The sequence below is a fragment of the Ictidomys tridecemlineatus genome, chromosome 8 (genome assembly GCF_052094955.1).
Source record: "Ictidomys tridecemlineatus isolate mIctTri1 chromosome 8, mIctTri1.hap1, whole genome shotgun sequence".
Classification (NCBI taxonomy): domain Eukaryota; kingdom Metazoa; phylum Chordata; class Mammalia; order Rodentia; family Sciuridae; genus Ictidomys; species Ictidomys tridecemlineatus.
The window spans coordinates 61,933,637-62,077,815 of NC_135484.1; the positions used below are offsets into that span (position 1 = coordinate 61,933,637).

General features: G+C 36.2%; 1 non-coding gene and 2 pseudogenes across 1 annotated transcript; 1 reads left to right on the forward strand and 2 right to left on the reverse strand.

Annotated features, from left to right (window-relative positions):
- Positions 1–1,581: 1,581 nt before the first annotated feature.
- LOC120889431 (U6 spliceosomal RNA) lies at positions 1,582–1,676 on the reverse strand (annotated as a pseudogene).
- A 9,917-nt stretch (positions 1,677–11,593) lies between these two features.
- Positions 11,594–86,752, forward strand: LOC101963749 (histone deacetylase 1 pseudogene; annotated as a pseudogene).
- On the reverse strand, positions 70,789–70,895 carry LOC120889421 (U6 spliceosomal RNA). Its single transcript, XR_005733314.1, has one exon. It is a non-coding gene; the product is annotated as a U6 spliceosomal RNA (small nuclear RNA).
- Positions 86,753–144,179: the final 57,427 nt, after the last annotated feature.

Consider the following 144,179-nt stretch of genomic DNA (forward strand, 5'->3'; position numbering starts at 1 on the left):
TATGTAAATAAACCCTTCCTTGTAAGAAATGTGCTCAAAAATTATCTGAAATTTTATGTATTTCTTCTCTTGAACTGTATAGTAATTAAGCAATTCTCAGTCTCCTTCCCCTAAAAGATATTAGGGCAAATTTTTAAGGCTGTCTAGTCTCAATGAAAAGTGACTTTAATTTTTCTATAAGGAACAGTTAAATGCTTGATTTTTTTTTCCTGTCTTCTTTTAGGTAATAAGAAAAGATACAAATCATATTGCCTAATGCTAGTAAAACTTGGACTAAGATGAAATGAAATCATTCTGTCCATACACTGGTGACAGTCTGCCATTTCATATCTGCAAAATTATGACAAACATGCATTCCATCAGAAATCTGCCCCTGTGTATATCTAGCACAGTCTCGTGAAATTAATGATTTAGTTTTCAGAAATGGATTTAAGCTATACTAGATATTAAACCAACTTGAAAGCATGCCTTTGTTATTTATCTGGGGATTGATTAATATGGGCTGGACATGGCCAATATAGTCTGGTCGAAACAATGTAGGATAGTAAATATTTAAGCGTGTCAGAATAAAAAGAGGTAACATACTTAAGCTTAATCCTGAGTAATAACCATCCAGGCCACTGGCCTGCTTTTGAACTGAGAACACACCTGCTTCCCTTTGCGCCCTTTGCCAGAATGTGTGTAACACTTCGAGCTGAGATTTCAAGGACAGTCAATACAGATTACTGCAGAATCTCATTTATATGACACCCTGGGTGTTCTGAGAAGAACCTGGGAAACCTATACTCTACTTTATAGACCAATAGCACTTCCATATTAGGCTTTGCCTTGGCTCTGGGCATGATATGGGCCCCTATTGCATAATCCCTCTTGATGGAGAGGTACCTCTTGCAACGAAAGCCAAATGCATTATTTTGACTACTCAGTCTTCCCAGCTGCCACATGTCTTATTTTATGTCGAGTGTGCAGCTGGTTACAGCTGCCTAGAGATGGTTTTATTCATTAGAGTCTTTTGGTGAAGGCTGATGCTTCTCCAAACTCAGATCTTGGGTGGTAGGTGTTGCCACAGTGATGCTGATGAGAGAGTCCTAGCAGCTTTGGGGCTTTGAGAGGATTCCCCTGACTACAGAGGGATTCTGAGTCTCAGGTTCCAACCCTGACCCAAAACACTGTTTCATGGACTAATCGTTCATCCTCTTTTGAAATTGATTTTTTCCTTTTCAGGATGATTTTAGTCATCCTGCTTCTACCTCTGAATCCTCAAAAACAGAAAGGACACAGTATGATGGCCTTTTAAGATCCTGTATCTGAAGAATCACTAACATTTTGACATTATTAATAGAACTTGCACTCTTTTTTTAATTCACTTATAAAAATTGTGTATATGTGGGGTCCAACACAATGTTTTACACATGTGTATGTTGTATACTGTTCCATCAGGCTATGCATATGTATCTCCTTAGGCATTTATCATTTCTTTGTGGGAAAAAAACATTAAAAGACTTTCTTTCAGCTTTTTGAAATATATAGTATATTATTATCTACAGTCATTTTCTATGCTACAGAACACCAGAATTTATTAAAAATATGAAATACTTCATGAGTTTGTAAGTCATCCTTGCTCAGGGGCCATGATAATCTGTATCATTCCAATTTTAATATATCTTCTTCTGAAGTGAGCACAAGAGCTTGAACTCTTGAAACTCTTATTTCAAAGTTGTACAGAAGCTTGGACCACATTAGGCAGTGAGATGGAAGGTATATTGTGGATGTTAGTGCAATAGGTGAGAAGGAGCAAGAAAACCAGCTCTGGATGCTTACTCTTGGACTGATGGGTTGAAAAGAAATACATTTCTATCTCGTTTGAGTCCTGATGTGAATGCCTGCTTTGCATTTGTTAGCACAGTTAGATCAAAACTTCGCACCAATAATACATCCTTTGTGTTTTCCCTCCTTTATGAGGAATCTGTATGTGCCTATTAGGAATATTTGGGACATAAGTATGTTCAAATGTTGACTAGTCAAAATCTTACAGTGGATCACAGTATGAGTCTACCACTACTTACTGTTGGCATCAGTGTCCCCTCTCTGCTAAATCCCATCACACTGCTTGAGAAAACATTGCATCCCATAGGTAGACAATACAAATTAAGACTGGAAACAGAGAAGACTCATCTTCCCTCTTCTTTTTTTTAAATATATTTTTTTAGTTGTTGAGGATATTTATTTATTTATTTATATGTGGTGCTGAGATTCAAACCCAGCGCCACACATGTGCTAGGCAAGTGCTCTACCACTGAGCCACAACCCCAGTCCAATTCCTTCTTAATTCACAAATTTGCTTGTGAAGTTTACTGATTTCTGCCTTCTTCTGAATTTACCTTTGTCTCTTTGTAACCTCCGTGTGTGTGTGTGTGCGTGTGTGTGTGTGTGTATGTCTGTGTGTGGTATTGGGGACAGAACCAAGGGGTGCTTTGTAACTGAAATATATCCTAGCCTTTTTATTTTTCCATTTTGAGACAGGGTCTCAATAAGTTGCTGAAGCTGGCCTCAAACTTGTTATCCTCTTGCCACAGTCTTTCAAGTCATTGGAATTACAGGTGTGAGAGACCACACCTAGCTGTAACCTCCTTTGTTGGTCCTTGTTTTATCCTTTGTAGGCAAATAGCAGAATCTGAATAAAGAAAGAATGTGTTCTCTTAAAAATGAGGAATAATTATTAATACTAATCATGCACCAGGCTCTCATTTGTTTATATGAAGGGCCTCTACTATAATCCTATCAGATACTTCGTTTCAGCGCTTTGATTGATTAAATGTTAGGTGACTTGCGCGTGTCCATACAACTGGTACAAAGCTAGGTCAGGGTTTGAGCTTGGGCAGGTTCAAGCCAGTCCTGTGCTTTGCCAGTTCTCTTACTTTGTTTTCTCCTTTTCTTTTTAACTTCTCAGATCTATCCTCCTCTTTTATTAGTAATTACTCTGATGACAGAGTCTTCATCACTTTTTCCTGTTCATCCATGGTTAACATTTGTCCTGTTTGAGGTTCCCCTTTCCCAGTCTGGTCACACTTGTGATCCCTCAGTCAGTTGTGGATGGACAGTAGAGTAGGAGTGACCATGCAAATTGCTGCTCCTTTGTGTAAAATGGAAACACCTGACAGTCTTCTTTGGGCCCTTCAGCAGGTCTTCCTCACTGAGTGACCTTGTCAAATGGTTTGCTGATTCAGAAGTATAGTGTTCTTCCTTTGTCATCAGAGAAAATGTATTACATTTTAGAACAAGTTCTAATAATATTTCCCTTTACTTTATTACACATGGTTTAGCATGTACATTTTAATAAAGAGGAAGTCCTTACATCTATTAAGGACTTCAAGGAGGTGAACATTTTAGACATTGTAATTATGTGCTAAACTTAGGATGACATGCAGCAAACTATAGAAAACTACGTAACTTTTTAGCCAGCTTTTATAATTAGAATAGTAATGGTACAGTTCAACACTTTTGTTTTTCTTTATTTCCTTTATACAGTTACATGATTATTAATACTATAAAATCTTAGTGTACTATACCCACATGTTAAAATATTTTATTAAAATACATTGAAAGTGGACTTGATTCACAAATTGATTTTCTTATATTATGGATAACGCTCATTCTCATATAATTCCTGCTTCTGTCCTATGTCACTGTAACTACATTTCCATTTTAATTCAGAAAGATCAAGGAAGCCTAGGTTGGCCCTGAGGTAAGCTCAATATAATGTAGTATGAATCAGGTTGAAATCAGCCAGTATAACTAAAATAAATGTAAGAAGTTTTCTTTCCTGATATTAAATGTTATTATGTTTTTATTGGAATGTACGTTTTGTAGGAACTCTAGAAATAAAACAAGGATTTGGTAGCTGACCTCACTGATTATATACCAGGTGCTTCCTATGCAAGGAAACATGATGTGTATCATGGCATCTGCTGGGTTAGGCTAGAATACCCTCTTACATCACAAGACACTATGGAAGGAAAGAAGAGACTGGTGTTGTAGGAAGGGAGGGCTGTGGGTGAAACAATCCTCCTCCACCCTCTCCTTGAGGTCCTCATCATAGTTGAAGGCACTAAGACTACAGAATCTTTGGAAAGGAAATAAATGCAAACACATAATAGTGCACCAGTTTTCTTTTCTTTTTTAAAAAATTTATATATGACAGCAGAATGCATTACAATTCTTATTACACATATATTGCACAATTTTTTATATCTCTGGTTGTATACATATCAGTACCTGATGTTTGGACCATTTTCATGGTTTAGAATTATTTTTCTTTATTATAATTCTGATAGGCAGGCAAATTATTCCAAGGCAGATGGTTTTGAATGTCTCTGGCCATAATGTTAAAAGACTCCTTGTATAAAAACATTCAAAAGTTGTGATTTAAAAAGTTATATTGTTTTCTTTACTTCCAGATTTTTCAAAGCCTTTAAAATGGCAGTGGATATTGAGAATCTAAGGGATATCAGCACTTTTCCAAACTTATTTGACCAGAGAATCTTTTCAATCTTGTTATTTTCTGCAGAATGCCATCCAGATTTGGTATTAAGTGGGATATACTTTTTAAAATGATATTTTTGAAGACTTGATGCCTAGCTGAAATATTAAAATCAAATAGGTAATATTAGTTCACATTGAGAATTGAAACAGGATTAGGATCCATCTGCATTAATAATGATACAAACTATTAATCTTTGTTGACTATTTTATAAATAATGCTAGAAACTCTGAATACCAGCCATAAGTTAAAGGAGAATTTCTGGTAGTTTATAATGTCACTATTCATCCACTGTGATTCCAATAACATTTGGAAAGTCCTTTTGCTTGCAAGAAAATCTAAATTTTGTTGACAGGCCATAAAACTTACCTCCCTTTCTGGTCCTCCATATATTTCATGTACTTTGAAAATCTTTTCAGTTTCTACTGAATTTTTAAAAGTAATGTGTCAGGTTCTAAGGCTCCTGCTGGTTTGAGGAAAAATGCTCTCACTAATAAATTATAATGAATTGTCAGTCTCAACAGGCCTCTGACCCTCCATCAGTGGGGGGTTAGAAGCTAACCTTCATTTCCCCCTCTTCTTGTTGAAGCCACTCTTCTTCTCTAGCCTGTCCTCCTAATTTATGGGTGGGCTGCCCACAAGGACAACTCACCTGCAAAAATAGTTCATGCTGTGGTGTTTATTATACTAAGTAGGTTCCATGCTGACTGAGAGTTTTTACAAGGGGATGGAGTTGCTGTCAAGATCTTCCATCATCTGAGCAAAGCTGGCACTTGAATTTTCTCATATTTCAGCATATTAAATTGAGAGGGGGTGAGAATAGGATGGATGAGAGTAGAACAGCAGACAGTAGTGTGAAGTCTGCTTCGATGTCTTGTTCAAGGGCCTCTGTAAATGTGACTTCAGTAAAATGTATCAACAGGACAGCAAAATAAAAAGGCATGCATCAGAAACATTAAACCCATGTTCCACTATTACAGGGTAATGAAAAATCTCTGCAGCCTACGTGAAGGAATGCTAAGACGTGTAGCTTTCAGTTGAGTTTTTAGTGAGCTGAGTGAAATATTCATTGGACATATTTTCTTTATTCTCCAATTTTAAACATTCCTGGCTTATTAACTTAATATGTTCTCTTTAAGGAGTATTTGAAAAGAATAAAATACTGTGAGAGAGAGAGGGGGAGAGAGAGAGAGAGAGAGAGAGAGAGAGAGAGAGATTGAGAGAGAGTGAAGCTCTCTTAGGGGCAATTATTCTGAACACCGAGGCTTACCCTGTAGTGGGTCCTCTATGCATTTTTTCCATAGTAGTGAAAGAATAATATATATTCTTTTTATGGCCTGCTTTTCTCTTTGCCTAAGATCGTAAGTATTTATCAAATTACTAAAAACCCTTTGTGAATGTACATCATTTCTAAAGCTCTAAAGTGTTCTACACTGGGTGCAGTGGCTCATGCCTGTAATCCCAGCTACTTGGGAGGCTGAGGCAGGAAGATAGCAAGTTTGAGGTTAGCCTGGATGACTTAGTAAGACCTTGTCTCAAAATAAAAAATAAAAAGGGTTGAGGATGTGGTTTAGTGGTACAGCAACCCTGGCTTCAACCCCCAGTACTATGCAGTACCATACACACAAACTGTTTTAAAGCATTCAGTATTGTTTAGTTATTCTCTAACTGTGGAATTGCCTTACCTTTATGCTCAGCAATGTGGATTTTTAATTTTTTCCCTTTTTCCTTTTCTTTGTTCTTCTAACATTAACCTCAACTCCAGTTATCAGTCATCATTCTCACCAGGGTGGGCTCATTACAAGATTTAACAGAGCAAAAATTAGGGTTGTGTAGTTTTGCTTTCTCCAACCACTGTATATTTGAAATTTTTTATTATTTGTTTTTCCTCCTTTGTGAATTGTATGCTTGTTCTACCTCATTATTCCTTGGGTGTCTTTACACTTCCTTATCAATTTATATGAGGATTTTTTGGGTAAATGTTAGCCTTTACTATATTTACTATTTATACCCCATAACCACAGGGGTATAAGACCCCCTGAAACTAGATATTCCTTTATATTTAAAACACTGTTTTTTTCCTATTCATACATATCTGTGATGAAAGTTAATTTATGAATTAGGCACAGTAAAAAATGAACAACATTAACTAATAATAAAATAAAACAATTATAACAATATGCAGAAATAAAAGTTATGTGAATATGGCCTCTTTTTCTCTCCTTTTCTCAAAATATATCTTTATACTATAATCATTCTTCTTGGGATGATGAGAAATGATACAATTCCTACATGGTGAGATGTAGGGAGGTGAATGATGTGGGCATGGTAACATAGTGCTAAGGTATTCATAAGCATTGAGAAATCCAACAGTCAATCTGATAACAGAGAAGGCTATTAAGTGACTAATGGACAGGTGGTATACACAGAGTGGATACACTGAACACAAAGATAATACATGTCGTAGGTGGGACAGAACCACTTGTCATGACATTTCTTCTTGCTAGTTGGAGTGAAGTACAATTTAAAACTTACTAATTGTTTCTTTCTGGAAGTTTGGAAAAAAATCTTGGGTACTACTGTAATAAAAATACATTTTTTTGATGTTTGAGGGGTAAAAATTTGCTCCCAAGATGTAGGCTCTCTAATTACCTCACAGATTGTTTCTTTTGCTGAGAAGAAAGTTTTTTAGTTTGACTTCATCCCAATTTATTGATTTCTTGATTTTAATTCTTGCACCAAAGGAGTCATATTAAGGAAGTTGGAGCCTAATCCCACATGATGGAGATTAGGATCTACTTTTTCTTCTATTAAACACAGGGTCTCTGGTTTTATTCCTAGGTCCTTGAATCATTTTGAGTTGAGTTTTGTGCATGGTGAGAGATAGGGATTTAATTTCATTTTGTTGCATATTGGTTGCAAATTGGTGCAGCCAATATGGAAAGCAGTATAGAGATTCCTTGGAAAATTGAGAATGGAACCACCATTTGACCCAGCTATCCCTCTACTCCTTCTATATCCAAAGGACTTAAAAACAGCATACTACAGGGACAGCAATATCAATGTTCATAGCACAATTCATAATAGCTCAACTGTGGAGCCAACCTAGATGCCCTTCAGTAGAGGAATGGATAAAAAAATGTGGCATATATACACGATGGAATATTACTCAGCAATAAAAGAGAATAAAATCATGGCATTTGAAGGTAAATGGATGGAATTAGAGAAGAGATAGAGAAGAGTTAGAGAAGAAGATAATGCTAAGTGAAGTTAACCAATCCCCAAAAACCAAATGCCAAATGTTTTCTCTGATATAAGGAGACTGATTCATAGTGGGGTAGGGGGTGGGGTATAGGAGGAATAGAGAAACTCTAGATAGGGCAGAGAGGTGGGAGGGGGTATGAGGTTAGAATTGATGGTGGAATGTGATGGACATTATTATCCAAAGTAAATGTATAAAGACACAAATTGATGTGAATCTACTTTCTATACAACTAGAGATATGAAAAATTGTGTTCTATATGTGTAATAAGAATTGTAATGCATTCTGCTGTCATATATAAATAAAAAATAATTTAAAATTTTTTTTTAAATATATTTTTTTGCCTTTAGTTCTTGGCACAGAGCTCCACTAGAGACCTTGGAATTTTCTGATAGGAGTGCTTTTTTTTTTTTTTTTTTTTTGTAATGAGCTTCTTTCCACCACATCTGAGTTTATGTTAATGAGTTGACTCAGGGTGGGGCCTGACAAATAGTTTTAGGATTGGAACTGGTCACCAGAAACATTGAACACATGTTTAGAGAGATGGAACTTCTAGTCCCACTTCCTGAACTCCAGGAAAGGGAGGAGAACTAGAGATTGTGTCATAAAAATTTCTGAACAAGATTTGGTGAGTTTCTTGATGGATGAGCACATTGAAGTGCAAGGAAATTGTTGTGGGAATCCTCAAACATGCCTTTGGCTGGGCAGACATGACTAGCTTGGGTACTCCATTTTGTGGCTAATATCAGAAGTAAGGACAGTCGTATCGGAATGAGCACTTCACCTGTGGGGTCTGTGCTAACTTCCAGTAATTAGTGTCAGAACCGAATTGATTTGTTAGACAGTCAGAGGGTTTCCTAGAGTTAGTTTTTGTTGTAGAAAAACAAAACATTTGATGTTAGAACAAAACTTACACATCATTCCTCTTCTAGTTTCCAAATGTTGCTATCAATTCTTTCTTTCAATCATAAATCAGTCATATTCTTTTTTGATGTCTTTCATATTTGCTACCATCTATAGGTATAGGGTATAGGCAGAGAAAATGATAGCATGTGCTTTCAATACATTCTTTAGATCCAAAATTGATTTTTACTCCATATACTTTGGTACAATTTGATTTCTTCTTGATGAAAATATATTTTTAAGTTACTTAATATATTTGTAACTCAATAAATATATCTGTAAGTTACCAAATAAATGATTGAACAATTAAAGGTGAGGAAAATGAGACAAATTTCTGTCATTTTAGTCTTATATTACTTATGATCATTTTGCTTCAGCTAAATTTCATACATTTGAATTATATTTTGATTTATCATCTAGTGTTGAATAAATATAAAAATGGGAAACATAACTTTTGACTTTATTTAATGCCTGATAAAACAAAGAAACATTTTGGGCATTATTTGTCAAATATAAGCAGTTGGTGTCATAAACACATGAAAAGAAACTGGAAACCATCTGTAAAGTTTCCTTTCAAGGGGCTTAGAGCAGTAGTTAACTATATCTAGACAGGTACTTATTTTATTTTGTTATTAGGTGTTAAGATTTAGATATGAGATGTCCCCCAAAAGCTCAGGTATGAGACAATGCTAGAGGTTTAGAGGTGAAATGATTGGGTTATCAGAGCCTTAACCCAATCAGTGAATTAATCCCCTGATATGATTAACTGGATAATAGCTGAAGGCAAGGTATGATGTAGCTGGAGGATGGGTCCCTGGGGACATGGTTTTGGAATATATATTTTGTCCTCATTGGGCAGAGCTCTCTCTCTCTCTCTCTCTCTCTCTCTCTCTCTCTCTCTCTCTCTCTCTTTCTCTCTCTCTCCTTCCTGATGTCATGTACTAGCTGATTTCATCTGCCATACTCTTCTACCATGATTACCTGTCTCACCTTGGGCCCCAAAGAATGGAGTCAGCCATTTATGGTCTAAGACCTCTGAAACCGTGAGCTGCAAGATAAACCTTTCCTCTTTAAAATTGTTCCCATCAGGTCTTTTGGTCACAGCAGCTAAAAAGCTGACTAAAACATTGGGGAAATAAATTAATATAGTTCATTTCTTGGAGAAGCCAAGAGTTAAATGCTTGGATTTGTTGTTATATATAAAATGTTTCCATAGGTTAGTCCTACACCATAAGTGTAACTAATATGGCCTGATATAAGAAGAAAAACAAAAACATTATAGAAGAGAAACACATAAAGTATTCATAGATCATTGTCCCCAAGATCTCCTGAGGATACCCAAGTGTTTAGATGCTCAAATCTCTTCTATAAAATGGTGTAATGTTTACATATAACCTATAAATATCTTTCCGTACACTTGAACTATTTAAAAAAAATTGTTTTGGTGGTGCTGAGGATCAAACTCAGCATCTCATGCTTGCCAGGCAAATGCTCATCCATTGGTCTGTACTCCCAGGCCATTCTCCCATATACTTTAAATCATCTATATATTACACATAATTTCTAATAACACAAAAAATGCCTATAGTTTTTAAACTATTATTTAGGGAATAATGATAAAAAATCATACATGTTCAGAACAAATTCACTTTTTAAAAAGTATATTGATCTCCAGTTGGTTGAATCCATGGATGTGGAACCCACGGATACCAGGGGTTAACTGTGCAGGGGCCCACTCCCCCCCCCCACCTTAGCTCCAGTATCTCCTTGACTCGAGTTTTACATTTATGGGTATTCAAAACATGTACATACATACAATATACATATAGAAAGCTTGTCAGAATACATATAGGTATATTTGAAGACTGAGTTCCAACCTGAAATATTGCATTTCTTTCACTCAGAATTCTGGAAATACCATTTTTAAAAAATTCTTTCTTTATGCGAAGATGTTTCCAAAATCTCTCTCTCTCTTTCTCTCTCTCTCTCTCTCTCTCTCTCTCTCACACACACACACATACACACACACACACACTTCTTTATTGTAAGAAAATCATATGAATGTAATGCTTATTTAAAGGCAGTGTGTTATTGTTTGTATATGATTTGTTCTCTCTGAGAGTCATGTTGAAATTTGATTGCCATTGTGGCAGTATTGGGAGTTGGGACCTTGGAGAGAGATTAATGCATTTCTTGAGGGAGAGGATTAATTACCAAGAGAGAGGGTTTTACAAATCAAAACTGCCCTTGTATTTTGTCTCTTCTGCACATACCTGATTACCCTTCCACATTTCTGCCATGTTTTCATGCACATGAAGTCCTTGCCGGGTGTGACCATGGACTCTTGAACTTCCAGCTTCCAGAACCATGTGCGAAATAGATCTTTCTTTCATAAATGAGCCAGTCTTAGGTATGCTGTTATAGCAATAGAAAACAGACTAAGATACAATGAAATAAATTTTTTGAATTCATTATTTTTACACTCTATGATTATAATTAACCTTGCTTTTCTTGTATTTAAGGTAATTATTTTTGACTATATGCTTGTAGGTGGCCCAAAATTGCCTGTTTCTTTTCTAAATCTGGATTTTAAAATAATGCAATTAGGTTGCCAGACATCATATTTGTTCTAATTATGGAACTTATCAATGAAATGGAAGTGTGGAGGGGAAGGAAATTTTGGATATTTTTTAAGCATTGAAAGATTATTTCAAGAGGGAAGGCACAACAACTGATGGCCGAGACAGGATGAACAAACAAGATGGTGCAGACTCAGGGCACAAAGAGAAATGTCTGTTACTATTATGATATACCCTTACAAAGTCAATGCTGAGGAGACGAACAAGTACTACATTAATTTTTTTTTTTGCTCTTTCTGCACAGGTAACATGTCTGAGTAAGCAAGCAGATGCAGAGATTTAATACTGGTGAGGACTGTGTAATATTGACGGCCTGTTTGAGTTCAGTCAGTTGTCTACTTGGGCTTTGAGGCAAGTGCTGCTAAACTTAATAAGCAGCAGATGGACGTTTGTGAATTGGTTTGGGGGCCTGTTCCATGCAAAGAAGTCCGGGGCATCTGGTTTCTGTTATGTCAATGATGTTGTTTTGGTCATTGTGGAACTGCTTAAATATCATCAGAGTATTCTGTGTATTGACATTGATATTCACCACAGTTATGGCATGGAAGAAGCCTTCTATACCACTGACTGGATCATGAGTGTGTCCTCTTATAATACGGAAAGTATTTTCCAAGAACTGGGGACCTCTGGGACATTGGGACTGGCAAAGTATTATGCTGTTAACTACCCACTTGAAGATGAGCTTGATGATGAGTTCTCTGATGCCATTTTCAAGTGGCTCAGTCTACTGTGGTCTTCTTACAATGTAGCTAAGACTTGTTGTCTGGGGATCAGTTAGGTTGCTTCGATATGACCATTATGTGGGACATTTGTCAAGAGCTTCAACCTACCTATGCTGATGCTAGATTACACCATTCAGAAGGTTGCCCAGTGCTGGACACAGAGATCCCTAATGAACTTTCATACAATGACTTCCTTGAATACTTAGAGCCAGATTTCAAGCTTTACATCAATCCTTCCAATACACACTAACCAGAATACTATAGAGTTCCCAGAAAAGACCAAAGAGCTGCTTTTGGAGAAGCTAAGGATGCTGACCCATGCACTGGGATCCAAATGCAGGTGATTCCTGAGAATACCATCCCAGAGGAGACTGGCGATGAGAATGATGAAGACTCTGACAAGTGCCTCTCAATCTGTTCCTCTGGAAATGAATGGCCTCTGAGGCAGAGTTGTCCAGCTAGGATGAAGAGGGAGAGGGTGGCCATAAGAACTCTTCCAACTTCAAAATGTAGTGGGTAAAAATGGCAAAGACCCAGAATAGAAGAAAGAAATCACAGAACAGGAAAAAGTCAAGGAGAAGCCAGAAGCCAAAGGGGTTAAAGAGGAGGTCCAGTTGGCCCCAACAGACCTCTCCAGCCCAGGCTTCTTGCAAAGTTCCCTATCTTTCTCCTTCAACCCCTCAGATTTGTATTTTCTATTTCTCTGTGTATTTACATAAAAATATATTAAGTATGAATGTACCAGGATCTAGCTGGGAACCAGGTTCCTGATCCCAGGGAGCCATCCTGGGGAACTCTTCCAGAAGCTGCCTTCCTCCATCCTCCCTAAGTCTCAGTTTTGAACATCTAGGTTTGGGTGGGAGGGATGCAGCCAAAAAGCAAAATCTGGGAATGTCAATGACCTGCTTTAAAGCTTTGGGACGGTGCACTTACCATGTGTTCTAGAAGGGGTGGCTGACTGTTCAGGGACCCCCGTTCTTTTCAGGCCATTAAGGTAATAGCAGCATCTTTTAGATTGCTTCTGTTCTCATACCTTCCCACTAGCCTCAAGTGAGCCCAGAATTCACATCACCCTCTGGTTTCCCCCAATTCGCAGTGGAGGTTGGTAGTCTAGTTTCCTTTTGAAGAAACTATTTTCATTTCTGTGAGATTCTTTGTAATAAAATAGTTAACACCACCACCACCACCCCTGCCCTGTCATATTTCAAATACAATCTCATGGAAGAGTGTTTCTACCACAGAAATGAAACAGACCTGTCTTACCTGCTACCACCATATTAATGTTTGTTACTGTCTTTAGTTTTGATAGCTAAGATGATATAAGTAGTAAGAGAATATTCTACCTTAAGTTAGATATTGAGCACTCGGCTCAGACTGTATCTGTGAACCACACATATAATTGACCTTTTTGGAGATCAGATACTACTGACATGAAATGTTCAGTGAATGATACATGGATAACACTTTCACAAAAATAAAAAATGTGTTTTGAGATTTGTGCCCAAAATTCTAATGTTTTATATTTATATAATAGTTAACCAGAAGAGTGTATCATTTTTATATATTAGCATAAGTACAATCACAAATACACTTGAAATCTGTAGGTTTTGTAACTTGTAATTAGTGTTCAAATCCTAGTGGGAATACAGAACATGTTCATCCACAAAAAGAGTATTCCCACTGACTTAATTTATCCAAACTAAGATAGCCTCTTTTCCTGGTGGGATTTGTATTTATGGATAAGATATTAGGGGTATGACTAGAATCTCCCTATTTCAACTTTCCAGATAGAGAATGTGTTTCCTTTCTGTTGGGAAAAGGGACCTTATGACTCAGTGATTGGTTTGACTCTATATTTGATTTAATCTGGACCGTTGGCTAGAATGGTTTTGATTATTGATTTGATTGTGGAGAGACTCTTTTCCACAAGTTTTCCTCTTTTTTTCCCCCTGAGTTTAAAGTATCTGGATAGCAGAAATATGTAGAGATGGCAACGCTTATGATTAAGAATTTAAATAACAACTTAAGAGTGTATGTTTATCTCCTCAACACCTTCACTAGATGTCTAATAGACATTGCAGACTCAACATGTTCAAGAAGCCTGATTTTCTACCCCAATACTATATGCAAACAAAACCTAAAACATAAAACCTGTACTCTTCTATGTTTCTACAGCTCAGTAAGTGGTCTAATCAGCCACCTAGTCTTCAACCCCAAATCCCATTAAACATCTTTTATTACTCTCTTTCTCTTATCCTTCGTATTGAGTCCATTACCAAGAGAATTGACTCTTTCAAGGTGTATCATGCTGTCTACTGCTACTCTAGCTCAAGCCACTTTGGACTCCAGTCTGGGCTACTGTGATCATCTTCTAACAGACCCGGTGCCCTGACTCTTGCATGATTTCAAACTAGATTCTGCCTACCATTCTGGTTTTATTATTGATTTAAAAAAATTAGAGCAGTTTTTGAAAACTGCTCTAAAATAAAAAAATATTTTAGAGCAGTTTTAGGTTCATAGTAAAATTAAGAGGAAGGTACAGAGATTTCCCATATATTCCCTCCCCCTTCCCTCACATGCATGGCCTCCTCATTCTCAACATCTCCCACAAGCGTGCTGCCTTTGTTACAACTGATGAACCTACGTGGACACACTGTTATTACTCCAAATGCATAGTTTACATCAGAGTTCACTCTTGATGCTGTTATGTTTAATGGGTTTGGACAAATAAATAGATCACAATTTAAATTTCACCTCCACAGAGATTTTCCTGACCACACAATGTAAGGTAGTCTTTTCTGTAATTTAACATTTTTTTAGACAAAATATGTCTAGCTTATATTTTCTTGTTTATCCTCTCTAAGACAGGTGCTTTGTTTAGTTCCCTAGCACATTCCTCACACCAGAAGAGGGTCTAATGTTCAGTGAATAAGTTACTAAATGCATGATCATAAAGTCCTGAAATCTACAGTCCTGGTGAACTACAGCTATGATTTATACTTCACAACCTACTGAAACTTTCTCTTTCTCTCTCCTCTAGCAACTGTTTTTGCTTTTTCTGACTTTCCCTTTCCCTTGGTCTTTCTTGTTTGATCTGCACCCCACCTTTCTTCTTAGGCAGCATCTTCCCCCTCTGACTTTTTTCTTCTCCATCATTCCCACTCCTTTCATTCTTTGACCCAAACTGGACAGAAAAGCTGCCTGAGAATCCTTTTAAAAAAATATTTGTTTTACTTGTTGAATAAATCTTCAGTTCACTTGTTCTTCTTAATTTAAAAAGCAGGTAGATTGAATGTCATACTTTTTTTTCCTAAGGCAAAAATATATACATTAATTTTTATTATTACTTCTATATATCAGTGATCCTGGAGATCTGGGGCAAGTGCTTCCTATTTCTGCTCCTGCTTCTGTTTGAATGGTCCAAAGACTTCTACACACCTATAACTCTGGAGCTGAATGGGAAGAGAGCCATTCCAGAGGTGAGGAACTTCATGGGCATTAAAAATAATCTAGAAATGAACTCTCCTCCCACCTCCTGGCATCCTCTTTCTTGGGATGACTACCTGAAATGTGAGGGTGAGAAGCTACAAAGGATACACAGAGGTCCCTAATGGAAGGGAACTGTCTTTATGCATCTTCACCTGCCATGTGATAAAATGTCAGCCATCTCACCAACAGCAACGAAGAAGGATCTTTGGTCTTAGTGCTCATCAGTTTCATTGACTGATTCAACATGTAGCTGATTCTTGTAGTTTGGAAATAATATGCTAATGATCTTACCAGGAAAAGAATATATCATTGGTTGTTTTTTCTAGTTATGGTGTTCTAAGGATAAAGTGGCTCTGCAGAGAGGGGAAGTTACTTAATGAAGATATGTTTTGAAGACTCAAGAGTCCAAACTGACAAGAATTGCCAGTGAGCCAGGATGAGGTAGTTGCTGCAATGTGTATGCATGAATATGTGCCTGTGCATGTGTTATTGAGTGAGTAGAGAGTATCAAACTCCATACCTTGTATCCTTTATTGGATATTTACCAGTGAGTTTCTTCTTTTTCATTTTTTCTTGTGCTTTTATTTTGAGAATTTTCAAACAAAATATTGAATCACCTCCCCTAAAAAGAATGAATTATGAGTTGTGGATCATCATTGTGGTTTATGTAGACGATCACCTTACTTGGCATGAAGCATTTCTCAAACCTACTAGACCTTAGAAACTGTATAGTTGCATCTCTCAGGACTGAACATTTGAAGAATCAGTAAAACTCATTCAGTCACTGGATGTACTAGGTAATGAAGTTTCAAGAAATAACCTGTGCTAATTGAATGTGGAATTTATAGAGGAACAGTATGGAAGGTCACCAGTTACTTAATTAAAATCCAGTCACTACCTGGATGTCTTGTTTCAGCGCACCTCATTATTCACAAAATGCTTGCTCTCGTCTCTTCTTTTGCGTGGGCCTTATCAATAACTTCTTTTAGCTCTCTAATCATTCTTTTGAAAGATTCAAATGTCTTCATTCAACTATGAATGGTCATTTATAGATTAATAGTTGACTTCTCTAATCTCTTTGTACTTAAAAAAAATTCAGTTACTTTTGATGATAAGAGAAAGAGGGAAAGAAATAAAGGTCAACCATGAATTAAATCAAATAATTTATTGGTTATAGTCTTAAAATATAGCAACAATGGAGCTGAGGTTGGGGCTCAGTGGTAGACCACTTGCCTTGCACCCATGAGGCACTGGGTTTGATACTCAGGACCACAGAAAAATAAATAAATAAAATAAAGATATTATGTCCATCTACAATAAAATATATTTGAAAAATATAGCAACAATGCTATTAGAATATGATAAGGAAAACAAAATCAATACTTTCTTATTTTCTTGTGCTGATGAAGTGGGTAAGAGGGCTCAAAATCTATTTTTCATTCTTTGTATTTCCAAATTCCTCAATGCCTAAAATATTAGATATGATTCAGAATATTATAAAAGATGATATTAAGTTCTGCATTTATTAGACCTGCTAAAATAAAAAATCAGTTTTGTTTAATGAAGAAAATGTGTTTGTTAAAGAAGAGGTTTATTATGAATGCTGATAGCTCCCAACATTGGATACAGATATGGATCCCAAGATGTTTATACATTTAAAAAAATTATGATATGCAACAAAGGAGAAACGGTGTTTATTTATCTGAGATGGTAGAGAGAAAATTCCTCAAGTGGTTTCCATTCTTTCATGCCAATCAGGCTACTCACATCTGAAGAGCATGGATCTTGGAAAGGGGAGTAGGAGAAGAAAGAACTAAAAAGGTAAATAAATTGTTTAAAAATTTGGATGGTACAACATGGATAAAAACATGAGAATATATGTGTTTCTGTACAGACTGTCACAAATCTGGAAAATAAAGTTGAAGCATCACTAACAATTGACCCAAGATGTAATCCTATCTAACACTTGCAGGCAACATGTGACACAGATTTTAGCTGTACAGCTGTGAAGACACCTGCCAGTGCACTCCACCTCCTCAGATTTCTTGTGTCTGCATTATTGAAAGATCCGATCTGATTTCCAAGAAGGTATTTCTTTCTATATATAAGATATGGTGACTTCAAATGTATTATTTGGATTTCATGTGCCTTCCCCTTTTGATGTTATTGCTTTTGTTAGGAGAATAAATTACTAAGGACACATTCAGCATGTTGAAATAATGAAGCCACTTATAATCACTTCTGTCTATGTGGTTTATGAACCTTCTCATTTCTAGTTATTTGGCAATTAAATATGATCTGCCTTTAAACTGAGAGAACCTATGATGCGTTTATTCTTCATGGACATAGCTTTCCTTCAGAGTAAGGAGATTCTCTCCAGAGCCCCTGACTTTAGCATGAAGGAAGAGTTCTCAATTGCTAGAAGTTTCCAGGATTAACCCAACTGAGAATTCTTTCTCAGATGGAAGCAATATGGCCAGTTTTTAAAAAACTGTGATAGAAGTTCTCCAAGCCAAATTCTGTAGGTTCCACGATCAAGGTCAGAGGAGGCATTCATTCATTCTTTCTGCGCTTTGCAAGGCAGTCACTGGTTGTATATCAAAGAAGAAAACAGGCAGAAATTCATTTCCTCAAGGACTTGATGTCCTAGTAGAAGAGATGCCATAAATAAGATAAATAAGAAAAGTACACAGCACGTTAGGTAGTGATAATAGATAAGGAGGAAAAAATGGAAGAGTGAGGAAACATAAAATATCAAAGAGTGACGATTGCTAAAGTTTAGTTAAAGTGACCAGGGACGGTCTCCCCAAAAGATGTCCAGAGTTGGTGCTACAGTGTGTCCTGAAGATCCCCCTTCAGGACACACTGTAGCTCACAACTTTCCATTAAGTTACTCTCCAGGAATTGCCATTAGGAAGATAGTCCTTTAACTGAGGTCATACCTAGAGAGAGTCTATTTGGTGACTGGAGAAATGAGGTGTTGTAAAGACCAAGTGCCTTTGTCTCAGGGCAGTAAAATGCTAAAAAGCCATGCCAGCCTCAGAGCCCCATGAAACAGACTGAGGCCCTGGTATGACTGTGTCACTGTTCACTTTTTTCCCCTCTGCACAGGAACTGGGATTACAGGCTATAGTCTAAGACTCAGGCAAAATCCTTCCTCACATCCTAGTCTCATAAAATGTTCTAATTGACAAAGGTGCTTCCTTTGGTGAGAAGGTGCCTCATTCTGGATGTGCTGTTTTATATGCTCCTATGTGGTTGCTTTTCCCTCCAGAAATTTATATTTTGAGTTCTGCTAAGCAATAACAGAGACATCTATCAAGATAATTTCAATGTTCTGTTCTATTTAATTTGTATATTTGAATATATATATTACACCACAGCATAGGTAATTTTTTTCTTTGTTCCAGGTCATAACTTCCAGTATAAACCTCACTTGTACCCTAAGAGTTGCACTCATAAATCCCTATAGGGAGCTAGCAGGTGACAGAAATGAAAGGAGAAGGTAAAATAATAGGGAATGGACAAACTACAGAGGGTATATGCTTCATTTAAGAGGGAATCCCAACACGTAGCAGCAGCTGATTTGTTATTAAGCTGTTATGGCAACTCAATGTTGCCAGATATTCCAATTTTTATCTGGATATGACTGAAATTTTAATTTATTTTAGTGCAACATCTCTGAATTTTGGATCATTGACAACTAAATCAAAATTATAAAAACAAAACAAAACATGGTGTATGTGAAACAAACCACAATGTGGTTCATAGTTTGCTGGGAAGCTGCCAGGCACTGATAAGAAATTTTTCAAAAATTATGATTTACATATGAGGTGTCCTTAAAAGTTCATGTGTGAGACAATGCAAGACTGTTCAGAGGTGAAATGATTAGATTATGGCATGTGTAACCTGATCAGTGGATGAGTTCACTGATAAGGATTAGCTGGGTGGTAACTGTAGGCAGGTAGGGTGTGGCTGGAGGTTACTAGGGTTGTGACTTCAGGGTTTATATTTTGGCCCTGGTGAGTAGAGCTCTCTCTGCTTCCTGATTGCTATGTACTGAGCTGCTTTCTTCCTCCACACCCTTCACATGGTATTTTGCCTCATTTGAGCCAGAGCAATGGGGTCGACCATCTATGGGCTGAGACTTTAGAAACCATAAGCACCAATTAAAAATTTCCTCCTTTATGTTGTTCTATTATGTCAGGTCTATTGGTCATAGTGATAAAAATAAACTGATTAAAAAAAATCTTCACACAGTTACAGGTTGGAACCTGCACTGGCTACTTTTCATGCTCCTGCACATAAAATACTCCCCCCCCCCCGCTTCCTTGTGGAATCTGTGCAGGTATGTTTGTCCTACTAGACAGAAAGTACCTTTGAAGAGAGAGAGATTGGGTGGTGTCCCTGGGCTCCCTGAATCATCTATTATGTGTTCATGCCTGGGAGATACATATGATTGTTTTTCAATGAAAAGAACAGTAAATACTGCCAATTTTCATTCTCCAATTCTGTTTTGAGTATTTCAGGTTACAATATTAAAGCAAAAACAAAGTAAATTGACTGTAAAAATCAGTCTTAGTGGGAGAGTTTTCCATTAAGTTGGCACCAAAGGACTTCTTAATAAAACTCTTGACTTTGATTTAAATCAATAAATGAAAACTGGCTTTCTTCTAAAGTTATCTAAAGCGTGGTCACACTTTGAAAATATAAATTGCAAAGAGTCAGGTTCAGCATGGTTTTCACTGAGATGTGATTACGAGAACATGGAAGATTAAAGTCATATTTACATACAATAGGATTAAATATTATTTATGCACTGAAAGTGGCTCTCTGTGGTAGTAGCATAGCACACATTATAAAGACATCCCAAATCACTCTAAAAATCTCTCTTCACAGCAGAACCTCAAATGTCAACATTCGCAGTCATACAGCATATTTTACTAGTATTCTTAGTAGCGGAAAAAGCCTCTTCTTTGCCATTTATAAGGCACTTTCAACTACATTATCTCATTTAAGACATCATGTGACATGGAGCTAGTGAATTATTTACAAATATTTTATTTACAAAAAATAAATTCCATATTGTGCTGACTTGATGAGATTGTGTATTTATGTATTTAGTGAAATACTTAACAAATCAGTTAAAGAACAGAAGGGTAAAAAATATCTCCTGAGGCTATCAGAAAGGGGAAGGTGGGGAGGGAAGGGGGTATGGGGTCAGGAAAGATGGTGGAAGGAGACAGATATCATTCCCCTAAGTACATGTATGACTGCACACATGGTGCGATGCTACATTGTGTACAACCAGAGAAATGAAAAGTTGTGTTGCAATTGTGTACAATGAATCAAAATGCATCCGATGTCATATATACCTAATTAAAATAAACAAACAAACAAACAAATAATAAAAGAAAATGCTGAGTAGAATATTTTTATATCAGTGACAAATGACACCTAGAGATCATAAAAGACTGGATGCTTTGATTACCTAATAATCAAAAATTTCTGCATTGGGAAGTCTCTAATAAATATACTTTTAAGAAATAACCATGAGAAATATCTCTTTTTCTGTATCTATCATAAACCTTTCTATGTATCTATGCTGCTTTTTATGCATCTATCATCTGTCTATTATCTATTATATATCTGAGAGAATCAACAGAAATAATAAACTAAGAGCTACTAGTAATCAATAAAAAAATTAAGTCACTCAGATAAGGGGAAAGTTGAGTGGCAGATTATTGAATAAGAACAAATCAATTGCAAACAATGGAAAAGATATTTAATCTCAATAGGTATTATGCAAATTTGAATGATAATAACACAATTTTTATTTCATATATCTAATAAATAAAGTTTAAAGTTTGATAAGACTAACTACTGGCTAGTATTTGGACAAACAGGTGGTCATACATTGCTTCAAGGAATACAAATTGATATAAATATTTTACATTGCAATTCAACAGTATCTGTAACAATAAAAATATATATAGTCTTTGATATGCAATTTTAGTTTTTAGAAATCCATCACACAGAATGTTGCCCTGTAAGATGTTTCTGCATGGATACAATAGTATTCTGTAATAGCAAAATATCAAAACAATACACATGTCTGTCAGCAGATTGGATACACTATGATCCAGTTATTTAAACAATGTAGATCTATCAGCAGATGCCAATATAAAAAGTTATATACATTATGGTGAATGAAACATAAGAACAAAAACTACTCAATTTTTGTAAAATTATAAAAATGCCTTATAAGTACATATTTAAAAGCCTTAAAAATGAAGCAAGTATCCAGAAAAATAAGCATGATATTAGTGGTGAACTCTGGGCACTAGAATTGGGAATTGGCAATTTTTATCTTATACTTCCCTTTCATTTTTATTATTATCAGCAAAAAAGATTCTTATTTTTCATTGTTCCTTGTGAAAAATGCTACTTTATGAAATAAACCTTCAGCATGCAAATTTATACTCCATAGGACAGACATCCAGTTTTTTTAAAATTAAAATCTCAAAGATCTAAATATTTTAAGAGCCCAGTGTGGTTGTAATTTATTCAACAGACAGCTCGTCTGATATAATTTGCTTTAATAGGATTTACATGGAACATTTAGTAACATCTTAGTGTCACTATCATCCTCACCTACGGTGTCTGGCCCAGAGATGGCAATGTCCAGTGTTTGAGATTTAAGAGCTAGTTTGATTATATAAGATATGGTGAAAGCCTTCCTGTTTTCTAAAATACACAAAAGCATTTTTAAAACATGGTTTATTGTGGCATGAATTCATCTCTACTATGATTAGATTATTACTTTTCAAATTGTACAAATCACAATAAATACCAAATGAGCCTTGGGTCATGCATGTCAACATTAATGTATTTTATAAAACATACCAAAATACTATTACAATAGGTGTTCCCTTATTTCTCAATAAAGTTTTGAGGGATTGGTATTGTGTCCATTTTACAAATGAGAAGATTGCATGCTCCCTAAGCTACAGAAAACTAGTAATTAATACAGTTCAGGTTTGAATCTATTATTTTAGGGAAGCAATATTCGATAGCAAAAAGGACCAAGTCTTTCAGGTAAAAAGTAATCAAAAATCTTCTTGGCAACAACACAATTGACTATGTGATTAAGGAAGTACCTGGGCTGTTGTGGGTCACAAGATCAGATCACAAAATATTGCTGCACCTCATTGTTCTGTAACTATGAACTGGTCAGTAATGCATACTGCATCGTATGGACAAATCCAAGAATATTTTCTCAAATAACCAGTACAGCATATTTTGAGAAAGAGTCATAACAAAGCCTAGCTATAAAGCCAGTTATTTTTCTGCTCAACAAACGTATTACAGCAGTGGAATTTACTATTTTACTCTGCCACTAAGGCAGTCCTAACCCAGGAACATATGCAGAGATGATAAATTTGTGAGTGTGTCTGGTAGGAGAGCTGAAACAGATGTGCAGAGCCAGGGACATCAAAGTTGAAACAATTACCATCTCAACAAACGGTAGTTCTCCCCTGCACAAACTTAACATTTTTAAAAGCCTTGATTCATTATATTGTTCTGGCAAATAAGTGGTGATATATTCAGATGTGAAGTGTATGTGAATAATTAAAACAAACAAACAATGAGCAGCCACTAGTGGCTTTAAAAGATACTACTGCTTAGCAGCAAATGTCACGGCATACATTTGAACCTTCTGGGAGAGCAGTCACATCTAATCTTAACCTCCACAGTTCTTTCCCAAATGCCTCTCCAGTATGGATATGTTTGCCATGTTGCCTTGGTAAGGTTGAGAGATAGGGACAGCAATGGAGACCAGCCTTCAAAATTCTGGAAATATTAACAATAGAAAAAACAGTGAGTTAAAGACTGTGAAAACAGCAGGCATGGGGCAGATGTGGCAGGGCACAGGGCGGGGGTCTTTCTGGTTGGTAGAACTGAAGTCATCATTATGGAAGGATTTCATTCAGATGCTGGAATTACATATGGTTGTTAAAAACAAACATTCTTGCCTATTTCTCAAGGGAGATTTGAAAGGATTTTTTAGTTATTATTACATGGTTTACTATATGTTTATTATATGTACGATCCAGATAATAAATTAATAAATAAATTTAATAAATAAATGAAAAAATATGGACTTTTTCACTTTATATAGTATTTTCATATTACATAGATATGGGCCCAAACACAAATTTAAAAAAAATATATGCACTTCATTTTCACTTTGGTTTCATTGTCTTAAAAACCTCAACATGAAAAGACTTGTGCCTGTGAACATTTCAAAGGGTGCTTTGCTGGAAAATGGTCTTTATTTGGTATCTTAGTAGCTTTTAAATTCTAGTGCTCCTGTTTAACAGTCTTTAAGACAATATAAACCACTTCTCTGTATTTCTGACAAATCATAAATTGCCTAGATAGAAAAATAGCATTATAATGAATTAATAGCTGATGACTGTTCAATATCAGATCTGAAGACTGATTTCTCATCGTGTGCCCCTAGTGAAAACGCTGTTTTATGGAAATGACACCTCAGCATGCAAACTCATACTCCATTATGACTTTCATATCACGGACACACAGTTTACTGGTTCAAAAAATAGGTGTTGTTATGTGTGCTGTGCTACTGGAATTGAATTAAATTATTAAACACAAGCTGGCAAAGAAATAATAGTGCAGCTGAATATTTTTGTAGCTTTGTTGATGAGCCCATGTGTTCTTCCAGTGTTTGGTTGCAATTATAGGAATTCTCAAAAAAAAAAAAAAACCCCAAAAAACAAAAAAACAATGACTTCAGTTTTGAGTCGCTGTTTCTGAGAATAAAGAAAATGCTATGCTGTGTAGCAAGGGGAATAATTAACATTTGATGCTCATTTCTAAAAATAAATACAAATATAGGTTAGTGTGCACATTTAGAAATTGTTCTTTTAATTTCCAGGAGTCTGAGGGAATGTATCAAAGTGTTCTTTTGGTGGCCATATGGAATAAAACCACAGCAGCAGAATTTCTTGACCTGAGTGGTCATGTGTTGGACTGAAGTAATCATTAGTTTGCCAATTACAGTTATCTTGCCAGTGCGCTCTTAAATCTGACAAATTCCATGTGTGAATCATCCATGTGAGAATAGAGTAGCATATTGTAGTTGTGCTAATTTCCCTTTTTTTGTATGCTCTACAAATAAGCCAAGATATTAATACATTGATTAAAAGGCATATAGAAATGTGTTGTTATCATGAACAAATAGAAGAGTGAAGTTAGAATCTCTATTCCCACCCACCATTGTTCTGAACTTAAAATATTTTGTCCAGAGCAGGCTGTGTAAAGTCCCGAGGGACTAACGCAGGATACAAATTTAGCATGCACTTTAAACTTTGGTTGTTCTATCTTTCAAGCTGCATTTAAATCTCATTAATTTTTAGTGAAAGCACAATAGTTAAATATCTTGCAGATGTAGCTTGTGTATTTAAAATTCCTTAGAAGGTTTCCATTTAGGATTTTTACTACATTAGTTTGATCTACTGTGCATGGCAATATGGCATATTCATTTCTTTCAGGATGTGCAACTTGATTTCATACTGTGGAAAAATCCAGAGCGTAAAATATTAGCATGAACAGTGTCAAGTGTCAATGCTAATTCTTTTATTACTGTGACATTATTTAAGGACAGCAATCATTCAACTATTTTAAATAATAGATATTAGAGCTTGAAAAATAGCTATCTGATCAGCCAAGATGTGTCTTTGGAAAGACCAAAGTTCTAGAAAGTTTTAGAAAGATGACAGCTATCTATCTAATCAAAATGTTCCTGCTAATGCAAGGTTACAGAGGACACAGCTGTTGACACCAGTGAGTGAAATCAGAATATGACACTTAAAAATTGTTGCATATATATATCGCAAAACAAATTTGTTCATTTCGGTGATCACACCCTGAAAGTATTTCCAAAGAAGTATAGTTACCTTCATTCCTTAGCAAACCTTCACATTTTAGCACTTAATATAGATGCCTTGTGGGACGAGAAAAATCAATATCAATTTTGGGAACTTCTAAGGAATCAATGAACTGAAATATACTGTTAAATCAAAATGTTCTAGTTTACATTGCCTGTTTTTAGAAACTATGCTAAATATAAATTTCCTGCAGAAAATTTAGTTTGAGTAGAAAAATATTCCACACAACTGGTTTTCTGTAGGACTCCAATTTTTTATCCTGAATATTTGGGAATAAAACCATAAGTGTCTTATCCAAGTATTGTGTGGAAAAGCTGCAAAATAATTAATGTAGGGAGCAGTAATAATATATTATTTTATTATAGTGCTTCTATAGTTGACAGAGCATTGCCATCTGTATTATTTATAGCCCTAATACACATTGGAAATGAAGGCGTTAATCACAATTTAAAGTACTGGAAATGCCAATTCTTTTTAAATTTTTTTGTTTATTGTTTATTTTTAGTTACACATGTCAGCAGAATCCATTGTGATATAATTATACAAGCATGGAAAATATCTTATTCTAGTTATAGTCCCATTCTCACAGATGTGCATGGTGGTGGGATTCACTTTGTTGTTTTTATATACGTACATGGAAAATTATGTCATATTCATTCCATTGTCTTTCCTTTGCTTATTCCTCCTCTTTTCCATGCATTCCCTATTGTCTAATCTACTACATTTCTATTCTTCCCCACACACCCTCTCCCCTTTTGGGTTGGCTTCCACATATCAGAGAAAACATTTGACCTTTGGTTTTTTGGGACTAGCTTACTTCACTTACCACAATAATCTACAAGTCCATCCATTTGCTGGCAGGTATTATAAAGTCATTCTTTAAGGCTGAGTAATGCCAATTCTTGAGTGTTAAGTAAGAGCACTTAAAAGGGACTGAATTATGTTGAGGACAAAAACACAGTACATATCACGTTAGTAAAGAAAGATAAATTGCCTTATAATATCATAGCTTCTACATCAGGAGCATGTACAAATGGCAGCAGAACAACTGACTGGCCTGGGGAAGAAGGGAGACTGGCTCTGCAGAGCCTGGAAAGGCTGATGATGAGAAGAGACCTGAAGGACCCAGGAGCATTGGTCAGTGGACAGGAGAAGAAATGAATGGCAGGCTAGATAGCGAGGCAGAGCTAGGAACAAGGGCGGCGTTCTGGGAATGAAAGTCACTGTGGCCAGAGCCACAGTTTGATGTGAGATGAAACTGTGGTTGAGGCTGGGACCAAAACATGCAAAATCATGAATGCTTTGCAAGGACCTAAGATTTAATCCTGTAGGAGAGAACATTGAATTTTAAGCAGGACAGCCACATGCTAAATTTCAATGTTTCATTCTCCCTCTTGCTTGGAGAAATGATGGGACGGAAACATCTTGATTAAGTTTTGAGTTCTGGTGCCAGTAGATTCTAGTGCCATTACTGACCTTGGGAGTCCTGCAAAGGAATGGGTTGGAGGGATGGGGAGAGAGTGAAGGAGATTGGCAGAAGGGAGAAAGGTCAGATCCTAGTACACAATTGTATATAACAGTCAGGATTTAGTATGCAACTAGTTTGAAATGCTACTGAATATTAAATTGGCCAGCAATGAAAATCATAACAGAACAAGTTGTAAGCCCCTGGATATCCCAGCCATTTGAGGTAGGAAATCTAAAACATGAAAATTAAGTGCAGTAAACTGTATATGTTGAGTCTCTGGCACCAGACTACCTGCATTTGAATCCTGCCTCTCCTGCTTACTAGGTCTAAGACTCAAAGCAGTTCTTGGGCAGATTCGTATCTGTGCCTCAGTTTCTTCAACTGTGAAATGAGGATAAAGAATAATATTGATGGGCTGGGGCTGTAGCTCAGTGGTGGAGTGCCTAACTTGCACATGTGAGGCTTTTGGTTTGATTCTCAGCATGAAAGAAAGAAAGAAAGAGAGAGAGAGAGAGAGAGAGAGAGAGAGAGAGAGAGAGAGAGAGAGAGAGAGAGAGAGAAAGAAAGAAAGAAAGAAAACAGAGAGAATTGCATCCATCTACAACTGAAAGGAAAATATTTTTTTAAAAAGTATGTTAAAAAAAAGAATATTGACAAACGGTTATTGTAAGGATTGAGTTTTTAAAGCTTCCAGATTTAATTCATATGTAAGTACTTGGGACATTTAAGCACTGTGATTGTAATTATTATTATTTTATTATTCCTCTCTCAAGCTTTACACTGGGACAGCTCCACGGCTCACTAGGTTGCAATGTGGTAGTTAAATTTTGTTCTGTTTAGACTAAGGGATTTGGTAAGAAATAGTTATCTATTTACCTGCTGGTCTATGAATATGGCAGTCCCCTCCATTTGTGTAATTTACAGAACTTTTGCATCTGCCCTGGATAGGATACAATTGGATTTGTTAGTGAACTGAAAAGCAACCTCAGACAAGGACTGATAAATTATTTATCTATTGATCTGTTACCCTCTGTTAGACTTTGAGCTCTTGGCAAAGTTCTATCTTCCATGATGCTTATAACAAGACTTGGTGGAAAGAATATCTACAAATGGTATTTCTTTGAGAAAGGGGCAAGGGAGCTGAGGCAAAGTGTTTTGATTGACCCATTTGTACTCTTCCTTTCTTAAGAAATTCCTATTCTTTACTGTGGAATAAATGGCTTTCTCACAGTACAGAGTGAAAGAAATAACACTAAACACACTTAAGAGAAAGTAGATAGAAAATGAACTTCATGGACTGTTATAACTTGTCTGTCCCTCACATATTATGGATAAGGCTGGGCAGGCCACAGGGGTTAAGTGATTTGCCCAAGGCTACAGATCGCTGGCAATAGAATTCCGTCTAGCTCATATGTCCCTGAAGCCCAGTCTAGAGGTTTTCACCATTATACTATATCCTAAAGAATGTCATGTAATGATTTCTTTTTAAAGGAAAGGAAATCTGTATTGAAATCTACAGATTATTTCTAAATAATAGATTTTAAAATTTCTGAAATTAGCCTAATTATTGTCTATTTAACCGAAGCCCTCCTAATTCCTGCTATCTCCTAACACCTACTGAATTGCGTGCCTTTAACCAAGTATCCACCTATGGGCTTATATTCCTAAGCCTGTGTATTTCTGATAAAAATTTACCCTTACACATAATGCTGAACCGATTTAAAATATTTTCCTTTGTTGAAACTAAGGCAATTCATTTCATTCACGTCAATAACATGTAATTGTATGTACAGTGAGCTGCGCTCACCCAGACTAATGAATATTCAACCAGTATTGAGAAAAGGGCGCCCCTGGAATGATTACCAGGGGCCCTTTCTGATTTAGCAGAGCACCCAAGAGTCAGGCAGGGACAACATGGCTTTCTCTACCCAGCTCGATAGCTGGGCCTGTGGCTCCGCCCACCCTGACGCACGGGCCCGCCTGTCTGATTTGGGGGCTCTGGCAAAAAGCCTGAGCCCATTGATTACAGATCGCTGTTAATAAAGAGCATTTGTAATGCAGCAGTGGTGAGGCAGCCTCCGCACGCCGGTTCATGATGGCCCTTCAGGCTCCACAATTAAGTCGTCCAGCAGGCATGCCCCCTGTTGCAGCTGCTCTGTCAATCTCATTTTGGAGCACAAATGATCTTAGACCCGGTGTTTGACATGGGGTTTTAACACCAAAGAAGGCAATTCTGCAACTTCAAATGAGCCTAATTGGCTGAGCGCTCGGGCGTTCACTCAAGCTGCTTCAGTCCATCAGAGTGAGATTTCCAGCTAATTGAACTGCTCAGAAGGAAAAGGACCAGGAAGAATCGCGAGGTGCTGAAGGATTGGAGAGGGTGATATATATATATATATATATATATATTCATGATAGCAAACTTAAAAGTACATTCCTCCTCCTTAATCAACCACCTGTCAACATAGAAAAAAAAAGAGTAGTTATGGCTGCAGATGCTCAGAGTTATGATCTGAAATTGAGTTGTTGCTCTTAAGATTATAGATGTACATGTGTTGCTGATACAGAACATTTCAAAACACTTAGTCTGTGCAGCATTTTTTCTGCATCACCCTCAAAGCTGCCCAAAATACACAGCATGCAAATGTTGGCTGCGTGGAGGGAACAGAGGAAAGTAATCAGAGGTGTCTCAGGTGGAGTCAGCGTGTGCTCATGCATCACCTTCCTCTGCCTTGGTTCATCCTCCGTTAAGTGGGGATTGTATGGAGAAAGCTGTGATGTCTATATTTGCACCTGTGCCCATATCTATATCTAAAAAAGGGGGCATATCCATATCTATATTGCTGACATATCTATATCTATAGAGCTGATATTCCTTCATGATTCAGAATAAATAACATTTTATAGACAAAAATGTATATAGCAGTTTTAAAAGAGTATGATAAATCATAGTTTGTCCAATCCTTTGTGAGATATCAATACAGTAATGTATTAGGCAGGTACTTGGAACCAAGGGAATTGATCTGTTGTGCCTTTCTAAACCAAAGCATTGCTTAAAGATGATTACCTAATAACTTTTCGGGAGTGTGGAATTCACTACACAATTGTCTAATTTACCTAAATCTGGTTTTATGTGACATGGTGGTTGAAAAGTAATTAAGGGAAGTTATGGAGCAGATACATAAAAAGATTTAGGACTGGTTCAATTTTATATAAATATTTTGTTTCAGATATTGAAAGAGAGGATACAGAAAAATATTTCACTACATATAAAAGACACGCAGGCAGTGAGCAAAATATGCTGAGCATCAGCTGATTTTTAGTCTGGGAACACATGTACATTTTATGGTGCCCAAACTTAGGGGCTCAGGGAGAATAGTTGTGCTTGGACACATTAAGTCTTGAGAGTTGTTCCACTGAGTTCTGCCTCTGCTTCACTTTGTGACCTTGGGTAAACCATTCAGGATTCCTAAGCCTCAACTTCCCGATCCTAAACAAAACAGCAGGACCAAGTATGGTCCATCAGCCACCAGCCACATTATCCTGAAGATGCCTGATGACAAGGATAAAATTTACTCTCTTCCTTGGGGAACCTGTATGATTGTGTCCCTTGTACCACAGCAGCACTTCTATTTATAACCGGAAAGAGAACACATCATCCTCAAATCTTGAATATAGAAAAATATAGGAAATAGTCCTATTTCACAGTTAATCCCCCATTAGGACGAGTCAGTTTAGGAATCAGCACTGTAATTTCTATATGCTGAGAGTCCTGGACCAATAGAGAACTTTGGCTACTTTGACTTAGCACAATATTTTTTTAAAAGTTTATCCAGGTTGTAGCATGCATCAGTACTGTATTCCTTTTTATTGCTAAGTAATATTCTACCACATGGATATACATAGGTATCCATTCATCAGCTGATGTACATTTGTGCTGTTTTCATCTTTTGGCAATTACAAATAATGTTGCTATGAATATTTGTGTATCCTCCATTTATTTTACTTATAAAATTTCCTGTTTCTCTATCCTTATTATTATTTTTTTAGAGATCCAGGTTGATAAATACAAAGTTCCTCTGGTTAAAATGAATCATTTAATATTTTTTAGCATATTTACAGAGTTTTGCCCCATCACCCTACTCTAATTTTAGAACATTTTAATCACCCCAAAAAGAAACTTAGAACTCATTAATGATCGATTGCCATACTTCCCTTCTGCCCACTCCAGCCCTGGGCAAACACTAATCCTCACTCTAACCCTAGAGATTTGGCTATTCTGAACATTTCATATAAATGGAATCATTCATACAATATGTGCCTTTAGATCTGATGTACAACTAGATGTGTTTTTTTTTTCTTTTTCCTCTAAAGCTCAGAAGTCAGGTAAAATTTTTTCTTCTTCCTTTTACTTTTTCTATAATTTTAATCAGTGGATTAACACAGTAACTTAATATACTTGTCTCCCTGATACCCCACTCCTTTCACCCAGTCTAGATCTCTCCCATTTCCTCTCCCCTTCAAACAAGATATTCAGTGAGAATGGAAAAGAACAGATCAATTATGCTGCCCAGTCCTTCCCCTTGGCCATGCAGAACAGGGTCTCAGGCACCTTGCAGAGCCCATTAGGGGATTTCCCTCTTTTCTTCTGAAAACCTTTCTCATGGACCATTTTTCTTCCTCCTCTAATGGGATTGATAGCCTCAAATCTACTCTACAGCTTTCCTACTGGAACATTTCTGCAATGTGCCTTGGAGTCCAAGCCCCTATTTCCTGGATCCCACGTATTTCTATTTCTCAAGTTCATTGCCATATAGCTTAAGCTGTGTGGGGTGTGAAAGGGAACCCAGGCCTCAACTATTTTGTATACGCAGAGGTGTTCAACTGACATTTCTTCACCCCACCTCCAATCCCTGAGCCTCCTGGGGTTTGCTCTGCAGATCAGCTCACATTTCAAGGATGTCCCCTGTTCTGCTTTCAATTCCCACATATGCATGCAGATAATTCCTCTCTGTATTCTTTGCCCTAAAGAGTTTGTACTTTCCTTGTTCCTTTCCTAGTATTGTGAAAGGCCTTTGGAGAAGGAGGATGTGAATGTGTAGAGCGGATATTTGAGTGGAGGAGGTTCAGGCCTTGATTTCAAAAGCTTCATGTAGCTCTTCCCAAATCACTGCTTCCCACTTGTGGCTCACTGACAGCTGGATAGTGCTAACCCTATCTCTTTCTCTTAGGACTGGAGTTTCAAATTACCCTCCAGAAAAAATAATTGGTAAAGTATTTTTTTTTTACCTTTACCTACTTATACTTACAATGTATAATTATTATAAAAATTATGAAAGTAAAAACGAACTATCCAGGGCTCATTAATGGACAAATGTGACCAAGCTTAAAAGGTGCTGAAAGCATTTAGAACAGAAGGGTCCTTAAGGGCCCAAGGCCTAAGAATGAGGAAACAGATTCAGGGAGGTCACCTGCCATTCTCTGGGTGCCCCCAGCTAATAGGTGGGAGAGTCTCAAGGAGAGCCACAAGGCTCTGACTTTCAATTCAGAGAACCTTGATCCTGATCACTGCTTCCCATGTTGCCCCTTGGCCTTTGCTGTGCCTCCCCTGCTCTCGACAGCTGGGACGCTGGCCTGCTTGGCAAAGCCTCAGGGAGGAAGCCTGCAACCTCTGTAGGAGGAAATTCTAGTTCTAGTGAACCACACAGATTTTTTTTTTTGCCTATAATATAATTACACCTCTTGGTCAGTGAGATGTTTCTTTCTTTCTTCCCTTCTTTCTTTCATACTGTGTTTCTTAGTACAGTCATCTCTGGTATAATTAGTTTTGATGACTATCAAGTCTTATTTCACTTTCTATTTCTTGACTAAAAATGAAGTAAATAATAGTCACCACTCACATTTGTGAAGATTAAATACAGTAACAATGAGATGCCTGGTATAAAATCTGGCACCCTATAAATGCCAGAGTGTGTGCTTTATTTTCCTTTAAACTAAAGCTGTAATATGAAATATTGCACTGATATAAGGCATGAGCATGATATAGCTAGTGGCATTATTTACTTAATATAGGAAATGTTGTGGAATTCCTTTGAATAAATTTTGACTTATAGACATTTTGTAAGCTTTTAAGTAAAGTTCACCTTTAAGAATCTGTATTGGGTATGTGGAGTGAATGTCAATGAGGTTTCTCACTGGGTGTGCTTATTCTGTTTCCCCAAACCCATGCACTGAGTCAGATCTACTGCCATGCCATATTTATTATGATATTTACCAGCAGCATGAACAGCTATGTTAGCCAATCATGTCTGTATGACATTTGTTCTTCCAAGAAAATTCCTGTTTCGGAAAATTATAATCTAAGATTGTTAACTCTTCTTTGTTCTTAAATATATTACTCTTGATTTTCCCCCAATTCTTTGTTTTATCCCTTTTATGATATATTCTTAAGTAAATGACATGCCAATTACAGACAGCCAATTTGAGGATCCATAAAAAGTGATAGAGTCAGCATTTTGCACAAAGTCCCATGGCTAATTTGCAACCCAGTGCTCCTGAGCTCCAGTCTTACCACTCCATCTTAACTGTATCCTATTGAGCTATCTGCTCATCCTATAGACTCCATCTGTTCCAAACTGTTATTCTTGCAGATCTAGGCTCTTTGAACTTCTGCCTTCAAGATACACTTAGATTATTTAAAAAATTTCCTTATTGGTGCATATTGATCATAGAGAATAGTGGATTTCAGTGATTTTCAGATTTCAGCCACATTGGTACGTGCATATAACATAGATCTGTGTTGCTCCCCAGAACCTTCCCCTTCCTTCTCCTGCTCCCTCCTCCTGATACCTTTCCTTTTCCCTCAGGGTCTCCCTTCTATTTTCATGAGATAACTTTTCTTTTCTTTTTTTTTTCCTATCTAGCTTCTATGTCTGAGAGAAACATATGACCTTTGACTTTTTTAGTCTGTCTTAATTCGCTAAATCTCCAGTTAATCTCCAGTTCTATCCATTTTCCTTTCAAATGACATAATTTCATTCTTTTTTATGGATGACTAAAGCTCCATAATGTATAACTACCACATATTCTTTATTTATTTAGATTATTATGTGAGAATTTTCACTTTAAAATAAAATAATTTATTTAAAAGCACAAAATTTATCATAAACTCTTTATCACTCATTTTCTTTTCTCAGTTTTATATTTTGAAAAATCCCAAACAGAAAAGTTCAAAGAGCAGTACAGTGAACACCTGAGTAACCCTTCAAACTAGATGTCCTTTAATAGATGAATGGATAAAGAAACAGTGATATATATACACAATGATTAAAAGAGAATAAAATTATGGCATTTGCAGGTAAATGGATGGAGTTGGAGAATATCATGTTAAGCCAAGTAAGCCAATTCCAAAACACTAAAGGCCGAATGTTCTCTCTAATAAGTGGATGCTGATCCATAACGAGGGTTGGGGGGGGTATGGGAAAAATGAAGGAACTTTGCCTTTTGGTGGATGAATGGATAAAAAAAATGTGGCATATATACACAATGGAACTTTACTCAGCAATAAAAGAGAATAAAATCATGGCATTTGCAGGTAAATGGATGGCATTGGAGAAGATAATGCTAAGTGAAGTTAGCCAATCCCAAAAAACCAAATGCTGAATGTTTTCTCTGATATAAGGAGGCTGACTCATAATGGGGTAGGGAGGGGGAGCATGGGAGGAATAGATGAATTCTAGTTAGGGAAGAAGGATGGGAGGGAATGGGAGGGGGCAGGGGATTAGCAAGGATGATGGAATGTGATAGAAATCATTATCCAAAGTACATGTATGAAGATATGAATTGGGTGTCAACATATTTTATATACAGAGATATGAAAAATTGTGGTATATGTGTAATAAGAATTGTAATGCATTCTGCTGTCATTTTTTTTATATATACACAATGGAATTTTACTCAGCAATAAAAGAGAATAAAATCATGGCATTTGCAGGTAAATGGATGGCATTGGAGAACACAATTCTAAGTGAAGTTAGCCAATCCCCCCCAAAACAAATGCCAAATATTTTCTCTGATATAAGGAGGCTAACTCATAGTGGGGTAGGGAAGGAGAGCATGAGAGGAATAGATGAATTTTAGATAGGGAAGAGGGGCGGGAAGGGAAGGGAGGAGGCAGAGGATTAGCAAGGACAGTGGAATGTGATGGACATCATTATCCAAAGTATATGTATGAAGACTTGAATTGGGTGTCAACATACTTTATATATAAACAGATATGAAAAATTGTGGTATATATGTGTAATAAGAATTGTAATGCAAATAAAACACACCAAAATACCTGTAAAAAGGCATGAATTGGCGTGAACATACTCTATATACAAAGATATGAAAAATTGTGCTCTATATGTGTAATAAGAACTGTAATGCATTTTACTGTCATATATTTAAAAAATAATAATATCTATGTGGCAATTTAAAAAATGAAGGAACTTTGATTGGGCAAAGGGGAGAGAAGGTAGGGAGGGTGCATGGGGGCAGGAAAGATGGTAGAATGATATGAACATTATTACCCTAGGTACATGTATGGGTGCACATATGGTGTTACACTGCATCAGGTACAACCATAGAAATATAAAGTTGTTCTGCAATTGTGTACAATGAATCAAAATGCATTCTGCTGCCATATATACCTAATTTAATTAATTAATTAATTTTTTAAAAATCCCAAACCTGTAGAAAATTTGAAAGAACAGTAAACACCTGAGTAACCCTTCACCTAAATGAATGCAATGTTGTTTTGCCACGTCTACTCATTTAATATATAAAGAGTGTACACGATGGAGGGTATGTGAGACAAGGACAGAAAGAGAGAGACACCAGCTGGAAGCTGCAGACATCATAACATCACTCCAGTGCTTAGCATGTATTTCCCAAGAACAAGCACATTGTTTTGTAGAACTACAATACCATTACAAGGCATGTCACTTAACAATGGGGATATGTTCTGAGAAATGCATTGTTATGCAATTTCATCATTAAAGTAATATCATAAAGTGTACGTGCACAGACTATGTCAGCTATGATGTCACTAGGCAATGTAACCTCATGGGGCCACTGTCATATACATAGTTATTTTTTGACTGAACATGCAATGCACAGCTGTATTTATATCTAAGGAATTTAACATTAGTATAATAATATTCTCTCATAGCAAGTCCCTTTCAAAGTTTTCCAGATGTCACAAGATGTCGTTTATAACTATGCATTGTAATTTACTAGCTTGTTATTAGCTAATTTATTAGCTGGCATTCTCCTTATCCTCACTCATCTCTACCCCCCCCCTCAATTTTTATTGTTACTACTACTATAAATCATGGATTTAAAAAGTCAAATACGGTATAACCTATTAATTTAAGTATTAATTGTGTTGTTAAAAAATTTACACATTTATCCAGCCCTTACAAAGTAGCTCCTGTAAATTTTGATATGATTCTACCAGAATTTGAAAATTTCTTATTATGAGACATAATACAAGGAATGGACATGGTTTTTATTCTGTTATCTGTGTCATTCACAAATGTTTTTCCAATAGATTGAATTTTCTCTAAACTTTCAAGAGAAATTACTGTTATTCCTTTCCAAAACTCCACCACCTCAGTTATATTTTTTTTGGAAAGCTCTTAATAATTTCTGCATCTAGTGTAACCAACCATTCTGGTCTTCCAGAACTGATGGGCTTCCTGTGACATGGGATTTTGTTTTAAAATAAAATGAGTTGATTACCCCATATGGATCAAACCTTTCATTTTAAAGTAAAAAGTGCCTCTAACAATCACAGTTTTCAAAATTCTGCTGCATACACTTAAATTTTAAAAAACTCTTCAGATTACACAATTGCATATAATGTACTTCAATTTGTGGTCATGAAAAACCCTAATAAAATGAAAAACAAAATGATTAAATAAAAAGAAATTAAAAGGCAAGTTTAAAAATCAGAAAGAAAATAAGATTGGCTATTGGCTGCCTCTGTAAGTCCCAAACAGTCCATTATCCAGATCATATTTATGGTTATGTTATGGTTAATAATCAACCTAATGAATAGACTACCATGGATCTTATTACAGCTTTTGCAGAATTTTTTCCACTTTACCTTATTCATACTTACACCAAGCCTGCAGTGCAGTCAGGATAAGTTCCCATTTCTACTGCTGGGAAACAGGTTCAGAGACTCAGTGCCACCTAAGGTGTTAGAAACTAAAGACAAGAGCTGAAACCAGCACTGCCTAAGACACTAGAAATTAAAGGCAAGATGTTTTCTATCTTGCTCTTTATATTGCAATATAATATAACAAATAATTAATAAATGGATGAATGTGTGGGACGGCGTGCACGCAAACAAGCTAGAGCCCACATAAAAGTAAGGAGGACTTCAGAATCTCTGAATCATGCTTATCAGAATATTTTTAGGGAAACAGAAATATTATATAATTGGAATAAACTAGAATGTGAATTCGAAAAGGGCAGGAATTTATGTTTATATTGTTCCCCAGCGCATCCCCAGTACTTCAATAAAACTTGTTGATTAAATGAATGAGTGTCTGTGGAAATAAATCTTCATAGCTGACTAAAAGTAGTGTCTTAACATGAGAAGTTTTTAAAATTTTTGATTGGTATTTATTATGATCAAAGTAACATATGCTTATAGTAACAAACTCAAACAAAACAGAAGTGTCTAAACTAAGAAGGGAACATCTGCCTCTTGCTCCTGCTCATATCCCTTGAGATAATTGCTGGCAATGGTTTGATATGCCTTCTTCTGCGTGTTTTTTTTTTTCCTTGAGAGTGCACTCATCTTTTAAAGTCAGTGCATTGGTTTTTCTTTTATTTTTATTCTATGTGCTATTGTTTGTAGATGGGTATTTTATTCTAATTCATTTTTTTCAATTATGCAATGAACATCTTGTATATAAGAATGCAGGCATTAATGCTAGTATTTCCATACATAGGTAAGAATTCTTCAAAGATATGTATATTTAAAATTTAAAAAGTAGTCTGACAATATTTCCTCCAAAACACTACACCTTTCTCCACTGACTCCAAGTTTACCAACCCTGCATTTCTCCATATCCTCACAAGCACTAAGTGTGTCACTCTCTGTCAATTTTATAGGAAAAATAGCTCTTTACTTAGCTTCCCTAATTGGTAGTAAAATTAAGTGCCTCTATAGCTGATTAACAGTATATTTATTCTATAAATTATTGATGCAAGCAATTTCATACTTTTTCTAATGGATTAATTTCTTTGAATTGAGACTTTAATACTTGTTAGTAGCCCCTTTCTGGTTATTTCAGTCTGTCATTTATCTTTTAACATGTTTTTAGTACAGTACATTTAACTGTACTGGGGCTTAACATATTTGAATTATTAGATCTGTCAATCTTTTACTTTATTACTTCTTAGAGTCGAATCTTTTCCATACCAAACTGTATTAAAAAAACTCAAGTCCTCCGAATCTTTTAGAACATTCGTAGATTAATTTTTGCTTGGCAATTTATTTTTGTTTAATATTTACTTTGCCTATCTAACCATAGTTTTAACTTAAATAATTTAAATAAATCCACATCATTCTCACTTTTATACTTATAATTTCACATCTATTCACGGGTCTTTTTCTGTACTTCTAATAAGACTCTGATATATTTGTCTTTCCTGTGCCAGTACCACACTATTCTAATTACTGTAAGTTTATAGTATATTTTGAGATCAAGTGGAGCAAGACAAGAACAAAACTTTTTTTGTATATTTTTATTTTTCTTTCTTTTTACATTGCCCTTTCCCAACCTACTTGCAGTTTCTCTGGCTTGCTGTGGCTGTACTGATTTCTGTGTTTATCTTGGCTCTTCCAGATCTCATACTCTACATTCTTATGCACTGTAGCCATTATCCTCTTTCAGGCTAGAATCCCACTTGGTAAGCTGTTATTAAGATTTTTAGAAGAGTTTAAACCTCATCTATGCATGCCAAGTGAGGTAAACTTTGAATAATAACTAAGGACAAATTGAGGAAATCTGATAATTTCCATCTCATCTGGCTGAAAAGTAAAACAACCCCAGAACTTCACCTCAGTCTCCAAAATTTTCTCATTTCTGCTTATCCATTTGACCATGCCAACATTCTGTCTATGTTGAGAGGGAAAAAAAAAGAAAAGAAAAGAAATAAAAGCAATGAACTTCATGACAGCTTCTCCATTCATTTTAGCTTTTTAAAGGAACTGGGTAGTATAGTAATACAATCAATCATTTTTGCCTTGTAAAACCAGTGATATGTTCATGGAGAATAAGAATTAACTTTCCAATATGTAGTGTTATCAGCTTTCTTTTTTTCTTTTTTCTCTTTTGCAGCACTGGGGATTGAACCCAGGGCTTCACACATGCTAAACAAGTGCTCTGCCACTGAACTACATTCCCAGTCCTATATCATCAGTTTTCTTAATGATAGAAATAAGATATAAAAATAAAATATATTTGTAACCCACTTTAAACAGTTCATAGTGCTTCTGTACATTATATCATTCAATGGATCCTTCAAAATGGGATCCCTTGTGACTTAAGGATGGACAGATGTGTGCCTGGGTATTGATATCTTGAGTGGACTGTATCTTTGGGACACTGAATACTAATTAAAGTTAAACTTAATTATGAAGTGTTAGAAAGAAATAGTATTCTATTATATTTCCAAACTGAAAACAGAGTTTTGATTTCTAAATTTCACTAACACAACATGATGGCTTTTGCTATGATCTTTCCTTTTCTCATATAATGCTTTAGATATAACATAGAGCATCTCTCCCTTTTCAGTCTTATATTGAAAACTAATTATTGACTGTTGGCTCTTTTTACATTAGGGTTGGATGTGGTCTTTAGGCTCCCCTGCTGTTGAACATAACAAACAAGCTGACCATGAGATTCCAGATGTTTCTATTTCTTTTTGTTTAAGATTATTGGACCTCCCAGGAACAAATGTCATCATGGTTGAATGGTAGACCCTGTCACCTTTGTGTTGGGAACAAAGATTTGATCCTGTAGCATTGCCAAAAAATTTGAACTTGGGTCTTTTGTAGCAAGTAGGTCTCACAGACCCAAAGCATTCACTTGCAATGCCAGTGATATCAGTCAGAAATGGAGCTGTCTAAATTGCAACATTGCATTTAGAAAGCAAACTCTAACTTGAAAGACAGCTGTACTCATTTGATGTTGTAAACAGGCGACATGCATTTTTACAATGAGCTCTGACTGATGAACACATAGGGAGCATTTTAGTTTGATTTTAAAAATTGGTTGGGGAGGAGAAGGAGGTTATAGGGAGATTGGAGTGGAAAACTGATGGCACCTAATTGGGTTAAAGAGGCCTCATAATAGAGACTCTGTCGGGAGACTAGAGGGAAGGCTGGTAGAGAGAGTTGTCAGGTGTTTGGTTTGATGAAGCTCATTGTTTCCCTCATTTACTCTGCTCTCATCCCAAATGTGCATTTGGAGCTCAGTCAGCAAAGCCTGGTTTTAAAATGAGAATGCCTACTTAAAAACCCATTGACAGAACCTGAACTTTTGAAAAACAATCCTTTTACAGACTCATCACATTTTAGTGGTATGTGAGCCTTGAGGTCAATACCATGGAATGAATTAATCTCCTCGAGTTCATACTGTGGCTTACATTGGAGCTTAATGCGGCGGTTGTTTTGGACTGATGACTTATTAATCCTTTTCATAATTTTAATATTTTTTAGTCTTGAAACAAACAGTCCTTTCTAACACCCCCTTTAAAATTCTACTTAAGATCCCACTAAAACCACACTAAAGCAATTAATGACAGAAATTGAGAATTATAAATGTTCCATACAGTGGTAGTTTGGAATTTGAGCTTCTGAGGGAGAAAGGTAGATTGCTTGGCTACTTTTTAGTTGCAACTGGACAGATAAGAAGAATCATTAATGATGCTGATTTTAAAAGCCAGTCCATAGGATGAATTAACCTGGTCAAAAAAATAAATTTCTGAGTGCTTTTGCATGGTGAAGCATACACTAAAAAATGGGAAAGGGCAGAAGGAAAGAAATAAAATACTCCATTTCAAGACTATGTCAGACCAAAGGCAAGTTTTTCATAGTGTGAAACTATGGTGCTTTTGATTTTCTGGCGCAAGATGGACAGAAGAACTGATATCCTGTACCTCCCCCAGCCTGCCTGCTCACTATTAAAGTTGAGTTTTCACTGGGCTGAAAACTGCTTGTACATTGGCCATTTAACTTGCCAGCATTCTGCTCTCCTGTGGAAAATGTGGATCTTCAGCCACATAATGTCTTTCCATTAGCGATGGCGGCTCTCCAAAATAGGGCTGTGGTTTAAACACAAATGGGCAGTGTGGGCCAAAATGAATGCAATTTTGAGTCTACTATCTTTAAAAGGTGGATCTGGAGGCAATTTAGCGAGTGTAAATTACAATTGACTTTGGAAGAAATAACTCATACACTTGAACCTCCTCAGATGTGCAGCCAATAGGGGGTAGCCAGGCTAACATGAAATTTTGCACATCCATCAGCTAAAGAAGAGATCCAAATGTAAAAATCTAGCTATCATATGGATTCGTAACACCCCCTGGAGGACTTGCGGCCCACAAATCAATGAATGGTTTATGCTGAGCCAAAAATGTACTTTCACAGTGCTTCTCATTTTCCTTAACCATTTCAGAACACCATATGTGAGAGACACAGCAGCCTGGGAATCGGTCCTGCAGAACGTACTCCTCCTCAAGCAGCGAGAGTACCAAAGGCATGTCATTGGTCAGTCCCTTTGCATGTACCAGAAGTGGTATTTCCTTACCTTAAGCCAGGGAGACATTTTCTGCTATGCAGGTGTATGGGTCTGAGGTACTCTAGAATGTATCAGATGTGCTACTCACTGCTACTGACTCCCTTCAATGTTGTTACTAATCAGTAGTGGATTAAAACAATCCAATTGTGGTTATTGTCTTGCTGTCTTTTTTTTTTTTGGTGTGTGTGTTTGTGTGTATATGAAAGACAGAGAGAGAGAGAGAGAGAGAGAGAGAGAGAGAGAGAGAGAGAGAGAGAGAGATGCTCTCTTAATCATCTTCACTTGATCTCAGCAGCTAGAAATGCTCACATACTCACAGGGCTTGTTTTCTGTCTGTGTGTTCTCTATATAAGGTTGCTGAATAAAAATATATTTATTGTTAGCTCTACATATGAATAAAAAGGACTTCTATGTGTAGATAAAATTTTAAAGTGTTCATAACTAAATTACAAAGAGCAGCTAAGTGAATAAAATTCAGACCTTTTCTTTTTTGGACAGTGTTGCTGTCTAAGGTACTATTACTGATAACTGCTTTTATGTTCTTTGAAAAAGATTTCTGATGTTTGTATTTCTTGACTATTGACTTTTTAAAAATTTAGCTAACTCTATGGACAGCATTTTCCTTCACTGTCCACAATTTTTAAATATTCAAAAATATGTTCAAAGCAAAGACTGGCATGGATTCTATCTAGACTATTCTGAACAAGTAAATGGAAGAGAATGTTTTTCATTTGCAGTAGTAATTGACTTGGAATTCCAAGTTTGTACTTCATTTTGTGTTTTTTTTTAAAGTAAATATGCATATAAGCTTTTTTATTTTTTCCATATTTTTATTATAGTTGTACATAATGGTGGAATTTGTTGTTACATATTTGAACATGCACACCATGTAACAATATAATTTGGGCAATATTGTTCCCCAATATTTCCCTTTCCCTCCCTGTTCCCTTCCCCGTGCCTTTCCTGTGCTCTACTGCTCTCCCTTTCATTTTCAAGAGATTCTTTCTTTCCTAGAACACACATTTATTTTCCTTCTTCCTTCCTAGCTTCTTCATATGAAAGAAAACATACAACCCTTGACTTTCTGAGTTTGGTTTATTTCAATTAACATAATCTCAGATTCCATTCATTTTTTCATGCAAATGACATAATTTCGTTCTTCGTTATAGTTGAATAAAACTGCATTGTGTATATACCACGTTTTCTGCATCTATTCATTCACTTCATCCGTTTATTTGAATCACACCTAGGCTGACTCGACAGTTTGGCTATTGTGAATTATGCTGCTATCAACATGGGTATGCATGTATTGCTATAGTCTGATGACTTTAATTTCTCAGAATAAATACTAAGGAGCCTCCATACTGATTTCCATAGTGGTTGTACTAATTTACAATCCTACCAACAATGTAAACATGTTCCTTTTGTTCTACATTCTCTCTAGCATTTATTATTATTATTATTATTGATGATGATGATGATGATGATGATGATGATGATGATGATTGGTACCAGGGATTAAACCCAAGAGTGCTTAACCACTTAGCCATATCCAAAACCTTCTTAATTTTTGTTTTAAATTTTTAGACTGGCCCTTGCTAAGTTGCCTAGGGTTTTGTTAAGTTGCTGAGGTTTGTCTTCCACTTGTGATCTTCCTGCTTCAGCCTCCTAAGCTACTGGGATCCTAAGGTGTGGGCCATTGCTCCTTATTGTTTATATTCTTGATGACTGCCATTCTAACTGCAGTGAGATAAAATGTAATCTCTGTGAAGTTTTTAAAATTTTCTAATTTTAAAAATTAGAGTTTTACAGTTATACATAGTAGTTGGGTTCATCCCAACAAGCTCATAATGTATAGAATTAAATTTTGCTCCCCTTCCCCCTTACCCTTTCTCTCCTCTTCCTAAAACAAATAACCCAATTAATAAATGGGCAAAAAGAACTAAACAGAAATTTCTCAAAAGAAGAAACAGAATTACCAACAAATATATGAAAAAATGTTCAACAACTCTGGCAATCAGGGAAATGAAAATCAAAACTACACTAAGATTTCATCTCACTCCAGTCAGAATGGCAATGATCAAGAATACAAACAACAATAAGTGTTGGTGAGGGTGTGGGGGAAAAGGCACACTCATACATTTCTGGTAGGACTGCAAATTGGTGCAATCATTGTGGAAGCAGTATAGAGATTCCTTAGAACACTTGGAATGAAACCACCATTTGACCCAGCTAGCCCACTCCTCGGTCTATACCCAAAGGACTTAGAATCAGCCATATCAATATTTATAGAAGTTCAATTCACAATAGCCAAACTGTGGAACCAACTTAAATGCCCTTCAATAGATGAATGGGTAAAGAAACTGTGGTATATAATGGAATATTACTCAGCCTTAAAAAAAATAAAATCTGGGGCTCGGGTTGTGGCTCAGCGATAGAGAGCTCGCCTAGCACATATAATAAAGGTATGGTGTCCAACTACAACCATAAGTGTGTGTGTGTGTGTGTGTGTGTGTGTGTGTGTGTGTGTATATATATATATATATATATATATAAGTCACCATAAGTCACATAAGTCATATATATATTTCCTTATATATATCATGCTAAGCGAAGTAAGCCAATCCCAGAAACCAAAGGCCAAATGTTTTCTCTGATAAGTGGATGTTGATCCATGGGGGCGGAGGACATGGCAACTACATTGTATATAACCAGAGAAATGAAAAATTGTGCTGCAATTGTGTACAATGAATCAAAATATATTTTGCTGTCATATATACCTAATTAGAATAAATAAGTAAATAATTTTTAAAAAAGAATGAAAAAAGAATACAAACAATAATAAATGCTGGCAAAATTGTGGGGGGAAAGGTACACTTGTACACTGATGATGGGACTGTAGATTAGTACAACCACTCTGGAAAGCAGTATGGAGATTCCTCAAAAAGCTAGGGATGGAAACACCATGTGACACAGTAATCAGCCACATAGCCACCTTAATGTTTCACAATCCACAATAGATAATTATTGCATGCATGCACATGCAATGGTATTCTACTCAGCCATAAAAAAGAATGAAATTATGGCATTTTCTGCTAAATAGATGGAGATGGAGAATATCATGCTAAATGAAATAAGGCAAATTCAGTGTAGTTTTAATTTGAATTTCCTTAATTGCTAACAACATTGAAAATTTTTTCATACATTTGTTGGCCATTTGTATTTCTTCTTTTGAGAAGTGTCTGTTTAGTACATTTGCCTCTGTAGTAATTGGGTTTTTCTTTTGATGTTAAGTTTTCTGAGTTCTTTATATATTATGGATGTTAATCCTCTGTCATATGAGTAGCTAGCAAAGATTTTCATTCATTCTGTAGGTTATCTCTTCACATTCTTAATTGCTTCTCATGTTGTGGAGAAGCTTTTTCATGTGATGTGAAGCTTTTTCATAGGATTATTTCTTGAGTTTTAGGGGTTCTATTGAGAAAGTTATTGCCTGTGACCATATATTAGAGTGTTGATTCTATGTTTTCTTCTTGGAGTTGCATAGTTTCTGGTTAAATTCTTAGGTCTTTGATCCATTTTGAGTTGACTTTTATGCAGGGTAATAAAAAAAGATCTAGTCTTATTCTACATATGAATAATTATTATTTCCTGAATCATTTGTTAAAAGAACTATTTTTCTCTAATGTATGTTTTTGGCAACTCTTTCAAGTATAAAATAACTATAGATATGTGGGTTTGTCTTTGCATCTTATTTTCTGTACCACTGGTATATCTGTTTTTTATGCCAATACCATGCAGTTTTTGTTGCTATATCTCTGTGTCATAATTTGAAGCCAAGTATCTTATTGCCTCGAGCATTGCTTTTTTGACTTAAAATTGTTTTGCCTTGTCTGACTTTTTTTATTCTTCCAAATGAATTATAGGGCTGTTTTTTCTAGTTCTGTGAAGAATGTCATTGGCATGTAGATGGGAATTGCATTCAGTCTGTAAATTTCTTTGGGTAGTATAAGCATTTTAATGATATTTATTTTGCCTATCCATGAGCATGGGATATCTTTCCATCTTCTTGTGTCTTCTTCAATTTCTTTCTTCAATGTTCTATAGATTTCATTACAGAGGTCTTTTACCTCTTTGGTTGGATTTATTCATAGGCTCTTTCTTTCTTTCTTTCTTTCTTTCTTTCTTTCTTTCTTTCTTTCTTTCAGACTATTGTGAATGGGTTGTTTTCCTGATTATTTTTTCAGAAGGTTCATTTTTGGTATACAGGAAAGCTATTTATTTTTGTATTTGCTTTAGTAACTTGTTACTTTGCTGAATGTATTAGCTCTAGCAATCTTCTGGTAGAGATTTTTGGATCTTTTAAGGGTCTGCAAACAGTGATAATTTGACTTCTTCATTTCCTATTTTTATCCCTTTCATTTCCTTCTCTTGTCTTATTACTCTGGCTAGAATTCTAGTACTGTCTTGAATAGGAATGGGGAAAGTGGACATTTTAAAGGAAATGCTTTCAGTTTTCCTCATTTACTATATGATGTTGGCTTTGGGTTTATCATGTATAGTCACTATGATGTTGATATATGTTTCTTCTATTCCTAGTTTTTTTTTAGTGTTTTTATTATGAATGGGTGCTGAATTTTGCTGGAGGCATTATCTTCATCTATTGAGATGACTGTTTTTTGTCCTTAATTATAATTATGTGGCAAATTACATCTATTGATTTGCATGTGTTAAAACATCCTTGCATCCTTGGGATAAAACTAACTTGCTCATGATATGTTCTTAATATGTTGTTAAATATGATTTGCTAATATTTTATTAAGGACTTTTACACCTAAGTTTATCAGGAATATTGGTCTATAATTTTCTTTCCTTGATATGTTCTCATCTGATTTTGATATAAGAGTGACACTGACTTCACAGATTGAATTTGCAAGTTTTCTATCCCTTTATATTTCATTGAATAATTTGAGGAGCATTGACATTATTTCCTTTTTAATGGCCTGGTGGAATCTGGTAGAATTCTGGTCCTGGACTTTTCTTTTTGGAAATATTTTTATTACTACTTCTATCTCATTGCTAGTTATTGGTCTGTTTAGGTTTGCAAGGTCCTCTTGATTTAGTTTGGCAGCTCATATGTATCTAGAAATATATACATTTCTTCTAGGTTGTCCAGTTTATTGAGTTATAAGTTTTCAAAATCGTCCCTATTACCCTCTGAATTTCTGTGATGTCTGTGGTGATTTCTCCTTTTTAATCTCTAAATTTTATTAATTTGGGTCTCCTCTCTCTCCTTCTCTCTCTCTCTCTCTCTCTCTCTCTCTCTCTCTCTCTCTCTCTCTCTCTCTCTCTCTTCCTCCCTCTATCTCTTTTGTCACTTTGGCTAGGGGCTTATCAATCTGTTTATCATTTCAAAGAATCAACTCTATTTCATTGATCCTTTGTAATTCTTTTTTTCTAATTTCATACATTTCTGCTCTGATCTCAATTATTTCCTTCCTTCTACTGGTTTTGGAATCAGTTTGTTATTCTTTTTCAAGGACTTGAAACACATCATTAGGTTGTTTATTTGGGATCTTTCTGATTTTCTTATGTAGGTTCTCACAGCTATAAATTTTCCTCTTAGAACTGCCTACATAGTGTCCTAGAGGTTCTGGTATGTTGTATCAGTATTCTCATTTGATTCTAAGAACTTTTATATTTATCCTCTGATTTCTTTTATCACGCATTCATCACTCAAAAGTGTACTGCTCAATCTCCATGTGTTTATATAGTTTCTGTAGGTTTTCTTTCTCAATTAGATATGTATATATGAAAATATTAAAATTTTATGAGAAGTTATAACAAAAAGGCTTAAAACCACTCTAAATATCACAAATACAGAACAATAACAAAATATTTTATCAAATAATAATTTGACAAGACACACCTCAATAATGCTTTACTTCCCCAAAGTTTTGGATGTATGATCTTTATCCCCCTCTACATGTGACAACAATTGTATATATTCTATGAAGAGAATAGAAATATGTTTCAATCTTTTCTCTACCATGGATTATAAAAATGTTTGATATCATTCATAGTTTACAAAATTTCCTTTCAACCTCTAAATAACTTGTAATTGGTAATATGTAAATTTTTAGAATTGCTGTCAAGTCTGGGAAAATTTCTATCAAGTTTTTGACATAAGTCATTAGATTTTAGCAAATATTATAATTTATTTTTGCAGTCCTGGAGATTGAACCCAGGGCCTAGTGCATGTTAGACAAATGGTTTACCCTGAGCTATATCACCAAACCTCAAATTTTATTATGTATTGACTAATCTTAAATATCCCTTGATTAGCCTGTTTTTCATTGACATTCTTATTGTAGTGACATATTACCTAGTTATATATTATTTTGACCTTAGTTTTTTATGTGTGCTCAAACATCAATAAATTAATAAAGGCAAGACTATTTCAGGCTGAAAGAAGATCAGGGGAAAATATATGATCCTGGAAAGGCAAGAAGCCCAGATTTGGGAGAGTGCAGTATACAAACAGTGCCACTAAAAGACTGGGAAGGTGGGTTGGGACCTGATAGGACAGCTGTCAGATGTTGATGTGTGACTGAGGATGCCTTTAAGTTACAAAACCTTTAATTTAAGGGTGGCTTCTTAATGAAAAATCAAGCATATTAAGTGAGAAATCATTATGTTGAAATTGAGATTAGGATTGGATAAAGCCATCATCAGCAGAAACAATGGTGAACTATATAGCTTCATCTCGAGAAACCCAAAGCAAATGTATTTCTAACATAACTGTCTCTTTGCCATATTCTAACTCAATGCCATTCTCTTAAGGCAAAGTGTATTGGAGAGAGAGAGGAGAAAAAAGACAGCCATGTGCTCAGTTTCATTAAAACACCATAAAACTGCAAATTTTACAAAAAGCGTACTGGAGGGGTGTCTAAAAATAAAAGACTCTGAAGTTTCCACTGCATTGAATTCATAGTAAATCCGGATTGCCTTTTCAAATTTATAAACCTCTCCCATAATATTCCTTTTTCTCCCAATTCCCCTTACTCTGCTATGTCTCTCCAGAGCAATATTATATTGTATCACACATATCATATCATATTAATCTATTTAATTGTTCACTGATTGTCATTGATTTCATACCACTAGGATATAAGCTCTACAATGAGAAGAATTTTTTATCAGTTTATCCCTAGTGTAAGAAAAGTTCCTGCCACATAGATATTTGTTGAATAAATGAATAAATCAATTCCAGAACTATTTTATTTCATTGTGTTATCTACTTCCATGGATGCAAACCAATGATGGTTTCTATACTGTGTTTTTGGTTTTCAGAAAGAAAAATGGGAAAAATGATGTTAGAGGATGATGGGGGCAGAAGTGAGGAGACAACCAAGGTAGAGAAAATTCAATCATAATTAAACTATAAACACATGTTCCATAAAAATTAGACCATCTAAAAGGATAGATGAGCAAGGCCATGATCCTAACTTTCCAGGTAACTTTACTCTTGTCTTTCCATAAGGAAGAATGAAGAGAACAGACAAATGGAAAGAAATAGAGTTCCTCCACGTGGATGGAAACATTAGGGAGGAAGTCTTTTCCTCTACCTATCTCCAGGCCCCGATTTTCAACAGTCATTCCCCAAAGCTTGAGTGAATGGAATGACTATTAAAGTGATCTTAGAGAATTTTTAAACTTTAATAAACATTTGTGAAGTTATTCTGAGAAGCTGTATTTAAATGACTAAAATCTAAAATGTTATCAGATTTAAAAAAGTCTAATAAAATGTATAGGGGAAAAAAATGTGTTTCTGGGCTGAGGAATTCATGTGAAGGTCTATGTTAGAAGCAGGTGTGAGTAGGACCAGCAGAAAAAACACGACTGCCCAAGCGTTTGACAGCATGTGCAGGTTCTATATGACCTTGGCAATTGTGGAAAAAGAACAAAGGAAAAGAAAAAGAAAAAACTTTACAGATATGGTTAAGAGCCTCTTTACATGTGTATGTTTATCATAAATGATATATAGTATTGTTCTGTGTATTTAAAAATAAAGATTACTGAAATGTTATTATGTTCATATCTTTATGAAATTCACATTTATTACTCATCATTAGGTTTTTAAGATTTTTATTTATGTTGATTGGTGCACATGTCTCTAGTTCATTGAAACTGCTATGTGATGTTCCATTGTGTTTACATATATTGATATTTGTATTCCAATGGAATTTATTCATTCCTAAATTGACAGATATTTATGCTGTCTGCAAAAATATAAGCAATTATGCAGTGAACATTCTTGTACATTTCCTCGTGTCATTATGTGAGAACATATCTAAATTATAAGTACATTTCTCTGATTAAAAAAATGTTTCTCATGTATTTGTTCTTTGAATTATAGGATAAGTTTGTTTGTTTGCAATTGAATATTTCAGACCTCTTGCTCCTGCTTTGTTTTTCTATCCAAGTTTTACTTCAATCTCTGTTCCCTGGAGCATTATAGTTTTAATGTGAGTTCTACAAAGTCTTAACAAAGAGTGAAATCTAATGCTGATATAGATATTCTCTTGGGAATGAAAATCTTGACTCTATGAAGGTTCTAATTATATTCTTTGGATCCCTACAATATAAAATTATTAAATAAAAGGTTTAAAGGGACTCAACATTTCTTTTCCAAATATTCTATAAATGAACAGATCAGTCAAAAAAGGTATAGTTGTTGCCCAAACCAGAACCAGAACTCTGTTGTTCTGCATTTTATTCCATGTTATTTTAGCATGTTTTACCCTGTTCTTTAGCAGAAATAACTAAAGAAGGACCAACCAATAGAAAATTAACTCACACTTGCATTTATTTGACATTCATACTTCCATAAAACTTGAGGTTTGTGGAAGGACTCTGAGCAGCAAGCTTGTGCCATCTTTTGTACATTGGTGGGATTACTGGGGTACCTATGAACCTAAGAGCAACATGACTCCAGATTTTTTTCTAAATGTTTTTGATCTTTTTTCAAAGTGTCTGATTGATAAGAAAACCTGAAATATGCTTTTATAGAATCTGGTCCAATTATCTACTTGGAACAGTCCACTTGAGACATGGATTGCAGTGTTTACAGCATCAGAGGAAAGGACTAGGGGATACACCACTGGGAAGTAGAAAAGGCTTAATGTAAAGAAAGTTATAATTCCATAGAAATCAGCCTTCACTCTACACTCTGTGTGGAGGAGTGTTAGAGTCTGTAAACAAGTCTGGATGGTGCCTGGCAAAATGCCAGAGGGAGTGGTTTGTGAAGTGATGCCATCGAGCCATTAAGTGTGGAGATTCCTTATTGGTTGACTGATGTATCTAGTTTATGCTAATTAAGATAAGCTGTGTGAAATGTATAAATACGGCTCTTGTCCTACAATAAACGGCTCCCATTCCTGCTGTATCAATCTATACAAGTTGTTCGTCACCCCCCGGTTATTTTGCCCAGCCAGCCGGGCTGCAGCAGAGGAGAATTCACTCATTTCTTTTTTAAATCTGAAGTAATTTGGCCTTAAAAAGAATAGGCCTAAAACTATGTTCTAAATAAATATTCCTTTCTCCTTAATGCTCACAAACAAATGCACTGTCAAACAAGCCATTTATTCCTGCACTTTCCTCACACATTCCTCCTAGGACAAGGCCTTGGCTCTCCCACAAAGGAAATGGTTTGGGTAGAGTGGACATAAGTGGGCTGGCTACATGTCTCACAGAGACTCTGTAATGAGCATATCTGGATTCCCAATCTTTAGGATTCACCATTTCTTCTCTCTATTCTAGTGGTTTTTTTGGGGGTATTCTTTCTTAAGTCACTTAGGTTCTTTTACCACTATGATTTGTTGCAGGGGATGAATCAACTCAAGAAGACCAATGTGGCATCTTACCCCCATTGAGTGGGAGAGGTTCATTTAGGCCAAAGTTCTTTCCTGAGGGTTTTCAAACTACAAGTGATAGAAGAAGGCATTTTCCTTTTCTTCAAGGGAACTTCAAGTAAATAAGCCTGATAGCTACTGTAGGCATGTCTCCCACCATGTGTAGAAAGTAGATGTTCAGAAGGGAGAGCGGAGCAGACAGGTCGCATTAAAGAGGAAGAGCTGCGGAGTTCTTATCTTCAGTGCTATCATGGACGCTCCTCTCTTGGCATGTCAGCCGATTTTTTTTCTTCCTTCCTGATTCACTCCCTCCTTCCTTCCTTCCTCCTTCCTTCCTTCCTTCCTTCCTTCCTTCCTTCCTTCCTTCCTTCCTTCCTTCCTTCCTTCCTTCCTTCCCTTCCTCCTTCCTCCTCCCTTCTCTTATCTTAGGTTTGGATTTATGGATTTTGATCAGAAACCTGATTAATACAGTCAGTAACTATTGTCTTCTTCCTTGGTAGTACAGAGGAACTCAGTGCAGATACCAGCCAGTTTTTCTTAACACTAATTTATTAGTATTAAGAATTTTGTGCCAAATTTTCTCTTGTCATTTAAATATCAGAATATTTGAAGGAAAACGATCTATTCCTGTGTTTCCACCATAAGTCACATTCTTTCTGAGCCGATTGGCATCCCAAGGGGCCAAGAGGAGGAAGGCTGAAAAGAGTGTCCCTGGAATCTGTGCCACTGTGCTCCCTGAGGGGCAGGATTGCCACTCAGACATGGTTCCCAGAGTGGACTTACAAATAAAGACCAGCAGTAGGTTTGGGCTCTGGGGTAGGGCCTGTGAAGGGCTTGTTATTCAAAGTAGGCAAAATAAAGGAACTGCTATATTCTGGCCCAGGGATTATGGAAGCTTGCTTTTCTCAGCCTAGGGAGGCCATTCCTTTCTTTTTCTAAATTGGCGAAGGTACCTGAGTTCAGCGGCTCTCATGGTTCTCCAGTTTGTTATTCCTCCTCCTGCCTTTCCCTCTGCCAGGCCAGGCTGCAGGGGACAGTGTGCTTATCAGTCATTCCTGAGAGTTCCATTTCTTTTAAAACTACCTACCCTACCATACAATCCTAAAATGTAGGCTTCAGGTTGGATTATAAAATGATGCAGCTGCTGTGGAAAATCAAATTAGTGTCCTACTTCTGCATATATGTCCAAAAGAACTGCAAACAGGATCTCAAAGAGATACTATCATACCCATGTTCTTTACAACATTATTCACAATAGCCAACAAAAGACAACCTAAATGTCCATCAACAGATGAAATAATATTTCAAAGTGTAGTAAATTCATACAATGAAATATTACTCAACTCTAAAAAAGCCATAGGCCACCACATGGATGAGCCTTGAGGACATTTTACTAAGTGAAATAAACCAGTCACAAAAAGACAGATGCTCCATGATTCCACTTACATGCAGAATCTAAAGCAGTCAAACACTTAGAAATAAAAAGTAGAAAGTTGATGGCCAGGGATTGGGGGAGGGAGAAGGGGAAGCATTGCTTAAAGGGTAAAGAGTCAGTTTTTCTGTTGTTGTTTTGCGGAGATTGGGATTGTGTGCCAGGGAATGAACTCAGGAGCCCTCCACCACTGAGCCATATCCCTAGACCTATTTTGTACTTTATTTAGAGACAGGGTTTCACTGAGTTGCTTAGTGACTCGCTTTTGCTGAGGCTGGCTTTGAACTTGGATCTTCCTGCCTCAGCCTCCCAAGTTGCTGGGATTACAGGCATGCACCAGTGTGCCCAGCTAGAGTCAGTTTTCAAGATGAAAAAGTTCTAGAGATCTATTGCATAACAATTCGCATACAGTTGGCACAGTTGAACTGTACACTCAAAAATGGTTAAGAAGGTAAACTTTGTTATATAATTTTTGCCACATTAAAAAATAGTCTTCAAAATTATAGTTGCTTTTTGTAAGTCAAGATGGGGTACAATGTATTACATTTGAGACTTCAGGTCTTCCTTTGCCTTATCCCTAGTTTCTGTCTCCAATGGAAGAGCCAGTCACCAGATCTTGGGATTCTATGCTGGAGAATCAAAGGGAAGTGGGAAGGAAAGTAAGATAACAAATGGTCTAAGGGGAGAAGGATGGAGTTATGGGAAGAATAAGGCCTCTGAGCCTTAATCTTAATCCATACAGAGCCTTTGCATGGATTAGAAAAGGGTGTTTCTTAGAATGGGTGAAAACTCATGTGCTCAGTGGCACCTTTGAAGGCACAGAGCCTCTTCCTTTAACAAGTAGGGTCCCATCAGAGCCGTCACTGGCTCTGAGACTTCAGGATAGATTCTGCCTTCATTTCCCCTTGTGCAATGTACAAAACCATTCAGAAACACTCTCTGACAAGGGCAGTGTATGAGGGGAAGAAAAAATACTTTTTAAAAATGTTAGGATAGCCAGAAATTATTACTCTTCATAAGCTTGACAAGTCTTTAAAAATAGATTTGTGATTTTAAATAAATTATAAAATTGTTAAAAATACAAATTCTAGAAGAATGATACAGCAGACAGACATGCATAGCTTCAAGATTTAAACTAGGCTAATGTGCTGTCATATTTTTTTCTAATATAGTAATTGTGGATGTGTTATTACTAATATTGAAATTTGCTTTGACCCTATCTCATTCCTCTTTCCCTTCCCAGAATTAAACATCACATTGAAATTGGCATTTATCTTTTCTGTATTTATATTTTTACCAGGCACATTTGTTTACATGATAAATAATATTATAATTTGTCATATAAGAAATTGCATCCTTTTGAAATTTACTTTGAGCATTCAATGTTTTTTTTTTTAATATTTTTGTCTTGTTTTGTGTAGATCCAACTCTATCATTTCAATTCCCCATAGTATTCCTTTGTATGACCATCATATAATTTACTTATCTATTTTCATGTTGAAGAAGAGTAGGGATCTAAGGGTGTAAATCAATGGCAGAGTGCTTGCTTACTTAGCATGTGTAAGGTGCTGTGTTTGATGCCTAGTTCCTCCAAAAAAAGAAAGAAAAGGAAAGTAAAGATAGTAGCTTGTTTGTATTTAAAACTGATTCACTCCCAGTGTGCATGTTTTTACAAGCATGCGTGAGATCTCACCTTCTCTGTTCTTTTGCAAATAAAACTGCTAAAAGATTGCCCTGAAACCCCAACATTCTTGGGGCAATCATTCATCATAAATCCCCGTCAAAGTTGATGCACTCAGGAAAAAAAAAAAAATCCATTCTCAGGAAGTGTCTGGCCCTGCCCCTGACTTCCTCTTTCTTCAGAGCTCTTCCCAAGTGCTCTCTACCGAGGTTCGACAGCACCTAGATTCTTCTTGCAGAAACGATGCACATAAGGGACTTCCTGAGTTTGAGTCTGGACTAAAACTAAGCCCTGAGAGTTTTGAAACCTTGATGACAAGAGTGGAAATAGACCAGAAATGTTATTGAAAAGCTTCAGTTTTTCTCTCTGCCTGAAAGTGGAATGAAGTCTTGGGATGGACGATCTCTTTGTTGGGGACCAACTCATCAAATGAGCCATTCAGCTTTGCAAACTTAAAGCAATGACTACAATGAAACAAAATATCTATAAATACTGTTTCCTGGACTGATTTTATTATCTATGCAGGATTGAGATTGTTTTGTGCCAGAATGATGTTGTTACTACTTGTGGTAATGGATTACTTTTTTAATCAAAACAGATACTGTCGTTGTGCAACTCTGGCAACAAGTAGGGCCATTTTATGGTATAGATACTAAAATAATTACTTGAATAAATCATTATATTTGAATAATATTGAATAGATGAAAGTAGGCATGGAGTCGAGGTGCAAGACCTTCTTCCCAACACTTCAGGACTTTGGGGTACTGTGAAGTGACCTATTAATTAGACGATAGGAAGGATCTATGGTGGCTTGTGAACAGGAGAGTGGATCACCCAGAAAAATAGAATATAAGAGGGCAGAGGCAGCCCTCTGGCTGTTCGTAGAGGGGACCTTTGGTTATCACATGTGATCACCTCTTCAGGGACCTCTAGAAATAATTGGGAGACATATGAAGGGGACATAAAAATCAATCAGATGAAGAGACATTGCACTTTGAGCATTGAGCATTAATACAACCTCATTTATATTCACAGACTGTTGAAGAAGGTGTGTTGGTGAATGGAGGCTGTGTAACTGTTTTCTTTTTCCTTTTCAGGAACAATGTTAAAACAGAAATGGTTACATTTCTTTCCTGTCTAGATGCACAGAAATCCTTTGGTAAGTGGCAAATTTTCAGGGTATGCTCTAGTCTCAAAAAGGAGGCAATTATAGAAAAGAAATGTGAAAAGATTTATAGCTGATGATCTCCGAGGACTTGAATTGTAAGTGTGCTTCATATATATTTTGGATATAATTCCCTACCTTTGTCTAACCTGAATGTTAATAGGAAAAAGCTTAAATTTGTACGCCTTCCCATTGCCTAAGGTTGAGGTTTTGTTAAGATTTTTGTAACATTTTAATCTAGTATATGCCTTAAAACATTTTTGAATTATTTTCTTCTTTGATAGCTAATTACTAATTGGGCTGTGATGATATATATTTTATTTCTGACTGCACTGCCTGGATTTCTCAAATACATTTGACATACCTAGATAATGAGTGTGCAGTATTTCCATCCTTGAGGGCCAGGAGACACCTCATTACTTGTCTGGATCACTTTGGACTTAAAGTTTCTAATTTTTAAGGTATTGGTTTATTGTTGCCTCTAATTTCATTTTCAATTATAGAGCTCCCTGAGACCTTGCCAGAGAGGGCTGTGTGAATTTATTATATTGTTCTCATTACTGGTCATACATTATCCATGCAGTATTAATGGGAAAACCAGGAGAGATAAGGTAAGATTTTAAAGCAAGCGACTCATTTATGAGAACCGAACCTTACAGCCTTTTCTTTTCCTCTTTTTTTTTTTTCAGTTTCATCATTTATCTGCCTCTGCCTTGTTCAGTTAGCTTGTTAACAGTATAGTTTCTATAGCAACACCTATTGGTTGTTGTGATAATGAAAGCCACAGAAAGATCTCCTGCAGTGAAATCCTTGCTGCTGACAAGATCAACTCATATTTTCTTTGTCCGATGTTTTCTATTTCTTCTTGGAATGACCCTTTAGTAGAATATAAAAGATATCTACTAATTACCTGTGAAATAAACAGCTGAAGTCAGGCAGCCCTGACAGCATATCAGAGGTTAGCTTTATTCCAGTGATGGTAAGATACTGCCTGAAAGAACCAGCCAATTTCTTTAGCTATAAATTTTACCACCCAGCACTGTTATCATGAAATAAAATGAAGGTCAGTCCACTTCTTCCAATTTGAGTTAAAAGGTTTTATTTAGAGAAAATTTCCGATGTACTCAGGTTTTAGGACTTCATCAAAATAGCAAATGGAAATGCCTGATGTTATTTTTTTTGACACATGATAATATATTAAAAATTAAAATAAAATAGTAGATAAAATAAAATATTGAGTGTAACTTCTAATAAGATAGATTTGTTGGCCTTTTGGGAAACTGCTCAGACTAAATCTTCTCTTTTGTCTCTATTTATTAGGTGCAAACTTTTCTATCTAATGTTCCCTTTCTGAATTATTCAAATAATGCCACTGATCACCCAATGGCTTTATGTGATATATTTATACTTGCTAACTTAAAATGGGAAGAATATTAAAGTTAAGGTTTTACTTAATTGCAAAATTACACTTTATACATTATTTACTAAAAATAAAGAATTATGTCTTGAAATATTGGTCAATAGTGCCAGGTCCTTATTGAGGTCAGAATCTCTGGTTTTATTTCCTATTTTAGTTTCTTTTCAGGGTTTTCTTGATTTCATTGTGATCTCATCTACATATTTTGTTTTAATTATGTCCTTCCTTCTCATGGATAGCACCTGAAAAATGGCATGAAGTTGGACCCTTGAAAATCTACATTAATTTTTTCCAGTCTCACACCATCTATTCCACGAATTTAAATTCTTTTCTTTTTAAAAAGTGAATCTATCTTCCAATAATTTAAACATTCAATCACATTTAAAGTCTTAATGCCTAGGAATCAAAAGCAATATCAGATGATGTCACACTTTTCAATTTTAGTTGTCAACATTGAGTATGTATGCAAAATAATTAAATTAGAATTTAGAAATTGACATCGATAACAAGAGCCAGAAATTTTGTGTCTCCTTTCAAATATTTGTATTTAAGGGATGTTCTACTGTCTGTCAAGCAAACTGCCACCATTTCCCAAAACTGTCATCTCGTTAAAATACATTCATCACACATACCAAAATATGTGTAATATTTGCTTCTGGGCAATGGAATTAAGGAAACATTTTCTTTTCTTTTTGGTTCTAGGGATTGAACCCATGGTGGCTTTTCCATTGAGCCACATCTGCAGTTCTTTTTAGTTTAGTTTTTTTTTTTTTCTTGGGTGTGGTGGAGAGTAGGGCACGAGTTCTCATGAAGTTACTGAGATTGGCTGAACTTGAGATCCTACTACTGCCTAACCCTCCTTAGTCACTGGGATTATGGGTGTGCTCCATAGCACTCAGTTTGTTTTCTTCTTAATGTGTTTCTATAGTTTTCCAAAATTTACTCATTACCAGTATCTTATTTTTATAATAAGAAAAAAAAAGGAATAACTTCTTGTTAAAGTTAACTGTGGCAAAGGCCTTCCTACTAGGCTTCATAAATTCTGGTCAGCCTTGGATGTCATTTCATCCTGAAAAATATGTAAATCTTATCTCTAGCACTTAAGTAATTATACTAGACATGATAAGGACCTTGTCATTTGAATCTCAGTGAAATATACCTTGAACCCTACATATCCCTCATTTAAGGTACAAGGATACAACAGATTCAAATCCCATAGTCTAATAGGTATCTGAAAAGCATTTCACCACACACTCCTTGAGTTATGTCTATTATTCTGATGCATCAGGCTCTCTCTAGAGTACTTGATAATTCATGTTCCTCATCAAAGCCTTCACATGCAGGTGTCTCTTGGGGCTTGGACACTCAAATGATCCTTTTATCAGCTAATATTTGCTCCAACTCCATAATCTTGAAATTAATACTTCAATGACCCCCTTTCCCTCTTCCATAGCTGTTAAAGCTTTTCTCTACCTATACTAGGTCTTCAGTTATTTGATTCCTCCAACTTTACAGTCACCAGGTTTTTCCTGCAGCCCTCTTGTCTATAGGTCACAGGGATTTCCTTCCCCTCTTGATTTGCTCACTCACTGGCCACTGTCCTGGTGCAGCGCAGAGCTCAGTTACCCCCAGTGCATTTCCTTTGTCTTCTTTCTAATATATGCACATTTCCTGATCTTAAAAAATAAAATAAAAACAAACCACCACTATCATCAACAACAAAAAAACTTTGTGGACAGTTGTGTGTTTATCCACTTTCCAAATTATTCTTTCCTTTCTTGTCAAGTTCTGATGAGTGATGAAAATGATGAAAACCCTCTGCCTTCTTCTTCAGTACCATTTAATTTTCTCACTGATTGTGTCGTAAATTTCTTCCTCCATTATTCTTTTAAAATGGGTCTCTTAAAAATCACCAGTAAGACAAGCTGTCTCTCCTTCCCATGTTCCTGGGGATTTTTGTAACATGAACCAGTGTAGTCAGTTCTCTTCCTAGAGCTCACCTTCCTTGACTTTCATAAACACAGCTGCTTTCTGTATCTGAGACTGAGGTTAAAGAACTGTTCGTGGCTCTCTTATCCTCCACCAAGCCTCCAAGCTAGGTTTCTGTCTTTGACTCATACTTTTTTCCACTGGGGAACATGCTAATTTTTGAGAATATAATCCCCATACAGATAGCCCTTTTACAGTTCTAACCTTTACATTCTCTTTTACAATTCAATATTTCAGCTCACATCAGGCAAAAATTCAAGAAAGAACCCTATTATTTCTGTGAGCACTATTTTTGATGTTTTATTCTCCAAAGCCACATCACACCTGGTTCTCAGTAGGGTCAGTGGTGCTGGGCAGGTGAGGCATGATGGTGGGGATCAGAGAGCCTGATGGAACTGTGGTGCCCAGCTCCTCCCCAGAGAGGCTTACCAAGGGCACAGTAGGTGGGAATGTCTCTCTGGGTACAGGGAGGAAGGATGTGTAGTTTTGGTGTAGAATTTAGGAGCAATAACAGAAATGACTAAAAGTTGGTGTGCTTTGTGTTTTCACCGTGTTCCAGCAATTCTAAACAAAGGCTATGATAAGCTCTTCTTCCTCAAAACATTGCTTTGGTTGATCTACTGCTGTGATCCCTGTTGAGTTTTAGCTATATATGTAGTCTTTGAATTGGGACATTTTAATTACTTATCTTTTAATAAACATTGCATTCTATGTGAAAGTTAATGCCAAGGACTTCTCTTTTATAGTTACCCCCAAGACATAAGCACACAGCTATTATATATATATATATATATATATATTCCTTTCAAAAATGAGTTCAAAATTGTTCTGAATTTTCTAAGCTCATCTCAAGAGCATTTCTTCATATTCCCACATTTAAATGGAAGATTCAAATTTATTCAGGAAAGAAGAAGAAACAGAGCTCAAGTTCTTTTAATTCTGTCATACTAAATGACTCCTTCAGGCTTTTCTTTGTGTTTAAAACTTACAAGTGTAGAACTGAATGTGATTTATGAGTGGTGATAATTTTATTTGGTTAGTGAAAATTTTAGTTCCTACCTTAAATATTTTACTGAATTTTAAAATTTATTCTTTAAAATTTGTTTTAAAATTAAAGAGCAACTAAAAATAGTTACTACTAATTATTACATAATTGTTACTAGTCATAATTTTGTTTTATAGAAAAGGTGGTTAGCAGGCCACAATGAATATTTATTACATAGCTTCTCCCTTCTCTGTGTGTGATTTATTTAGCACATATATCTGGCATGAAAGTTTAGTTTTCCCTGATAACCTACGTAGTATAATATAATACCATATACTAAAAGCCTACCATATTCATGCAGATTGAATGACAAAAATATAAGGAGTTGAGACTATAGAAGTATCTTGACTCTCCTTGTCCTTGATTGAAATTTTCCGTACTCACCTCCCAAGTTTATGTTTTGTAATCTGTCATTTAATTCTGATGACATTGTGTGTGTGTGTGTGTGTGTGTGTGTGTGTGTGTGTGTGTGTGTACTATAGGAATCAAACCCAGAGCCTCATCATGCATTCTAGGCAAGGGTTCTACCATCCACGTCTTCATGCAACAACAAGTCTGTGTGTGTGTATATGTGTGTGTGTGTGTGTGTGTGCATTCACACATCTGTACTTAAATTTTAATAATACCTATCCATTTAGCCTAATTATTGAGATAGAGAGATGGATGATAGATTCATCCAATTTCCTTCTTGACATGTCTTTAAATATGTGATACCATTTGATATTATTGATCATTTCTTTCTTCTTTCCTTTAACTTATGTATCATTCCTTTCTTGATTTTTCTCCAACTTTACTGACCAGTCTTTCCTTAGCCCACTCTTCAAATGCAGGATTCCCTAATGCTGTCTTCTGTGTCTTTTCCCTTCTTATCTTCTGTGACTTTCAACTAGTACCTGTGAGTCCTGGATTCTCAAGTAGGTTTATGCCTTTTACCACCCATGTTGGCTTCAGGTTTATATTTCAGGTAGATATGCCACCCACAACTCAAACTCATCACGTGCAGAACATATCATCTTCCTCTCTCAAACCTGTGCTTTTTTTTTTTTAATTTTGGTAAATGACAACAGGAATCTTGGAACCCTGAAAGGTTAAACCTTAAAATCATTTTATTCTTCCCTTCCCATCTCCAAATTCTAACCTTTTTGCCTCCTAAATAACTCTCCAATCTATTTCTTCCTCTCTACCCCATCCATTGTTTTATTAATTTGGGTCTTCCTGAAAAGTTACTGAATAAATTCTGAAAACTGAACTCCTTTCCTCCATCCTCAACCCCTCATCTTCAAGCCCTCTGGAGAAAATTTTTTTTTCTAAAACATATTGCCTAAAATTGTCTCTTGGATTCCTAGTGCCTCCATGACAAAATACAGTATTTTGAACATTGAATACATTCTGTCATGATCTAATGCCTCTTCTCATTCCTCCAAATATTACCCACATTTTCTTAAATATGTTCTTTTCTTCAGCCCTGCTTTATTAGAGTCCCCAGTCCTGGTGATGATCACTCATATGTCTCTCATCTCTGCAGTTTTTTTTTTTTCTCCCTTTCCTCTCTTCTCCATAACCTCCCTCTTCCTGGCTTGCCTCCTCATGGTTTTTCAGTCTTTTCTGACTGTTCTTTCTCAGCTTTCTCACACTCTCTTTTTCCTCTAATTAACCCCCTCCATGTTGATGCTCTTTAGTCTCAATCCCAGATTCTGTTCTTTCTTTAAGCTCTCTCCCTTGGAGGCCCCCTCCACTCCCATGGCTTTAGGTACTGTCTCTACGCTGAGGACTCTTAAGCTTATGTACAACTAACATCTCTTTGGCATGCACCACTTGGATGTCTCAGTCTTCTTAAAATTAACCTGTCCAAAGTGGAAACTCTGAAATTCCTCCCTTGTTCTTGCAGAGAGGAACGCTGCTCAAGCCTAGGCACAATGGGTACACAGTGAAGAAATAAATGAATACTTGATTAGTGTACAATTTAGGTGTGATACTGGAAATATTTCCTAATAACCCTCACTTAAATCATGGATTCAAGTGAAGGGTTCTTTCCAATTTTCTTCCTTTTTTATGTATTCTACTATAACAATCAATTTTCTATAGTAAATTGTTGTTGTCAAAAAAATCACTTCTGCCCTGGATGATTGTGAGTTCCTGAGAGCAGGCTTGAGCCTTGTTTATCTCTGCATCCATCTTTGCCAGTTCTAGCTTAGCAGGTAGCCAATCACTGTTGCTCAAGAGTCTGAGTGAATGCACCTGGCTACACCTTGCGACTATAGTTGTAGTAGCAAATCCAAACTTCCCAGGAACTACACCAAGTAGAGCACTTAAATAGAATTGGGAAGAGTTTACAGTGGTCCTTCCTTTTCAAACCATGAAACATCAGATAAGGATGAGACATTTTACTCAACATTAGGTTGAAAGTCTTCAGTACCTTGTAAGATCAGCACCTCCTTCTTCAGAGCGCCATCTTGTTTTTTATTCTTTCCTAAACCATGGGTTCTTGGGAATGCCCTCATTGTATGTGACAACTTGCTCTAAAGTGAAGTAAATTGTTTACCTTTTACTTTGTTGCTGAATCTGGCAGAATTATACACTTAATGTGGAATGATATTTCTTTCCAAAAGTTATTAGTCTTTCAGACAAATTTCTTCCCTGATTCTTCTATGTTTAACAACATCATAGAAAATAAAAGTATAGGACTGGGATGTAGCTCAGTAGTAGAGTGCTTGGCTAGCATGTATGAGGCCCTGCTTCAATCCCCAGTACCAGAGAGAGGCTAGAGAGCGAGAGCAAGAGAGAGAGAGAGAGGGAGAGAGAGAGAGAGAGAGAGAGAGAGAGAGAGAGAGAGAGAGAGAAGATATTTTAAAATAGATAAATAAATAAAAGCATAAAGATTAGTCTAACATCAGCTGCATCAGTAAATTGATATTCACATCCAGTCATGAGATGTATGAAATTTTATTTGTTTTCTTTCTTTCTTTCTAGTGAATTTTATTTCCAATGATTTATTTATTTTACTTCGATATATCATACATAGATGGGATATAATTTCTCATTTTTCTGAGTATACATATTGTAGGATCACATTGGTCATACAGTCACATACATATATACAGTAATAATGTTTGTTTCATTCTACTATTTTTCTTATCCCCACATCCCCTGCCTTCCCCTTTTCACTCCCCTCTACCTAATCTAAGGTAATACTTTTTTTTTGCATTACAATTCTTAATACACATAAATACCACGCTTTTTGTATTTCTGCTTATATATAAAGTATGTTGACATCCAATTCAAGTCTTCATACATGTACTAAAGAAGATCTTTGCAGCCCCTTGAGAGATTTTGGTGGTTCTTTCTTTCTTTTTTTTAATTTTTTTTTTTTTAGTTGTAGATGGACACAATATCTTTATTTTTGTTTGTTTATTTTTTTTAATGTGGTGCTGAGCTGAGGATCGAACCCAGGGCCCCACACGTGTGAGACAAGCGCTCTACCACTGAGCCACAACCCCAGCCCCCAAAGATTGATTTTTAACTATAAGTTATTATCTATGAAAATTGAACCGAACTGAATTTCTTGTTGTTAGCTCCAAATTAAGACTTAAAACCTCTCTCCCTACCAAACCACCCACCAGAAGTATGTTGCATATGATATTTTTAAAATATTATTTTTAAAAGCTCATTTTTATTATCCCAAACCAAGTTTTGTTCTGACAGTTTCTGATGACTCTATAATAATTCAGATGTGAATTTTTGGGCATAATTTATCTTTTTAAAAATTTTTTATTTGTTTTAATTAGTTAAAAATGACAATAGAATGTATTTATGCACTTCAATATATCATACATAGATGGGATATAATTTCTCATTTTCTCAGTGTACATGTTGCAGAATCATATTGGCTATGTAGTCACATATATACTACAGTAAAATGTCTTTTTTCATTCTTTCTACGCCCACATCCCTTCCACTCCCCTCCTATCACTTCCCTCTGCCTTATCTATTGTAATGCTATTTTTTCCTAGTGCCTCCAACTTATTGTGAATTAGCATCGCATATTAGAGAAAAACATTCAGCCTTTGGTTTTTTGGGATTGACTTATTTCGCTTAGCATGATATTCTCCAACTCCAACCATTTACTGGCAAATGACATAATTTTACTCTTCTTTAAAGCTGAGTAATATTCCATTGAGTATATATACCACATTTTCTCTACCCATTCATCTATTGAGAGACACCTAGGGTTGGTTTCATAGTCAAACTATTGTGAATTGGGCTGCTATAAACATTGATGTGGCTGTGTCACTATAGTATGCTAAATTTAAGTCCTTTGGGGATAGACCAAGGAATGGGATAGCTGGGTCAAAAGGTGGCTCCATTCCTAATTTTCTGAGAAATCTCCATACTGCTTTCCAGAGTGGTTGCAGCAATTTGCAGTCCTACCAGCAATGTATGAGTGTACCTTTTTCACCACATCCTCGCCATCATTTATTGTTGCCTGTATTTTTGTCTCAGTTAGTTTTGATTTGCATTTCTCTAATTGCTAGATATGTTGAATACTTTTTCATATATTTATTGATCAATTGTATTTCTTATTCTGTGAAATGTCTGTTTAGTTCCTTAGTTCATTTATTGATAGGATTTTTTTTTTTTTTTTTGGTGTTAAGTTCTTTTAGTTCTTTATCTATCCTGGAGATTAATGCTTTATCAGAGGTGCATGTGGTAAAGACTTTCTCCCAATCTGTAGGCTCTTTCCTCATGTCATTAATTGTTTCCTTTGCTGAGAAGAAGCCTTTTAATTGAATCCATCCCATTTATTGATTTTTGATTTTACTTGTTGCACTTTAGGAGTCTTGTCAAGGAAGTAAGGTCCTAGGTCTACATGGTGAAGATTTGGGCCTATTCTTTCTTCTATTGGTACAATTTATCTTTGATACTCATATGAAGTATGTCAGTTTGTCAATTACTACAAAAGAGGGCAACCCAAAGCCTATTTCCTGGTGTCCAGTCTCTTCCTAGTGGCATGACTGGCCTCCTCTTGGGTAACAATGTGCCTACCTTCTCTACTTTCTCCTGTGGTAAGCAACCACTGGGGAAAGGGGCAGTGGGAAAAGCAATGCATGGTTGCAGTGAACTTTTAGACAACTCAGAAATCATACAAAATTCCATTAGCAGCTTTGAAACAAAACTTTGTTTTTCTAAGAAAAAATATTACTCCCTCTGTTTCTAGAAAAGTAGTGGTAAAATGGTGTTACTGAATCATGAATAAAAAGGAAAAATAGATTTGAGACTTTACTAATTAATGAAATGCTTAATCTCAGTATAGAAATGATCCCATGCTGTGCATTCCACAAAATCCAGACTTGTGGGCTATTTGGGCTCTATTACATATTCAAATTCATTCAGATTTAACTGAGAAATCACTTACTAGTACATGAAAACATGGACTACCCTTTTAACATTTTCAAGTGAGGTTGTCAACTCTGTTTTACCCTATGTGAAATGTATGAGCTCAAATGATTTGGATTGTAAATCATCTATATTCCTGTAATTGATTGGAGCCAAGTAAAATGGAACTTACTGTGAGCAGTCATCTGAGCTCAATAGAATTTGGAGACGGCTTTATGAAATGGAAAATTTTAAGATGGAGATATTAGCACAGATGTGGCGAAACATAAAACAAATAATTTGTCACAGGGAGGACATATTGGAGTTGTATTGCCACATTTCAAAAGATTAGGGTGACTAAGGAAAAAAAATCATAAGGGGATAGAACTGTTTGCCTGATATATTCTTTGTATTTTTATATATAAGAATTAAAAAACTGTAAGCATCCTATCTAAAAAGCTTAGAGGGGACTCAAATAATATATTATGGTAGGTAAATTAGACAGAACATTATGAAGCCTTCCCAAAATGAGATTATTGAATGATTATTTAATATTTAGTTAAGTTAAAAAAATAGAAAGTAAATTGAAGATATGCTTTGATTTTAGTTGTGTTGAATTATGTATGCTTTTAATTATCCATATTAGGATAATGGGAATGTGACATTTCCCCTTTTCCTTTCCTTTATTGCAGTAAATATATGATTTGTACATTAAATAAAAATTAGGTGATAGAATAAACAGTGTCATTTCTAATGTAAAAAATATTAAACTATATGACTGTTTTCCATTGCTTCTGGTTCTGCTTCTGTTGAACTTGATTCCTACAAAAGACAATGAGCTTGACTTCAATGATTTTGTTGTTCACCAGATAGTCCCAGGATAACTACATTTTACTGCTGAAACACCATCTGGACTTTGTTCAAAATCCTCCTTAGCATGAATTGTGGTTGGCTAATGTCTCTCCCTGTATAAACACCATAAATTTTCCACACTCAATAGGGACCTCTATCACTCTGTAATTTAGGTTATTTCAGCCTTTCAAGACACAGCTATGGGAACTTTTCAATAGGTCACACTTAGTTACAATTAGTGTGTTATTAAAGGCACATCTCACTGAGATATTTCTTACATGACCAGATTCAGGCATTATATTCCAGATTCTTTCTATTCTCAAAAGTTGGGAATTATTTTATTTTTAAACAATCAAACAAAAAGAAAATGTAAGTTGGGCACACTTTGAGAACAAGAATAGCAAGGAATTATTTCAGAGTTTTCTCTTGCTTTAACCGAGAGAAGTGTGGAGGTAACTTCAATTTTCACAGGTAACCATCTCAAATTCCTTCACCATGATAGTCTTGCTTCTCCTAATCTGTGGGGGTTTCTGCTTCTTAAGTAGCAAGCAGCTGCAGAAGGTGATAAGAATGTGCTAATAAACACCTCAAGGTGATTCTTCATGTGTGCTAAGGGCAAACACTCTAGCCCCAAGAGATGGAGGAGGGATTGACCTCCTGACCCCTAACTGGAGAAACTGCAAAGAAGACCTCACTTTGAATCTTCAGGAACGGTATGGCTGCCTCTTTATCTCATTTGGCTCAGGAGCCAGCCTCAACCTTTCTCCACTTATCACATTTTTTGACTCATGAATATGAAAAATCACCTTTCAGTAGGTACAGAGTTAACTTGCTCCTGAAAGAACATTAGCATCCTACTCTCTCTTACTCTTTGGGTATGACAGTGACCCAGCAGCCTATTAGATGTGGGATGAAGAGTCATTTTGGAAGGAGAAATGAGAAGTCATGCTCTAATTATGTAATAGCTCGTCTAAATCTGAGTTAAAAATAGGGATATTTTTAAAGAAATGTTTATATTCCAAGTAATTATCCCACATTTGGAGCCTCTGGTGGGCCTATTTGGAATCCAGGCTTTGCAGTTTTCATTCCGTGACATTCTAGTTAGTAATCCAGGAGGTAACATTACAGATAGAGAGTATTGAATTAATAAAAAGTGTGTGATGAAGAATTGAGATGTGGGTGCCTCTATATTATGCCCAGTAAAGTGATCCATCCAGCTCTGTTCTCTCCAAAATAGGGTGTTCCAGAATAAGACCTTCTAACCCAAGTAATTCAACCACTAAGACCAAGTAAAGGAAGGCAGAAGTAGAGAAAAACTAATATTAGTGCCTACTATATAACAGGCGCCGAGCTAGGTATTCTTCATGTGCAAATCCTCAGAGCAACCTTGTGAGAAATACCTCATAGTCTCCACCTTCTGGGTGAAGCAACTGTGGCCCGTAACATGTACGTTGTGGAGATGATATTTGAACTCCTTTTGACAACGTGACCATTCTACCAAATGCTGTTGTTCATAAAATATCCAAATCTAAAACGATTTTAAGGGTTTTTGAGATCAATAGAGACTTGATTGTAAACAGGGGAGGAACACATTAGATGACTGTGGATTTGGGGGTGGCAGAAAGAAGGATTAGGCCACATGATGTTTTTAGGTGTTGGATGTTCACTAGAGAAATGGTAACCACTCATGGAAAGCCTTTAAAAACTCTTCAAAGAACTTTTCCCTTTATTTTGTCTGTCCAAATTCACCATTTGTAATGATACTAGAATTGGTCAGACTAGGCATTTGATAAACTGCCAGGATGAGAACTTGCATTCAGTGGAGCTGAACTTGGAGTAGGGAATTTTGTACCCAGGGCAGAATAAGACCCTGAGAATGGGGAATACAAGACAAGTCAATTCCACAAGAAAACGTCAAAGGTCACACCCTGAGAGACTGTGTGTAAACATTCAAGTCCACAGTGCCAAAGGTGGGACTGAGGGCAGAGTCAGAGATCAATAGTTTGGGATTAGATGGGGATGATGGTGAGTGAAGGCGGGACAGGGGCAAGTGCTTGAGGCTGAGACGGGAGGTAAGACTTAGGATGAGCTCTTAAAACAATAATGCAAACCAGTCACCTGTTGTGGGACTAATGAAATGATGAGTTGAACTTAAAGGTATGGCAAAGGAATAGGTGAGCCCTCCACCCTATTCATGGAAATGCAATTATAGTGGGAACCCAGGCACACCAACTTGTTATCAGCTGATAGACTGTCAGGATAACACAGGTGTAGAGAAGCAAAAATTATCCTGCAACCTCAAATATGCATAAAAACTGGAATCATTTTTTTAAACTCATATTTTAAAAATGTCTGTGATGATCCTCATGTGCATGGCAAAACCTTTCTATCAATTTAGGCAAAATCCCTCTTTCTTCCAAAGTGTTTTTAGGTTCCAGGTAGTGTGATAGTATCCAGATGAGGGGGAAGAGAAGGATGAGGATGTGAATCTGCTGTGGATCCAGATGCCACAACGGCATCTGCTGAGTTATCCTTGATTGTGTCTGTTCTTCATGGTTAGTTCTTCAGTTTCTGCTCTGCTGCTTATGGTTCTCAGGCACAAGTTTTCCACAGCTCCAATGGATGCTCACAGAGGGCATGGATTCATTTGCTGCCATTCTGGGGTGTCACAAAACCTGGTGGGGGCAAAGATCTCTGGTCTCAGGTTCAAGAGAATTATTCCCTTGTTCAAAAACTCACCCTGCTCCTTTTATAATCTCCCCAAGTCTTGATCCCCCATTCTACTCTTCCTCTGATGTGGACAGTTGACCCTTTCCAAATCAAATGTGAAGTGTAGGCAAACTCCAACAAAACAGATCAGGAACCCATTTGCCCCTAAGTCCTGCTGCATGGAATTTCTGGAACTGCCTCCTTGGGCACCTCTAATAAGCCTTCATTGAATTTCTCTGAGGCATTCCTCCCAATGTCTGTCCTACGGCTTTGATTTTCCTTAGCGACTGGGAAGGATTGCCAAGTATCTAAATGACTAGGTGTGATTCTGACTCCTTCATCAGAAATTATAGCTCAGGTCAGGTCAGACTGACATGAAGAGAAGTCAATTGATAGTGGATGACCTCATCTCTGGCTGATATTCTTTTGTAAAAACACTTACAACCTTACATGTTTTAGGAACATTTGATGAATGCTAATAAAATATTCTGCTAACATTCATCTATTAATATACTTTTGTGATAATAATTATGTGAATATTTTAATAATTGATTAAGAATAATTTTCCTCTGGTTTATAGTGTTTTATTTGTATCTTATTCCAACATATTTTGTGGGGTTTGAATGTCATGGAGTTTTCTGCATGAGACTGCTAGTCATTTTAGTTAATTGCGTTATTATAAAATCTAACTTATTCCAGAGATAATTCTATCACATACTTAATGGTAATTGTAACAATCATGGACTTTCTCTTCTACAAATAGAAAAGCTCTAGGTACCATGAAATGGAGTTGAATCATACAGATTGGGTCCAAATCTTGGTAGTGAAAAAAAAATATGTTTGAATTCTTCAAGTCTTTCTTTCTTCCTCTGGAAAACTGGCATAAATTAATCACTTTTATGAAGAATTTACATTACTCTGAATACCTGCCCCAATAACAGATATGGATATGTTTAGTAAAAATCGAGAGCACAATAATAAAGTCAAAAGAGTTTACTAAAGGAAAAAGACCTTTGTGTTATTCAGCTGAGGTTACAGGTGTACCAGAAGTAGTGCAGATGTCAAAAAAGACCTTTTAAATCTTTTATTTCTCAGCCACTGGCAAGTAGTTTCTTTGAGCTTTACTTATGTCAGTTTTAAAAAAGTTCAGAGCAAGAAAGAGATGTATAACTGAAAAAGTTGTTAACCTAAATGAGATAACAAATGAACATTTTAACAAGGTGCTTGGTCTTTAGTAAGTGCATAATAAATGTTTCTTTTTTGTTTTATCCATATTTTTAATTGGTGCACTATAGTCATACATAATGGTGGGATTCATTGTTACATATTCAAACATGCACACAATACCACAAAAATATGGAAAGCTTCATGAATTTGTGTGTCATTTTTGCACAGGGGCCAGGCTAACCTCCTCTGTATTATTTCAATTTTAGCATATGTGCTTCAGAAGCTAGCACTCAATGTTTCTTTTTGAATTGAAACACTAAGATAAATGAGAGTTAATTACTTGGATTGAATTACCTGAAGATACAATTGTATTATGACACAACCCATAGTTTGTCCTATGTGTATCCAAAGATATAACATTAGAAAATGTTCTTTCATAGAGTAGCTTTTTTTCCTCATAAATTAATGATAATAATAATTTCATTTACATACAGAGAATCTTTATGGTAAAGAATCCTGTGATAACACAAATTTGACTATGGTAATTAAGTTCTCTCCTCAACAGCAGGCTTATCCTGATCAACTCCTTAATCTTACAATAATGATACCAAATTTGATATGACAGAATTTTCAGACTGCATATATCATTCTATGGTGAGGTTTAGGACAATCTTATTGCTGTGGTACTATTATTATCTTTGCTCAAATATGTTAGTAGAATGATGAGTTGTTACTATATTGCAGATGAGGAAACTTAGCAAAGAGATGGTTATATCTGATCCAAGAAGAGGTCCATCATGTATATGGGGCCACCTAAGAAAAATTTTGAAATAATTTGTCTTTAATGCACTGTTATCCACCCTCCCTCCCTTCCTGTTGAGTAGTATAGAGCACTTATTTCTTGCCTCAGGTTTCAAACTTCCTTCACCCTTTAGCCATATCTGAAACCGGTAAAAGGTATGTGGCATATTGAGTACTTACCCATTGCATTTTTCCCCCCTCCATTCCCAACCTTCCTTGGTGTTCAGTTAGGACCAGGTGACTAGGGCTGACTGATGGAACATGAATGAAAGTGATTGACGTATGATATCTGGGCCACAGCAGTCAAGAGCTGGCCTACTTCCTTTGTTGCTTTCCTGTTCCAGAAATCTTGGAAACCACATCTTGCAATGGCAACATCCAAGATGAAGAGATGCATTTCTGAGTTGCAGGGTAGAGGAAAACTATTGTTTAGTTGCATTGGAATTTGTGCAAAGAAGAAATGAATTTTTTGTGCTAAAAAACTGAAATTTCAGGGATCACCTGTTATAGTTCCTCATGAGTAACTTCAAAAGAGAAAAAAGATATTAATTGATACTGTTGTAATTGTGTGCTTGATTTCCTCCCCCCCCCCACACAGTTTTAATTGGTGCTTTGTAGCTGTACATAATGGATTTATTGTTACATATTTTTACATGCACACAATATAACAATATAGTTTGGCTAATATCACTCCTCAGCACTTCCCCACCCAACCTTCTACTCCTTACTGCTACTAATTTCCCTTTGATTTTTAGGAGATCCATCTCCATTTCTTTTCCTTTTTCCTCTCTAACTTCTGCTTTTGAGAGAGAAGATACAACCCTAGACCTTCTGAGTTTGACTTATTTGGCTTAACAAGATGGCCTCTAGTTCCATTCATTTCTTAATATATGTGACAATATATGTATGACAATAGGCTCTATTTTTGACATATTATACATACATGGGGTGCAACTCATTACAATTTTGATCCCATTCTTGTGGTTGAACATGATGTAGAGTCACACTGGTCATGTATTCATATGTGAGCACAGAAAATTATGTCTGATTTTACTCTACTGTCTTTCGATTCCCACCCGCTTCTCTTCCTTTCGTTCCCCTTTGTCTAATCCAATGAACTTCTATGTTTCCCTTCCCTACCCTCCCTTGTTATGGGTTAGCATTCACATATCAGAGAGAACATTCTAACTTTGATTTTTGGGGGACTGACTTATTTATTTCACTTAGCATAATATTCTACAGTTCCGTCCATTTACCAGCAAATGCCATAATCCCATTCTTCTTTGTAGCTGAGTAATTTTCCATTGTGTATATCTACCACATTTTTCTTTATTTATTCATCTGTTGAAGGGCACCTAAGTTGGTTCCAAAGCGTGGCTGCTGTGAATTTACTTTTATAAACATGAGTATGCATGTATCATTGTAGTAAGATGACTTTGATTCTTCAGGATAAATACTCAGGAGTGGTATAGCTATTTTATCGGGTGCTTTCATGCCTGATCTTTTGAGGCACCTCTATGCTAATTTTTAAAATATTTATTTTTTAGTTGTAGTTGAACATAATACCTTCATTTTGCTTATTTATTTTTCTGTGGTGCTGAGAATTGAACTCAGGGCCTTGCATGTGCTAGGTGAGCACTCTGCTGCTGAATCATAACCCTACCCCCTCCATACCAATTTCCATAGTGGTTGTACTAATTTACAGTCCCACCAGCAGTGTAAAAATGATCCCTTTTTTTTCACATCCTGTCCAGCATTTACTATTATTTGTATTCTTGATGAGTACTGTTCTGACTGGTGTGAGATAAAATCTCAGTATAGTTTTAATTTGCATTCCCCTAGTTGCCAATGATGTTGGACATTTTTTCATGTATTTATTGGCCATTTTTTGTATTTCTATTTTTGAGGAATGTCTGTTTAATTCATTTTCCCATTTAATAATTGAGTCATGTGATTTTTTGTTGTAAATTTTTTTTGAACTTTTTATATTTTCTATATATTAATCTTCTGTAAGAAGAGGAGCTAGCAAAGGTTTTCTCCCATTCCTTAGGTTCTGTCTTTGTATTCCTAATTGTTTCCTTTGCTGTGCAGAAGCTTTTTAATTTGATGCCCTCCCATCCATTAACTCTTGACATTATTTCCTGAGCTTTCGGGGTCTATTGAGAAAGTCATTGCCGGTGACTAAAAGCTCAAGTGTTGACCCTATGTTTTCTTCTAGGAGTTGCATAGTGTTTGCTTTCCTTTTTTGTAAAGGGCACCAGAGTTGGTTTTGCCTTTGCTAGAATTGCATATAAATGGAATCATATAGCTTAAGTCTTTTGTGTCTCATTTATTGTACTGATCATAGTATTAATGGGACTTATCCAAATTTTTGCATGTCTGGTCCTTTTGATTCTTTAATATAAGCCCACCATATGGATATATCACAATTTGTTTATCACATTTACTCATTGTTAGACATTGATTTGTTTCTAGTTTTGGGTTGTTTTTTTTTTTTTGTGTGTGTGTGTGTGTGTGTGTATTGCAGCTGTTTTGAGAATTTGAGTATAATCTGTGTATGTTTTAATTTCTATTATATAAATACCTAAGAATAAAATGGTTGGACCACATAGTGGGTTTAGCTTTTGAAGAAATGCCTAAATTTTCCAGAGTGATCAGACCGTTTTCCATTCCCACTAACAGTGTACAAGAGTTCCAGTTGCTCTGCATCTTTGTTTTTTAAAATGTTATTTTTATTTTTTGACATTGTCTTATTTTTTATTTATTTTTTAAAAAGTTTTAAACTAACTTTTATTGATACATTACAATCATACACAATAGTGGGTTCATTGTTACATATTTACACATGCTTATCTTACTTTTAAACTTTAGCCATTCTGTTAAGTGCATAGTGATATCTCATTCTACTGACCAATGGTGTTGAACACCTCTCACATATTTGTTATCTACATCTCTTCCTTCTTTGGTCAAGTGTCTGCTCAAAGATTTTGCCCATTAAAAGATCTGACTGTTTGCTATCTTTTTGTTAAATTACAAACATTTCATATATTCTGAATAGAAATACTTTATCAGCTAGATGATTTAAAAATATCTTCTTCTGGTTGTGGCTTGCCTTTTTATTATCTTAACAAGGCTTTTTAAAAAGCAGAAAAGTTTGGAATCTATGAAACCCAATTTATTACTTTATTTCTTTTTTGATTCATGCTTTTTGCATCCTCAGACATCTTTATCTAATTCAAAGTCACAAAAATTTTGTTCTATTCTTCCTTTGAGAAGTTTTATTATTTTGCTGGTACATTTTGAAATATTTTAATTTGTGAAGTGATTTATATTTACTTTTGCATGTAGATACCAAATTATTTCAGCACCATTGTTGAAATGTTATCTTTTCTCTATCTACCTTAACATTTTTATTTATTAACTATTTGCCATATTGGTCTAGATTTATTTCTGGATCCTCTATACTGTCCCATTGATTCTCATGTTTATTCTTATGCCAATATTATATCACTTTGCTTACTGTAGGAATTCTTGAATTTAGATAGTGGCAGTTCTCCAATCTTGTCAGCCTACCCAAAAGTTAATCTAGGTCCTTTGGATTTCAATATAAATTACATAATCAGTTTGTCAATTTTTTTTTTTGCAAAAACTCATAAGGATTTTGACTGGGAATGCAATGAATCTCTATGCCAATCTTGAGCTTCCAATATAAATCTCAGTATATTTCTCCATTTATTTAGTTGTTCTCTAGTTTCTTTCAGCAAATGTCTTGTAGTTTTTTTTAGTGTGTAGATTTTGCACATATTTAAAAATTATATCCTTTGTGGTTAATATTTTTTGTCACTATTATAATTTTTCAATTTCCAGTTCTTCATTGCTAACATAGAGAATTATAACTGATTTTTATACTGACCTTGGATTGTATAAACTTATTAAACCCAGTTTTAGTTGCTTTTTAGCATATTCTATAGGACTTTTACAGACAATAAACTCATCTGAAAAAATATAAATATACAGCTTTACAGATGGGATTTCAGGTGCAAAAATCCCAGGGGAAACATTGGCAAGGTACTTTGTGGGTATAATTTGTGAAAGTGGATGATAAATTAATCTGTGAATGAAGCTGACTTCAGAGTTTAGGGGGAAAAAGCAAAAGACAAAATAAACAAACAGTTTTTCCCATAGATTTGTGCTCTGAATTCTAATTATAGTGCTTCTCTGCACTTAAGCTTTAAGGTTAATCAGCATAAGTTGTGATAAAGTTTAAATTAAATACAGTTATTATATAATTCTCAATGGGACTGGAGAACTGGGGTTTGATTAAACTTTTTAGCAAAGTGACTATAGTCATTTTAAAAAGAGGTGTAGAAAAACCATGGTGTTATATTAATTATAAGATTAAGCATAAACAATTAAAATTAATAGGGAACAGATATACAAATATTACTCATCACTCATATTCTCCTTTTAAGAATACCATAATATAACTCTATGGTTAAATATTTATTGATAAAGGTTCACCATATTTTCTTCATTTAATTTCTTAATATCATCCAGCTCTCTCCCATTCCTGCCAGCTCTGACCATTTTATCATGCCTGTGGTTAATTTATATTCTACTGAAGAAATATCTTCCAGAAAAATATGCTTGTCTGGTTAAAAGCTATAGCATATTAAAGACCATAACTCTTTCAAAGTTTCAGAAGGCAGTAAAACCAATGTTTTTAAAATCAGAGAATATGCTTATAATGTTTTTATGGATAATTCATTTTAAAAATAATGCTAATCTTATATCATAGTTACACTGCCTTTTCTCAAATGCACATATAGCTTTACAATGTTCATCACTTTTTAAAATGGTCATTTTTATCCCCCGCCAAAATGTTAATTTCTTCAAAATAGTTTATTTTCCCCTGACACTGCATTCCAGTCTATATGTAAATTGAATCACATTCAGATTAAATTAAAATAACATGAATTATGGGGGCTGTTTTCTCACATGAAGTCTTCTCTTAGTTAACCTTTCCACATGAAAGAGAGAATCTGTATCTGGTGTCTACTGAACCTGTTTGACATTCTGGAGATGTCAGCATCCTGAAGAATACATTTTGGCTGATCTGGATAATGCTTTTGTTACATAAAAGAACTAAGCTGGAGAGGGATTTGTGATTTTTTTTCAATTCTAGAAATAGTATGAAGAAAAACCTAATGACCCCACACAGAGTTCAGTGTTTGTGTCGTATTTATTTGGTCAAACAGAAGGTGATTTTTTTCTGCTATTAATGCTCAGCTTTTCATAGACTCTGGCATAAAGCATTGGTGGAAAGCAGTGTGTCAGGGGCATGTTACATTTCATTAACTGAATGTGGGTAGGCGAGTGAATCCCACTTCTTTTTGAAGTCAAGCACATTTCCTCACCTAAGAACATAACATTTTAATTTGTATTCATTTTCACTCAGTAGAAAATTCTATTTCCATCCCATCTTCCTTTTATTTTGCAAATTAGTAAGCAACAATATAATGTAATATCTAAAAATATTTTCATGGGATAATTTTAAATATTCCCAAGTGAAAAATATATTCTGTGAAGAAGGACACATTGTGTTAATTCCCTTAACTTTCTTAAGTTTGTTTTAATGTCTCTTTTTTTTCTCTCAATTCACTTTGAACAGGTTTTAGGAGAGCATTTAGAATGTCTTTATCTGTTAAGAATTCAAATTCTATTGTTAGTTTCCCACAAATCTCTTATCTTTTAGTCTGCATTTTCTCAGGGAATGTGCCAATTCTGATGGTATTATCATTTTAGCCTCTCAGAATCACTTGTGCATCTCTTTGTGAAGTGTTTTTGGAATTAGTACTATCAAATTCCAAATATGGTGAGAAAAAGTAGAGCAGGAGTAGGTGGGAAAGAAAAAAAAAATAGGAGCTGGATGGGAAGAAACTTTTGGAATCTTGGTGATATTCAACTAAATTGGAATCTCATAAAAGGCTTACCAACCTTAGCATTTATTGAACACTTAGAACATTGTAGGCCCTGCAAAAAGTGCCTTCAGTAATTTGTCTCACCGAATTATCTCTTATGAGATAAGCACTTTTATTATACCCCCTGTAAGGTGGGGAAATGAAGAAATAAATAAATTGACTCCTCCAAGGTTATACAACTACTTACAAAAATATGTGATGCCAACTTAGGTTTGCCTAGTTTCAATGTGTACTGTAAATCCAAATCTACAGTACTGCAAGCAGCTCTGTGAGGAACATACATTTCTAAAAGGGCTTCTTTTCTCCTGAAATTACTCAGAATGGGGCTTTATCTGTGTGTTTGGCTTTATGTTCCTCTGACAATATGTAGCTAAACCCTCACCTCTCTAGCTGTCCCCCCACCAAAAAAAAAAATCTCTGAAATTTTATTCTAAACATTTTACACAAGTCACTTTGTAAATAAAAATGCAATTGAAACAGAGAGGTATTAGGTGCAAGCCAGCATGAAATTTGTTCTATTAGCCAAACCATGCTGATGGTCCCAAGAGGGACTTGCTGGAGTCAAGGCTATGCTAGGAGAGGGATATCTGAACTGAACTCCCCTCTCCCAGACAAGTTCTGCCTTGTTGCCTGCAAGCACCCTGCTTTCATTGTGGCTGCATCTTGTTATACTGAGTGAGAATCAACTTTTCAGCACCTTGTCTTTCACAAATTGGAAATAGCTATGGTTAGAGATGTAGAAGTTTTATTTAAAATATGAAAAACTGTAACAGTGTAATCCTTCTCTAGTTCCCATCCCCCACATTTATATCCATCTTTGATCTTGTGTCTCAGAAAGGACGAATTGTTTTGTGCCCTGAATTCATTTGTGCATTGGTGCTTCTGATTTCACAAACGATGCCTTCTATGTAACAGAAAGTATCATAAGGGACTGGGGCAGTGACCTCTCTAAAACTGGCTTGGAACTGATTTCCTGGCCCCTTGTGAAGGATGCCAGTGTTTCTTCCACTCATAGTTACCAGCACAGTCTTTACCAAGCAGTTTGTCCTATTTTATGTGGGGGCATGCTATGTGGCAACTGAATTTTAGCTAAGGTAATTATATTCCATGTGTTTAAACTTTTCACTAATAACCTTAAAAGTATTCCAATTACATAAATCATTCTTCCCAATTCGTGTTGACTCTATTGAGTTCTACTGTGATTTGTGACTGTTCTACTGGGTTCAAAAGTAGCAAAGTCTTGTTGAGCAGCAGTGTGTGAGGAAGAGGGTTTCCTGATCAAGTCAATTATTGGTTAATTCAGATTTAATGTGAAGGTCCGTTTGCTTCAGTCTTGTTACAACTGTTTTTCAAAAAATGATTTGCAAACATAGCATATAGAATGTAATGTAAGAGTTGATGTCTGAGAAGCCCTGGGTTTATTATTTTCTCAATGAAGTTCCTAGAGAGAGCTCTACAAATTTATGGTCTGTCTCTGGGTCTCTTTTTGTTTATGTTCTGGTTTCCTTAGATGCCATTTGATCTGGGGCAATTTCCTTATATTGTTTAAACCTCAGTGTCATCATTTGTAAAATAATAACTATCTCTAAGAGATTTGGGGAGGAGTCAATGAGTTAATTCTCACCACAATGTCTGGCTAATGTCTCACCACAATGTCTGGCACCCTTGAATGTGGAGTGTTAGTTATCATTCATACTTTTTAATTCTTAGTGTTTGCTGGCCTGACCACATACTTTGGCAATGATTTCCCTTTAGATAGTTGCCACATAAATTAAGTTTTTTTTTAAGAGAGAGAGAGAGAGAATTTTTTAATATTTATTTTTTAGTGTTCGGTGGATACAACATCTTTGTTTGTATGTGGTGCTGAGGATTGAACCCGGGCTGCAGGCATGCCAGGCGAGCATGCTACCACTTGAGCCACATCCCCTTAAGTTATTTTCTTGACATTTGCTTCTTTCATTTGTAGTACAGGAAAAAACTTCTGCAGCAGGCTAGCTGTGGATTAGTGCACATAAAATGTTTTATGTAATTTAGCAAACGTAATATTTTATAGAGAATGAAACAACTTAGTTGTGATGGATGTACATAAAAAGAAGGCAAACAAGGTCACTGACTGAAGAATCAGAATTTCAAATTCCTATTTTTGAATTTTTAAACAATCCTGGGGCTAGCCATGTATCTCAGTGGTAGAGCTTCTTTAGCATGCTTGAGGCCTTGGGTTTGATCTCTAGAAACACACACACACACACACACACTCTTTAATACCTTAATAATCTGCATTGATACTTCAATGGCTCTCCACAGAGAGGCAGCTAATGACAGAGGGGAGGGTGTGTATCTCATTAGATGCCTGCTTGTTTCTCCCTCCATCTTCACACCTCCTCCTTCCTCTACCCGGCATTGCAAAGAAAACTAGGAAATGGCTTATTTGTCAGCTATCAGGACCCTCTCTGGCCATCCTCCCCACCATAGAAGGTCAATGTACAAAGGTCACCTTCCAAGGCCTCCACACTAAACACTCTGACCTCACTGCCAAATCACTTTCCCAGAGAGTGCCACCAGATCATGTGTCACTTTTATGAACTTTCAGTCTGGTTAAATCTGAAGTTGTGTGAAACTTTCTTTTTGGTTAAAATAAGTGCTCTCTAAAAGCAAATACTATAGATGTTTTCAGCCTGCTTTCACAACTTTTAAAATTTCTTTCTTGAAAATTGAAAGTATATTTGGAATATAGTATCACAGCAGGAACCTAGAATTTGTTGATTAACTCCTTGTTAACCTATTACATTTAAATAGAGCATTAAAACAAAGTTACAATCCATGACTCATTCATTGCAATGAACTCATTTAGGAAGTGTATTTGAATTTCATTGAGTGGAATAAGCCTACAGTTTGATCAAAGAGTTGGCTCATATAAACATCAAGTTTATGTTTGCCCACTTAAAAGCCAATTTTTATTGCTTCAAAAGTGTTCACTTTAATCTTATTAAATGTACAATGGTAGATTGCTTACAACTTTGGTTTCACTAAAATGAATAAATATGTTTTACACTTAATTTTGAAAACATTGTAATGCTAATTTCTTCGTCATTTAATTAAGAAATTAAGATCCTCTTGTATCTTTTAACCTCCAAAGCTAACTCACTAAAATATAAAATAAAAACAGATTACCTTCTTAAAAACTCAAATTAGATATTAAAGCATTTTTATTGTTAATATACATATAGATTTCATAATTTAATTTTCACTTATATTATGGCAAAGACAGACTTGAATTTTTAATTCTTTTAAGTGATTAGAGTTTTTTGACAACTTTTGTCTATGTTTATTTTCTTTCTTTTGTACTGGGAATTGAACCCAGGGGTGTTTTACCACTGAGCTACATCCCTAGTACTTTTTAAATTTTGAGACAGGGTCTCACCAAGTTATTGAGGCTGGCCTTGAACTTATGATCCTCCTTCCTTAGCCTGCTGAGTTTCTGGGATTACAGGTGTGCTCCATGCCCAGTTTGTTTATGTATATTTTGTGCATTTTTCTAATTATTACTTTGTCTAGGTCCATGATTATCTCTAAGTTAGTTGAGTATATTTACCTTACCTTTACAAATTGTCATTTTTACAAGGAATATTTATATAAAAGATAATTTGCTATTGAAATTCCAAATGTAAATTGATGTTTTAAAAATACAAGCTTAATGATATTTTTAAGGCACTTACAGGATTACCTAAATTTGTAATGAAATTAATACAAAAATTTCAGTTGTTATGTTTTTAACCTAATTTCAATCAGCAAAAATCCTGTGTACTTATTTTCTGTTTGGAAGAAAAGCTGAGGATCCAAAACGTATTTGATTCTACAGATCAGAAAAACAGATTGTTACAATCCTGCTTGCTCTGATAGGTTCACTAAATCTGGTTGAAATTTTTACACATAAATCTTCATTTGAACTCTCCAGAAGCCTATGGCCTACAGTAATGCTATCTATATATGAGGGAAATAATGTGGAATTTGCCAAAGAATCAACAATTTTTTCTAGTATTAGGAAGGCTGTAATAATTTTACAAGTTGAAAAACACTTATAAATTTACTTAGGGCTGGTGCCAGATGATTAAACATTATAGTTGTAAAAAACAATAGGCTTCTTCTTCTTCTTTTCATAGCTTGAATTCATCAAGGTAGAGGATGAAAAATTGGAACAACAAAACCTTGCAATGACCAAATCATAGGCTTCCAGCAGAAGGGGAAATCCTCCAGAAACTTCTTTCAAGTTTGGTACAGCTGTACTCTCCAAAGTAGAGTTCTGTCATATTTATAGAGATCTCTACAGATGGCTATTATATAATTTATTTCCTTGAGTTATAGCAATTTAAAGTGCTAAATTAATTCAATTTTGTGACTATAATAAAATACCTGAATTTGGGTACTTATAAAGAAAAAAAAAGGCTTGTTTGGTTCACAGTTTTAAAGGTTCAAAAGAATGACACTGACATTGGCTCGGCTAAGGTGAGGACTTCATGGTAGAAGGCATAGCCGTGGCAATAGCACATGAACCCTTGGGGAACACACTTAACTCAAACCATATGCAAACCCACAGCAAGTTCTCAGCAGTCTATTAACGGCATCCCTGTTTTCTTATGTACATTATGAGTTTAGTGTAGAAGAACTTAGGCACAAAATCATCCCTGAGTTCTTTGACAAGTAATGCCTGAGTGGCAGGTTGATGGGCTGTCTTTTCTATCTGGTTGCCACACTTTGGTCCAAAGTACAGTAATTTCCTTCATAAGACTATTTTTGGAGAAGTGAAAATCCATTATTTTCTTATACCTCTTACTTTCTCTTCATGCCCAACAGTATCTCCAGGAGTTGGCCATCTTTCATGGAGATGCAGCATTAAGACAGAGGACACTCTCTAGCCCACCAATTTTACTCAGCATCTCTCTCACACCAACTCCTCAGTCCATTGATGTCAAATTTGAGTCCTGATGATGGTTCACATTTGGGACGGAGTATAGAATACTTGAAACCATCACTACTAAATTTGAAGTATAGAATTTTGAAATCTTCACTGCTAAATTTCCTATTGCCTCTCAGAAATTTCTTTTACGATATAAAGAACCCTGAAAGGGATGACACAATTGAATTTTCATCTGTTATCTTTCCTTACCGGCAAAAGTATTCATTAGATTTCTTTCTTCTGTGACCTCTTGTTTAAGGTAGAGTTTCTGAAGTAAACTGTAAGATAATTTGAAATCATGCTGATGGGAGTGGATAAAGAAGACCTACATTGAGGGATCCCTGAGGTAGTTTGAAGAAGTATCAAACGCGGCCATTTTTAGGGAAAGTATATTTCCAGGATAACCAGCATCTCTTGTGTATTTACCATGGGCCAGGTTCCACTGGAAAGTGTTTTATGAGTATTGACTCATTTCACTCTTACAAAAACCTTATGAGGTAGATTCTACAAGTATCCCTCTTTTACAGACAACTGAAACTAAAGCAAAGTTCAATAACCAAAGGCCATAGCCAATTATGTTAGCCTAGCTGTCACTGTGACCAAAATACCAGACAAGAACAATTTAGAGGAGGAAAGTTTATTTTGTCTTACGGTTCAGAGGTGAGTCCAGTTTTGGCTGAGTCCATTGTCTGGGCCAGAGGTGAGACAGCATATAATGGGGCAAGATCATGGTAGAGGAGGACTGCTCCCTTCATGGCAGCCAGGAACAGAGAGAATGAAGGGGGAAGGGGCTACAGGGAAGATAAACCCTCCCAGGGCATTCCCTCAGTGACATTCCTCCTCCAGCCATATCCCACCTGTCTACAGTCACCACCTAGTTGGTCCATTCAAACTAGTATGGAGTTCTCACAACCCAATTACACCTCCAAACATTCTTGTGTTAACACAGGAGTTGTTTGTTTGTTGGTTTCCATAAGTAAAGACTGAGAACTTAAGCAATACTATCTGTTCACCTGGTTCTTTGCAGAGAATAGTGAAGATCTGGAGATGAGAAACTGTAAGGGGAAAAGAGATCAGAAAAAGGAGAGCAGGAACCCCACCAGCTGACTCACTCAGTTTGATTTTGCTTCCGATCACGTTTCACCATCCACTGGGGGTTGGGGGTTGGGTGGCCTTGAGCCTATGATCTCTCCCAGAAGTAAGAATCTGTGTTTATCTCAACTCTGTTAAGTCATGCGGCTTCAAGTAAGTTTACCTCTTCTCTGTATCTCAGCTTAATTTACAAACAAATAAATTGGGTCTATAAAAGAAAATAAATAGCATAAAAACTTTTAAATGTGGAGATGATAATAGATACCATTGATTTTGAAAAACATTTTTGTTGTTTCACATGGAAACAACCAAAAAAAACTAAGCAGCCTAAATCAAACTAACAAAACGTGTGTGAAGGAGGAACCTTTTTAAATAAGTTCTTAAAAAACAGGTAAACTTAAATAATCACTTTGACTTTTATGATGGATATTATCTCCAAGACAAGATGAACGTTTGGTAAAATTATCTAGGTAATTCTTTTTTTTTTTAATTTTAATATTTATTTATTTATTTTAGTTCTCAGCGGACACAACATCTTTGTTGGTATGTGGTGCTGAGGATTGAACCCAGGCTGCACGCATGCCAGGAGAGCGCGCTACTGCTTGAGCCACATCCCCAGCCCCTCTAGGTAATTCTTAATCAAGGTTATTTGTGTCTATATTCATTGACAAAAAAGAATGTTTAGTCTGGCCTACTAGGTGCTTAGGTTTACTTATTCTTTTGCATGATTGATTAATGGATGGGTTGCTTTTGGGCCATACATCTAATGTTCCAAATTCTCAGGAAAAATTTTTCATAAGTATATAAGCTAAATATGGCTGCTGAAAATTTGTTTTTTTCTTTTTTAAATTGAAAGACATTTGGTGAATTCTGTCTATAGAAATGACAATTCAGACAAGAACATCCTGGGATTGATTTTAGGATCATGCTCCGGTTTTACTCTTCTCTTTCCAGTAGATACTTGGTCACACTCCACCACCCTGGTGTTATGTTTTTGAACTTGGAACTTCCCATCACTGGGAGTCATTACCATATATAGCTCTGGGAAATCAACTGTGTAGCTGTCAGTAGTTTCCAGCAAAGCCTTTCCTGCTCACTTTCCTGCTTGAATCAATAAACAGGTCTGTTATTACTCAGGCTCCTGAATATATGTCTCTATTTTGATGCCCACTCTGTCAGGAAGATGAGGGATAGGGTTGGATCCATAAACGTAGAGTCAGGGAATACATATCAACCCAAACATCTCCAATATTGCTTTCATTTTAAAGTTTAAGACTGTGGATGACTTTGGAAGAATCAGATTTTTTTTTTTTTTTTTGGATGCAACTGGAAAGTTCTTCTTTAATCCTATTTCCCTGTAGAGACTGGTCCTCTACATCATGGCATATAAGCACATAGTCAAATCAACAGTAGCAAGGTGGAGAGCAAGAAGAAGCAGCTAGGGTCCGTTTATTCAGATGAGTAGATATCTAATCAAGTGCCATATTCACAAGGTAAAGTTAAAGAGCATTTGGAAAGAACAACCAATGCCAAGGTTTCCTTCCATGAAATATAGCACAAGTTCAGGCTTCTAAACTCTACATACCTCTGACCTTTGGCTCTTTTATGTCTCTATTTTTCTGACCTGACAGACCATATGCCAATGTGCAACCCAGAATCCCTGCCCTTGTGATTTATAGCTTACAGCTGCTTCCCTGTCTCAGACATGGCAGCTGCTTTTCAGATGTCTTCAAACCAGGAGAGAGTGTTAATGTGAACTTGAGTGGCTGCAGAAGGGAAGAAGAAAAGTTGATGAAAAAATCATCTGAATTCAGTCCCAAAGCTTCCCATTGATCTTTACCTTCAGGGCCAAGCAAAATGTTTGGTTTATTTCATAAGCTAATTAGGTGTGTGAAAGGCTACTTGGCATTTGCTATTGACTGAACCCAACAAAAGTGATCACCGGGCTGGGTAATCAATAAGGGATCGATTACAAGCGTGTGATTGGATTAGCCATTTGATCAATGCTGTGTGCTAATATATTAACAAGCAAATTACCGAGCAGCCCTTAAGAGCAGAATGCTGACTCTGATTGCATTACAAACTAGTGAGATCTAATGACCCACCACGTGCAAGGGGTTAGTTATACAAATCAAGACCTGAAAGTATTTTTTTCCTTGAAGGTTTCTCCCCAGCCAAAGAAAATGCTTTCTTAAGTGACATTCAAATTAAATTACAATTAGCAAGCAGTTGCACTGGGATACCTAATTTCCATGTAGATTTTGTTCATAAGGAAGAGGACTTGGGAACTGCAGCTAAAATAGCCCAGAGAACTTTTAGGAAAATTCAGGTAATAGCAAACAAGGCAAACACAAAGAATTCCAGAATAATCACTAGTATTTCTCAAAGTTTTGGTACAGATTGGTATAAATAGATTCCCAGATTGGATATATAGAGCTCTTCCATGATAAAATCTACTGTTGCTTATTTTTAAAAATCATATATATCTTCCCAGCTCCCATTTTTAAGATAAACTATTACCTAACTACTTTAACTGCAGAATGGATAAACAATGAGATGCAGCTGTGTGTATGTTCGTGCACGCGCACATGCATGCGCAGGTTGAAGAACTGTAGCTACTAGCAATAAAGGCCCTGTGTCTTTTGTGAAAAAGAATAAAGAGTAAATTACAAGACAGAATGTAGAATGAAAAAAATTGTTTTTCACTTTCTAACTTCCAAGATGGTGTTACTATTAGATCCTTCTATAAATGACCTTACAAAAGTAAAGCCCCACAAAACCAGAGCTCTTCTCCTACCCTGCTTTTCCCATGATTACGTGAACCATTTATTCAATTGATTGTGCTCTTTCAGATTCCCTTAGTGGAGACCAAGCAAGCCTTTGCTCACTTTCCCTCTTAATCCTTTTCCTTTTAAGAAACCTTTTTTTCCCTTTGCCTCAGGGAAGCTGAACCGATTAGTCTGAATTCTCCAGTGTTATTTGCAGACTGGAAAGGTCTCTCCGGGCCCAGAGGCAGCGTGTCAGCCAGAGCAGCAGTGAGGCCAGGCAGGGCGGGCTCCCGCAGCGTGGAGCCTCTGAGCGGGCTGACAGGCTTGGCCTCACTGGGCCCAGGCAGGCCACAGCTGACAAAACAGCCTTCCTGGCTGCCCAGAGCTGGAGGGCGGGAGGCGAGGGGCTGTCAATCAGCATCACAGAAGAGCAGGCAAGAAATATAATATCTGATGGAGCCTCTCAGTTCAGAGACTTCAAGGTGAACCTAAGGTTGGGTTTGTCTCAGGCTAAAACACCTAGTACCTCACGCTCGGCTTTCAGGCACTAGAGGCTGCCAGCAGATTTACCTCCTGACATGCATTTAGTAAGTTTCAATTTTGGTACTGTCATAGCTAGTTCAGTGCCACCAATAGTGCCCTGTGATATTTTTATAAGAACCATTTATCCTTTTGAAGTAAAGCTGATGGAATGCAATGGTCACAGGTGACAGTCCTTCCTCTCAGTTCCATTCCTTTTTGGTATTGCTTTGTGTGAAATGCAAATTTAAATGTATTTAAATGTGTGTTTTTAGATATCTTCTGTGTATTTAAATACATTTTTTTAAAAAAGTTTTGGTGTTGCATATCAAAGCATAATGTATCAGAAGCTAGCAGTGTTCAGTTAAATATACAAAGAGCCTAACTGTCTTTAAATTTGGCAGTACATGGAACTATGAAGTCATTACATTTATTGTTGATAGATTGTCACTCCCACATTTTACCACAGGGTGAGCTCTCATAGATAAATGATAATTCTTTGGGATCTAATGCAGCCTAAACTACAGGGGCATATGGTATAATGATACAGTAATCTATGTTGCCAAATTAATTCTTTCAACCATCAGTGATTACACGTCCACAATGAGGAGCAGCATACTTTGAACCAGCAGTAAAATCCCTTCTAATTAATTTCCATATTCACCAAAAAGCTTAAACAGAGCAGTTAAAGAATATCTTGCATCTCATAAACACATGCCAGGTGCCTACAATGCCATAAATCCCTTATTGGAGTGTTTCTGATTAATGCTTCTGACAGCATGCTACACTCTCCTCCTCTGGTGCTATTATTTTAAAACTTTAAGTGATAACATCATAAACATTTCTCCAGGAAGAACCACTAGTGTGGCTGTAGATGATAATGATTTTAATTATTTAAGATAGAAACCACTTGAGGGCAGGAATTCTGCTTGTCACTCATTGTGTCTAATTTTGTAATATCCTGATTTGCAGGAAGAATTTCTCTGAGAAGGTAGATTGAAAGATAACAAGCAAAAGAGAAATTTGTCCATGTTTGATCATTTATTTGGGGATTTGTAACTACTTGGGGAAAAACAAAAAAGAAATCTCAAGCAATTTGACAAACATGGATCATTAGAATTTCTTTCATGCTGTTGAGTGTGGTGGCATTAACCTAAAATCTTAGCAATTTGGGAGGCTGAGGCAGGAGGATGGCAAGTTTGAGACCAGTCTCAACACTCTAGTGAGATCCTCTGCAATTAAGTAAGACTGTCTACAACTAAAAAATAAAAGGGAGTGGGGAAGAAGCTCAGTGGTAAAGTGCCCCAGTACCAAAAATTTAACAAAAAAATTATTACATCTTGAATATCAACTAAAGTATATACATCTTCTAGTCAATAGTTTATTTTTTAATTTTGATTTCCAGATTGTCTCATTGTTATGGTATGGAAGTGAGGTATCCCCAAAAAACTCACATATGAGACAATGCAGTAAGCTTCAGAGGAGAAATGATTATGTGTAAGTCTTAACCCAGTCAATGAATTAATCCCCTAATAGGGGTTAACTGAGTGGTAACTGAAGTGGGAAGGTGTGGCTGGAGGAGGTGGGAATTGGGGACGTGGCTTTGGGGCATATATTTGTATCTAGCAAATGGAGACTCTCTTTCTCTGCTTTCTGATTATGATGTGTGTTGCTTCCCTCTACCATGATGTTGATCCTCATCTCGAGCCCTAAGAAATGGAGCTGGTCTTCTATGGACTAAGACTTCTGAAACCGTGAACCCCATATAAACTTTTCCTTTTTTACAATTGTTTTGGTTGGGTCCATTTAGTCATAGCAGTGAAAAAGCTGATTAAAACATTCATTTTACCCACTTCCATGCTATGTTCAATGATCATTAATAGTAAAGATTTAGTTGGGATGGTTATCATCAGTTTGAAGATAATTATACTTGAGAATCTTAGTTTCCTCTGGTTTTATTTAAAACCTCATGGAGCTTGGTGCTGCCCTTCTCTTGAGTGGGGTTGCAAGCAATGCTTTTTGTATATTTCTCTCATAGAAGATCAATCTTCCCCACACAGAAGTGGTTTCATTTTTGAAACATCCAGTCGATTGGGCTATTGCTTGGCTGTAGTATAGTAGCTCATGTGTTATTTTGTGAAGAACTGATGATTAAGCAAAATGAGAAAGCAAGAACGGTGGGTGGTGAGCTGAAAATTGCATGAGATATGGCATCCAAGAAGTGAATGGTTCTGATTTAAAAAAAAAAAAAAACTTTATAAAATACTTAGGGATCTTCAGATCCTTTGGGCTGGCTAAAAAAAAAAAATAGAAAATAACAAATAAATAACAAATGTTAGAGAGGGTGTGGAGATTGGAATACCTACCTGACCACTCTGTTAATATGAGTTTAAAATGATACAGCCACTATGGAAAATAGTATGAATTCATTCCACTTCTGGATAAGATCTTAAAATAATTGAAAACATGGATGTTGTAGTCAGTTTTGTGTCTCTGTGACCAATATACCTGATAAGAAAAACTTAGAGAAGGAAAACTTTATTTTGGCTCACAGTTTCAGAGTTTCAGTCCTACAGTTACTACCCAGTTAATCCATTCATGTGGATTGATCCACTACTTAGGTCACAGTTCTCATATCTAATTTTTTCATCTCTGAACACTCTTACATTGTCTTACACATGAACTTTTTGGAGACACCTCATATCCAAACCATAAAAATGGACCTGAACAAATAATTATACACCCATACTCATGGGAACATTTTAATAGCCAAAGGTAGAAGCAACTCAATACCATTGATGGATAAGTGAAATGTAGTATAAGCATGCAATAGAATATTAAAAGGAAAACCTTAAATAGGGGAGGGAATTCTAAAACATAGTACAACATAGATGAACCTTGAGGATATTATTCTGAGCAAAATAGAGAAACTTGAGGACAATGTGCAGGTCACAAAAGGACATGAATTCTATGATTCTTTCTACATGAGGTATCCAGAATAGGCAAATTCATGGAGACAAGAAGTAGAAGAGTGGTTACCAGGGGCTGAAATGAGGCTTTATTATTCAATGGCTATAGATTTTTAGTTTGGGAGGATGAAAAAATTCTAGAGAGACAGTGTAACTGTATGGGGCATATATGTTTGGCATATATACAAATATATGCCTCAACATAACTGTACATAATGTCACTGAATAGTACACTTAAGATGGTTAAAATAATAAATTTTATGTTATGTATATTTTACTATAATTGAAAAAATACCAGTTAGTCACAGAAGTATCTATGACTTTCATATATCTCCTGCTTTTTGAAGAGAGGGAGGCAGTAGTCATCCTCCAAAGGGTATGCTGTATTATTCTTCCTTCTTCTGGGGCCTCAAGCTGAAGGAGAATATTTTTTCATTCCTAGGCTGCTTTTGGATGCCTGGGGGTAAGGTTTTATGGGAAAGCTGAACAAGGCATTGGACTATTCTTGCTTCCTTGGTCAGCTTTCCAGAGTAAGGTTTACAATTCACATAGGTAGACTCCTTACTAGAAGCTTCCTCTACTGCACTGGATGGGCCACAACAAAACTTGCATATGTAATACTTCATTCAGTAAATATTCAGTGAGAGACTATATGCTTAGCCTTATCTTAAACCTCATTTCACTCAAGGCTAAGTCCAACACTTGGCAGGAATTGTGATCATTCCAGCCCTTGTCCAATGACTATCTTCACAGATTGTTAGAGTTGTAACTCCAACAGGTCTTTGTCAATTTGTTCTGGTTTTTCTAATTTTTAAAAAATTCTTTTTATCCTATTTACAATTTTTCTGCCTTGACCTTGTAAGGGAGCAAGGGTTTGGCTAGTTTATACATACTCTTGAATGATAATGACAAATATCATTTCTTTAATGCATCTGGCACCTGCAGTGTATACAGCAGTTTTACATACTATCCTAAACTGACCATCCTGTTCTCTTATATTTTGAGATTTATTTTTCTTATTCATATACTATATGGTAGAGGCTTTGAAGCTCATCTTTATCATCTGGAGATAGTGTTTTTTATCCTTGTTTTGAAAGTGTAAAATATTTGATACCTTTAAAGGGATACATGCAATGTATATGTAAATTATGAAGCATAATAATGAAATGGAGTCAGAGAACTGATCATCAAATTCAAGGGATTGAACAAGGGAAAAATTATTGAGACACCTTTCTTGCTTCTCCCAATCCCATGCATTCACCTAAGAGATAACACCTAATTTTAAAAACATTATCTTGCTTTTCTACTCTGTATATGTTCCTATGACTGTCAATTTTATTTATCAACTTAATTGGGATAAGGGATGCCCATATAATTGGTACAACATTATTTCTTGGTGTGTCTATGAGTGTATTTCCAGAAGAATATAGAGGATCACTCTTACCCATATGTGTGGGCATCATCCAGTCCATTGAGGATATAAATAGAACAAAAATGAGGAACAGTGAACTCACTCTTTGTACTTTAAATGAGACATCCATCTTCTGCCCTTGTACATTACTGCTCCTGGCTTTCAGGCCTTTGGATTTGGGACTCACGCCACTGGCTTCCCTGTCCTCAGTCCTTTAGACTCAAGTGAAACATACTACCTGCTTTCTTGGTTCTCCAACATGAAGATGGTAGATTGTGTAATTTGTTGGATTCCACAACTGCATGAGCTGGTTCATATAATGATATGAATATATTTTAAGCAAAATAAAGTTTACAATATGAATATTTAAATTTGCTTAATAAATCTCTTCATATGTATCTTTATATATCCTATTGATTCTGTTTCTCTACACAACTTTGACTAGTTGGATGTTATAATACTTAAATCTAAGCAATCTATCATTATTCTTTTATTTTGAATATTTAAAATATTATTATTTTCATATATTGTCTGTAACTGTTGTTTTTTTTTTTTTTTTAGTTCATTGTTTTTCTAAAAGTTATCCTTCTTGACATGGGTAGCTACACTCTATTTGTTTTTCACTGGTATTGAGTATTTTGTGAACATACCACAGTGTTCAACACCAAACAACATTTGGGTTGTTACCAATATTTTTTTCTTTTGCTTGTCTGAACATGGTGCTGTTTACATTCTTGTCATGCCTCCTGGTGCAGTATGCGAAACTTTTCCCAAGGTGCAGTCTGGGAAGAAAACACTGGATTCTGTGTTAGTGTTAGTTATCTATTTTTCTTCCTTTAAAAGTAAAAATAAGTGGAACTGACCTCTCTTACTACACATGCATAACTTTCAGTATAAACATTCCTGATTTTTAATTCCCATTTAATTTGCTTTTGTAAACAATATTGCTCCCCTTTATTCCAGAATGATACTCTTTCCAATCTAGTTTTATAATATTTCTCCCATCAAATAATGCCCCAGATTGTACATTTCCAGTTTGTCTTTCAGTCCAGTTGAAGGCAATTTTTCACTCTCTGCTCTCAATCCCCAACTATCTCAAAGACTGTCAACTGAATATTTCTAGTTTATTCAGGAATTATTTAATCCCTGATATTGAAAACTACGTCAGCTCTGATATTGAAGATAATTAATTACTGGGGAAAGAAATAGTTTAGAAATACACATGTATATTTAATGAAATCTGTAAATATTTTAGCAAGTTTCTAAAGCATTGCAATCTAATTAGATTTTCCACTCATTTAATCAAAATGTATTAAGAACTTAATGAGAAAGGAAAGTACAGTGTACTAAAGGACAGTCATGAGGAGAAGTTGGGGCCAGGGAAGTCTCCCCAAGAGAAAGCATACTTAGATGATACCTGCAGGATATGGGAGCAGTCTTCCAGGTAAGCAGGCCCAGAGTGGTAAATGGAAGAGTTAGCCACAGTAGAGAGAATTACCCAAAGCTCTAAAGAACTGGAGGACCATGGAGTGAAAGGGTTTTTGAGAAGGAATCCTGAAAAGATAAGGCAGAGGTTAGTTCATGCAGGATTTCAGAGACTACTAAAAACTTTGAATTTTTTCCCAAGGGTGGTAGAATGATGAATGATAAAGTTACTATTTGAAATCATATAGATATGGAGAATATGTTAAAAGCATGTAAAGTTGGTAGATATAGCAAGAGTTCTATTATAGTGAGAGAGATTGGACTTGACCTGGGATGGTGGGTGAGGTGATGAAAAAGATTAGATATATCTGAAACATTATTAGAAGTCAGATCAGAAGAACTTGATGATTAATTGTGTGTGGGAAGAAGGTAAAGATGAGGGAAGAGTTAAGGAAATTTTCAGGTTTCTATCTTGAACATGAATTCATTGTCCCATAATTAAACACAAGGAAGTCAAAAGTAGCATTTTTAAGTCTCTACTCTGGTACTAGTCGAAAAGAAGCAGAGTAGGCAAGACCAGTTATAGAGTTGGCACTGCTGATACAATAAGAAGAGAGAAAATTGCTGATATGTCTCACAGTGGAAATAATATTAGAAGTCAAAGCCTAACTTTGAACAGTTTTCTTCCTCTTTTTCTCATGTTCTTTTCCACTCTCCATGTTCCATTTCTGCCATTTTGAAATGTTCAATGCTTTCTGTCTATGTCCCTCCTTCCATTACGGCTTGCTTCCAGCACCATCTTCTGTTAGAAGCAAAGTGAATCCATCTCTTTCTACAAACAAATCCTTTTTTCTTATCCTGAGCATTTGTGGCCAAGTCTTGCTGACATGGTCACCACTACTAACTTGTCTTATTTATTCATCTAACCAGATTATAAACCGTCTGAGGTTTATGACTGTTCTGCAGTCATGAGCTTCTCTCCTTCCTCCTGCCTCTCTCTGCTGTGGGACTGTGTTCTAGCTCTAAGGTGACATGCAGTGAACATTGTTGCTAATCCACAGATCCATGATGGCATTGTTTTTAATCTTCAGGGTTATTCACAAAGAGATAGATGTTTATTACAAAATTAATGATATATCTCCCAAGATTATTTCCATTTTTAGTTATTATTTATAAATAAAAGAATAATCAAGCTTCAAAGTATCTGGACAGCTAAACACCAAACATCTAAGCCACTTTGTTGATTTTTTGCTCAGAATCAATATATGGCAAATATTCACATCTGTATAGCATCAGACAGAATCTAAGGATGACTCTAAATTTTGAAGGCATTTTAAAGTTTGGCCTAGCCCCAGACTGGATTGAATTGGACAAAGTATTGTGAAACCATTTATTTGTTGTTGTTTTTTAATGGAAAGAACTTTTAAGATATCACTTTTTTATGGCATAAATTCAATAGAATTTTACAGTTTGAAAACCAGGAAACACATTTAGCTTACAGAAGAGCAACTACAGAATTATTTTCAATTATTGATTAAGTGATTGTTAATTATATTACTTTTAAATAAATTTCTATTATTATTGACATTAATGTTATTCACATTGTAGTAATTATGGTTTCTTAGTAAGTATAAATATTTGTGAAACATATTATATTAAAATATAGAATAATAATTTCCATTAAAAAGTAAAAGTGATATCCCATGAAATAGCATATACTTGCATTTTGTTTTAATCAATATTAAGTAGAAAGAGCTATATACTTCTTTTATTCCTTTCATAAAGTATTGAGATTCTTTGATATTCTGCCAAGAAAAAGCATATGTAATTAATATGTAAAATGTTCTTTGTATAAAACATCACATAATTCTAACAGAGTTATGAGATTTTCTGTCTTGAATGGTATTGATATTAATGCTTAATACTTCCATGCATTAGAAGGAGGAATGGCTTTTTTACACATGCTTTCATGTGTGCATCTATTTGATAATAGTGCAAACTGTGCCCTTGGATGTGCTTCCAAAAAAGCTAAAAACAGCCTTTTTAGCAAAGTTAAGTGTGCCTAGCATCTGCCCTTTACCGCAATCTACGTGCCGCAATGTACTCTGGCTATGGCATTCCAAACCAGCAATAGCCAAAGAAAAGCAGATAAAAATGGGCACATTGCAGATAGCAGAGGTCCAATGGCATCTGTGAGTGGTGTTTTTCTCCCTTGCTGGATTCTGTTCTTAGACTAAATGAGCTATTAGTGAAATGTGACTTATACCCAGCACAAATAATACAGAACTATTCATAAGGAAATCATGTAAGATAAAATACATATTAACTCTTAGAAACAAAAGATATGATTGATAGAAAGATTGATAGCCATCAGTAGATAAAACCAATTAATATTAGTAAAGGCATATTTTTGCTCAAATGCATCCACAAATATAATTAAGTCAATATAATTTCAATAATTCAGCTAAGAATATTCTCCTGTCAATATGAAAAATAGAGTACCAATAATCCATTTTTTCTTTGACTTAGTTTTTATTTATCTTCCTTTTTTAGTATATAAAATATATACATTTTAACATTTGTATAATGCCATCAATAAAATGCCAGTTTTATCTTCACTCCTGGGTATGAATACTCCTAGACTCATTTACGGATATGAATTATACAAGCCACGACTCTTCCTTCCCTATCACATAGGACACTAGCTTGCCTTTTGTATTTGTAATCTGTATGCTGAATAAATTGGTGTTTCTTTTCCTTGAAGAGGCTACATATTTCATACATATGTGGCAGTTGTAGGTACATATGTCTGCTGTAGGTACAACTCACATCCATTGCAAGTAATTACATACAAAGGGTTATAGTGAGCAAAGTGAGTTGATAAAAATGATAATACAAGACTCTATATTTATTCATTTGCAATGATTTCCACATCAACTTCACTCAGTTTATAAATCTAAACATTAGTTCTCTTGCTGTCAGCACTTCAAACTCCACCTGGGATCAGTCAGCCAAGCTGTGCTTTCAGCCTGCTAGAATCATCATGCAAAATAAAGATTCTGCATTTGGAATGTAGCTGACAGGTTGGCTGATGATGCATCAGACAAAAAGGGGTGCCCTTCCCCTCCCCGGCGGTATAAGCTCTTCTGTTCCACAGGCTTATTTCTTCAGTAAAGAAAGCAGATGTGACTTAAGGAATAGGGACAAGGAGGTGGGGGCAGGGGAGAGCCATCATTTTATAAACATATTTTAAATTTCAATGAAGTTTTTCAGCCTTTCCTATAAAATATTTAGATTTCCTGATGATGAATACCTAATTAGCTCTAATATTTTTATTCCTGAAAAAAACTGAATGCAAGTTTTGCTTATTTTATATATTGTATAAAGGATGTGATACCCAATGAATTGGACATTATTTGCCAAATAACCATTTACTCTTTTCTTTCAGAAGGTTCACTTTTTTAACATTCATATTTTTTTTTCTATAGCTCTAACTGTGGAGGAACTTTTCCAGCTGTTTATCTTAAACATGCAAGTCATGTTACTCATCTCTAGGGTCTAAAGTATTAAATTCATCAGATTCTTTTCCATTTGAGGCTTGACTGCCATTCATACATACATTTCTTTTCTATTGAATATTTATATTTGGCAAAAATGTTACCATTAAAACACATCATTTATCTTTCACTGATCAAACCAAATGTTTTGAACAAATAAGAAATTCGAAAGTAAAGAAGTAGAATTAGGTTGCTAGTGGATTTTTATGTCAAAAAGGCAGACTTTGTTACACAGAAGATGTATTTGTTGATATCTGTACTTGATAGAGACCATGAATCAATAAGTGGACTACATACAACACAGTTAGAAACTCATTATACTGAAATTTTAGGTTAGCTTTGCACATGGGTTTAGCAAACCTATAAATGGGAATGTTTGATAGAGGAATGATCCCATTTGTATATTGAAAGCTGACTTTTAAAGCATTCTCTCTGCTGTTTCTCCATCTCCTCTCCTCACAAATGAAAGTTAATCTGTTTATTTGGATTAGACAGCAGGTCAAATAAAGTCTCAAACAAGAGTCTGAGCATCTGAAGAGAATTCAAAGTTACCCTGCTGTAGAAGATGGGAAAAGAGGAGAATATAAATGACACTTCTGTAATTTTATTTTCTTCAGTGTTTTACTTACGTCAAACATAAAATTATGCAGGATTCTAATATTTTTAATTTAGTAAGTTTATTTTAAAATCAGTATTTACCTATGCAAGTTTACCCTATTATTGAGAATATTTTAATACAATTTTATTAAATTTTGATAATATCTTCTCCATCCAAGAAGCAGATCTTCATTTTAAAATGAAATGAAATTCACATGTGTCTGATAGAGCCTGTTGCTCTTGTACTTACTGGAACAACAGTTCATTAAACTCTTATTCTGGGCTGTTCTGAGCTTCCAGAGCAAATTTGAAGAATCTAAAACAAAGATAATGCTGTGATACAGAGTCGATGAACTGTGGACTGAGAGGATCATTGGCTATGTGTTGTCATGAGTTATCCACTTTCCTGGTTTCTCATGCCACTGGGGTAAGAACCATGATAGCACTCTGGGCAGACGATTTTTCGTCCTTCCTCTCTGTTCTTTTGAACATCCAGAATCTGGAATGCATCTGAGGCTTTATCCAACATATATGCACTGACAAAATCCATAAACTAATCTTTCTTTGGAATCATTAATGAAAGTAGACAAAACAAACAAATCCTGACTGCTTTGGTTAAAAAAACAATAAGGATTAGTGATAGGTGGATTAGCCTGGCACAAAATTGATACTCCATTAGGATGAGTTAAAGAAGTCGAGGTGAATATGTAACTACCAACAACTTAAGCAACTTTTAGAAACAGCCCTATGATCAATTTAGATTTCATTGCCAAAGTGGTTAACTGGGCACCTGTAAACCATGGAAAGCTGTAATATTACTAATTGTCCTAATGTCCTAATTACTCTAGGACATACTGCAAAGAATAAAGTACAATATAAAATATATTATTAACTTAATTATCATAATGTTTGCATAATTACTAGCTTAAAGTAGAATGAAAATGCTGTGAAACAGATCCAGACAAAGGGTAAAGATAATTGTTAGTTCTTCCTGTTTCAGCTAATAAAGCTACTATTGATTCACTACCATCACAGAGTGACTTCCAGATGCCAAGCACTTTGCTTCTATTAATTCTAATTCACATTCACATGATAATCCAGCAGAGAGAACATTATTATTCCCATTTTATAGTCCAGGAAATGGAGGCTCAGAGATTTAATAAGGTCGTTTTTCTCAAGGCCACCTAGTGAGTCAACTTCAGATTCAGGATTCCAGTTTGCACCTGTCTCATTTGTCTCACACTGTGGCAGGGCACACATCCACAGAAGTCCTGCTTCTCTTCTCTTTCTATAGCCAAAGTCCCTAGAAAGGGAGATTTAAGACATGCCAGCTCAACATTCTGAAACTCAGCTCCAAGTTACTTCCTCTGCTTGTCTGTGAGAAGCAGGAGAGTTTTGGGCCTCTTCATTTCCCCTAAGACCCCATCCCCATGTGATGATTTCCACTCTCTTATTCCCAATGTCCACATTGCTGTTGAGAGTCTAGCTTTTTAGCCCTGCTAGATCAGATATCCTGGCTTGGCCAGGTCATCCATCCTCTGACCAGGAATCATCCCCCTGAACTCCAGTCAGGAGTCTGAGGCACTGCAACCAGGTGACAGTTGGCTGCCTGGGTACCCATCTTGGTATTCCCTGTTTTGGTTTCCTGGTACCACAGATTTGCTAACCCCAAAGGGTGAGGTCTTTGATGGGGCTCCTGCTCACCTCTCCATTCTTAGCCTCACCCTCAACACCCCATACCTCAATCATATTAAACTTGCAAATCTCTGAATTTGGCCTATGATTTCCTGAAGGATTTAGTATAAACCCTCTCCTCTATCTGATCACTTTTCCTTGCTCTCCCCCTCGTTTTCTGGATCTGCTCCTATTTAGGGCTAAATTCAGACAATCTCCTCCTTCAGGAAGTTGTCCTGTTTCCTCAAGGCACACTGAAGGTTACTTCTCAGTCTCTTTACTGGGCTAAGAGCTCCTTGGTGCCATCATCATTGCATCTCCAAGAATTAAGCTAGTGCCTAGCACACTGTAGACACTTTACAAATATTTTTTTTCATTGATATAAAACTACTTACAAGGCAATTTACAAGGACTATAAAAATCAAACAAGCAGTACTTGGATGACAGTGATCTCCAGTTCCATATTCCATGATACAGTAATTTCCCCCTGATGCAATATTCTAATATGCTAGCTGACTCTCATGAATCTTGTAGACAACCATGAGAATTTTTGTTGCAGTATGTGAGAATTCTAAATCCTTCCTGCTGGAAGAATTATTTCAACTCATAGTTATTGCAAGGACCTCCAGGGTAAATTAGTGTGATTTGCCGATGAGGAAACTGGGACCTAGACAAGTGTTAGATGCTATTTGTGACAATCTTCAGATAATGAAAGATTTGAAATTGTGTTCAGGTCATGTTTTACTGAGGTAAAATATAACCCAACCTTTGAGTTATATTGCTAATTAAGATAATTCTAGGTCTATGAGTTCTGTGAATGATAAAACATTTCTTCTTAGAAGTTTTGAAACTTATTTAAGTAGATGTAATCCTGAGGTGGGGGAGGGAATCTGTCTTATAATTAACATAATAAAAATAAATAAATCTACTAAATTACATCCTGTGTAATCTGGAAGAGAGCAGATTTATAGGTACCACTCTTGACATGTCGCCTGCCACCATTCCATGTGCATAGCATGAGCTAATGGTTTTCCCTGTCACAAAGAAATGCTTTCCTGAGAAGGGAGAGATTCTTTGTGAGTGGTGATGTCATACCCAGAAGAGGTAATGAGTGTCTTGTGTTGAATGGAGCCATTACAGAAGGACCAGAACATTCCTCCTGAAGTCTGCCTGCATTCTTACAAATTAGGAACTTGCTATCCTTTCTTAGACTTTGTGGAAATCTACAAGTAGTTGCTGTTCTTTAAACAAAAGTGTCTCTCTGTTAGTGAAAAGGAAGAATTTCTTTGTAATAACATGTTGAATTGTGTTGAGACCAAACTTGCCCATACAGGACTGCATAAACAATTCCAAACCACCTTTTTGGAAGAAAACTGATGAAGAGAGAGATCAAGCTTTCTGCCACACGGAGTCTGATGCTAACATCCAGCAAGATTTTGCAAATTGAGGTTACATCAGGTATGGTGCTGGGCAAGGAAGACTCTAGAAACGTGGTAGCCAGCAAGGTACCATCACAATTTTTCAAAGGCCCTGAGAGTCCTGGGAGTGGGGAGTGGAAGGGATTGGTTACCATTAACCAGGATGTGATAGTTTTCTTTTGACTCAGCCTTCCTGTCTAGATTCAACAGGGGGGAAAAAATGGTCCTTCAAGAATCATACAAGAAACAAAACCCTTTCTTTTACCTACCTCTCTAATTTTCTTCTTAAATAAACTGATAACTCTCAGCTGGAATCTTCAGCTTCCTAACCATTAGTGAGGTGAGATTAATAAACTGCCCCCCTACCAGGGAAAGTGGGACATGCATGAGAACCCTTCACTCTGCTTGCACTCCCTAGGAGACCTCTGGGCTTGTATGAATCCATGTGTAGAGCAGAGGGACATTTCACTCTTGAATGAACTAGGGAGAGCTGAATTCGCCTCTGTGTTTTAGACATTTAAATTATTCTTGAGTCCTCTTTAAACTACAAAGGGAAATGCTTTTCATCCCATGCAAAATACATATTCAACCTTTTTTATTTAATTGAGTTCATGAGTCAGTCTCCTGTTCTATTTTTATTTACTTATTTGGTAGTTTTGTGGAAATTTCTCCATTTTTCTAACCACCTTAAAATCCTTCTTCAGATTAAGATCAACATCTGAGGCTAGAATTTAAACCCCAGAAAAGGTAGTGAGTAAAGAATCTTTAATTTATGAAACTGAACAAGTTGACTTATCCAAACATCTCTAGGGCTTTAATGGGGGATATCTATAATTCTCTGAATTGTATTCCTTTCACAGTGATATTTTGTAATTCCATTCTATTACCCTTGCTTAACATTAATGAGATAAAAAGATCACATTATGGCGATTGATGTTCTTCAAATTGAATGCACGTTTCCATGTACAAAGCTGTCTGCTAATTTAAAAAACATAGCATGTAACATAGAATCATGACCATGGTCATCACTCAGCTGGGACCAGATAGCATTTTTTATCTATTCATTGGATTTAACAAGGCGTGAGATGGAAGCAGAATACAAAGTGTGGGTAGATTATCCTGTATCCCTCCTTTTGGCCAATTCTTGGCAATCTCAGCAAGGAAACTGAGGCTTCATGTTTCCATGGAAATAAACCTCAAGGTCAAAGGGGCATATGGAAGGTCAGACAATGACAAAGGAACATCTGAGAGGCCATCTGGATGAGTGACCTGACATAATTAGTCATTAATCCCACTCTGGGGAACAATAGCGCTGGCAGAGAGTGTGTTTGGGCTTTGATCGTGGTCTGGGTGATCTCATGGGGAAGAGGGAAAAAAGCCCCACTTGGTAACTAAGCAGATTACCCCGGCATGCTGTTAACTAAAGACAGGGTGGCTGAGGAGGCCAGTGGGATATGCATTTTACATATTAGACTACATTTCCCTTTACTTACCACAGGCCCCTCCCGGGCCATGTGGCTTTCGGATTAGCTTCTGGGTAGCATTTTTTACAGTTTACAATGGAAACAGAGCAAGAGTCCCAAAATACGTTGCTTAAAATTCTCAGGCAACAGATGGGAAGATTGCTGGAGAGCCAACGGCATTAGCCAGCTTGGTTTACAGGTGTCAATATTTACTAAGCAAAGTTTGCCAGGGTGCCTTTTGGGAAAAAGCAGAGAGAATAGTTAATCAGTAAAACAATAGCAATCAGTCCGTTGTCTGTTTTTAGTGGAATGGTTAGAATTATAAGTTGTCTCAAATGCTAAGGAGTACTCATCGGCATCTGTCTTTCTCTTTGGCTCTTCTTTTTCATGTTTGTTAGTCTTAGTTGACTTTGATCAGCAACCCATCACATATAGCTAGAGTCCTTCCATTTGAAGGACTGGTGATATTTTGAGATTGATTGTATGCATTTTTGTAAGATGTGAACACGGTAGCAGTCTTTAGACATGCATGTATTTTGGCAACTGCTGAAATCACCCTCTGCCCCCCAGGGAGAAGTAATTATACTTGCTGTGTAAAGAATGGTGGCCAGATGAGGTAGTGAATATGTTGGACTAAAGTCTCTTTATTAGACTAGTTTTCTGAATAATGAAATTTAAAAGTCATCACGAGCTTTTAAATTTTGGAACCAGAATCTGATTAGTCATTTAGATGTCATAGTAAACTACATATGAGGCAATGAGAAGAGCACTGTGCTGAGAGTCAGGACATCAGACATGTTCTTGTCCTAAACTCTGCAACTAATTTGATGTGCAGTCATTCTGTGAACATCTCTATCTGTAAAACCATGGGTTGTACTATACCAGGAATGGAAAATGTATTTTATCTTGCAATGCCAACTTATAATAGATTGGAAGTGACTGCCTGGGCATCCACCAACAATTGAAAAAAGATTACTTTGCTTTGGTGGCAGAGTGATTACTAATGTCTGCCATTGGTTTGGGAACAGAAATGGCAGCATAGGTAATAAATAAGTATCTCTCTGTATTTGATTATCTAATAAATCACTCCAGTTTTAATTTTAAGAAAACTTTTTTGGGGGGGAGATTATTTACAGGCTCTAAAATACTTTAAAAACTCTTTAAACTTGGGGCACAAATTATTAGTATTACTATTTACAGTAATGGCAGAGTAGCAGCAACATAAGACTCTTGCATTAGATATGATCTAGAAGTTATAGTACTTGCATAAAAAAATCAAATTAGTTTGATGGCCAATATTTAATTATAGTTCCTCAAGTAGAACATGGGCACCTAAGTCATAGGAACCACTAACAAAATTAAGGTGCTAAATCAGTGATAACTGTAACCAATGACAGAAAATCTCTTAAAGAATGTACAATTTCTGCTTGTTTCTTCTTCTTCTTTTTTGTTTTCCACTTGAAAGTGAATTTTGAGAGAACATTTCAAAAACTTTAAACATTCAGGTAGATTTGGGATTGACTAAGAATCTTCAGTGACTGCTCAGAGGGCTAGAAATAGATAATATGAGAACCTGTCCATCAAAGTATTAATGAACTTGCATTAAATTAAATTGTTAAATTGTATGCATGTATGAATTTGTAACAACAAATCCTGCTATTGTGTACCAACAAAAGATAAAATAAAAATCTTTAAAATTAAAAAAAGAAGGTTTTAAGTCCTAAGGAAAAGTATAACACATAGCCTTCTAAACTTTTTCCTAGATTGCTTTCACTGAGCATAAAAAGAAACTGGCTGTGCAGGAGTTTGTCTCTCCTTCTTTTGTCTTCAATCTATTACTTTAGGGGGTCTACTTCTCTGCTGTGATGTGTTAATTCACATGAGTGACTGGCTCAAGCATTCTCACTGATGCGAAAGATTTCTGATTTCCCTCCTGTGATAAAATGCACCTAAAATCATCATGAAATGTAACTTGAGTTATCATGATAACTAGAGCTATTCAAGTAATATCTTAACTTCTTTTAATTCTTTTAATTATAAATGTCTACATGTGAGAATTTTAAGAAGCAAGTTTTAAAGGTTCTAAAATTTTTAAGACTCAGTTTTCACTAAAACCTTGTTTATTCTTGTGAATTCCCCCCAACTCACACTCACTTTTAGGTACCTGAGTAGTAGGAAACCAAGACGTTGTCTGTAGACACCCACAGACACCCACATACTTTTGGAGAAGTACTGAACATTGCATCTCTGGCTTCTCCTTCCTAATGTGCAGCTGCATCAGCTCATTGCTAGAGAAGTTTGTGGGGAGGTGATGATGTGCCCAGCATCTTCAATACCAGAGGGGATCACTTACATACTCCCTTTACTCTAGGTAAAAAAGCTATTCCAGTAATAGCTGTGAAATAAATAATGGCCAGAAAACAAACACAGGCAATAAAGAAATTTTTTCTTTAAAATTTGATTCCTCTTTTTATAAAGTGGTTAATGGCATATTTTACATTTTTTTGTGAGTCAATCAAGGAAGAATTTTAAAGTTTCGTGTCTCACTGATCATTGTTCGAGACTAAGGTTAGCTGTTTGCAAATATTTTTTTTGCATCAAATTAACCAAAAAGAAGAAAAGGATAATTCCACATACTCATTGCTTTTTATTTCATATCTACTCTTTAAATGGAAGATTTATGGTTTCTTATGGGTCACAGGAAAAACCTACACAAGCTCAATGGATTCCTTCTGGTTATGAATGATTTTGAACACAGTTGTGTATCTGACGTCTGTAAAACTGGGGACACTCTATGTTAACTTCTATATCAAACACAATGTTTATTAAAGAGTAAGCAATAGAAAGTACTCATTGGAACTTTTACATATATTATTAAAATGTAAACAAGCAACCACAATAATTACTCAAAGTGTTTTGGCATTGATATTGTTAAGAATTATGTACTAATAATGATTAAAAAGTGGCTTTATTTTTGGCCAGCTTCATTGTTATCTTTTTTTTTTTCTTTTTTAAATTCTCTACAAGGCATTCCCTTCTTGCCCATGCCAAAGGCTAATTGCTGACCTCCCACCTTCCGTACCATAATGATGTGGGAAAAGGGACTGGCTGGCTGCATCACAGGCAATTTTACCCCACCACCCTCTTCTACAAGTGTGAAAAAACCTGCGGGGTCTTGGCACAATTTGAAAAGATTATGGGAATTTTCATGTGGCAAGTTGAAAATTGTTTCCTAAATTGCTGGGACACAATGTGTATCAATATCTCCATACTTTCAATTGATTTTTTTTTTTGTCCCATAGGCATCATGTGACAGAAGTCAACCCAGAAATCTCATTTACATGCAATTCCCACAGACAGAACTTTTTCTTCTTCCTAGTATAGCACAGGTATTTTCTCACATCATAAAACTTCTTCACAAGACCACCTCCTTCAGTGCTTCATTTTTACAGGCCTCTTTAACATATTTTCCATTGTACTATTTGACTATACTATTCTGTACTTATCATTTATGATAGCTTTGGTACATCATCATTCACATCCAAATTTCTCACTCTGTATTTCAGAGAAAGGTTGTCAGTCTCCCAGGGTATAAAAAATTATTTCATTCACTGAGATCACAAAATTTTGTTCATACCTCTATTCTAGGTCTTATCATAAATATCACAATTACTTCCTTATATAAATTTTTATTTTCACTTAGAATGAACAAAAACTCTGGAACAAACAATGTTTCTCTTCTCTCTCTTCTCTCCCTCTCTCCCCTTTGGCACATAGTCATTGATCAATACATTATTGTGAAAATAATAAATAATTGAATGACAATTGTGTTATCTAAGAAAAACTCATCCCAATCTTCTTGTCCTATAGATTTTATTCAAATATGCTCCCATTTGAAAAAAAAACAATATCTTGACCTAAATATGAAGTATTTATGAATGGTTAGTTAATATCTTAATCTTGTATCTCCAGGCTATAATTTTTGTTCCAGTATGTAAATGATCTATATGTTTACTTGCATTAGGGTCAGGATTGTTGAGTCCTTAGTAATCAGATTTTCGTGGTCAGGATGAGATATAGCACCCAACATAATAATGATACAAGTCACTTTATGATTTTGAAATCCAATAATAACAACTGCTGGCTTAAGTGAGAACCAAAGAGAAACAAGTGGATCAGAACACACACAAAAAAACATGTTGTTGGCTAATTTGACTAAGAAAACACATGTTTTCTCATAGGCATTTAAGGTGTGATGCATTTGAATGTGTCATATTTTGACAAACTTTTTTCTGTGTTTACAAGTCTGGTTCATTTCATTGACGCAGTCCTTGAATTTCTTTGGTAATAAATTTCAGGTGAAAAATGCCAAGCCTGATGTTTGTTTGGTTTTTTATATTCTTGGGTGATTAGCATCATCTGAGCAACTTTCTGTAAGAAACAACTATGGACACATCACTGAATTTAACTCTAGGGAATATAGAAATAATAAAAGATATTGATTCCCATGAAGCTAATAATCTTTTAGGGAAGATGAGGCATGTTTATAATGTGATTTGATAACAATGTTGAAAATATAGTAGTATTATATCCCATATGTAGCTACTTAGTATTATCTTAGAGGAAAGAGTATTAAGTGACAATTTTCTATGGGTCTCTCAAGTTTCTGAATGCTTGCAAGTATAGGCACTAAATGTCTTAATTCTAAATTATTTTTTAAAGGACGTTTGTATAGTTAACATTCTAGGGAGATAAAGATCAGTGTCTTCCTCTGTGAAAAAGGACAGGCATAGATTTTACCTCTTATAAAAAACTCAGTTTACCTAAATTCAGGATTTCTTTCATATAGTAACACAACCCACTACATGTGCACTACCTCTTTTACCCCATGAGGCTTAGGGATAAGAAGATCTAATACAATACCTCTGTGTTTTGGCTCTTGCCTTCACTGGCTGAAGCAGGATCCCTGGGAAACTTTGCATGAACCCAAGAGTTTTAACATAAGACTTTTGCTTCAGCTGTACTTGGACAGGTCCCCTCCCGAATCTCAACCACCAGTGCCCCTTCTATGAAGCTCCACTTCATCCCCAGGCCCTGCAGAAGCAGAGGGGTTCCAGAAAGCCAACTCTGTTACATAGACCTCCATGTATTTCATCAAAGGCACGTGGTGTTTGCTTTATTCCCACTGTTTTTGATGTTAAATTTGATAATTTGGTAAGATAGTCTCTCAACTCTACTTCTCCATTTAATGCTCCTAACAACTTTTCATCCAATCATTCTAGCATCCAGTGATGATGCCTAACTGGGAAATTACCATTATAGTGTTAGTATAATGCTGATTTCCTGTTTCTATGATTCTTGCTACATTTATTATTTGACTTTTTCTTAAATAAAAGTTTCTCTTCTACCCTCAAAACAAAATGAAACTTTCTAAAGTATCAGTTTGGACTCATGAAATTATTAAAAACTTTTAATGTGCTATGTATCATTCCCATGACTTCATTTTGATGTGCAGAGGCAATTATTGATTTATAAGCTGTCTTCTCATTAAACAGCAGTCCTCTTGAATATGAGTCATAGCATCACATCCCATTGTCTAACACATTTATTTAACCCTGTATATATTTATTAATATAAATTATAAATTTTTAATTTGTAAATATATGGGAAAAAGTCTATGTATATATATGAACATGAATTAAAAATGGTAGAAATACAGGTGATCTGAATTTATGCTTTAAATTTATTTGTACCTTCTGATTTTCTACAATCAACAAGAATTTTTTCTATAATAATTTTCAAAACTAGTATTTTTAGGTCTCTAGTGAATGGCAAATACTTTCAATATGGAATAGTCAAATTGGGCCAAGCTATCGTCTTTTTTTTCCCATTGACAAACTGATCACAAGAAGGTTATTATATTTTAGGGTTTGTTAGGACCCCATCTATGCATACATGAAATAAGCATAAATATTAAGTCCTATGCATACATGAAATGATTTCTCCCTACTTCCTACTTTCCTCCACATAGTTTACACGAAAAATGAAGTCTATTTTTACTACCTACCTGGGAAAATTCAAATTTATCTCTTTGTACTAAATGTCTTAGTCTTATTGTTAGTGACCTGTGATCACAGCAAGTCTGAAAGTAGGAATTCTGGGTGTTCAGACTTAGGTCAGTCATGGTAACTGTGTGCCTTTAAAATTTTTGCTCCATGTCCTACCTGCCCAGTGGGTAAGATGATACTGACCAATAAATTCAGATCCAGGTCAAAACTTAGAGACTCACCCATGTGTATTATTCAGCCTCTTTTTGTAGTATACTGTACAATTTGAGGGTGTTTAATAGTGAAGCACATTTATCCTGGTGTTGAATGGTGTTTGCTTTGATTGATGCATGTTGTTGTGTGCTTATTTTGTTGTCATTGTTAAAAGTAGATGTGCCTTTAAGTTTGGTTTGCTCTTGACTATAATAGGTCTTTTTTGCTTCAAAGAAACTAAGCTTATAAAAATCTTATAAGGCATTTTGGACATCAAATAACCCCAACAATTGATTTAATTATAAATCAACCAGAAACATATGGATTAAATTGCTACTTTTAAGCATCATTGGTTTAATAATGTAGGAAAGTTCTTGGAGTGCATAGGAATATTTATTATTACTTGTTGACTTTCCTAATAGTAATGAAGTAATGAAGAAAACAATAATTCAAAATTTAGATCCCTTTCCCCAATTATCTCAAATTGTTGAGAGAATTATTTATATGTAGGCATTCATACATAGGCAGAAGTAGTAATTAATAGGACAAAAAATTACCCAATAACATGTTTTATCTTTAAATGTCCTTTCTCTTAGAACACAGTCTTACTCCTTCATGGAAACAGCTTAACCTAGGACTTTACTGGTTAGAATACATCCTACCATCACATATTGGCATAATGTTTTTAGTGATATTGTTTAAATAAATGAAAAGCTTCACTTCATTTGACATATTTCATAGAATTATTCTTTCTTATACTATTTCACAGATTAATACATACAAACTTACACCTAAAACAATTAATTATTATCTTTTGCCCTAATAATGTATTTAAAAGTGATGTCACTTTATTTCTATTTTTCCTTATTTTTTAAGAATAGGACCATCAGCTCACCTGTGCCTGGAACTCTTCGTTATACATTTTCTAAGAATTACTAAGGAATTAAATTGCTCATTCCATGCATTATGGGTTTAGCCTATTGGCAAACTCTCTTCTCAAATTGTGTTGTGGTATAAACATACTAATTTTAGTGGATATTTTTCCTGCTTTCATAAGAGTGTGTGAGAAAAGCCAAACTCTTCATGGCCAGCCTGGGCCCTGTGTGGTCTGGTCTGAACCAACTGCTCTGAACTAATTTCCACCACCCTTCTCTGCCTCATTTCTCATTTTACTCCAGTTACACTAACCTACATTCTGTTGTGCAAAGGCAAGGAGCAAGTGCACTGTTACCTCTCCTTTCCTCACCTCCACATAAGTGGGACTCAAGAGAGCTTCCCCAGCTATGTGTTGATACCCTGCAGGTCTGCTCCCTGGTTGCTCTCCATTAGACCTAGTTTTCTACCCTACATTGCAAATATCACTAGTCAGATTCATGTAATGTATTCATTTGTTTCCTACCTTGCTCCCCTTACTAGAAAATAAACTTTAGAAGAGGGCCCACGTCTGCCTTGTCCAATGATGTGAGCAAGGACTTGACACATAGTAGGGTCTAAGTCTATGTTGTATAATGTATTAATGAATGAAGCAATGATCCTCTGATATAACCCTTGCAGAAAAATGTATAAATTTCCTAAAAAGATTGTTTGATATAATCCATGGGAAGAATGACTCAAGTAAAAGGGCTTTAATGTTGGAGCTTTTGAGATCCTTCATGGCTGCCTATGTTCTCTTTTGATCAAGAGAATTTTGTCACTGAGTGGGGAAAGATCCTGGTTCTCACCAAGCATAGTGCCCAATGGAGAGACAGGGTTTCTGGGACCATTCCTGGAGAGATGGGTTAACAACAGGGGCCAAAGAGTTCTGTCACAGCATAAAGAGTACGGATGCTGCTGAAGAGGTGGTGTCAAGGAAAGCCACACTGAAAAGTCATGAGATAGGAGATAATAGGCCAGGTGACCCTCGTGGTAAAATCTACTTGCCAGAAGGTAGGATCTAGGACATCTGGAGACATGGTGATCTCTCTCCTAGGGCTTGAAAGTATGGAAATTATTCTCATTTTTAAAAGCCATCATATTGTTATATTACCTACTAATTGTATCCTTACTCTGGTATATTCTGGCAAACTTCACTGTGTATTTTCAAAGGAAGACTGCTCCACCCTGTTCCAAGCACACATACCCCATGGTGCTAGTTACATTCCTCTCTGAATCCAGTACCCTACTTTTTTATGATATAGTCTCCTCTCTCTCATTGTTTCAAAAATAAATGGAGTATTTTTATGGGTATGACCTCTTTCTTTTATGTCTCTAAAAGAATTAAAGCTGGGCAGCAAAACTAATATTGTTCATGCTTTTAAATTTCACAAAATTATCCTTTGAACTTATAATTAGAAGTTTTCAGAGTTTATGGTTTATGGAGTTTTCTTTTATCCTTACTAATTTCTATTGGCAGAATTAAATGTATTCATATACTATGATTCAAGTCTTTCAATTTGGGAGCAATATAAAGTTAATAATGAACTAATAAATGTCTTACCCCCCCCCCAAATAATGGGCAGAGTAAGAATGAATGTGTGTTTTCTCTTTTTGTCTTTCTTTTGGTTATAGATGAAATAGTTTACAGATGGTGACAATAAATAAAAGACCAGATCTCTCATTTCTCATTCAGTTCAATTTAATACAAATCAATAAGCATTTATTAAACAGATACAGTTTAGCCAAATTAAGATTTGGACATTTGGGAGCCTGCCTATGAAAACAAGTGTACTGATTTCCAACATCACAGAACATGATTTGAAAATGACCTTACATGGTAGGCAGGAGGTTCCAAGCCAACATCAGCTCAGGAAAGAATCCAATTCCAGAATAAAGGCAAATGGGAAAAATCAAGATGGCATTCTGAATAATCCAAATTATCACTTCTTTTTGGGTTAGGGTGTTCTAGTAGGTTTCATTGCATGAAGTGGAAGGTCTGTTGGAAGTGAAGACCTATAGTATTGTTCTAAATGTCTTATGACTTGAATTGGGGAAAGGGGTATGTAAACAAACACAAAAGAGAAATATCAGGGTCAAGGGTGGCAAGTGGGGAGTGGTGTCATGGAAAGAATCCCTAAAGAAAGGGGCTAGCAAAGTTTCCAAACATTAATGAAGCTAATAGTCATTATCTGAGTCAAGTCTCCTTTTCCCCCGTCTCCAGTCTTTCCCTGTTCATTTCCATCTCCTGTTCATTTCCAAAATTCTAGAGGAGACAGCACAGGCAGCAGAAGCTCTGAGAGGACACATGCCTGGCACTGCCAGAATCAGGATAGTTTCAGCTGCAAATCCTCTTTAGGCACTCGGGTCCTTGGCATTAATTGGCAGCTTTTCTAAGCTCAAGGGAGCAGCAAATCAACAGCACTGCCAGCCTAGAGGGAAGGGGCTCTCCTAAAGGTCACCTCTATAGATCTGTAAGTCCCATTATACATATTTAAACAATAACATCATCATGATGTCTACATACTGTTTAATTCTAAGGCATGTGATGTGTTAAGGGAATTAACTATGACTTCAAACCTGTTAGGGAATCTAATTGCTTCATATCCAAATCTATGGTTTCAAAATAGATTTTGAGCATCAGACAATGGCATGCTTGTTTCAAACCATATTTCCCATTACATGTCTCTAGAAAGATTTTGGAGAGCTTGTTGCAATGAGACTCAAATTACCCAGAAATTTCTTATGTGGTTGATATGGAGAAAGTAGTAGGGGAACATTGCTATGGATAGGATACCAAAAATCATATTGTTTTACACTCATTTTTATAAAATTAAGTTTTATAAAAATAATTATTTGAACTTAGAAGAAATTTAATAATCAGAAGCACTAAAAGTTACATGTGAATTGAGAAGGTAAGCCCAATTTTAATACATACATAGCTCTCATAAACATTGTTATTGTTTTTGAAAGACAGACAGATGTAGGCAATGAGAAATAGTCCTCATGAACTCAGTTTTAGACCTGGTTTGGCATATTAACTCTAGCTTTATTTTCTATCTTAAGGGGAATAAAAGGAACATGAAGACATTGAAGCAATTACAGAGAGGACAAAAAAAAAAAAAGAACTCTTTTGAACGAAAGGGAAAAATAAAAAACAACTTTCTAGATGACAATGGTGAAATGGTTTGTTTTGTTTTGGTCTGGAAAGGATTTAAGAGTAACAATATGTGTCTTCAAGTCACTATATTTCTGTACAGATTAGCATTAATAACCGAAGCTTTAAATGCAAGAGAAGTTTTGTCAAATAACAGAGGGCTTCTGAGGCTTCTCAACCCCAGGAGTATAATAGAAGCCTGGCTCAGGCCCCAGGGTCCCTGCTGAAGTGTTGGCTGGATTCCAGCTAGGCTCAGCCACTCCGTTCACCTATGGCATTCATGTTTTGCTTCCATTGAATTCATGTCCTCCCATCGCACTGACACTGGTCCCATCCAATGTACTCTTTTTCCTTGTTCACACACATACACACAGACTCACATGCACAACATACACACCTAACACACACACACACAACATTCATGAATGAATGAAAGACCCTTTGAAAATAGTAGACTTTACAGAAGGCTTTGGGGAGAAATCAAGTGGTTTAGATGAGAGAAAATAAAGCCACTCATGCTTGACTATCAGTTGTCATAAACCCTTGGTCATGCCTTCCAATTTACTCAACTGTCCCTTTTTTTAATACTCTCCTGCCTTTACTCCTACCACCATTTTGGGGGTCTTTTTTTTTTCATTCTGAATTTCAAATTCTTTCTGTTGCTTGTCTTCTGCCAGCCCTTGCTGTGAATAGTATCTTACTGATGACAAGTGATCTCCCACAGACTATCAATGTGATACCCACAAGCCCCCTCTAAGGTAATCAGAGCAGATCTGATTATTTTAATATTACAAATAAAGAAAGAGAGATGGGCTAAAATGACTCGTTCAGGGTCATATGTCCAACATGTGACCTTAAAATTAAATCAGTGTTTTCTGACTTCTCTAACCAAAGCTCTCATAGGGAACACAGAAACATTTGACTAGTATTGAAATGAACTAGCATTTAAACAGAATCATGCTTTTTTTTTTTTTAAAAAAAGGCATTTTCTATTTGGAGGTTCAATTGCTTCAGCAATCTAGCATCCAAAAATAAGAGTCAATGGAATAGTGCAAGGAGAAATATAAATTGTGTCTATATTTTGTGAGTTAGTACATACTGAGAAAACATCTAGACTTTTCCAAATGGTTTACACTGAGAAAGGAAAGAAGGGCACTGAGAAATACTGATGATGAGTCACGGCCTCCCTGTCCTGGCTATTTGTATTCTGTATGAGTCACTTCATTTGTCGAAGTGACTCTTGCTGCCAACTGCTGCCATTCAGGGAGGCTGGCTGAAGGAACCAACGTGTGAGCTTTGCTTTCACACCTTCTGCCCAGAGAGAGTCAGTGGCAGCTGTTGGGAGCAATTTAATACTGGCTGTCACGGCCTTTCTTAGACTCTTCATTTCTGTAGTATTGTAGGTCCTAAAATCCTTGCAGACACCAGAGCTGTTCCGCAGCCATTCACCATCTTTCGAAAGTAGGTGGGATCCTCATTACACATTACAAATCAGTGCATGAGTGGCTTCTGTCACCCATACTTAGCAGCTTTATAGGTAATATGATTCCAAACTAAGAGAAGAACTGTACCCAGTTTCACCATGACTTTTTTTTTTTCCTTTACAACCTAAAAGAATGAAGCCCCATTCCCAGATCTATCTTGTGCTATGTGTGCCTCAGCTACACAACAACAACATGAGTCCTGGAACCCAAATTCTCCATATGCCTTTCCTCATCTTCTGTGTAAGGCTTGCTTGACATTTTTAGGTCTCCGAGAGATGACATATACCAGAGAGTACTGATTCAAACTGACAGATGGACCCACAGCACAATAAAACATGGTCAATGCCATAACTAACTTATGATTAAAAAGTGATGGAGAAGATAACAAGAAGAGCAAGTGGAAAATCAAACATTCTTTTCCCCTGATATCTTGTGGAGTTATGAAGGAAATTTTCTTTTCCTCAGAATAAGTTTTGCATGGTGGTAATGATCTCTGCCTCAGCTCACTCCCCTGCTTTTTACTTATTTATTTTAATTCAGAGAGGGACAGAGTGAGTTTTCACAGGAGTGTTGACACCTAAGTACTTCCTAATCCAAAGAACTTTCAGGAAAATCCTAAGGACATTCCCTAATTTTTGCTCTATCCAAGGGATTGTGATGGGAGACAATTCCAGTCTGGGGCAGGCTTGGGTCTCCCCTCCAAAGAGCTGGAGATCAAATGAAGTCTTTCCGACCACCACAGAGTGCCCGTTTCCGGGTGGTATGTGTTTCCTCCCCTTCACTTTGGTGTCACACTCTAGGGACTGCTGTGGCCATTATCATCACCATCGGCATTGCGGGACATGCAAGAGTTCACAGATCCCTTGATCTTTATACCTTGTCCCCGAGGGAGGATATGGTTTTCCTCCTTTCGCATCATTGGCTGGCTCTCCTCCCCATGTAATAAATAAGGTCATGAGGCTGGTCAGCAGCTGCTCTCCCTCGATTTGTCACAACTTGTTGGGTTCTTTCTTCTGCCCCATTTGGCCTGAGCCCTTCACTCACCCCTCACTTCCTCTCTTATCTTAGTTCACTCCTTAAAATCCTCTTGGCTAATGTTGAAATTCCCCCAAATCTTTTAATTTTTCTATTTCCCCTAATTCAAAGCGTAGAGGGGGGAAAATAGTGTCTTTTTAAATTAAATATTCTAAGGAAAATGATATAGAAATATTTTTCAGGAGAGAAAAAGAAACTTTTAGAACCCTCACCATGTATCTATTCATTTTCTAGGGATTTTTAAATAAACCATAAGGCCTAAATTTTGAAGGCAATTAACCAATTAATCATGTTTTGCTTCTGGAAATGGGACTATTTCATTTAATTACTAGATACACCTATGCAGATCAACCGAATGGTTGCTTACAATGGGGAATTATTGAATTATTAATGCATGAATTTGCACTATTATCCAAATATAGTCCTCAAGAGCATGCCTTAGTTATTAGAATTGTGATAACTTACAGCTTTTAATGCATTTATATAAATGCTTATAATAAATGTATATGGAAACATTTTTCTATTTGAGGTAGGAATACAGTGTTAATTAAATAAGGTCATTTTAATTATGTTACGCCCTTCTATCTTATTCTCGTCTATGTTTACTTTAAGTGTTGACCTCTCAGAAGTGTTCCCCTAATTTACACACACACACACACACACACACACACACACACACACACACACACACCATGTGGGTAAGGGAGAGTAGGGAGAGTGTCACAAAGAGAAACTAAAACTTTTCTGCTTGGGGAATTGTCAACAGAGACTAGACTCCAGGGTCTCTGCTTGGGGGAAGTGGGTGCTGTGCAGGAGGCAGGTTCTTAATGTTCTCTGCAGCCGGTTTCTCACGCTCTCTCAAGGGCGATCTTGCCCCTGCTTTTCCTTGTCATGAAGGACTCAGCTCAGACCTACATCCTCAGACAGGCCTTTTGTCTCCATGTATCTAAAGGGCTCTTCAGTTCTCCTGTTCCAAATGTTCTTTAAAATCATTCTGATTCATTTTCTTCATGATCCCAGTTTCTTTTTGAGAGTATCGTGCCTATTTGTTCAATGACTGATTGGCAGTTTCCCCCAACCATGTGAAACTGTTTTGTCATCACTGTGTCCTTAGTGCCTCCCGCCTCCTGCCTGACACCCAGGAGGTGCTCAGTAAAGTGCTGAATGAATATATGAAGCATTCTAAGTTGCTATTGCTGTCAGGTTCACAGAGAAGTGATAAGGAGCTGGCATTTCCCAAGCAAATGACAACAGAAAGTTGTTCATAACACCTACTATTTTGTACCTCATGAGCAAAAAAGTTTCAGCTCCCCTACTTGAGAATGGGAGGACTTTTAAAATTGAAATGCCTGAATAGAAAGGGAAGAAAATCATCTTAAACATGAAATCGTATGGGAAAGAAAGAGAAAATGAAGGAAAGGGTAAATGGTATCACTCAAATGTGATAGAGTTGAAAGAAGTACTTGAGGAAATATTTAAAAATATAACAAAGGAGTTTGTATATATTCAGTAAGTACAATATGATGATCTGACATTGTATATTGATTATCACAACCAAATTAATGCACCCATTACCATTTGTACTAAGTATTATGTAGGGAGTTGACTTTTTTAGTAAAGATTATTTTTATCCTTTGAACTGAGATAAGTGACTCTCAAAGGGTAGAACTTTATTTTGAAGCAGATTCTCACAGATAATGATTGAAATTGTACATACTGAAGGACTTTCTCTTTCCTTGTCAAGTCTGCATAATATTTTGGAGGGTTGGGGAAGCCTCTTCTGCCCCTTCCTTGTTGCTTTCTTAATGACTTATTTTCTTGGGCCAGCAGATTCCATGGTGGGCAGGTGGCCACTGGAAATTCCGAGAACAAACACAGGGCCACACTTACCATGTGGAGATTAGAAGCCTGGGGTTCTATCCATAATATTCCTAGAAGTCACAGGAAACAGATGAGAGAAAATAATTTTCTTTTAATTCCTCCACTCTCAAGTTTTGGTTCCAAGTCTGATGCTTAAACCAGGAGTAAGCTGCCAGGGGAATACATGAGACCAAGAGACCAATTCACCATTACAAAAAAGGGAGATTAAAAGTTCCTAGCTGGACACAGTGTTACACGCTTATAATCCCAGCAGCTCAGGAGGCTGAGGCTGGAGGATCGCGTGTTCAAAGTCAGCCTCAGCAAAAGTGAGGAGCTAAGCAACTCAGTGAGACCCTATCTCTAAATAAAATACAAAATAGGGCTGGGGATGTGGCTCAGTGGTTGAGTGCCTCTGAGTTCAATCCCTGGTACCCCCCACCACCACCAAAAAGGAAAAGTTCCTAAAGTCAGACCCAAAGAGAAATAAATACATACATAAATAAAAGAGGACGACAAGGTTACTTTCAAAACAGTTTAATGTTCTCTACTAACAGTTCATCGTAGAAGGTAGACTCCATCTTCTCAGAGAGAATAACTTTCTCCATCCTATTAGAAAGAAAAGGAGTATGTTTATTTTAAAAAGTAACAGTTTTGAGAGAGAAATGGCTACACAACACTTGACCATAAATTCAAAACAATAGATGATAGACACATATGTGACAGACATTCTTGGTGCTTTGGGGGTGCCTTTCTAAAGGCCAGTGAGGATGAGAGCCCAGAAATGAACAAATTTATGCTGTTGATAAAGTCCAGAAATCAAAATCTCACAGATCTCTTCCCAGGACTACTGCTTTGGAAGAGGGAAAAAAGATATCAGTAGCAGGGGAGGAGGCAGTCATTTCTACTCAGACCTTTCTGCTTTTCTCTTTTGCTGGTCTGACAAATTATAGGCTGACTTCATTTAAGTAAAGCAAATGGAAATACACAGTACTACTGCTGAAATTTTAATCACCCAGGGAATTGTGATACTTGGCTTCTGGCTCACAAAGAACTAGTGGGGCTTGATATTTTTGTCTTTATCTGTCCTCAGAAAATACAGACCCATCAAAGTCTCTTCGCTTTAAAAAAAACATCTGGAAAAGGCGAAATTATGGAGACAGTGAAAAATCAGGGGTTGACAAGGGTAGCGAGGATGAATGAGCAAAGCAGAGATGTTATTGAAACTATTCTTATGATGGGTTCACTGTCATTACACATCATCCAGACCCATAGAATGAGAAACGCAAAGGATGAACCTTAGTGTAAACTTTGGACTTCGGATGATTATGACCGTGTCCATGTAGGTTCATTAATTGTAACAAATACATCACTCTGGTGATGACTGTTGATAAAGGGGAAGCTAGGCATACATAAGAGAAAGTATACATTGGAAATCTGTATACCTTCCTCTTAATTTTTCTATGAACCTAAAATTGTTCTTAAAAATAAAACCCATTAAGAAATCTATTAGAGAACCATGGTTATATAGAATTTTTCCATGGAGGAAGTTGGGGAAGGTGAAACAAGATCCTTGATATTATTTTAACAACTTCTTATGAGTCAAAATAAAAGTTTAAAAACCCTAAATATATATCTTGTAAGACAAAGTCTTCATAAGAATAGCTTTCTTTGGACTTCAAACAATCTTCTGCTGTTTTAACAGCAGTCACATATACTTGCCCCAAGTGCCTGTTCAGTGATTTCCACTCTAGTTGGAAGTCTTGGCGCACGAAGCTATGGTGCTAGAGAGAGTGGCCTGCCAAGCACTCTGTTAGAAGATGGATACATGACAGTGATTTTCACTGCTTTATTTCTCCAACATAAAATTGCCACTTAGCCTTCATAAAGATTTTAATGAAAAAAATTAAGAACATAATCAAATAGTCTGCAAACAAATCAGCAAACTAGTTGGATGTAATGGCGTATGGTAGGTCAACTATGTTAGCCTCACATAAGAAAGGCAAATAAATACAATTATTTCTACATTCCCAGGAGCTGCTGATTGAACAGGAAATGTAACAAAATTATTCATCCACCTCAGTCGACTTCTAAATTGTTCCCAGTTTTAGTTCTCCAGATAAAACTTTTTAAAACAAAAGATCAGAGTTTTCAAAACGTGAAAATGGAAAGCAAATGCTTAACAATTCTAGTTGCTTCAATTAAAATCGAGAATGAAATAATATAGATTATGCAATAAGGTTTTAATATAACCAATATCCAAAAAAAACCTTTTTATAAAATGAAGAAGGAAACAAAGAAACTTTCAAAAAAATTAATTATGCTATGCTTATGTTTTTATCATTGCATAATAATCACACAGAATGATGGGTTTCATTGAAGCATATTTGTGTATTCATAGAACAGAATTTGGTCACATCTACCTCTCCTATTGTCCTCTTTTGCCCTTCCCTCCCCTTGGTACCTTTCCTCTTCAATAATCATTTCCCTTCTACTTTTATGCTGTATTTTTTTTTTTTAATCCTAGATTCCACATATGGGAGAAAATAAGCACACTTGTCTTTCTGAGTCTGGTGTATTTCACCTAACATGATGATTTCTAATTTCATTCATTTTCCTGCAAATGCCATAATTAATTTTCCTTTATGACTGAATAAAATGCCATTGTGTATATATACTACATTTTCTTTATCCATTCATCCATGACTTGGTTCTATAGTCTGGCTATTGTTAGTCATGTTATAATAAACATGGGTATGCAGGTATTTCTATAGTAAGCTGATTTTCATTCTTTTTAGTATATACCGAGGAGTGGTACAGTAGGATCAAAGGGTAGTTCTATTTTTAGTTTTCTGAGGGGCCTCCACAATTATTTTCATAGTGGCTGTACTAATTTACATTCCAATCAATGGCGTGCAAGAGTTCCTATTCCTCCTGCCTCTCCCTGCCACCACTCCTCACCAGAGTTTGCTGAGATTTGGGTTTTTGTTTTGTTTTCTTTTTTTGTATTCTTGATGATAGCCATTTGAATGGGGTAATAGAGAATCTCAAGGTAGTTTTGATTCACATTTTCCTGACGGCTAAATATGTTTTGCTTATTTTTGACAGTTTTTCTTTTGAAAATATCTGCTACAATTTTCTTTGTAGAGTTCACTTTGTTTCTGGGCACTTTTGTATGCACTCTCCCCCTTCCCTTCCCCATCCCCCCTGTTTCCCCCGCTTAGATTCTTGTCTTTAGTGAGGAAAGGCCAAAAGCAAACAAACAAAAAGCAAGTGATTAAGTAAATGGCTTGCTGTAGATAAGTACCTCATAAAAATGATAAATATACCAGTTATTAGGATGTTAAGTGGATAAATGTTACGCATATTATAAAACATATGTGAATTTATCCATGGGAAAAAAAATAGAGCAGCAGAAAGCTAAATATTCCCACCAGGTAAATAATACATGTGAAGTTAGATAATGCAAACAAATTCTAAATATGCATAAAACATAACCAACTAAATACATATTTACTTAAGAGGCCCCCATAGAAATTTATACTAGATGATTCACTAATATTCATATAATATTAGTATGGAGCATATTAAAGGGCATTTGGTCACACATACCAAACATGCAAAGACTATGAATGAGTATTATATATCAGCTAATGTTAGCTTTCCGCAATGGAATGTGTGACCCCAAGAGAGGTAATTGGACATTACAGTAGAAAGAGGTGTCTGAAGCATTATCTTACCGAGGAACTGGTATTTGTGGCAGTATGATAAAATTTTGAACACACTCACTCTCAGATCCAAATAATTAGAACTTCAATATAGCAATAGAGCAATCTCGAAGCAACTGATTTAAAAATTATTTTTAGGGAAGACCAAAAGAACCTTAATATGTACATACTGTTACCATCATTGACAGAAACTTGCTTTTCTTTCTTTCTCAGTGCTGCATATATAATTAAATTTAAAACTCATTCTGACTTTTTTTTCATTCACTCAGTGATTTGTTTATTCATTCAACAACAGTGAGCACAATGACAGAAATCCCTGCATTTACACAAGTCAATAAACAGGCAGTAAAATGTCTTGTGTACTATGTTAGATGGAGAAAAATGAGGTGGGAGAGAAAGTGGAAAGGGGATGGTTTACAATTAAAGGAAGTTTAGACTGGGGAGAAAAGCAGCAGCAGAAGAGGTAAGCCATGCAGATACCTGGGGAAGCAATGCTCAAGGCAGAGAGGACAGCAAATTTAAAAACATTGAGGTGTGATCATGCCTAACGCGTTTCAGCAAAGACAAGCAGGCTGGTGAACTGTGGTAGAAAAAGGAGGTAAGAATGGTGAAGGCAGGCCAAGTGGCCTGGGGACTTGTAGGTCATTTTAAAGACTTCAGCTTTCACTCTGAAGTGGGGAGCACACTACAATCAGGGAAAGAAGCAGGTGGTAGGTTCACTTTACCTGAAAGGAAGAGACAACGTAGGAGCAGCAGTGACCACTACTGCTTACTCCACTTTTCCCCTATTTAGAAGCTTGTACAAAACTTCAGAAGCTTAAGCAATATTATCCTTATTGACTTTTCCCAAACCTGCTTTCATGTGAATGAGTGAAACAATACCGTGGAGATCCAGCTGAGAGACTTCAGTTCTGTTCCTAGCCAGGACCCCAAGCTCCTCCCCTCCCTGTTCACGATCATAGGGTCTTTTAGTTCCTCCTTTATCTTTACATAGTAGAATATTGAATGTGAATAGATTTTCTTTTTTCTTTTGTAGTTTTTTTTAGTTTTAAAATTTTTTAATTATTTAATTTTAATTAATGAAAATTCTATATGCTTATCATGTACAATGTATTGTTTTTGAAATATCCATATGGGTGAATGGCTAAATCAAGCCAATATCTGCAGACCTCACATACTTAGCATTTTTTGCGAAGTGAACACCTGAAATCTCTTAGCAATTTTCAAGTACACAAAATATATTGTTATAAACTGTTGTCACCATGGTTTTCATAGCTTTTGTCTTGCCCAAATATTAACAGAAAGCCACAAAATATATCATGCATGTCACATTTCTTCACCCAGATACACTCAGTAGATTTTATTTTGGTTGAGTAGACTTTTAAAAGATTCTACACTTCATTAAAGTCGACTTGCTGTGCACTTCCACTCCCTCTGCTGGTTGTGAGGACTGTGAAACTGACGGTGGACAGTGTTTCCCCTGCTCTAAATTGACCCTAGGGGCTTTCACATGGTTTAAGCCATAGCAAGAAGACGGCCAGGTGAGTAGTGGTCACAAACCACACAACCTGAAAGGGAAGCATCATTCTCTGTCATACCCATGATGGAGCGGTGGCATCAAGTGTTCTAGACCCTCACTGTAAAAGTGAAGGACCTGAGTTCCAAAGATTCAGGGCCCTCCTCAGCTCCATGTCTGCAAGTAACTTAAGACAACCACAGGGTCAGAATTCTCATGTGCAGCTTGGAGAAATACCCTCGGTGCTTGTCAAAAAAAAAAAAAAAAAAACAAATTTCGCCAATAGCAAGATCATGCTGTTAATGAATAGTTAACATAGCTTCACTTGTAGCACCTCTTTTTGTAAGCTGATTGTAAGTTGAAGGTTATAATTGATGGAAGGGCATTATTTCAAAAAATGTCCATTTCTTAATATGACAGTAGAAGAGTGTAATTCCAGCTTAAAGTTATTATGGCTTGCTCTCCTGAGTCTAAATGATTATTCTGATTGAATTTTTAAAATCTAGTCACATAAAAATAAACACTGACCCCCATCAACCTTCTTTCCCCTGAGAGATCATGAGGGAGTCATCACCACTAACAGAGCATTTGTTTCATGTCCATATGTGTGCCCAGTTGTCACCTGAGGTCCTGTGCCAAGTCAAACAGAAGAAGTTTGGAAATCGTTGGAGAAGAAATTAACTCATATGCTTATTATTTAAATAGGTCAAATGTTTCCTGTTCTCCCAATTCAATGACTAACACCCAGATAAAAGCAAATCTATTTTACATATATCTTATTTTCTGAGAAATCTAATAAGTACAAGATATATATCTGTTGAAGTATAAGCCCAATGTTTGTGGCTCTGTTCATCTTTCCAGAAGGCAGGGAGCTGGGGAGCTGCTGTTACCACCCTCTATCCTGCAAGGCAAAAGGAGAAGCATTGTTGCATCAAAAGTGTCTGTGCAGGTGAGAGAAGAAAAGGCTGGCCCTTGTCTCTTGAGAACCCTGCTGGCTGGAGGGCTGAAGAAGTTGGTATTATAGTTCTATGTTCTTCTTTCCTCCTTGTATGACAGTTTTTATGTATTCCTCTTACTACTATCCTTTCTGATTATGAGCTCATTAAGGGCTGAGACAATGTCTTATTCTTTATGGCATCTAGCATGACATATTTGCTGAAAGCAGGTTTGTTAAATAACTAAAGGCTTACATACTCAGCTTTGAATAAATGTTTGTTGAGTGAAAAAGGTATTGAAAAGGTATTTATCTGAGACTTTTCCCAAAATATGTCATAAACTTTGGATTTCTTTTGATAATAAAAATAATAATAACATTTATTAAGCACATATTGTTTGTCAGAGTCTGGGCTAAGTTTTATAGATATTTTCTCATTTATTACATACAATTCAATGAAGTAGGGCATGGTTATTTATCCTCATTTTACAGGTGAGAAAAAACATGGTTTCCCAGTCACTCAGGAGGCTGAGACAGGAGAATTGAGACAGAAGAAGTTTGGAAATCGTTGGAGAAGAAATTAACTCATATGCTTATTATTTAAATAGGTCAAACGTTTCCTGTTCTCCCAATTCAATGACTAACACCCAGTTTGAGGCCAGCCTCGGCAACTTAGTGAGGCCCTAAGCCCAAGCAACTTACCAAGATCCTGGCTTAAAAAATAAAGCCTAAAAAGAAAAAAAAAGAAAGAAAGAAGAAGAAGAAGAGGAGGAGGAGGAGGAGGAGGTGCAGGAGGAGGAAGAAGAAGTGCTGGGATGTAGCTTAGTTTTAGAGCACTCCTGGCTTCAATTCTCAGTACCAATAAATAAATAAATAAATACATACATACATACATACATACATACATGCCTTAAATCACTTACATCTTTAATCATTAATTTATGAAATAATTTGGTCATGAAGAACAGTGATACCAAGAAAATGGAGTCTCATTCTGTTAACCTAAAATGTGGTTTTAAACATCCTTTCCAAAACAGACCAAGGGACCAGAATATCAAAGATTTAGGGTCCTCATCCACTCCATGTCCACATGTGACTTAGGACAAGAGATAAGACCGAACTCTCATGTGCAGCTTGAAGAAATGTGCAGCTTGTGATGAGTGTGGAAATGGTTATGCTGTCCATTTTTACACTCTTCACAACCACAATGAGCAATCAGAAAATGGTATTTAAAAGGATTTAAATATCCGTATGACTGTGAAGGACCTCAGACAACATCTTCATTGGTTTAATAAAAAATGTCCTGCTAAGAGGTTATACCAATACAGAGAAGTGAAGACATATCAAATTTAATGGCTGAATCCAATATGCTGAGATATCAATTAGGTGTATAAAGGCACTAGTTTGTAACAGGGGACACCAAACACTGCCTGAGGCCAGTCTAGACAAATTGCACAGAGAAAGATACATGTGAAAGGTGTCTCAGAGGACAAAAGAGAAGAAAGTAGGGTAGCAGTGGGACCATGACAGAGGGGCAGCATGAAGAAGAGTTGACTTGGGAAGAGCCCCATAGACTCAAAGTTGGCTCCACCAATCTCCCAGTCATTCAACACACCATCCTTAGTGAATGTAATACATGTATATGTTTTTTTTTTTTTAAGAATAGTGAAGAAATCCAAGGGCAGATTTCTAAAGTGCTTTAACAGATAACCAGACATTTTATTTTTTGAAAAATCTATATATAACTAAAGATTAAATGTCTAGCTAAGAGCAAAATAAGGAACTGATGAATTTTGGTGGATTGATTGAGATTGATTAGTACAGTTAGCTAAAATACTTCAATGAGGGGCCAGTGTGAGTTAGTCCTTTGTTTACCATTGTCTCTGATAAACCATATGAGACTGGGAGGAGTGGCACATGCCTGTAATCCTGGTGACTTAGGGACCCAGGAGACTGAGACAGGTAGATCACAAATTCAAGACTAGCCTCAGCAATTAAGCGAGGTCCTAAGCAACTTAGTAAGATCCTGTCTCACAATAAAAAATAAAATTAAATTAAAAAGGCAAAGGATGTAGCCTAGAAACAAAGCACCCCTCGGTTAAATTTCCAATACCAGAAAATAAAAAATAGCTAAGAATAAAAGAATTGGATAAGACCAGGTGACTAGATGAGAAAAAATGGATCCTCCCATTCCAATCCCAATCCTGAATCCAATCCTAATATGAGGATAGTAAACACACATATATCTTTATCTTTTGTATTGCGGGGTACTGGGATTGAACTTAGGGGTAGTCAACCACTGAGTCACATCCCCAGTCCTATTTTGTATTTTTATTTAGAGACAGGGTCTCACTGAGTTGCTTAGTGTCTCACTTTCGCTGAGATATCTTTATCTTTAAATGACAGAATTATGGGCAAGTCGCTGAGAAATCGTGGAATTGGAAATTTTTAACTTTTTTTTTGGCTATCTATTATAAAGCATGGAACATGAATTGCAGAGTTATAAAAAATTATCGCAGCCTCTCTAGGTCACTTGAGAACAGACTTTTTACTAATTTAGACTGTCAGAAGTAGAAGAATGGAAAAAGTATAGTTTTTAAAGGTAGTTTTTGTGGTTTATTTGTTTGTTTGTTTGTGATGCTGGGAATTGAACCCTTGGCCTTGTGCATATGAGGCAAGCACCTTATCAACTGAGCTATATCCCTAGCCCACTTAAAGATATTTTTTAAAGATAATTACTTATGATGATTTTGATATGCCTCTTTTCTATCATGGTTTCTGTTACAATTACATATTTAACATTCTTTCACATCTAAATATCATGCTAATAGCTGATATGCATGTGTAGGTACATACATCTATATACAGCTCTACACACACACACACACACACACACACACACACACACACACATTTTGGCTATCCTTTTGCTAACATTTGAACTTTCTTCATAAAGCTTATGAGTTAGCAAAATGTTTTTTGTGAAAATAGTGCTTCCCTGTTTCCAGGTTGTTTGTATACTCTTTCCTGCCCACACCTTTACTTGCCAAACTGCTGATATCATTTTTCAACATATCTCTTCTGCTCTGGCCAGGCACACATGCTGTCTTGTGTGTAAACGCACATGCAGCCTCTTATTATCTTTAGATGAAATCATATCTGCATGAGCCAGATCTTAGTTTGGCATGTGTCTTGGTAGTATACACCGAATTCACAATATTCCAGAAAAAAATATTTTCTGGACACCATTCTCACTTAGCATAAGCAGTTAGCATAGTTTTCAAATTGTTTATTCCTATAAAAATACTTTACATCAGTGAGTTCAATTTATTTTTTTCCAGTACTGCTCTCACAAATGCCAGGTAAATGCTCTATCACTGAGCCATATATCAGCCCTACATCATTAAGCTAGAAAACTACTCAAATCATATTTCTAGGTATTTTCTAAATGTCAATAACTACAAGATTGGTGTGTGATAATTAGTATAATTTTAAATGAAAAGACTAGTGGGGGTACATTCTGCATTAAAGAACTAATACAAATAATGTGTGAATTGCTGTATGAATTTTTTTTAGGAAATGTTCAATCTAATTCCTCTTAATAACTCCAGTTAAAAGAAGCACATTTAATTGATAGAAGAATTCACTGCTTTCATGGTACTCTAACAAGTCAAAGGGCTTGTCCATTTTCTTGACATTGTATTTACTTAAATGAGTTTATCTAAAGGGAAAGAGCAAGGTTGCAGGCAGCTTAGAACAATGTTGTAATTGTCACTAATTAAGTGCTCTCAGCTGTGTCTATACGCAGCCACTGTTTACTTGCCTTATATACATACTCAGCTGCAGATAGCCACACTAAAAATTCCTCCACTTATTACCTCTCTTTGCTGTTTTAATTTCTATGTGGTGAAATATTGACAAATATCTGACATTTGACTTTTGTACTTTGTTCTGTGAATAGGTAAATTGAGGATATGACAATTCTCCCTTATTTTGAATTTTTGGTGGATAAAGTGGGTCAGGGTGGATGAATACTGACAGTTATTTTTCGATTGGACAGCTTAAAGACTCTGAGGAATGGGAATTCAGAATGATTGTGCTTGGAGTGGTGCTACACTTGTACTCATTCACCAACACACTCTGAAACGTGCTCTTTGTAACTATGGTGATTCCCAAGGTTGCTGCTTCAGCCAACACCCAGTTGTCAACACAGTTAGCCATGCCTCTCACCTATCTGGTTCATTACTGAGATCTATTTAGCACCATACTTTCACCACCATAGCCTTAAGCCTCAAAAGAATACAATAGTCAATTTTCACCACCTTGGATCACACTCTTAAACATTTCTTGTTTTAGGTGCTGTTTATAAAAGAATAATGAAAGACTCGACCAGTCTTCTCAAACTCTAATGCATACATGAAAGTCTTGGGTATCATATTAAAGTCAAATTTGGATTCAGAAGGTCTGTATTGGGACTGGAGAGTCCACATTGCTTTGCAGGTGCAGATTCAAGACAGCATATTGGGTGCCAAAGGGGTAGCTGTTCTCTGGCCAGCCAGTCAACTGTGCCATTCCCTCTAATATTCTTTACTTGTGAAGTATGCTCTAATCCTAAATTGGGTAATAAATTCACAATCCATGAATTTTTTTTTTATCATCTTGCCACAGGTCTTATATCAGTGAACAAGATAATGAATGGGGGTCTAAATTTAACCATTTTAAAAGGTTTTAAAACTCATAAACGTATAAGAAAATAACTCCAGGAATTAGTGCCAGGACTGTGTGTTCATAATGTTATCATGAAACACTAGACAGCAAGGTACTAGACAGTATCTTCATTATCACTACCACTTCAGAACTTCACAGGCCATATGAAGTGTGTGTTAGTTCTTTCTTTAATGTGTGTCAATATGCTTTCTGAGAATAGAATGAGCTTTCAAATATTCATTTGCAAAATGTTACATGAATTTTAGTTTAATACCTCTATTTTCTTCATGATAACCCTTGTGAATTCTAGACATCCTCTTAAAATTTTCTTCACTTTGGTCTTCTGGTCACATTTATCACAGTTTTTTCTATCCCCAAGTTACCAAAGGACAAATTAGGCAAAATCTTATAGTAGAAACATATCCTTCCAGAGTCTTTTTCTTTCCTCAATTGTACAGATAGGTTTTTAGGAACAGTGGAAATACACTTACAGAATTTAAAAGGCTCTCCGGCCCCTTTTTTTCTGGAGATGTTACATCAGCATCTGCAGTCAATTTCAAAATCGGTTTGACTATTTCATATTCCTATGATTTTATAAATCTTGAACAACATAACCTCCTCATCTCTTGTTTTTATTTGTACCAGTTGCTAAGCAATGGTATGAAAAATTTTAAGAAAAAATTTCATTTTCAATGTTTTAAAGAGTTTAAATACAGTCTGAGCAAATATAAAAAAACGATTGTTTCAAATGTTCAAAGCATAATAAGAAAGACCAGAGGGTTTATGTAGCTAATGCATTCATGATTGAACTATTTGTATATTAAATATGATGTTAGGATATAAATTAACTTAAGCTCTTGAAATTTATAGATGAATTCTAAAATGTAAATCTACTCAGAAAAGGCTATTTATCTCATTCGTTTGTATGGTAATTGATGGCTCATAATGAAATAATCTGATGCACAGAGTCCAGCTAAATTAGCCTGCCCGTAATGTACTATCTTGAAGTGACTACACATTCTCATTAGAGCCTTTCTAATTTCTAAAGCAAAATTAATGCAATTAGTGATCAAATCAATACATATTGATCACAAGTTTCTTCAATATGGCATGAAAATATCAGGTCAAAAGGAAAGGGCTTTTTAAGATCATAGAATTAATGTAAGAAAATTAAGTTGTGAAAAAAAACTTTATTCCATTTTCCATTTAGCTATTATTTATAAGAAAGTGGAAACATTACTTTTACCATTGTTTGGATGAAATTCAGCATAACATGCTATATTCCCAACCCTTCCCCACAAAGCATCAATAGTGTATTCATTGTCCATATGGATTTTTTCTCTCCATAAATATCTCAAAAGCAAATTTTTCCCTCATGGTGCAGAATTTCAGATGACTAATTACTCAAAAGCATTTCTTTCTTTTCACATGCAAATGTAAGCAGGATTCCAAGGAGGAGCACCCCTCCCACCCAGTAAATGTACCTGTAGTTCGGTAGGCTGTGGTTAAACATATGCAGGAAGACCTTGAAGCCCAGAGTAAAAAATCAAAACACATTTGTGGAAATCAAGGGACTGTTGCTTTTCTACATACTAATCAGCTTATTTCTATGTGAAACAAAATGATAATTCCGAGGAAAAAAAAAAGAAAAGAAAAGAAAAGAAAGACTTCATTCCAGGAGCACCCCTCACTCCCATTCATTCCAAATGAATTCCAAGGTGTGGTTAAACTGGTGTTCCCTGCTGGGTTGCAAAGCAAACTAGAGATGAACTATCTAACTCCTCAGCTTCCTATTTGGGAAGCTGGCAGATCATGTAGATCCTGGTAATTTCTTAGTATACCCAGAAAGAAGGATCATATTTTTGAGTTAAGTCTGCCTGAAGCTGGGAAGAGATGACTACCCAGAAAGAAGGATCATATTTTTTAGTTAAGTCTGCCTGAAGCTGGGAAGAGATGACTGGATGACTAGCCCCAATCACACTGCCCTAATGTGCTCCACTGGTCACTAGCCCCTAAGCCACAGGACTGCAGACTGAAGTCATAGCCAGAAAATTTGCCCCTACACCTTGAGGCCGTGTTAGGGCTTGAGCCACTTTTCCTAACTCATATTTCACGATTGTATTTCCAGAAGCTTTAGGGTATGTGAACAAATTCCCTGTCTGTGATAAATTTTGATTGCTTTGTTTGAAAAAAGGTAATTAATTTGAAGTTTTTCTTGCAATTTTCACACCATATGAACATAAATTAAGCTTTTCATGGTGTGTAAATTTATAAACTGTGGTTACTCAAAAGAATGGCAGTGACAGGTGTGCATTTTATATTGTTTAGAGATGGGTCCCATTTAGTTGCAAGTGATCTCACAGGCAATTTATTCATCCATGTGAAACTCTTTGGTGCTTCTGGCGAGGCAAGCTGACCTTATGCTATTGATGTAAAATGTCATTGCCAGTCACTAAGCTAGGCAGGGACATTTGGAACAAACTCTCCACTTTCAGGAGAGAAAGCTGCTGCCTCTTTAAAAAACTGTCAACATACCTTCAAATTTATTCTTTCTTTTGTTTCAGCTAAAACTCTTTTGAGAAATTTACCAGGAACCAGCCAAGGTCACCAAGACACTTTGATTCATTCTTTTAGGTGACCTAAAGTAAACTTTTTTCACTCTAATACTAAATTCTCTGCCTAGAAACATTTGTGTCCACTATTTTTCCTGAACATGCTCAAAAATGTGCCTGCCCCTACCAGGGCTTTCCTATATAAGTATGTGTAGATTACCAATAAAATGTCCACACTTCCTTTGTTCAAGCAGAACAATGTTGTACAAATCACTCCAGTGCAAATCAGTACAAATCACTCTTTACTTGCTGCAAATAATAAACCTCTCTCCATTCTTATTTCCTGGTTGTGCTTACGGGCATTATACTTTCACCTAGGTATTAATCCATTGTGTTCAGTTACATAATCACTAACATCAGTTTTTGAAATTAGAGAGGTTTGTTGTTGAAAACAATAGAGTTTATATTTGTTAACCCATTTTTGAATTCTCCTGAGGGAGTTGGTGCATGTGTTGATAGGTATTCCTGGGTGACTGCTTAGAATAACACTGCCCTAATGTGCTTCACTGGTCACTAGCCCCAAGTGATGCTTTGGCAAAAGACGGATTTCATGGATAGACATGAGGCTGGGAAATGTTTCATTGATTCTGTCATTTTGTGGGACATTTACAACACATAATAAAGGCTCTGAAAAGTCCAGCAGTAAAGTGGCCTATTTAACATTATTTAGCTCAGTGTTTCCCAAATTAATTTGGCTACCCTATCATTGTTTTTTTTTTTCCTTCTTCTAACATTTTTAAATATCTTTTTCTATCTACTTTGAGATCATCTAATTTTTGAGTCAGTGAATGGCAGGGAAGTCAGAAAGTCTGAATTCTGAAGACATGCTAAATGACAATGATGATAACAACTTCACATTCTATTCTGGTCACCAGGAAAAACCCCGGCAAATCCAACTCATCAACATACTTCTCTCCCTACCATTAAAATCTTGTTCCTCAGTCTGAACTACTTCCATCAAATGGTACTTTTAAAAACCCATTAAGACAGATCATACCTTTTACTAGTACCACCTATTCGGAATCCCATTTCCTAAGGAAAACATTAAATAACAATTTAAAAAACACTATTCTCTATAGTGAATATAAATAATCACAAGAAAGAAAAAAATTGCTCATAATTCATTCACCATAGATATCCCAATATATATTTCCCCTGTCTTTTTTATGTTACTGTAACTATTTACAAAATTGGATTTGGTACATGCTATCTCATAATCTTATTCATTTTCAATCAGTAATATGTAGCAAATAGGTTTACCTGTCAATAACTCTGTAATATCATTGTTTTTCACAATGTATCTATGATATCTTCGAAACAACTGAAAAGGGTTTAAAGACTTCACTGTGCCCTTGGTAGGTGTCTAGAAGAGAGAGGCTCTGAACTGGCATCACTGCTGTGCTGAAGGGGCAGAGGGGAGCAGGCAGGTTCTTACTTTCTACACCTGAATCACCTCTACAGAGGGACATTAAGGACCAGCAGAAGTTGAGAATAGTGCTGGCATCTCCACTGTGCTTTCTTCTCCCCACTTCTCATCTTTCCCACACCCCTTCTGATCCCAAATTGCTCTCCTTGAGAGTGGGCTTTCTCCAAGATGGGAGTTGATGTTTGCCCTAGAGCTTGGGCCCTGCAAGGTAGAAGGAGCACTGACCTCCCATTCCAGGGCAGCACAGTGAGTGCCTGGACTCCACAGCAAATTCATCAGCCAGGTAAAGGTGCCCTCAGATGTCCAAAGGTTAAGGCCCATTCAAAGGGACAACTGAATCCCCTGGAGAGTCTCCTGATTTCTGATCAGCTCTGGCAACCCAAATTTTACTGTCAGGGACCCTAATCTTGCTATAGTGTTTATGGGAGCTAAGGAATGGTGTTAATTTGTGTTTGAAATTATTCCCTGTAGAATGCTGCACATGCTTATGCCAAAAGGCTCAAGAATAATTGTAATAAAACAGGCACATTGATTAGATAAAGAAATGGAAACCACAACTCATTATCCTGTTTTAGAGGCTCTTTAAGGCCCTGTCTGCTCCCTTATTTACATTTCCCAACTGTTTTGCACATTCCTGTGACTCCTATCACCCCATAGCTGTTTGCCTGTCTGTCATTTGTTCAGGCATGTGAGCAGAGGAGGATGAACTGCTCTGTCTTATCTTATTTATTTGTTTTTTTATTTTTTTGTAATCAAGCAGAGACCCTAGACACCAAGTGTGGAGCCAGAAGCTCAGGCTCTTTTCCCAGGTTGAAACATGAAGAGCTTGGGGTCTGGATTCTAGCTGCCAAGGTTCAAGGTTCAGCTCTCTGTGACCTTGAGCAAGTTATTGAACCACTCACTCATGGAATTTCTTCATCTTAAAATGTGGATAATAACTGTACCACCTTCATAATGTTATTCTGAGTAATCATGATGGATACTTATAATGCACTTAGAAAAATTCCAGCATATAATAAATAAAATATGGCTATTAATTTAATCTTACTTTACTCAGATCAAATTGTTCTCCAAACCTCTGTTTCTTCACAGGTACAAGTAACATATATTGGAAGTGACAGGTGCAGTGCCTGGAAAATGCTGTAGGTGCAGTGGACACTTCCTGGGTCACCTTTATAATCTACTGTGTGGGCTTTCAAAAGTTCTAAAGTGGGGCTAATGGGAAAATGCAGTAAGAGTTTACCCTGCAGCTACTTCTTGGGCCTGTTGCTAATATCCTCTTTACTGCACCTCTGTGGCAGTCATGCAATTGGCTACGTTAGTTAGGTTTTACTACTCTGAGTTGTTGTCATTTTACATGAAGAGAGATTGGAACACATAAATTTGTCTATAAGGACTCATATTAAAATAGCAGGGAAAGCTGGATCCTGTTTCCTCAAGCCTCCCACTTGTAAGTATGACATTTTGTAGTAGAGATGAGAAGAGAAATCACAGCCACATCTTCAGACTGAAGATGGGAAGGAGGTCCGTTTTTTAATGGCATTGAAATAAGAAGTGAACCTAAACTCACCATTGCTTATTTATGGCTGCAGTTATTTCTCTCTGGTACATCCCAGAGGGTTACTTTCTGTTGTTAATTGGAACTTCTAAGCCATTTTTATTTACAAAGTGTTTTACAGTCATTGGTATTGATGACTTATAATTCCCCCATGAGTTAGGTGTCAGGATGAGGCATTGACACGGGCTCCACTCTCAGGAAGCTGAGACGTGATGGTGGATAAATCTGCCCGCCCCCTCCCACATGGCAGCCATGGGGTCTGGGCTTGCTTTGTTTTTGCTCCTCAGATTCACATTACCTTGCCCATGTGCTCTAATAGCAGTTACAACTGGATTCCTGGATAAAGGTTCTTTTAAGAAGGGATTGAGAGAATAACACAGAATCCACTTAGCAATTCTTTTTTTTCCCTCCTGCTCCCCATTAAAATGAATTGTCCTTGCAACTGTATGTCTTTCTGCACACTTATTTTGTTTTTTAAAGAAGTAAGACAAATAATGGCCTGTTTATTGTTAAATTTGTAGTGCCAGTCATGACAAGCGTAAGGATAGTAACACTTTTGCCAGCAGGGTGCTTATCTGTTTTACTAGTTCAGAAGGACTTGATTGATGCGAAAGACCAAGGTCTCAGTAAAGATAATTTAGCCATTTCCATACAGTTTATGCTTGTGTTAGTTGTATCCTGCAGGGAAGTCCCAGGGGGTGGCTTCCTTGACCTTCCTTCTAAAAGGTAACACATAGAGATTCCTCCAGGAACCATCCTCTAACAAGACTAATGAGGGCTTCCATGCCTATTATCATTCAGGGACTGAGAAGGAGGCTTTAGAAATGCAGTACCACATTCCTCCCTTGATGTTTTGCATGATCTATTAAAGCGTTATGTGGCAGATAAATTAATCATTAAAAACTTACTGTTAAGTCTTTACAAATAATAACCAGGTGTACCTTGATTATCTTTGATCTCAATATATATATTTTCTGTCACTAAACAGATGATACATAGCAGTTTGTTTTACTAACAACTACTACGAGGGACTCACAGAAAGGAAGCTATTTTTTCCATTATTTTTCCTCTCTCTCTCTCTCTCTCTCTCTCTCAAGTTAGAAGAGCTAGAAAGTTCTTCACTCAGTAATAGCTCACAACAGCTAGGATCACTTTTACATCTTACTTTGCAGAATGTGAGTATAAAGCATCATCACTGTTTATTATTCCAGCTACCTTTCCATTTGATTTATTTCTCCCATTCATTGCTACTTAGTATTTAGAAATTCTGACCAAGGGACATGCTCCACATCTTGTGTGCATTAAGTCCTTCGTGATATGCTGAATTCCTCTTGATGCCATCACTTTAGATTGAGGTGTGTGTGTGTGTGTGTGTGTGTGTGTGTGTGTGTGTGTGTGTGTGTGTGTTTCTCCTAATGTACTTTTGGTCACATTAGCATCATCCAGAACTAAAATATTCTACATTCCAAAAAGGAAAGAAGAAAGATGATAGCAAGACATAATGCTACTGCAGCAATCAGGTTGGTATATGTAAGACAAATCAAAATGCATTACAATCCAGGGCAGGATTAGAAACATAATCATGTAATCACATCCAATAAAAACAATACTTATATGTTTTAATATACTTCTGGGGAAACTTAGGTTAATAGAAATTGTTTGAGTGACTGATAAATTCAGGAACCACACCAAGAAATGTGGTGATAGACATGAGTGACAACAGGAGGGAAAAGTGCCCTTCAGCAGCTGGTAGTAAACATTGTGAAAAAGTGAAAGGAAGAAAGGAAGTTAATTTGGTTAAAATCCTTCCTCAGGTCACAGATCTTTACACTTTTACTCCATGATAAATATTATATACAATGTATTTTTATTAAAAGTCAGTTTACGGAGGTAACAATTTTAATTTTTTAATAATTTTTAAATATATTTTAATTAAGCATATATGACAGCAGAATGCATTTGATTCACTGTACACAATTGCAGCACAACTTTTCATTTCTCTGATTGTACACAATATAGCATCACACCGTATGTGCAGTCATACATGTATCTAGGGTAATAATGTCCATCACATTCCATCATCTTTCCTGCTCCATACCTCCTTCCCTCCTCCCCCTCCCCTCTGTAAAAATGGAGGAACTTTGGTTGAACAATTTTAATTTGACATATCAAAAGTTTAATTTAAAAACAATTTATTTGGAGATGTGTGCTTTTCCTTTGTAATTTGTTCAATATTTTAAGTACTGCTTTATGGCTACGATCAAAACAGAGATTACTTGAAAGGAAGAATTAGGTGGTTTTTTTTTTTCTGTTCTGTTAAATTCATTATATGTGGAAGAATGTCTTTATTCACTCTAAATTCTGAGCAGATGGTGATTTTTAATATGTAGTTTTACATTTTAAATGTTGAGTTTAACATTGTTAATTAGAAACAAAGATGAATATGTCTTTATGAAATGCCAATTATAACTTAATCTAGAACTTATAATATCTCATGTTGATATAGCTAAATTTTATCTTTGTAAGAAAAATATTCTTAGCGGAATAACAGCTATTATTAGCTATGATAATAGCTAAAATTTATCAAGCATTTTTTATGTCAAGCACTGTGCTAAGCACTTTACATGAATTGTCAATTAACATTATCAAAACATCATAGTCTAGTAGGTATTAATTTTTTTTAAGAGAGAGTGAGAGAGAAGAGAGAGAGAGAGAGAGAGAGAGAGAGAGAGAGAGAGAGAGAGAAAGAGAGAATTTTTAATATTTAGTTTTTAGTTCTCGGCGGACACAACATCTTTGTTTGTATGTGGTGCTGAGGATCGAACCCAGGCCGCACGCATGCCAGGCGAGCGCGCTACCGCTTGAGCCACGTCCCCAGCCCCAGGTATTAATTTTTCCTGTTTACAGATTTAAAAAGCAGAGGCAAAGAGAGCCTATGAAAGTTGCCCAGGAATATATGACTAATGGGGCTGAGTAATGAATGAGACAATATATGCTCTCTTCTGAACAAATTATAAGACCTCAGTGATGTAAGCATTTCTCTTCTCTTTCCTTTTTTGGAAAGACTGATAGACTGATGCTACTCTGAGATTTTATAATGATGAAACTGAGGTTATACATGGTCAGTTTTCCAGTTACAGTGGTAGGTAGGGGAAACTCTTGAAACCTTCCATGCTATCTGAGTTGGACCACACTGGATAGGAGTAGAGCCAGGAATAAGTGAAACCTGGAAGGAGACTGGTAAAATAGAACTACCCATCTCCTCAGCCTAAGGCAACAAGACATTTCTGTGAGTAAAGAGTATGAGTCAGGACCAACATGAGTACACTTATGGGGCAACTGACACATTTCTTGGGTATAATCCTCACCTTCTAGCAATTCTCCCTCATCCTTTTTTGCACTATCCAGTGACCTGGATATCAGCCTTCCTCTAAGACCATCTGTTTAAAAATATTGGTGTTTTAATCATCATCTTCTAGAGATTTAAAAAAACTGCTGAAATGAACATGCTGATCTTTTAAGTACTGCAGCATTTGGAGAAATGATAATTTGACCCAAGAACAGTTTCCATACATTCTTCAATTCAGATACTGTGAGCAACTATTTACTCCTATTTGTGTAAATGCCTGACCAAAAGAAGGTGATAAAAATATTTAGAAGAACAGTTATAATATGAATACTACTTATTTATTTAAAGACTATCTAACTTTGAAATGCCCAACAATGGTCATATTTTAAAATGAAAACCAGCTCTATCTTAGATTGTTATCCAATATGATAGCCCCTTACTGCTCTGAATTGTTGGAGAAAAAAAATTAGGAAGTTATTTTCCAGGAATAAAATCAAGACAAACTTGGAAACTCCCTGGTTTCCACTTGCATGGTCCATTATGACAATTTATTTAGTAATAATTGCATGGATGGGAGTATAGACAGAAAATATATTATGCTTTGATTTCAGTCCAATGCAATTGAGTTTGTAGATTTCTAGTCTAGTCTAATTAAACACTAATTTTCCAGATTCTTTTTCTTCAAAATAAGTGAATTTTCAAGTGGAGAACACAGATATATGAGCAGATTTTTTTCATCCCTTTCTGTCTTCCCTCAACTCAGTCAAGAAGAAAATAGGAGATTCCAAGCCAAAGAGAAAAGGAATAGGAATAAGGTTGGCAGATTTAGAAAAGGAAAATATAGCACTCGCAGTTACACTTGAATTTCAGATGAGAAAATTGCACTAAAGAATTTTCTAAAGTGAAAGAAGATTCCATGAAATATTTGGGTGTCCTGGGTTTTATCCAGCTACTCTCCTTGGGAAGAATTCTCAGTTTGCTCCTGGTAGAAAAAGGAGTGTGGGCATTGTTCCAGCAACCTGTGGATCCTTGTGGAAACTGCCACCTCTTTAGGGTAGTAGAACATCACTTCTGCCAACAGATCATAGTATATGCAAGAGCAGTGGCATTGTTTCAGTGTGTTTCCTATTGTTTCAGGCTTCACTGGAGATATGGCCTTGGGTCTTCTCCATTTATGGGGCCAAATTGATGTCCAGAAAGTAAAGAAACATTCAGATGTGGGGTCACTAAAGCAAATGTTATTCATTGATGGAAGTCACTCATATTTTAAGCATGCATTGATGACAATGTTCAAACTGCTGCATTGTAATCCAGTTGCATTAGTTGGATTATAATTAAAGTCTGCAGGTTTTAAAATCTAATTTAGTGCATGGTTTGCTGACCTCAAAACTAAATTTTATTACAAAAAGACATTTGTTTTGGGAGTCTCCTGCACAGTCCCTAAAAGGAATTTATAATAATTTTAAATGTATGATGTGTGTGTGTGTGTGTGTGTGTGTGTGTATGTGTGTGTAGGGGGGGACAACACTCAAAGCATCACCCTTATTTGTTTTTAAAAAAAATCTGGTGAGTTATTATAGCCAAGTAAAAGAGATTAGTACAAATTGCGTTGAATACTCTAAAACCATAGAATGAAGAGACTGAAAAATCAATACAGTAAAATGCACATTAGGGCATTAAACAAAGGAGAACAGCTAAAGAACTATGTTGAAAAGAGTAGTTTTCAATGTAGCTGTTTTAAATTGCTAAGTGTTCATCTCTTGTAGCATGTGAAGGGCACCTAGTGACCCCTAGCTGAGAAATCTATATAGCTCGGCACCCTCCCCCACCTAACAGAGAGCTGATGTCTTGGGCACCTCTGTCCTGAATGGTTCTCTACACAGCAAAGCACATTGCTGCGTATTCTCTCTCTGTCAGTAGTCCATCTGCTTCTGTCTCTCTATGTCCTCTCCCCTCCCTTCCCCTGCTTTCTCTCCAGTATTTATATCTACCTAAAAGTTGCCAAGAGTGATATTTAAAGAGGTTCACAGCCTCCAATGACACAGTGATGTGGCAAGGAGCATTCATCACTCCCTGGAAATCAACTGCATTGAGAGTTGAGGGCTGTAAGAATAGCCCAGGGTATAATATCTGTAGGTTTTCTCAGCAGTGGCTTTCCACTAGGCCACTTTTCTACTAAATTTATTTTGGAGATTGTGAGGTTCTTGCTTAGCATCTGGATGGCCATCTTAAGTGACAGCCACCATCTTAAGAAAAAGTTTCACTTTCCCACCCCAGGGCCTATCTGAGAAAGAATCACCACTCCCTCCCACCAACACCACCCTTCACTGCCCACATTAGGAACTGCCAGGCTCTAATCCCTGAGCCTGCCCCATAAAAGTCTCAGAACTCAATCCTGTGTTGCCTCTCTCTGTCTGTGGAAAAATGTGCCTTTATTTGTCCTTTCTGACAAATATACTCTTGTGTGTGTATCTCTGCCTGTTCTCTGTCTTTCATTTCTCAGTTGCCCGTCTCCCAGTTCCTCACTTTCCTTTCAGAGATTAAGAAAAATATAAATGAGAAATGCTTTCTTTTAAATCTTGCAAGAAAATGCACCAATATGGATATAATTTGGGTGAAGATTATGGCTGATTTTTTTTTAAAAATGATGTTTGCTATAGTTTGAAAATGTCTAAAACATATATAACTTTGTAGGTAGAAAATTATCAGGTGAATGTATTAGTCAGATTTTTGTGACTATGACCAAAATACCTGACAAAAATAACTTAGAGGAGGCAAAGTTCATTTTGGCTCATGCCTTCAAAGATTTAGTCCACACAGTTGACTCCATTGCTTTGGACCCAAGGTGAGACAGAACATCACCTCAGAAGGGCATGGCAGAGGGGTGCTGCTCCATTAATAATGAACAAGAAGTAGAGACATCAAGGGGAAGGAGCCCCAGAGAAGATGAACCCTTCCGGGGCATACCTGCAGTGAATTAGCTCTTCCAGCCACAACCGACCACCTAAGAGTTACAAGCCAGTTAATCCATTCAAGCTAGGACAGACTGATGGACAGTTCTCATAATCTAACCATTTTACCTCTGACTATTCCTGCATTAACACAGAATCCTTATGGGGACACCTCATATTCAAACGATAACATTCTTTCCTGGCCCTCAAAAATTTATGTCTATTACACAATGCAGAATGCATTTGGTCAATTTCCAAGAATCCTCATAGTCCTAACAGTTTTAGCATTGCTCAAAGGTCCAAAGCCAAAGTCTCTTTTGAGACGCAAGGCAAACTCTTGACCATTAGCCCCAGCAAAACTCAAAAGCAAATTACATGTATCCAATATACAATTGTACAGAGTAAACATTTCTATTGCAAACAGGAGGAACGGGGGCACACAAAGAAAGAATAGGACCAAAACAAGACAGACACCCAGCTGGGCCAACAGGACCCATAACTCTGAATACAGCATCTAGGTCACCAGGCAGTGAGATGCACATTCCAAAGGACCTAAGCAGTCCCTGTCCTTTGATTGCAGCCCACATGGCCTCTCTTTTAGCCTGGCTATCTCTGTAACCAGCAGATTTTCTTGGCAGGCAGTCCACATTACTTGAATCTCTTAATTCCTGGGGCCTCCTTTCTGGTTTTGGCTTCACTTTTATAGCTTTGTGTATCATCCTTTTCTCAGGGGCAATTTACAGAAATTCTGAACCTGCTACACTTTGCTTGGCCCAGAACTTCCTTTGAGATCTCAGTGGAAGTATCCATGACCTCTTAACTCTAGCATCTTGCATTTCTGCAAAACCAGAACCAAGTGGAAAACACCAAGTTCTGCTGCTGCTTACCCAGTAGCTGGGCCCCCTGAGATCATGGTTGCAGCAGACTCTGAGTGTTGTGTGGCTGAGCCTGGTGAAACCACTTTCTATTCCCCCGCCCCCACCTGTGTGCAAACAGGGTGCCTTCTCAAAGGAGTGTTCCCTTCTACACCCTTGAACCTACTGCCTGAACACTGCCTTGAAATTTCATATGCCAGATTAATTAGTCCACCATCTTTAAACTCAGCCTCATACAGAATCAGGACATGAGGAAAATGTCGTCAACATGAGTGGCCTCCAGTTCAATTCTTAAAAGGATTCCTGTTCCCCTGAAACCTCATGTGCATGGTCATTATAGTCTGTATTCTGGTCTTTGAGGTCCCATCAGGACCTCAAAGAATCACTGGTTACAACATTCTAAATTTTCTCTAGCCTGAATGTTTTAGTCGATTTTTTTCATTGCTGTAACCAAAAGACCTAACAAGAACAATTTTAGAGGAGGAAAAGTTTATTCGGTCCTCATAGTTTCAGAAATCACTGCCTCAGTAAATTACAAGCACCTGAATTCCTACTTCAGATTTTGCTTCCAGAGACCTGACCTAAGGATACCCATCATTCAGAGATCACTTTCACATCTCTCCTGAGTTGGCTATCTTATTTTCTAGATTTGTTCTTTCTTCCTTCTTGGGCCATATTTTTAAATAAAAGATATTCTTTTGTAACTTTCTTAGAAAAGTTTCATGGGAGATAAATTTTTAGTTATTAATTTACTTAAATTTTTTTTATTTTCATCTATGGTCAGTACTTTGACTTGGTGTCAAATTTTATAAGGAAAATAATTTTCTACCAGCATTTTGGAGGCCAGAATCTATTACTTCTGGTTTCCAGTGCTAATGACTTTCTGATTCCAGACCTTTCTTCTGTTACCTTTTTTCTTTCTTTTTTTGTTCCCTCTCCTTGTGGATTCTTAGGACTTGTCGTTTTCTCTAGTATTCTACAACTTTTCAGAGATATGAATTGTGTGGGTCTGTTTTGATATATTGTGTTGAACACATTATGGACTCTTTTAATACAGCAGCTTATACACCTCACTTCTGAGAGATTTTCTTGACTTATTTTCTAGGAGGGTCGACACACTCAGTTTTATCTATTCTTTCTGCAATCTTTATTATTTAGATGTTGGAATTCTCAGATCCAAAAAAAAATTCTCTTAGTTATCATCTTTTTGCCTTTTATACTCTTCTTTCTGGGAGATATTTTTCAATTTTATCCTCCAACCCTCACTGGACTTTTTTTTTTAATTTCTGTGATTATATTTTTAATTTTTATTTTATTTTATAATATCTTTAATTTTTAAAGTCTAAAATTATTTGTTTTATTTCTTAAGATATACTTCTCTTGTTCCAAGGATTCAGTCGTTTTATTTCATATACCTGAAGGTTTAATAAATTCTTGAATTTTTAAATAATTCAGAAATTTTTCAGTTTCTGTTTCTCCAAGTTGTTTTCTTGCTATCATTATTGTTGCTGTTGACTTTGTCTTTTTTGACCAAGTTGACCTCTCAACTTGACAAATGGTGCAGTACATGCTGTTTCATAAATTTACGTGCTTGGACAAGGTTCTTCAGTTGTGTGCTTATCTGTGTGATTATTGGACAATACTGTTTTCCTTTGGGAAACATCTTAATTTTTATATTGATGAAAGTATACATTTAGTTATATGTAATGGAATGTTGAAAGAAAAAGAGTTGAAACAAGGAAGATATTCATTTACATGAATGCAAATCTGAGCTAGAATAGTGCTCTGGAGTTTTCCAGGACCCAGACACCATCTACCTTGCTATTCTAACATCTGTAGGATGTTGTACTTCCTGGCCTAAGAAGGCTCAGCACTTTGTCTACCATTTAGTCAATTAAAAAAGGGAAAAAGAAGAAAAGATATATATATATATATATATATATATATATATAAATTTTTTAATATTAATTGTTTTTATTTATATATGACAGTAGAATGCGTTATAATTAATATTATACATATAGAGCACAAATTTTCCATAGCTCTGGTTGTGTACAAAGTATATTCATACCAATTCATGTCTTCATATATGTACTTTGGATAATGATGTTCATCACATTCCAAACCATCATTTCTAACCCCATGCCCCCTCCCTTCCCCTCTCACCCCTCTGCCCTATCTAGAGTTTGTCTATTCCTAAAATGCTCCCCCGCCCCACCCCACTATGAGTCAGACTCCTTATATCAGAGAAAACATTTGGCATTTGGTTTTTGGGGATTGGCTAACTTCACTTAGCATTATCTTCTCTAACTCCATCCATTTACCTGCAAATGCCATGATTTTATTCTCTTTTATTGCTGAGTAATATTCCATTGTGTATATATGCCACATTTTTTTTTATCCATTCATCTACTGAAGGGCATTTTGGTTGGTTCCACAGTTTAGCTATTGTGAATTGTGTTGCTATAAACATTAATGTGTCCCTGTAGTATGCTGTTTTTAAGTCCTTTGGGTATAGATCGAGAAGGGGGGTAGCTGGGTGAAATGGAGGTTCCATTCCCAATTTTCCAAGGAATCTTTATACTGCTTTCCTATTGGCTGCAAAGATATATATTTGACAAAAACATTTGGCTCTATCCCATTGGCTGAGAATATCAGCCATATCTCATGGCAAGGGAAGTTGTGAAGAGTGAGTGAGAGAGAAAAAAAAGAGAGTGCCAGAGAGAAAGTGTGTGTGTGTGTGTGTGTGTGTGTGTGTGTGTATTGTGTTCACCATACACATGTAGCAATCTGTTAGTAAAATATTATATTGTTGTGGGAGAAGAGAAGAGTGGATATTTGGAGACACCTAGAAAACTCTGCAACAGTCAGTAACTATATACTAGTTCTCTTAGGCTGATCAGATATATCAAATCCCCCATTAAAAATTCTTACAAAATACTGGGCAGAATGCTATAAACCTGGTTCCTGAGCTCTGGAAATTGAATGGGGCAGAAAACCTGGGTTAGTGTTAGTGGTTGTAGTAGGAACTGGACTTCATGTTTTAGTTGGACACTTTTACTTTATTATGCCATGTTTTCACTAATCCAAATACCTGCTCTCCAGAAATAAGCTTCCAGTCTTCTGTTAGGGGTTGAAGTTTAGGAGTTGAGTTTCCTGTTGTGGGTGAAATAATTGGAATATTGAATAGTCAGTCACCTTTCTGGAGTGGAGAATAGGTCTGGGAAACTAATTTTCAACAAGTCTTCTTAATTTGGTCCCTTCTTCACTCTTAGTTCCCAAAGTATTTACTCCTAACTCCTGAACACAGCAGAAATTGGATTGCTTTTCAAATGTCCCTGCTCTGGACTCAGAATTCAGCTTTCTCAAGTCTCTTAAGCCATTACCCATTCAGCTATCTGCCTTAGTGCTTCCAAGACTTTATTTTTGTCGGCTCTCCAACGATTCTAAATCCTCTTACTTTTGATTTAGTGGGAGGTAATGGAGATTGATGCTTAGGTTCTACCCATCCTATTTAACCTAAACCCTGAATTGTTTTCTTTAAAGCCATTTGACTAAGTACCTCACTTCTTTTATTTTTGGAACACTTGTAAGCATTTCCCATGGAAAATACAACAGTGTACATGATGTGATGACCCTGATGACAATAATAATAAGAGCCAATGTATATTGAGTTCTTAATGAATTGTTATTTGTAGAACTGACATGAAAACCAGTTATACATGTGTTACTGCCCTTAGATGGAGGTGTCTGCACAGGGCCTCAAACTCAAGGATTCTTGCATTTTTAGGAATTCCTTCTTTGACAATTTCTGTGACAATTACTTTTATGAGTTGTTATGGTTTAGATTTGAGCTGTCCCCTGAAAAGCTCATGTGGCAATGTAGAAATATGCAGAAGTAAAATGATTAGATTATGAGAACTGTAACCTAATTAATGGATTAATCCAAATTTGATGGGTTAATAATGGGAATAGATTATTGGGAGGTAACTGCAGGCAAGTGGGGCATGGCCAGAGGAGGTAGGTCACTGGGGGAGGAGTGTGCACTTGAGGATTATGTGTGTCTTGGTTTTTGCTCTTACTCTCTCTACTACTCAGCTGCCATGAGGTGTAAAACATTATTTTTAGGTATATTTGTGAGAGCATTTTGGAAGAGATTTGTTTGAATCACTAGACTGAATAGTGATTCAAATAAAGAAGATCAACTCTCATCAATGTGGACTGGCATCATCTAAGTCATTGAGAAGTCAGATTAAGAAAGGTGAAGGAAAGGCAGATTCATTTTCTCTTTTAGAGCTGGAGTATCTATCTTCACTTGCCTTCAGATATCAGAGCTCTCCTGGTTCTTAAGTCTTTAGGTAAAGAATGAATTACACTTTCCTGGATATCCAGTTTGCATATGACACATTGTAGGAATTCTTGAACTATATAATCACATGAGCTAATTTCCATGATAAATCACTTTATCTATCTATCTATCTATCTATCACATGTTCTATTTCTCTGGAAAACCCTGACTAATAAAATTCATTCATTCATTCATTCATTCATTCATTCATTCCTACTGGGAGCTTAACTCAGGGG